At 44.2% G+C, this 144,179-nt stretch overlaps 1 long non-coding RNA gene across 1 annotated transcript; it reads right to left on the bottom strand.

Moving 5' to 3' along the window:
* Positions 1-61,143: 61,143 nt before the first annotated feature.
* Positions 61,144-131,603, bottom strand: LOC115086213. The gene is made up of 3 exons (XR_003855158.1): positions 131,443-131,603; positions 81,541-81,579; positions 61,144-62,206 (listed from the first exon to the last, which is right to left on the bottom strand). It is a non-coding gene; the product is annotated as an uncharacterized LOC115086213 (long non-coding RNA).
* Between the last annotated feature and the right edge of the window lie 12,576 nt (positions 131,604-144,179).

The following is a 144,179-nucleotide window of genomic DNA, read 5'->3' as shown; positions in this document are numbered from 1 at the left end:
CTCCAGAAAGTGGTTCCTCTGCCAAACACTTCCTCAGGCATACCTGCTCCCTATGCAGACTTCAAAGACGTATTCTTGAAGCAAAAGGCGGACCTTCTACCACCTCTTCAGAGAGTTGATTGTCCCATCGATCTCCTACCTAGGACCATGCCCCCCTAAAGGGTGTACCTATCCTCTGTCTTTTCCAGAGACCAAGGCCTTGACGGAATACATCCGGGAGAATCTTGCAAAGGGGTTCATTCACCCCTCTACCTCCCTTGCTGGTGCAGGGTTCTTTTCATCACAAAAAAGGATGGATTCTTAAGACTGTGTTTTGATTACCATGGTCTGAATGTTATCACTCTCAAGGACAAGTACCCTCTGCCCTTGATATCTGAATTGTTTGATCGGCTACAAGGGGCTTCTATCTTCACCAAGTTAGACTTATGCGGAGCCTATAACTTTGTGCGTATTCACCCTGATGACATCTAGAAGACTGCTTTCCACACCAGAGATGGGGATTACGAATATTTAGTGATGCCCTTCGGCCTTTGTAATACACCCACAGTTTTCCAGCGAATGATTAATGAAACCTTCAGGGATCTCTTGTACATCAAAGATGTGGCGTACCTGGATGACATTCTTGTCTTCCCCAAGGACCTGGCTATGCACCGTACTGATGTTCATACTGTACTTCAACGTCTTTGGGAGAACCATCTGTTCGCAAAATTGGACAAGTGCCTGCTTTAAACTCCAGCTTGCCCTTTCTGGGGTATATCATTTTCCAACAAGGGTTCTCGATAGATCCTGTGAAACTTAAAGGAATCCAAGACTGGCCACAACCCGTGGGCTTGAAGGCACTAATATTTTCTAGGATTCACGAATTACTGCTGACACTTTATACTGCACTACTCTACGCTGGCAGCTCCTCTCACAGGTAGAACCCAAAAGGGTCAAGATACCCGAAACTCGACCCCGGAGGCTGTTTCCACCTTTCATCGCCTCAAAGAGGCTTTTTTAACAGAATCCTGTTTCCATCATCAAGATCCTAATCTCCCCTTCCTGGTTGAGGTAGATGCCTCCGCGATTTGAGCGGGGGCGGTCCTGAACCAACGCTCTGCTTCTGGATCTGTGGTCCCGTGTTCCTTCTACTCTCGCAAATTCTCTGCTGCAGAACAAAATTACAGCTTTGGTAACCGCGAGTTACTCGCCATCAAGCTGGCTTTGGAGGAGTGGTGCCCATGGTTAGAGGGCACTCAACATAAATTTACAGTGTTCACACATCATAAAAATCTGGAACACTTGAGCCAAGCCCAACGTCTCAATGTCCGTCAAGCCTGATGGGCTCTGTTCTTTTCCAGATTTAACTTCGAGCTTCGCTACAGCTCGGCAGATAAAAATCTCTGGGCAGACGCCTTATCTTTTGAACCTGAAGACAAACCCGAAGAACTTGGCCATATCATTGACCCAGCCTGTGATTGTCTTTCAGATACTCATCCTGTTCCTACTGGGAAAACTGTGGTGCCCCGTCGTTTCCATGAAAGAGTCCTCCAGTGGGCACATGACTACATTTGCCAGTCACCCAGGGCGAGCACAAACCTTAGTGCTGCTCCAATGGTTCTTCTGGTGGCCTACTATGGTCTCTGATGCTAAAGCGTACTTCGATTACTGCAGTACCTGCGCTCAACAGAAACCCCCGTTCGGGCGACATTGGGGTTTACTCCAGCCGCTTCCAGCTCCTGAAGAACCATGGACACTTCTTTCCATGGATTTCATCGTGGATTTGCCACCATCTAAAGGCCACATGGTCATATGGGTTACAATTGACAAATTTTCCAAAATGGCCCATTTCGTTCCACTACAGGGCCTACCTGAATTGGCATGCCTTTTCTTTCGACACATCTTTTGACTAAACGGTTTACCCAAGGACATTGTTTCTGACAGAGACTCACAATTTGTTGCCAGATATTGGCGCACTCTTTGTAAAATGTTTGGCGTTAACATTAGTTTAACAACTGCATACCATCCTCAAGCCAATGGACAAGCCGATCGTACAAATCGCTCCTTGAAGTCCTTCTTCTATGCATATATAAACGATTGTCAGGACAATTGGTTGGAGCTTCTTTCTTGGGTGGAGTTCTCCCACAACTCTCACATCGCTGCTGCCACAGGTACGTCACCTTTTCCATCATCTACAGCACTGGTTCTCAACCTTTTTCCCATCGTGACTCATCTGACAGGCCATGCTCACATGTGTGACACACTGCTCATTACAATTCACGGCAGAAATAAAAAATAAAGGCCCAGTATTATTTTTATTGTTAAGAATGACACAAGGGAAAGATATGTATTCTGTCTGAACAGAAATTGCAGAAATAGTAAACAGCCCACACCAAAACAGCATCAATTTCCAGCACTTTAACAGTAACCACCTTACCTAAGAAAAGGCAACACTGAAAATAGTACACCAGGCCTTAAGACACCAATACATCTCTTATTAGGAAAACGGACCAAGTCGGGCTGCTATAGAGTCCTACACAGAAACTACACGCCAGCAGAAAACCTCACCTGAATCACATGTGCTGACCCTCACCTAACAAAGAATAAAGAGACCAAAATGCATAACTAGAAGCATGTAGACAGAAATTGAATTGGAAACCGCAGCAAGCCAGAGTATCTGTATGCAGTGTAATAAAGGAAGAAAAGAAACATCACCAGTCCTTATAAAACAAATGAAGAAATATAAAAGCAATAGCAGTAAAAACCATACTGACAAAAAGAACAGATTATTTTAAAATAGCCAATGAATGGAATATCCAATAATTAAAGTCTCATATAAAAAACTTCTATTTCGAAATAGTAGACACAAAGGCCCAATAATGAAAAATAATAAGGAAGGATACAAAAATGTTTTGCTCTGCATACCTGGGAATGTTTGATATCCAGGTGCCCTGAGATTGTTTTGAATTAGCAGGAGGAGGGATGGCTTGCTTGTAACTTTCCCCTCTCTCTCTCTCTCACACTGGCTCTCAGTCGCTCACATATACACATGCCTTTTCTCTCTCTCTTATATAGGCTCTTAATTAAAATTTACACACATGCTGTCTATCTTTTCATGTTTACACACACAGGCTTTCAATCACACACATACATGCTGTCTTTTTCTCTCACACACAGACTCTCATTCACATGCTTACAAACATGCTCTCTCTCTCTTTCTCTCATATACATATAGACTCTCAATCACATACTCACATGCTCCCTCATCTAAACCAGCTCTCAATCACACACAGACACACATGCTCTCTCTTTCTCTCATTTACATACAGGCTCTCAATCACATAACATACTCACATGCTCTCTCACCTAAACCAGCTCTCAATCACACACAGACACACATGCTCTCTCTTTCTCTCACTTTCACACAGGCTCTCAATCACATACTCGCATGCTCCTTCACCTAAACCAGCTCTCAATCACATACATACACACATGCTCTCTCTCTTTCATTTACATACAGGCTCTCAATCACATACTCACACACAGACACACATGCTGTCTCTTTCTCTCATTTACACACAGGCTCTCAAGCGCATACTCACATGCTCCCTCACCTAAACCAGCTTTCAGTCATACACAGACACACATGCTCTCTCTCTTATTTATATACACAGGCTCTTAATCATACATACACATGATCTCTCTCACACATAAAGGATCTCAATCGAAACACATATAATTTTTCACACAAACAGGTTTTCAACCACAAACTTACATTCATGCTCTCACACACAGGCTCTCAATCACACACATACTCTCTTTCACATATACAAACCTCAATCATTCACATACATCCTATCTCACTCACACACACACACACACACATACACACACACACAGGTTCTCAAACACACATGCTTGCTCATTCACTCACTCACCCCCCCTCCTCCGAACTAGTGGAGGCAGCAGCAGCCTCCTCCCAACCTAAAGGCAGCAGCAACCTCCTTTGTTTTCAGCCCTCGCAGAGAAAGGAGTCCCATTGGCTGCGGAGGTTGACATTCTTCCTCATTTTACTCTGAGCCGCGCTGCACATTCTTCAGATCACATCTCTCTTCTTTCCTTCAGGCCGATGCCGAGCGCACTAGCAAGGTCACTTCTTCCCGAGCACGCACCTGCTGCTCACCACTTCCTCTTCAAGGCCACGGGGGGCAGGAAGAAGAGAAAATTCCGGTGCTGCTGACTCCAGCTGTCCTGCCACATTCCGCCTGGGCTATCAGCATTTTAAGACTGGGTGGAGGACCTATTTCACTTGGGTAGGTAGAGCAGCTGGGTCAGTGGAGGACCGGGAAGTGTGGCGACACACCTGCGTGTCCTTGGTGACACACTGGTGTGTCGCGACACACCAGTTGAGAACCGCTGGTCTACGGGGAACAACTACGACCACCGCTACCCATACCATTGTTGTTGCCTTCTCCTGCTGCGCAAGCCACAGCCGATGCCCTCAAGGCATTTTGGAACCAGACAAATCTTCGCTTATGCCAAGTTGCTTCCCGGGCCAAGAGATCTGCTGACAGCCATCGACGCTTGGCTCCTGAGTTCTGCCCTGGCCAGAAAGTCTGGTTAAGCACCCTTTATATTCGACTCAAGATACCATCTCAGAGGTTTGCACCAAGGTATATTGGACCTTTTCCAATCATTCATCGTGTCGGTCCTGTAACTTACCAACTCCGGCTGCCTCCTACATTGGGAATCTACAATGCATTTCAAGTATCACTCTTAAAACCTGTGGTCCTATCCTGGCCTTCACCAATGGCTCCTGCACCTCCTCTACTTGTCATGTAGACCGACACCACTTATAAGGTCCATGAAGTCCTTGTCGTCTGCCATAGGGGCCGCTGGTGGAAATACCTCCTCTCCTGGGAGGGTTTCGACCCTGAAGAAAATTTGTGGGAGCCAGTCTGTAACATCCTGGATAAGAAACTCCTCCTCCAGTTTCATCGTGCCCATCTGGGCAAACCCAGACCTCCAAGGGGGGACATAGAGGGTGGGGGGTACTGTTACGTGCTTCGGCCATGGCAGACCTGCGGCTCGGCCCTCTCACCTCTTTCAAAGTAATCCAGTGCCTGGTCCCTCATCTCTGGTGGCTGTGGGCCATGGGCTCCATCATCGGGCCACCTCTGGTGCCTCTGGCTCTGCTGCAGCTTCTGGTGCTCCGCATCGGGCCTCTCCTTGTGGTCTGTGGAGAGACGCTGCTCCGACTAGTGCTGCGTCCCTCTCTAGGTGCTCGCACACGCACAGCTAAACCTTAAGTAGGGCCCGTGGCAGGAACCTAGCCGCATCCCCGGATGATGACATCAGCGGAGCTCCGGAATATAAGCCCTGGCCCCACTTCCTCAGATTGCCTTTACAACAGGTTCCCTTGCTAGTTGAGTAATCGTTGCTTCGTCTGTTCCTGGTTCCTGATCCTAAGTGTCTTCATTCCTGTTTCCTCGTTCCTGTATTTCTGTTCCTTCGTCTCCCCTTCGGATTGCTGACATGGTTTGACCTCTGCATTGCCTGACTACTCCATTGCCTTTCTCCAGCCCCAGACCTCTGCACTACCTGACTACTCCATTGCCTCTCTCCAGCCCTGGACTTCTGCATTGCCTGACTACTCCGTTGCCTCTGTCCAACCCCGGACCTCTGTATTGCCTGACTACTCCATTGATTTTCTCCTCATCCAGACCTCAGCCTTGCTTGCCACCACTTCCAGATTTCCACCAGCCTTGAACCCAGCTTGCTTAACAATGCCTCTTCAGTCCTTGTCCTAGACATGGCTTATTCAGGTTTCAGCCTGCTCTTGCTCGGGCGCCCCCTGTCATGCTGTGTTCCTATTGGCATCTGGGTCTCCGGGACTCCGCCTCATCCAGTACAGACTGATACCTATGCCTGTTGCTGACTCTGGGCTGACCTTGATCCATCCATTGATGACCACCGACGGAGGCCACCTAAGTCCAGCTGGCCCTGGCACCCAAAGGCTCAACCCGCGGGCAACAAGGGCTGGTATTGGTGAAGAGCCAGCCGGCCTCCGACCATCAGCCCTCCTACGAGTATGTCAACCCCGCATTGGCCCAAGTGTCCACCTCCGGTGCAACAGCAATAGCTAAAGCCAGAAGAATGCAGGACTGTATAGAAAGAGGATTAACCAGTAAGAAAATGCAGGTGGTGATGCCCTTGTACAGGTCCTTGGTGAGGCCTCACCTGGTGTATTGTGTTCAGTTCTGGGGCCGTTATCTCAAAAGGGATAGAGACAGGATGGAAGCGGTCCAGAGAAGGGCTACCAAAATGGTGTGGGGTCAGTATCAGAAAATCTATGAGGAGAAACTGAAGGAATCAATATGTATTAAAGATGTGCAAAGCCCAAATCTTTTGGTTTTCTGCCCACCATGGGAAATTTTGTATTTCACCGAGGTTTGGGCCTTTGAAATTCAGGGGACCCAAATTTCATGTTACAGGGCGCTAACCCAAAAACTGAATTTTACCGACATTTTGGGAAAATTTGGTTTGGTTTTCAGATTCCCTAATTCATCCTAAACAATTGCACATTCCTAATATGTATACCCTGGAAGAGAGGAGGCGCAGAGGTAATATGATACAGACCTTCAGATACCTAAAAAGTTTTAATGATGTGCAAACGTCAAACCTTTTCTGTTGGAAAGTAATCACTAGAACTAGGGATCATGAAATGAAACTCCAAGGAGGATGCCTCAGAACCAACTTCAGAAAATATTCCTTCACAGAGAGGGTGGTTGATGTCTAGAATGCCCTTCCAGAGGTGGTAGTGAAAACCAAACCAGTAAAGGAATTCAAAAGGCTAAAGGATGCAAATGAAGAAAAGAGAGTATGCAGTAACTTGATGGTGGGGCAGTTATTTCCCTTAATCAATAATGCAACTCCCTCATTGCTCTCTGCTTCAATGGCAGGGGGAGAAGGGGAACTGGATTCATTCAGCAGCCAAGAGCCCTGGATTTTAGGGTCTGGGGAATCAAGTATGGAGGTAGTTTGCTGATGCGACAGTTACTACCCTTAAATAACAAGACTATTACTGTGATGCAACTCAAACATTGCTCTCTGCTTCTATAGCAAGGCATAATAGGGAATTGGATTCAAATAGCAACTAATGAGAGCCCTGACTTTTATGGTCTGGGAAACATATAAGCATGGGGTAACCTATATGCACAGGCTTATAGGGCAGACTGGAGAGATCATTTAGTTCTTTTTTGCTGTCATTTTTATGTTTCTATGTTTCTGATTGGGTATACATTGATTTAAATAACTCATAAAAATGCTTTGCGAAAAAATTAAATTAAAAGCATATGCTTCCCTCAAAATTGACAAACTTTGATATTATATTTTAATCTTAATGGGGAAATTTTCAAAACTATGTGGATTGTTGTGATGTCTTTGGGTACTTACTTTTTCCCCAGAAAAAAAAAAATTATATGAGTTTTCAAAGAGAAAATAGGCAGATACTTTCTCTTTGAAAAACTGCATACAGAAAAATGTTTTTTGAGAGATTTGCATCTACTTTTTCTGTGGAAACTATTCTTTCCCTGAAAAAACAATGGGGTAGATTTTCAAAAAAGGCGCGTTCGTGTACTTTTGCTGGCGCATCAGGCGCCAGCAAAAGTACACGATACGCGCGGAGCAGCGGATACGCGCGGAGCAGCGCGTATCCGCTAAAATCCGGGATCGGCGCGCGCAAGGCTATGGATTCTGTATAGCCGGCGCGCGCCGAGCCACGCAGCCTACCTCCATTCCCTTCGAGGCCGCTCCGAAATCGGAGCGGCCTCGGAGGGAACTTTCTTTTGCCCTCCCCTCACCTTCCCCTCCCTTCCCCTACCTAACCCACCCGCCCGGCCCTGTCTAAACCCCATCCTTACCTTTGTCGGGGGATTTACGCCTCCCTCCGGGAGGCGTAAATCCCCGCGCGCCAGCGGGCCGCTAGCGCGCCGGGACGCGACCTGGGGGCAGGTCCGGAGGGCGCGACCACGCCCTCGGACCGCCCCGGGCCGTAACCATGCCCCCGGACCCGCCCCCGAAACGCTCCTGACACGCCCCCGAAACGCCGCGCCGACCGGGCCCGCCCCCGGCACGCCCCCCTCAGTAAACCCCGGGACTTACGCGAGTCCCGGGGCTCTGCGCGCGCCGGTAGGCCTATGTAAAATAGGCTCACCGGCGCGCAGGGCCCTGCTCGCCTAAATCCGCCCGGATTTGGGCGGATTTAGGCGAGCAGGGCTCTTAAAATCCGCCCCATTGTGCATAGGTTTGTCTCCCCTGACCTAATTCCATCTCTGCTGCCACCTTTTTTTACCTTGTGGGTCACAGGTAAGCACATTATTGATCCCTGCACATACTTATATGTTCATGAATGGTTAGACAACCCTTTTTATCCAAATATATGACCATTTACATGGGTAAATGGATTCTGAAAATTGTACTTTAAGTGCAGCAAACAAATACAACCCAAATCAAACACAAACATGCTTATAAGTAATTTAAAAAAGAGAACATTTACAAATATATGTAATGTTTTGCATTAATAACTGTTTGCCACACTATCTGTCACTTTTTTCATTCAGTGTCATCATATGAATTTTATGAGTCATTAATTACTTGATTCATGCAGTTCCAGGTGTTAACATCCAAGTAGCTACACAAGTCAGTGCATGGAAAACCATGGTAACAGCAGCCACAAGACTGTGACACACATCTTTTTTTTTTGTTTTTTACTTCAGCATTTCACTAGATATAGCATAGCCTGGGGAGCTGGTGGCATTGGACTCATTTCAGATGTATAACTGCTGTTTCTTATCATCCAATTATAGCCTATCTCTGGATTACCACTGATATCTGTACTATATATTTTTTTTAATTTAAATTATATCATTTCACCATACCATGCATTGGTGATATGCCTATAGTGTGAAAAGTTGAAGAGCAGGCTGCATTGGAAGCATCTTTTCTAATTGAAGCAAATCTAATTGACATCACCAAAATTTATTTTTGTCATATGTTTGCATGGCCATAGAAGAAAACAGCACCAGCAGGTCCTTAGACTGGCACCATTTTGTTGACATCAACTAGGTGCTGGCCTCAGGGCTAGCTGATGGCATTTGTAAAAGGAAAGCCAGTATGGCAGGAATGACTTAGGTATCACTCTTGCCCTATCATTCTTGTACTTCAGTAACTGTAATTAAGTGTAACTATGCTTTTATAAGTAATTTCTTCATATAGCACTTTAACAGATTTTTTAAAATTCAAATTACACCCTATATAAACATTAAAGAATAGACAATGATCTTTAATTTGAGCTTTGAATGGTTGCGTTAAGAGCATTAAAAATGAATACGAAACCATTTATGAACAAGGATCATTAACCATTTATATTTCCTCCACTCCTTCTCTCTGCAGCACTTGTGGACTTGGCAATATGTGAATTCCATCTCTTGGGGAAAAGATCTTCAAGAAATCCATACTCCAATATTGTACCACAAATTCCCCATGGAATCTATATTTCTGACCACTCGTTCCCTGACTATAGTCTAAGCAGTAGGTGATGAGATAGATTTATTTGTGTGTTCAGAAAGGAACAAATATTATATTATGTAACATAGAATAAATAGATTTTTCCAGTATTCTGAATATCTGCAGAGGCAAGAGAAAAGTTGAAGATAACCTAAGGATGTGAGTTGAGAGGGCTGGGATGATGACAGTATTATTCATAGAGGGGTAGATTTTAAAAAATTGCACGATCGCGTACTTTTGTTCGCACACCAGGCGCGAACAAAAGTACGCTGGATTTTATAAGATACACGCGTAGCTACGCGTATCTTATAAAATCCGGGGTCGGTGCGTGCAAGGGGGTGCACATTTGTGCAACCTGCGCGCGCCGAACCCGGTGCGCGCTGCCTGTTTCCTCCGAGGCCGCTCCGATTTCGGAGCGGCCTCGGAGCGAACTTTCCTTCGCCCTCCCCCCACCTTCCCCTCCCTTCCCCTCCCTAACCCCCCCTTCCGGCCCTATCTAAACCCCCTCCCCCCTTACCTTTGTTGGCAGATTTACGCCTGCTAAAAGCAGATGTAAATCTGCGCGCGCCAGCGAGCTGCTGGCGCGCCATCACCCAACCTGGGGGCTGGTCCGGAGGCCTCGACCAATCCCCCAGGCCGGCGCCATGGCCCCGGGCTCGCCCTCCCTGCCCCTTTTACAAAGCCCCGGGACTTACGCGCGTCCCGGGGCTCTGCACGCGCCGGCGGCCTATGCAAAATAGGTGCGCCGGCGCGCGAGGGCCCTGCGCACATACATCCGGCCGAATTTACGTGCGCAGGGCATTTAAAATCCGCCCCAGAGAGAATAAATTAGGTAAGTGGGTTTGGAAGGCAAGATAAGAAGTTTTGTCTTGGCTATGTCTCTGACAATGATCAGTCCAGATTGCCTGAAAGTTTCCAGAAAATCACAATATGAAAGTCTATTTCATATTGCTCACCCCAAGAGTTTAGAAGTAAAATAAAAGTCTATCTGGGCAATTTATAGACCTGATCTCCAGAAACGTGTCCAAACCTTTTTTAAACCAGCTATAATATTAGCCTTAACCACATTTTTCTAGCAATATGTTCTATTGCTTAATTGTGTGTTGACTGAAAAAAAAGTTTTCTTAAATTTGTTTAATTTTTTTTTTTTAACATAAAGGGGCGGATTTTCAGAGCCCTGCTCGCCTAAATACGCCCAAATCCGGGCGGATTTAGGTGAGCAGGGCCCTGCGCGCCGGTGAGCCTATTTAACATAGGCCTACCGGCGCGTGCAGAGCCCCGGGACTCGCGTAAGTCCCGGGGTTTTCTGAGGGGGCGTGTCGGGGGCGGGCCCGAACCGCGTGGCGTTTTCAGGGCGTGTTGGGAGCGTTCCGGGGGCGTGGCCGCGCCCTTTGGACACGCCCCCAGGTCACGTCCCGGCGCGCTAGTAGCCCGCTGGCGCGCGGGGATTTACGCCTCCCTCTGGGAGGCGTAAATCCCCCGACAAAGGTAAGGGGGGGGGTTTAGACAGGGCTGGGCGGGTGGGATAGGTAGGGGAAGGGAGGGGAAGGTGAGGGGAGGGCAAAAGAAAGTTCCCTCTGAGGCCACTCTGATTTCAGAGCGGCCTCGGAGGGAACGGGGGTAGGCTGCGCGGCTCGGCGCGCGCTGGCTATACGGAATTGATAGCCTTGCGCGCGCCGATCCAGGATTTTAGCGGCTACGCGCGGCTACGCGCGTATATACTAAAATCCCGCGTACTTTTGTTGGCGCCTGATGCGCCAGCAAAAGTACGCCAAATTGCGCGGTTTGAAAATCTACCCCAAAGATTATAAGAGATCACACCATCATGGCAATCAATATAGAGAAGAGAAGAGAGAACCCTGAGGCACTTCAACTAATAATGGGATAGTGATGCTTCCAGAACATTGGAAATATCTTGTAAGAAAATTAAAATTTTTATTGTTGATTTTGAAAACGAGAATAGTACAATCAGCATATAGTAGACATTAATAAAATGTAATTTCTCTTTGAAAATTACCAAAAATTATATGCACTTAAAGCATCCATGCATATTGAAAACATTTATTTGGCATGGGTAGCTAAGTAGGGCAAAATAGCCTGCATACTTTTGTAAATATCACATATATGCAATATTTTCTTTTCCCCCTCATTCCAGAGCCAGGCCTCATTACAGGGCCTGGCCCTCAGCCTAGAACAGAGCATGGGTCCAGGCCTGACACCATGGTCCAGCCCAGAAACTGGGGTCTGATGCCAAAGCCTGGATACCAGGGCCTGGCCTGGAGGATGGGGTCCTGATGACCAGAGCTTAGACTAGGGTCAGACCCAGGCCTGAAGCCCAGGCCTAAGTTCAGTTCTGATGAAGTTCTCTTCTTTCTTCTTTTCTTATTCAACTGATGCCATCCTCTGGGATCAGAGTTAATTGATGTCTGCTCATACACCCCAACAGACAGTGCCATTTTGATGTACAGCATTGCATTTTTTGCTATTAAATTAGTATATTCATCTAGCAGGGGAATTTACTTTTTTACCTATTTAATACGTAAAGAGCAGTGGTGGATTTTCAAACACCAGTCTCTTATACTTTTTGGTTTAAACCATGAAATTGAAAGACAGTCTATTCTCTAGTTTTCATATGTAGTGCATTGGATTGTATTACTCTTTTCCGAATGGCTGCCTTGCTTCTGTAGTTCTCTGTCCCTTAATTCATCTTCTCTGAGCATGTGACACCTTCTGATTGCTCAGCTTCATTTGGCGCACTTCTTCAACTGTTAACCTTTTCTGCTCCAAGTTTCTCAACTCTTCTTACTTGCTGGTATGCAGCTTCAGTGTTAAATTGGGATGTACCATCCTCACTGTATATTCTCTATATTTTGTATATGATATATACCTTCATTTACTACATTCCTTTCTTGTTTCAGTTGAAATGTAAATTAGGCTCGTAACACCTGTGAAAAAAGTGTACCCATTGCTTGATTTGGTATGCAGTTGTTCTGCAAAATTTGTATGTACTATTTTGGCTTCGCTGAAAATTCTTTCATTTATTTGGATATGTTGTATATTCTCATTTATTAAGCAATGTATATTTCTTATTTATTTGTTTCTTGTTTCAGTTAGAAAGTAATTTATGTTTCTAACGCTGTGACAAAAGTATACCCGCTTCTAGAATTGGTATGCTGTGCTCTCTAATTGGCATTCTAAGTAATTTTGCCTCTGTAGTGGTTCTTGTTACTCTTGCTGATACCTGTCTTTATTAGGGATGTGCAATCATTTAGGACAAAATTGCCTAATTCATCCTGGTTCGGGGAACCCAAAAACTGAATCAAATTTTCCCAAAAGTTTGGGAAAATTTGGTTTTCGGGTTTGTATGCACTAACGGGAGTTAAAATGTTAGTGTGCACTAACTTGAAATTCGGGTCCCCTGAATTTCAAAGGCCCGGATCACGGGAAATATGAAATTTCCCGTGGCGGGCCGAAAATGAAACCCGAACCGAAAGATTCAGGCTTTGCACATCTCTACTCTTTATCTCTCTATACAGATGTTTAAGGTGTATTCCTCCTTTTGTCCCAACCAATGCAGCCTCCCCAGTGAAACACAGCCCATATTAGGGGACTGTGTTCCTTTGTGAATGGCCTTCTATTTTGGAGTATTGTGAATAAAACAGTCTGTTCCTTATAAGTGGAACAAGATAAACTTGCTCTGGTTACCATCTCCCTCTATGTTTCTTTATTCATATGCACCTTGAATATTTTCAAAGGAAGGCATAGGAATTAAAAGTATCTGTGCATTTGTCTCGGTCTCTATTTTCTGAATTCCTCTTTTCTGTCTTCTTAGCACTCCTTTTACAGGTTCTACTTTACATTTTACTTTTGTTTCCTCTTTCCTTTCTTCATCACTTTTTCCTCTCCCCTGACATCTACCTATCCCTTTTTTATAATTTTCCTGCATTGTTCTCTCCTTTGCCACTCAATGTCTCCATAGCATCATCATACTCCACATTTTGATCCCATCTCTCCTTCTCTTTCACTCCTCTTTCATCCATCTCTCAGATTCTAGCTCTTCCTTCCCCAACAATATTCTCCGCTCCCTTAATTCTCCCCTGATTGCTCCTCTTACCCTCCATCTTCCCCTCACTGGGTTGCTCCCCCATCAGTCTCTTGATATCCGGCTCCCTTTTGCTCCAACAGTCACAACCTCATCATCCTTACACTGACATTCTCATTCCTCTCTACCATTTAATTTCACTCACTTCCTATCCTATTCTTCCATCACCTCCAGTTTTCCTACTTTACCCCATCGTCCCTGCTTTGATTCCCTCTCTATCAATTATCCCCTCTAATACATTTCACCATTCCCTCTCTCTGATTCACTCCTACCCTCCAGTCATTTCCTTTCATATTCTCACCTTCCTCCCCCATCCCAATATTCTCTCTGCTTCTATATCATATACATTTCCAGATCAATTTTTCTGGACCTCACAGACCAACACTCCATCATCCCTCTTTCTCCTTCTATCAAATACTTCGTCTTCTAAATCACAACTTCTGACTCTCTCACATACTTTACCCCTTCATACTTTTTGCTCTCTCTCACCCCTAACTCCCCACCTCTGGATCTCTCTCACCCCTACTTCCCTTCATCTAATCAATCAATATATCTAGCTCTCTGCCATTATCTCCCTCTTCATTATCTCTAGTTCTTCACCCTCCCACCTCCTTCACCAGCTCTAGCCCTCTCTCCCTCACATTCTCCATCACCACCTCTGCCTCATTCTCATTCCAGTGCCATCTGTGACTTTCTTCACCCCATCACCATTGATTTCTTTCCTACATTCTCACCCCCTCCATCTCTCTCTCACACCCTATTTCTTCCAGCATTTTTGTACCCATTCTCAGATATTGGGCCCCTGCATGCCTTCCACATATATATTATTTAATATTATGTATATTCTACTGATTCAAAGGAAGTCTCAGTGGAGTACAATATATATCAGTCACAATGAAAAATATGAACATGAAACAAATATAACATGAAAAATATTACATTTATTTTTATTTCTTAAAATTTGTTATCCGCTTCATCACAACAGCAAAATGTTCAAGGCAAATTATTATTTGAGCAAAACATGCATGATAATTTAAAATTGTACAAAGACTAACCATAACCTGTGAAGATGACTGTCATCAAGAGACTACCCTGATTTGTGTGGGAGTCAAAAATAAATAAATAAATAGATGACATGGTCTGCATTTCTGAATTTCTGAAACTCTATATATTCAGGTCTTGACTGAATGATTGATTAAATAGAAAAGTTTGTAAAGCCTTTTTTAAAGATCTGTGGCATTCAATAGTCCTAATTTGATCTTGCAGTGAGTTCCAAAATAGAGGCCAGACAACAGAGAATGCTTTGTTGCTAGTGATTTCCAGACAACCCACTTTGTTAAATAGCACCTCCAACATGCATTTATTTTCAAATCTAAGGCAGCAAGATGGTTAATAAACCAGCAGAACTGTATTCATCCAGCAATCAGAATTTCCATAGACTATCCTGTGGATTAATGATCCCCTTTCAAATTTGGATCTGTATTTTAAAGGAAGCCAATGTAGTGCATGAACAGCAGGAGTTATATGGTCCCAAATCAATGAGCCTGTTAACATTTGTGCTGTGGCATTTTGTACCAGTTCCAGAGGCTGCAAAGAACTACTCTGCAATCCAACATAAAGGACATTGCAATAATCCAATTCAGATATCACCAGAACTTGCAAGACAGACAGAAAATCATAAGGTGCAAGAAAAGGGTACAAACACATAATCATGCATAGTTTAAAAAAGGAGAATTTCACCACTGCTTTTATTTGCAGTAATAACGAGAGGTTTGAAGCAATAATCATTCCCAAACTATGAACCTGCTGACTGATTTGAATGACATGATTTTTAAAGTGAAGGTAAGGAGGAATATCACACAGAGATCATCTGCAGAACAGGCAGGCAATCCACAGCACAGCTGGAAGCAAGGGGGCTGGATAAACAGGCAGGATGGAATATAAATTTATTATAAAATAAACAAGCACATACAGCAATCATCCAAAATTAAAAAACATCATGAAATCAACTAATTTGGAAATACTTTTACAAATCTCCCTCTTCTCATATGGTTTATTTACTGTATTTATTTATTTGTTTGATTTGATTTATTTTCTGCTTTATAGGCATTTCAAAGCAGATTACATTCAGGTACTCTGCGTATTTCCCTATCCCTAGAGCACTTACTTCAGTTTGAACCTGAGGCAAAGGAGGGTGAAGTGATTTGCCCAAGGTGAAAAGGAGTGACAGTGGGATTTTGGTCCTCATGCTCCTCCATATCCTGGCTCTCTCTGATCACTTCAGACTTTCCAAGTTTTCTGTGCTGATTTCAGGGAGATGGGAGAGAAAACTGAATTTATCTCCCCTTCTTGTGCTTCCTCATTTCTCCAAGTGTTACCCCCCGTTGAGGGAGTGGACCCTTGGACCAAGGTGGAGTTGGCGCAACCACAGGGTGGAGCCCTGGAGATCCCCACTTTCAGGAGGTGGTGCTGGTTGAAGCAGAGGCCCAACAAGAGCTTCACAAATACCAGCCCTCTTTCCCCTTATGTTGTGCTCTTGGGTGCTGGGACCAGCAGGATGTAGGCACGGGCCTCTGTGGAGATGAAGATCTGAAGAAGCAAAGACATGACAGGCCAGTGATGAGAGCATGACAGGTCAGATGAGCAGCAAGCATCAGCATAAAAAATAGGTGAGGGTCATAGGCAGATGAAATCCTGTCTGAGTCGAGGTCCAGGTAGAAGGTTAGGGCAGGGGAAGTTCAAGCAGCATTAAGGAACAATCCGAAGTCAATGCCAGGAGTCTAATCCAAAGGGGCAAGGAGAGGAGGAACAGCAGAAGAGATGAGATGCTGAAGACAGATGAGGGGAGGCGGACCAAGAAGACAAGAACTTAGAAGAAGACCAGGCTTGTGAGGGAACCTGGAACAGGATGCAGGAACTCAAAAACACACAGCAGAGCAGGAACCAAGAGACATGGAATAGGATCCAGGTCCACAAAGGCAAACTGCTTCTCCAACACAGTTGAACTATTGCCAGAATAGGCCATATATGGGCTAGGATAAAGGACATCATGGGGGGGGGGGGGGGGGGTGTTCCTGCCATGGTCCCTTTAAATTCTGTTCAGGGGGGTACGCGCACATCTATGGAAGATGCGCACAAGAAAGCCTGTCAGCAGTGCTTCGGCTGCAAGTACTACCAGATTGCCGTCACATCAGTGCAGCACACAGAGGAGGCCTCACCATGCCAGGATGCAGAGCTTCTGTGTAGGCCAGCTGGAGGGGAGAGCAGCAGTCTGTAGTATGGGCCTGTGTATTACCAAACGCAGCACTCCTTATCATCTCCCTCATCATTCATCCCCTCTCCCACCACCCTCTCTCTTCTACCACCAATATTCACCCTGCTTCATGTCACACCCTTTTAGTAGGTATGTCCTTTCCCCCAGCAATTACTTACAGCTCCTGATTATGCCTCCTCCATTCTCACCTACTCTGTCCTCTCCTGAGTCCAGGCTCCTGAGATCATAAGCTGTGGCTGTGGTGGTCCAGCTCCTTCCCCTCTATTGAAACAAGGCAATAGGGTGGGGGGGGGGGGGGGGGAGGTGCATAGCGAACACAGCAGAACAGAAAGCAATAACTCCCTTCCCTTGTCTAGCCTCTTCTCTTTCTGTTTCTTCCTATATGCAGCCTTCAGTGTCTGCTCCAGACTCACCCCTTCTCACAGAAGTGGAGGGGTGAGACCAGAGTAGACATTGCAGAGAAGAAAACTATTGCTCTGCATCCCATACATCCCTTCCCTGTTTCTTGCAAGATGCTTGGAAGGGAGGCACTGAAGCAGTAAACAGAACAACAATTTTGGATTTGGGGCATGAGTCCTGTGTACTAGGGGTGTGCATTCGTTTTTGCCGTATTGGCGATCCGCAACGTATACTGCACTATTCGTAGTATTCGTGGGGAAGCGAAACGTATAGCGATTCCCCACGAATACACGAATATTCGCCGAATTATACGGCCACCTAAATAAACATTTTAAACCCCCCCCCCCACCCTCCTGAACCCCCCCAAGACTTACCAAAACTCCCTGGTGGTCCAGCAGGGAGTCCAGAAGCCATCCCCTGTACTCTCACACCCTCGGTGCTGGTTTCATCATGGCGCTATCTTTACGACGGTGGCGGCCATCTTTAAATATGGTGGCAGCCATCTTTAAAGATGGCGGCGGCCATCTTTACGATGTCAGCGGCCATCTTTAAATATGGCACCAGCCAGCCAGTGCTCCTACCATTGAAAGGGGCCGGCCAATGGCACGGATACCCTGTCATATGGTAAGGGCAAAGGCCCATCGGCGCCATCTTTATGAGTAGCAGCCGATGGCCTGAGAATGGGAGATCGCTCCTGGGAACACCACTAGACCACCAGTTAATTTTAAAATATTTTGGGGGGATCGGGAGGGTGGGGGAAGCTAAGGGGTCATTTTTAAAGGGTCGGGTGGTTTTTTTTTTTTATCGGGCCATCGGCACCATTTTTGAGTGGCAGCCAAAATGGCACCGATGGACCGAGAGCGGGAGATAAGTCCCCACACCCCCACTGGGCAACCAGGTACTCGTAAAATATTTGGGAGGGGGGGGTTCGGGAGGGTGGGGGAAGGTAAGGGATTCATTTTATAGGGTCGGGGTGGGTTTAGGGGTTGTTTTGGTGTGCAGGTTTTCCCCGCCCTCCCCCCTCCCCCGATTTACAATTTTTCACGATAAATCAGGGGAATTTCTATTGTATTGCGACTCTTAACGATTTTTGATGATTTAAAAAATATCTGACAATTTTTTTAAATCGTCAAAAAACGATTCACATCCCTAATCTCCACACCTTCTTGGCTGGTTCTTGCAGCTTTTGGAATCATCCACAAAAAGACAAAGTTACTTAACTAGTTTCTAACCCAATCAGTCAGATTATGCCCCATACCAAGGGATTCAATTTAATTATAAGTCACCTATGTGGAATCATGTCAAAGATTTTACTAAAATCCAAGTACACTACATTTAATGCTCTCTTCTGATCCCAATTTCTTTTCATCCAGTCAAATAAATTGATCATAGAAACATTACAAAAGAAAAAGACCAATTTGGCCTATCTAGTCTGCCTATCTACACCAACTATTGAGCTTTACAATCACTACCCCTCTTTCAGAGATTCTTTGTGTTTATCCGATGTTGTCTTGAATTAGATAATGTCCTTGTTTCCATCACTTCGATGGGGAGATAGTTCCATGTGTCCACTATGCTCTCAGTAAAGAAATATTTTCTTATATTATTCATGAGTCTATCCCTTTTTACTCTTATCCCATGACCTATTGTTCTAGAGCCTCTTTTCATTTGAAAGAGGCCCACCTCCTCTATATTGAAACCTTGGAAGTATTTAAATGACTAGATCATTTCTCTCCTATCCCACTTTTCCTTTAGGGTATGCATATTTAGTTCTTTAAATCTGTCCCCATATGGTTTAGTATTAAAACCAGTTACCATTTTAGTAGCCACTTTCTGGACTGACTCCAACAGGTTTGTATCCTTTTGAAAGTGAAGTCTCTATAATAAAAAACTGACTATTTTAGTAGTCACTCTCTGGACTGACTCCAACAATTTGTATCCTTTTGAAGATGAAGTCTCCAGAATTAAACACAGCACTCTAAGCAGCCAATGCAAACAAAATGTGCTGAAAGTGGGCACTTAGGGGCGGATTTTCAGAGCCCTGCTCGCGTAAATCCGCCCAAAACCGGGCGGATTTACGCGAGCAGGGCCCTGCGTGCCGGGAAGCCTATTTTACATAGGCCTCCCGGCGCGCGCAGAGCCCCGGGACTCGCGTAAGTCCCGGGGTTCTCGGAGGGGGGCGTGTCGGGGGGCGGGCCCGGTCGTCGCGGCGTTCCGGGGGCGTGTCGGCAGCGTTTTGGGGGCGGGTACGGGGGCGTGGCTACGGCCCGGGGGCGTGGCCGCGCCCTCCGTACCCGCCCCCAGGTCGCGGCCCGGCGCGCAGCAGGCCCGCTGGCGCGCGGGGATTTACGTCTCCCTCCGGGAGGCGTAAATCCCCCGACAAAGGTAAGGGGGGGGGTGTAGACAGGGCCGGGTGGGTGGGTTAGGTAGGGGAAGGGAGGGTAAGGTGAGGGGAGGGCAAAGGAAAGTTCCCTCCGAGGCCGCTCCAATTTTGGAGCGGCCTTGGAGGGAACGGGGGGAGGCAGCGCGGCTCGGCGCGCGCAGGCTATACAAAATCGATAGCCTTGCGCGCGCCGATCCAGGATTTTAGTGGATACGCGCGGCTCCGCGCGTATCTACTAAAATCCAGCGTACTTTTGCTTGAGTCTGATGCACAAGCAAAAGTAGGCTGATCGCGCTTCTTTTAAAATCTACCCCTTAGTGTTCAGCGCCCGCTTTCCTAACAGGTCCTCAGGCACCTCTCCTGGGGGCTCCATGCAGCATTTTAATTAGAGGTCACACTGTCAAGGAGGTGCTAGGGTCGATTGTGTGCTCCTAGTGTCTTCTTGTCAACTGGTACCCATGAGCGGTCAGCTGTCCACCGCTTTATAAAACGGGCGCTGAATTTATTGGCGTCCGTTTTCATAATCGGCGCACAGCCAAGGGTTCAGAAAATAGACGCTGGTTAACTGAGCATCCATTTCCCAAATCTGACTGCCAGCACTTTAAAAAAATGTTTTTTTTAAATCTTTTGTTCCTCTGACTTAATATCACCATAATATTAAGTCGGAGGATGTACAAAAAAGTAGTGTTTTCTGCTTTTCTGTACAACTTTTTGGGGTGCTCAGAAATGAATACCTGCTCCAGTCAGGTGTTAATTTCTGAGCGCAAAAATATGCATATTGGACATACATTTTTTTTTTTTTTGCATTTGGAATAAATAACTAATAGTCTTATTCATATGCATTTGCGTGTGATGAGCGCTATTAGTTTCCCAGTGCGTTGGATGTGCATTATGAAGGCGCTAATCCCCTTATAGCATAAGGGGCTGTGAATGTGCCTACACAACCCACGTCCATCTGCAGGTTAAACAGTGCACTTGGCTGAGCACACCATATTGCATCAGCCCCTAAATGAGGTCTTAACAGTGAGTTATACCTCCTTTTTTCTTCTAACCATTCCTCTCCCCAAGCATTCAAGCATCTTTCTGCCATTTTCCATCATCTTATCCACCTGTTGGCCACCTAACGATCATCAGACATGATAGCCTCCAGATTCCTCTCTTCATTTGTGCTTAGAAGAATTTCATCCCGGGGGAGTGAGTGAAGGAGAAGGAGGAGGTGTTCACCTTCCCCAGACCGCTACCGGACTCCGAGAAAAAGATCTTGTTGCGGGAGAAGCTGAGTCGCCGGCGGGTGACGTCAGCAGCGTGTGCCCCCACTGACTATAAAATCTGCGGTTGGGAGCCACTACGACGGGGAGTGAGTGAAGGAGAAGGAGGAGGTGTTCACCTTCCCCAGACCGCTACCGGACTCCGAGAAAAAGATCTTGTTGCGGGAGAAGCTGAGTCACCGGCGGGTGACGTCAGCAGCGTGCGCCCCCACTGACTATAAAATCTGCGGTTGGGAGCCACTACGACGGGGAGTGAGTGAAGGAGAAGGAGGAGGTGTTTACCTTCCCCAGACCGCTACCGGACTCCGAGAAAAAGATCTTGTTGCGGGAGAAGCTGAGTCGCCGGCGGGTGACGTCAGCAGCGTGCGCCCCCACTGACTATAATATCTGCGGTTGGGAGCCACTACGACGGGGAGTGAGTGAAGGAGAAGGAGGAGGTGTTTACCTTCCCCAGACCGCTACCGGACTCCGAGAAAAAGATCTTGTTGCGGGAGAATCTGAGTCGCCGGCAGGTGACGTCAGCAGCATGTGCCCCCACTGACTATAAAATCTGCGGTTGGGCAGCGCCCCGCCGCCGCCGGCGCATTGCCTAAGCTGCGCGCGCCGAAGGGGCACGCAGCTTGGACTGGCTTAGACCGGCGAGGGCCGGAGGCCGGTTAGGACATTTACTTTGATTTTTTACCGATGGGAAGAAAACGGAAGGCGAAGTTTACCACCTCCTCACCAGTGCAGCAACATCGCATCGGCCCGATGGACCAACACGTTGTTAGGCGGTTGGAAACGCCACTGGAGGACAGTCTTGGAGGTATGTCTATGACCTCCTCGAGTCCTTGCGAGACACCGCTGTCCTTACTGCAGCCACCAGCAGTTGGAACAGCTCGAGAACTGGTAGGAAATGTTCAGGGAGGCACAACAGTTCCTCAAGGAACTGAGAATTTTACGATGTCTAATGTTAATGTACAACAAACAGTACTACCAGTTAACTCAGGCCTTGGCTATAATCCAATGATAATACCTGAAAATGTTACCTTAGTAGATTTGGGTAGAATGATTAGTAAATTGGATCACAATGTGGTTAAGATGAATGCATCTTTGTTGGTAGCTATTTTATTTATTTATTTATTTATTTATTTATTTATAGGTTTTTATATACCGATAGCCGTTTGCACATCGTATCGGTTTACAGATAACTAAAACTTTTTGACAGTGTCATTATACAGAACTTTTGGCACTGCCAAAAGTTCTGTATAATGACACTGTCAAAATTCTAATTAATTCTAATTATTAATTCTAATAGAAGCCAATTAGAAAATCATGGGAAGAAATTAGAAAAACATGAGGAAGAGATATCATAACAAATAAGATACAAATGATTCAATCCTCAGAAAATGTTTTTATTCGTGATAGTATCACTATGCATAAAGAAATAGAGCACATAGAGAACTTATTTAGATCCAGAAATTTGAGAATAATAAATTTTCCAATTACTAGGCTACTTTCACCATGGGAAATGTTTAAAAAATTCTTAAAAGAGTTCTTGATGTATTCTGATGAGGATATTCCCAGAATTTCAAAGATTTATTACCTGATCAAAAACCCAATTAGGGGTTCGGAAGGACAAAAAGAGAATGGTGATGCCCCATCTACTATGGGTGTGTCAACCTTTCTTGAAGAGTCATTAGATGTAATTAACAATAGAGCTACTCTTTTTATTTCCTTCTTGGCAGAACAAGATAAGGAGAAGGTGTTTAAAAAAAATTTTGGATCTAAAGATATGTTGTTTTGTGGACATAAAGTGCAGATATTTCTGGATGTGGCCAGGGCCACTCAGGCAAGAAGAAAATACTTCTTGTCTTTAAAAGATCGAGTAATTGCTATTGGTGCTACATTTTTCTTAAAGTTTCCCTGTCTTTGTTTAGTTAATTATAGGGGTAATAAATTTGGTTTTGTAGATCCAACACATTTGGAAACTTTCTTATCTGATAAAAGCCAGGCTCAGACTGAGGCATCTAAGGACAATGGTGTGTAAAAATATATACTCCTTCTCCTTACAGTAATAATTATGTAATTATAGATTTTCTTAAAAAAATTTCTTGAATAGTCTCCCTCTTTTATGGGATATGTAACAACTGAATGATGTGGTAACAATATACTTATTATTTTGTTATTTCCGTTGTATTACATATTTGCTTGTTTTCATGATGTAAATCATTGATAAAAAACTTATTAAAGATTAAATTAAAAAAAAAAAAAGAATTTCATCCCCTATACTGTACCTCTCTCTTTGGTTTCTGCAGTGTAAATTCATAACTGCATTTTTTAGCATTAAATCTTATCTCTGGACTCTAGAACATTCTGCTATCTTTGCAAGGTAATTCATATAGGGAAAAATAACCCATGCTAAAGTTACACAATGTTAGGTTCCATATTAGGTGCTACCACCCAAGAAAGAGAAGCAGGCGTCATAGTGGATAACACATTGAAATCATTGGTTCAGTGTGCTGTGGCAGTCAAAAAACCAAACAGAATGTTGGGAATTATTAGAAAGGAAATGGTGAATAAAACAGAAAATGGCATATTGCCTGTTTATTGCTCCATGGTGAGACCACATCTTGAATACTGTGTACAATTCTGGTTGCCGCATCTCAAAAAAGATATAGTTGCAATGGAGAAGGTACAGAGAAGGGTGACCAAAATGATAAAGGGCATGGGCAGCTCCCCTATGAGGAAAGATTAAAGAGGTTAGGACTTTTCAGCTTGGAGAAAAGACGGCTGAGGGGGGATATGATAGAGGTGTTTGAAATCATGAGAGGTCTAGAACAGGTAGATGTGAATCGGTTATTTACTCTTTCAGATAATAGAAATATTAGGGGGCACTCCATGAAGTTAGCATGTGGCACATTTAAAACTAATCGGAAAAAGTTATTTTTTACTCAACGCACAATTAAACTCTGGAATTTGTTGCCAGAGGATATGGTTAGTGCAGTTAGTGTAACTGTGTTTAAGAAAGGATTGGATAAGTTCTTGGAGGAGAAGACCATTACCTGCTATTAATTAAGTTGACTTAGAAAATAGCCACTGCTTTAATAGCAACAGTAACATGGAATAGACTTAGTTTTTGCGTACTTGCCAGGTTCTTATGGCCTGGATTGGCCACTGTTGGAAACAGGATGCTGGGCTTGATGGACCCTTGGTCTGACCCAGTATGGCATGTTCTCATGTTCTTATGTTTCCACTCCCTTCTGGCTATCTACTCTGTTGTAGATTTTGGAACCATTGGCAAAAAGATAAACCTTTCCTGATGATCCTTCTGCAATGTTATTCATGACACTTTTCAAAATAAATGGTCTAAGGAGTGAACTCCTTTTGTCACTTATCACTCAACCAGTTTCTAACCCAGTCAGTTACTTTAGGTACCATTACAAAGATATTCAATTTGAACTACTTGTGTCAGACCAAGATGGCCACTAAAGAATGAACGGCAAATGCTGAGCTCCGGTGGCGTTTATTTCTCTTTGCTAAATTACTTAAATTCAATTTATTTTCCCTTTGAATTTTAGTGGTATACAATGCCACATACTAAACACAAAGTAAAGATTAAAGAGCTTACTTCCTCATCGATACAAACTGTGAGGCATCCCCGAATTGAGGAGTTTTTGCCGGACTGTTGCAGCCATTTCGAGAGGGAGGGGCCACTGGTGGAGTCAGCGGAGAGCAGACGCTGAGCCCCCTGGCCATCAAGACATCTTTCAGCCCTGGCACGCCAGCCACTCCGGAACCACCACTCAGGGACCTTGAGTCCAAGCTGTTTACAGCTGCTCTGCTGGAGGGGAAAATGGTTTCATCAGAGGTAGGCACCCAGAGAAGGAATGACAGATGTGCATTTCCTTCAGAGATCCCAGTATCAATGGGCTCCAGGGGCCTTACCGTGGAAGCACAGTATCGAGATGGGGAAAGAGTTGAACACCTGGAGACAGGTGTGGGGGAAAGAGAAATACGTGTAGTATGTGAAGGTTCTAAGTTTAATCCATCTGAAGTAACTTTAGAAGAAATATGGAAGGCTATATCATCTATGGAAAAATCGATCATCTCACTAACTTTATTAGTGAAAGAAAGTATTGCAAAATATCAAATAATAGAGAATAAAATTGAAAAAATGGAATCTATGGTTGAATTTGAACAGAAGGTAATAGAGATGGAAAATGTTCAAGCAAATTTGGTTAAATCTGAAAGTTTTCAGATGATTAAAATGGAAAATCTTGAGAACTAAGAAGAAATAATTTAAGAATTCTTAACTTACCCAAGATAAGATTATTAGCACATCGTGAACTGTTCAAGAGCTACCTTCTTAATAAAATCCCTGATCTGAGACCACGTGATGTGGTGAGCGAGGCGGTCGCACTCTACTAAGCTCCGGGCTGCGCGGCTTCCCAGCCGCCGAAAACGCATTTATTTGCAACGAACGCCTTTCAGTTTTTGATAGCTTGCACCGCCTATGTCTATCACGAGTTTCATGCAGAAATCGCCTTCCGCGATGCCTGCGAAAATCGCTAGAAGAGACGACAAGAAAGTGAAAGGCCCGGACGGGAAGATGGCGGCGCAAGGGATAGAGGCCGCGGGCGGAGAAAATCCAACATCTAGTGTGGCGCCCCAACTTACTACTGAAGAGATAAAAGAAGCTGTAGTGGCAGCCCTAGATGCTAAACTCAGCGGAATTTCCGATCAAATATCCTCGGTGCAGACGGCGTTGGACGATTTTGCACCCCGTTTAGATGCGGTGGAAGCCAGGACAGCAGGGGTTGAAGAAGATGTGGCGGCCCTGCAAACTAAAGTCAGCGCGCTCGAAAAAACTATTCTTGACCAGACAGAGAAATTAGACAACATGGAAAATAGGAGCCGTAGGTCAAATATCCGGTTCCTAGGGATTCCAGAATCCATTGACGACGCATCGCTGAGAGAAGAATTAATGGTCTGGATGAGAGAAAATTTAAATATTCACGAGATTCAAAAAGATTTCGAACTGGAACGTGTGCATCGCTTGGGATCGCGGGCACAGGGTCAACAGCGGCCCCGGATCGTTATTGCCAAGGTACTAAATTTTCGGCATAAACAAATAATTTTACAAGCTGCTAGAAAACAGGAATCCCTCAAGTTTCAAAACTCTAATGTACGACTAACACCAGATTACTCAGCGAAGGTAGCCACCATGCGCAGAGCTTATGCTTCGGTATGCAGCCAGATGATAGACAGAAATCTCCACTTTGTCATGCAATACCCAGCGAGATTACGTGTTCTCTATAATGGCAAATGGACTGCCTATGACTCTCCGTCGGCGGTTAAGGTCTTTTTGGACTCTCTGACATAACTATGTATGTAAGTTCTGAGAGCTAGTTGCATTGATGATTTTCATATAAAATGGCGACGGGTGGGAGCTGCGCAGCCCGATCACGTTGTTGTTGGTCTCCCGGTCAGACTATAGTCTGCCCTACAAGTGTTGGGAACTTTGAGGGAAAGGGAAGGGATGGGGATCGGGGACGGGGAAATACTTCTGATGGTTTTTTTTTTCATATGGAGTGGAAAGCTGGTATTTGGACCAGATCTGAAAACCACCTGTGGGAGAAAAGTTATCCACTTTGTGCTGGGGTTTCTTCGAGGGATGAGATCAGCTGGGAATCTGGTCCCTCGACCCTTATTCTATCTTTATCAGAGCCAACATGCTTTATTTTTTTTATCTGATGGGGGTTAAGTACAGATGTATCTCTTGGAATATTGACGGGTTAGGCACTCCGATAAAACGAAAGAAAATGATGCAACATTTGCAGCGGCAGAAAGTCAATATCGCAGGTATACAAGAAATACATCTAGATGCACGCGAAAACGCAAAGCTCTGCAGAGAATGGACCGCAGCCTGTTATTTCTCCCCAGCTTGTGGCAAAAAGGGTGGAGTGGCGATTTTAGTAAACAAGATTACTCCTTTGGTGGTAAATTCTGAGATAAAGGATGATCATGATAGATATGTGATTGTGAAGAATAATCTCGCTGGACAACCAATCACTTTGTGTAATGTGTATGCCCCAAACTCTCCAGACCCCGGTTTCTTTTCCCATCTTATTAATACGCTGCTACAACATTCTACGGGTGAGTTGATTATAATGGGGGATTTGAATAGCATCCACGATAAGAGTCTGGACAAATCACAACTCCCGTCCGGTTACAAACATAGGGTGGATGTGGGGGCCGCATGCCTTTGCCCTGCGCTAAAAGTTTTAGATATTTGGCATATTCTGAACCCTAGTGCCAGGGAATATACACATGTGTCTCGTGCACATGGAACGATGTCTCGTATAGATTATGTACTTGTGGATGAAAGTTTATTTGCCAGAGTAGAGAAAGTGGATATAGGCAATATAGTTATAGCGGACTAGGGATGTGAATCGTGTCCTCGATCGTCTTAACGATCGATTTCAGCTGGGAGGGGGAGGGAATCGTATTGTTGCCGTTTGGGGGGGTAAAATATCGTGAAAAATCGTTAAAAATCGTGAAAAATCGAAAAATCGAAAAATCGAAAAACTGGCACATTAAAACCCCCTAAAACCCACCCCCGACCCTTTAAATTAAATCCCCCACCCTCCCGAACCCCCCCCCCAAATAACTTAAATAGCCTGCGGGTCCAGCGGCGGTCCGGAACGGCAGCGGTCCGGAACGGGCTCCTGCTCCTGAATCTTGTCGTCTTCAGCCGGCGCCATTTTCCAAAATGGCGCCGAAAATGGCGGCGGCCATAGACGAAAAAGATTGGACGGCAGGAGGTCCTTCCGGACCCCCGCTGGACTTTTGGCAAGTCTCGTGGGGGTCAGGAGGCCCCCCACAAGCTGGCCAAAAGTTCCTGGAGGTCCAGCGGGGGTCAGGGAGCGATTTCCCGCCGCGAATCGTTTTCGTACGGAAAATGGCGCCGGCAGGAGATCGACTGCAGGAGGTCGTTCAGCGAGGCGCCGGAACCCTCGCTGAATGACCTCCTGCAGTCGATCTCCTGCCGGCGCCATTTTCCGTACGGAAAATGGCGCCGGCCATACGCGTATGGCCGGCACCATTTTCCGTACGAAAACGATTCGCGGCGGGAAATCGCTCCCTGACCCCCGCTGGACCTCCAGGAACTTTTGGCCAGCTTGTGGGGGGCCTCCTGACCCCCACGAGACTTGCCAAAAGTCCAGCGGGGGTCCGGAAGGACCTCCTGCCGTCCAATCTTTTTCGTCTATGGCCGCCGCCATTTTTCGGCGCCATTTTGGAAAATGGCGCCGGCTGAAGACGACAAGATTCAGGAGCAGGAGCCCATTCCGGACCGCTGCCATTCCGGACCGCCGCTGGACCCGCAGGTTATTTAAGTTATTGGGGGGGGTTCGGGAGGGTGGGGGATTTAATTTAAAGGGTCGGGGGTGGGTTTTAGGGGGTTTTAGTGTGCCGGCTCACGATTCTAACGATTTATAACGATAAATCGTTAGAATCTGTATTGTATTGTGTTCCATAACGGTTTAAGACGATATTAAAATTATCGGACGATAATTTTAATCGTCCTAAAACGATTCACATCCCTATAGCGGACCATGCTCCAATATGGGTAGATATTTGGTTCTCGGCCGACCGTTCCCTCCCCAAACATTGGAGATTTCCAAGTCATCTTAGCAATGATACTCAATTTCATAAGTATCTCCAAGAAAAGTGGGAGGAATATGAACGATATAATGCAATCCATGACCAGGATCCGGCCCTATACTGGGAAGCTAGCAAAGCGGTCTTACGTGGAGCGATAATTGCTTACAATATTGCTCACAATAAAAAGCTCAATGCTAAAATTTTGGAGTTGGAGGCTGACCTGCAAAAGGCCAAAAAATGCATGGCACACAATCCGTCCCCGACAAACTCGGCTTTTATTGGGCCTGTTTGAATACCTTAAATGCCCACTTACATATCCGGGCACAAAAGTCATTGAGACAGTCGGAACACTTTTTCTTCCGTCATGGGGACAAATCGGGGAAACTGCTTGCCCGTTTGGTGGCGACTAAAAGACGGAAGACCTTTATAGGGGGCATGAGATCGTCCACAGGTGCAGTGGTTACCTCTTCCTCAGATATTGGTGAAGTTTTCCGTTTATATTATGAAGCTTTGTATACAGAAGATCGGACGGGAGGTGAGGCAGAGGAAGCAGCATTTTTTAAAGACCTCTCCCTGCCTACTATAACCACCCTTAAGGTTGAGTTTTTGAATAAACCTATCTCGGAGATGGAACTGATGAAGGTTATAAAATCGAGCAAAAACAATAAAGCCCCAGGCCCAGACGGTTTGACCGCAGAATATTATAAAATTTTAGGTCCATTAATTTTGTCTCCCCTGGTCACATTTTATAATGCAGCGGGTGATACGGGACTCTTCCCAAAGGACTTTACTAAAGCACACATTACCATACTACCTAAGCCCGGGAAGGACCCGATGTTGGCTTCTTCGTATCGTACTATATCCTTATTGAACCAAGATTTAAAACTATTTGCACGAGTTCTAGCGATACGACTGGGGGTAGTCCTACCGTCCCTTATATCATCACACCAAGCTGGATTTGTTAAGGCACGAAATGCGTGAACCCATATTATCCGGTTATTATCAGCTATTGAGACTTCACGAAGGCTTGGACGCCAGTCCATGGTCATGGGGTTCGATTCGGAAAAAGCCTTTGACCGTGTGTCTTGGCAGTATATGTTTTCCGTCTTGAATAGATATGGGTTTTCAGGGTATATTATTAAAGCTATCTCTGCTTTATACTGTTCCCCTGAATCACATTTGCTGGTAAATGATTCAGTTTCTGCTGCCTTTCAAATAAGGAGGGGGGTTCGGCAGGGATGCCCGATGTCACCAGTCTTATACATATTAGCTTTAGACCCTCTTCTGAGAAAGATAGCTGAATCAGATGAAATTGGGGGTTTTGCATTTAAACAAGCTCGTTTTAAAGTAGCAGCCTTCGCGGAAGACATGTTGGTGTTTTTGAATGACCCCATTTTCTCTTTGCCTCACCTCCTCCAACTTCAGGTCTTTTTTGGGAATTTTGCAGGCTTAAAAATAAACACTGACAAGTCTGAGGCGTTAGACGTTCTTGGAACATTACAGACTTCATGGCCTGGTCCTTTTCCCTTGAAGTGGGTGCAATCCCACCTAAAATTTTTGGGTATTTTGGTCTCTGCCAATTTACAGGATTTATACAATTTGAATGTAACGCCCTTAAAAACGAAACTGCTTTGTAATCTAAAGGCTTGGAGTAGCCTGCAGCTTTCTCTCTCTGGCAAAATACTGCTATTAAAAATGATGGAAATATCACGTTGGTTATATGTCTTTAGTATGTTACCGATTTTTCTTAAAAAACAGGATATTAAGTTAATACATAAAGCAATGCGACACTACCTATGGGGGGGGTGGGGAAAGGGCACGCATTTCCTTAGATATGCTGATGAGATCTAAAAAGGATGGAGGCCTGAATTGCCCAAATTTGGAGGCATATAATCATGCTAGCTTACTAAGACATATTAGAGATTGGATCTATGAAACGGAAATTTATTCCCCACTGACGTTTTATCGACAATGGCTATATCCTTATACGCCTGGCACAATTCTCCATGCAACTGATGACCTCCTGTCAGCAGATATCAAAAACAGTGTGATAATTGCTCCGTTACGGCGAATGTGGAAGGTGATATGTCTTAGGCTGGGTCTTTCTCCGCACTGTACTCTGTATTTACCTATCGTGGGTTGTCTGACTTTTGCACCTGGAGTACAAAATGCTCTTTTCTCTTCTTGGACCATGAGAGGTCTAGAACGGGTAGATGTGAATCGGTTATTTACTCTTTCGGATAGTAGAAAGACTAGGGGACACTCCATGAAGTTAGCATGGGGCATATTTAAAACTAATCAGAGAAAGTTCTTTTTTACTCAACGCACAATTAAACTCTGGAATTTGTTGCCAGAGAATGTGGTTCGTGCAGTTAGTATAGCTGTGTTTAAAAAAGGATTGGATAAGTTCTTGGAGGAGAAGTCCATTACCTGCTATTAAGTTCACTTAGAGAATAGCCACTGCCATTAGCAATGGTTACATGGAATAGACTTAGTTTTTGGGTACTTGCCAGGTTCTTATGTCCTGGATTGGCCACTGTTGGAAACAGGATGCTGGGCTTGATGGACCCTTGGTCTGACCCAGTATGGCATTTTCTTATGTTCTTATGTTCTTAAGGACTTACATATCTCTATCAAGGCGTTCAGATGGTGGCTACGCCCCCATATGTCTGCAGTTTCCAGGAACTTCAAGAGCAATTCAACATCCCACCTACGGAATTTTATGGCTACCTTCAACTTAGACACTTCTTGTTTGAATGCATCCGCCGTTATCCCACCTTTTACAAATCTATCCAGCTCAGTGAATTTTTAAAGGGTCCAGATGGCAAACGCCTCTCCTGCTCACAGTTCTACCAGGCGTTGTTAAATCTTCACCCCTCGACCTTAATGGATAAAATAGTTTCCAAATGGACTTCATATCCTAGTGTGGATCTAACTGCTAAGGACTTGCGGGCTTGTTTTCAGCGCATCCCTGCGGCAATAGAAAATGTCAGTATGCGGGATAAACAATATAAATTCTTACATCAAGCATTCTACTCTCCCTTATGTGCGTTTCGAATGGGGATAACCAAGTTTCTGACTTGTCTTAGCTGCAATCATTCGACGCCTGATTATCTACATGCCTTTTGGAACTGTCCACCAGTTCAACAACTATGGTGTGCATTGCAGAAGTTAACCCATCAAATTTGGCAGATAACGCTACCCGTGGAACCACGTCTATGGCTTTTTGGCCTGCTGGATGACGAACAGCTGTTGACGTTGCAGCAGTTGCGACTCTTAGACAAGATTATAGTTACTGCCAAATTAACTATTCTGTCACAATGGATTGTACGTAAAACATTCCTCATGGGAATTTGGAAGAAGCAGTTCCACAAGCTGTTACATATGGAATACTTGACAGCAAAAAGTAGGTCTGCTAAACAATTCATACATATGTCTGGAATTTGGGGCCCTTACATCAGTACCCTTCCCAAAGAAGTTACAGACATACTATGTGCAACTTAACAGTACAATAAACACACCGTACTCCCCTGGTGCGGTCATAGTATCCTGAATCGGTTTTTTATAATCTGGAAGCCAGTGCGAATTGCTAATTCAGAGTAACTAAAGATGACCTATATATTCACTGTTTGGTGTGTGGTTCCTTGTTACCAGCTGAGCCATGGTCATATGCCTTTTCAGGTCACCATCCAACCCAGAAGATCATTTGTTTATAGGTTAATATTGATACGTATGCACTACCACTAGGTGGTCCTTGACCCGTTGACCAGTTGGTATACTTGTTGCACTACTGGTGTATTCTCCCTACAGATGTGGGCTTGCCTTCCTTGTTCCTTTTTCCTTTTTCCTTTTGTCGACTGACCATCAGAAGAGGGAGGGGGGGGGAGGGGGGGGAGGGGGGAATGTCATAAGGGGGAAGTTAGTTTTGAGATTCACTGTTAGGTTAGTTGTTACATATAAAAAAAAAAACCTTAACCAATACACAGTCATTGGTCTATCTGTACGATATCTTATTTTCATCTATGCGATGACTGAAATGTCTGCTCCTATGTTACCAGTTCCAAAACATTGTCCAAAATGAGTTGAAGATAGAAGGTGCATACCTTAATGTGAGTTTATATACTTTACACAATTTATATAATCTGTATTCAATGTTAATCTGTATTCAATGTTAAGTACCTATTTACTTTGTTAGCATGTTTCATGATATATGGAAAACAGTTTTGCAGCATTGCAAAGATGGCACGCAGTATGTACTGTATGTGATATGTAATGGAATTCTCTGCTGTTACTTGTATTGTAATTCTGGAACAAGGTATGTTCAAATGGTTAATAAACAAGATTTACACAAACAAAAAAAATCCCTGATCAGGCAATTCCAACTGTTGTTAAAATGTACTATCTACCACAAGTCAATAGAGGGAAGATCCAAGAATGTGATGAGAGAGAAAAAGCTGCCTTTGATTTAAAATCAATATTGGAAAAATCTCATGAACTGGTTGTGGAAGAAAGAACTACGTTGTTTGTACAGTTAGCTACTTCATCAGACAGAGACTTAATCCTGAGAACTTTTTTCCACAATCAATCTCAGAAATTTTATGGACATCAACTAAAAATATTTCCTGATATAACAAATAATACTCAGATTAAGAGAAGAAAATGTATTTCCTTAAGAGAAGAAGTTCTAGTGAAAGAAACTAAGTATATGCTTCGTTTTCCATGTTATCGTTACATATCAGAATTCAAGATATATTTTCAGAGAACCTGAACAACTAAGGGTATATCTCGACTCCCACTTCAATTAAGCTTCAAGGGTGGGTTGGCATTAAGTAAAAAGGCACTGGTTAATTCTGAAGCAACTTTGTATAAATATATAGTAAGTTTTTCCTTTTTATTTCCTAATATGCTACTTTAAATTACATCTTGGTTCTCAACATTTCCTATAATGGTGGCATAAATATGGGGGAAATTCTTATCTTGCTGTTAATCATTTTTTACTTTTGTAAATTTAACTCTAGCCATGTTGTCAAAATTCTGTAAACTGGTGTTCAGTATCTGTATTTGAAAAAAGTCAATAAATAAATAATAATAAAAAAAAATTCAATTTATTTATAAGTCGCCTTTGTGGAACTTATAAATGGTCTTACCGAAATCCATGTACACTACGTCTAGTACTATCCCCTGATCAAACTCTCTGGTAACCCAAATAAATTGAACAGATTCATCGGACAAGACCAACCTCTGGTAAAGCCATGATGCTTCAGATCTTGTAATACATTGCATTCCAGAAACTGTACTATCCTTTGGCACCGACCATCCATTGCTCCTACCATGTGACAGGGGCCGACCAATGGCACCGGTTGCCCCTGTGACATAGTAAGGGCAAAGGCTATCGGTGCCATTTTGAATACCGGCAGCCAACGGTCCAAGTGCAGAGATTGCTCCAGGACCCCCGCTGGACCACCAGGGACTTTTGGCAAGTCTTGGGTGGAGTCAGGAGGGTGGGGGTTTTATTTGTTAGTGATACGTTGCATTCGTGGGGGTTTGCCATATGTTTCAGAAGCCCATGAATGCATGAATAGGGGCCTTAAGCGTTGCGGATTGCGCATTTGTTCAAAACGAATGCACATCCCTACTATTTAGTAGGTACTGAATGTTTTCAGCAGCCACTAGTTAGCTGAATAAGTCCTACTTATCTGGATATTGCTAAATATGCTTTGAATATTGGGCCCAGAATTATTTGTTAAATAATGTCTCTGTTGTTGCAGCCCCGGTCGCCTCCCTCGTGATCGGGACCGTGGCCGCTTACCTCCACTCCGGACCGCGCCAAAAATTGCCGGGTTCCAGGCCTGCTAGGCCGCATGGCTGCGGCGTCTCCACAAGGGAGACACCGCTGAGACCCGATGTTGGCTCCGCCCGCACGCTGCTATGCGCGCGTGCGCGAAGGAAGAGCTTTTAAAGGTCCAGCACCTGGAAGTGCTGGACAGCCCCCTGGATGATGTCAGATGCCGGCAAAGTACTTAAGCCGGTGTCTGACTGCTGAACATTGCCTTGCAACGAGGTCTCTTCTTGGAGTGTCTAGTTGCCATCCTTGATCCTGCGTTGTGATCCTGCCATCCATTCCTGCTGATCCTGCCATCCGTTCCTGCTGTTCCTGCTCTCCGCTTCCGTGTTCCTGGCCCAGCTCCAGCTCCGGCTGACCTTCTCCCTCGGTGGATTTCCTGGCTCTTGACCCCAGTTTGCTCCTGATGTGCTGTGCCTGCCGCCTGTCTCGACCCCTGGATCTTCATCTCGTCTCATCTCGCTGTTGTCTCCTAAGTCCCAGCGGTCCAGATCTCTACGGGCTCCTCCTGGGGGGATCTAAGACTTCCAGGGTGAAATCTACACTTCCATTACTCGTCTCGCTGTTGTCTCCTAAGTCCCAGCTGTCCAGGTCCCTATGGGCTCCTCCTGGGGGGATCTAGGACTTCCAGGGTGAAAGCTTCTCCTGTGCTTCAGTCTTGGTTCCGCCTCCCCTCCTGTCTTCAACGGAAGTCCTGGTTCCACCAGGCCGACCCTCAATTCGCAACAGTTTGCAAGGCCATGAATCCAGCGGACATGCCTGGCCTGCAGGCCATTCCCAGAATGGCCCAATGACTGCAGCAGCAGTAACACTGCCTCGATGTCCTGGCAGCCACCGTCGAGTGCCTAGCAAACCGGCTGGATGCAGCTCCACCGGAGCCACCCCCAGTGCCACCTCCAGCTCCTACCATGAATGTAGTGGCACCTACTCAGCTTCCAGCTCCGACCCAGTATGCAGGTGAGGCCAAGGCTTGCCGAGGGTTTTTGAACCAATGTTACATCCGGTTCCCCTTGCTTCCAGCCCAATTCTCATCTGACTCAGTGAAAGTAGCCTACATCTTATCACTGCTTGATGGGAAGGCGTTAGATTGGGCCTCGCCAATGTGGGAACGCCAGGATCCCTTATTGCACAACCTCCAGCAGTTTGTTCTTAACTTCCGACAAGTCTTCAACGAACCCGCACGTCTGTCCATGGCAACGTCAGAGCTGTTACAACTAAGACAGGGATCCAGATCCCTGGCAGACTATGCCATCGAATTTCACACACTCGCCATGGAGGTGGGTTGGCGCGGTGACTGTTTGCGGGGAGTTTTTCTGGAGGGCCTGGCAGGGTGTATCAAAGACGAATTGGCCGCCAGAGACATCCCTGATGACCTTAATGACCTTATCGATATGGCTGGTTGGCTTGGGAGGGGCGTCCGCCACGCCGTCCCATATCTCTAGTCCCAGCGTTCTCTAGACCTATGGCACCATCCTCCGTTCCGAGAGCGTCCTACGCGGCCTCTCCTTCTGAAGAGCTTATGTAGATAGGGCGTACGCCGTTGCCTGCTGAAGAAAGGAGAAGACGCCATAACGATGGGGAGAAGACATAACGATGGGGTTATGTCTTTACTGTGGCAGTAAAGGTCATTTCCTAGCGCAGTGCAAGGAACGGCCGGAAAATGCTAGAGCCTAGGTGATACGGGGGAGCTACTCCTAGGCTGCACTGGTTCTGCTCCTCAGTGTACAGTCCCTGTGACATTAGAATACCCTGGAGGGTATTTTCACACCTTGGCCTTCATAGACTCCGGAGCGGAGGGGATCTTCATCGTAACAGACTTGGTACAACAATTATGTCTGCCTACTGTACCACTGTGCTCTTCGTTACGTGTCATGTCTATTTGAGGCACCACTCTTCCTGGGAGCATCTCTGAATCCACGAAGCCACTGACGCTCCAGACAGGAGTACTGCATTCCGAAGAAATATCCTTCTTGGTGTTGGAGAAAGCAGTATGCCCAGTAGTGCTGGGCCTGCCATGGTTGCAGCAACATTCTCCCGTGATTCAGTGGGACACTCTACAACTTACACAGTGGAGCCCCTTCTGCCTCTCTCACTGCCTCAAGATACCAAGACCGCCCAGGGTATCCATGTTAAGCACTTCGGTAGTACCTCCCGCACCTTACAGAAATTTCGCAGAGGTATTGTCAAAGAAAGAAGCAGAGATTCTTCCATGACACTGACCCTTTGACTGCGCTATAGACCTGCTACCTGGAACCACACCCCCTCGTGGCAGGGTGTATCCACTGTCCCTACCAGAGACTCATGCCATGTCAGAGTATATCTCAGAGAATTTTGCTAAAGGATTCATCTGTCCCTCTTGGTCACCTGCTGGAGCAGGTTTTTTCTTCGTGGGGAAAAAAGACTGAACGCTTAGACCATGTATTGACTACCGAGGCTTGAATGCCATTACCAAACGGGATCACTACCCGCTTCCTTAATCCCCGAGCTCCTAAATCGACTACAGGGAGCCAAGCTCTTTACTAAGCTCGACTTACGGGGTGCTTATAATTTGGTTTGCATCCGTCCTGGAGACGAATGGAAGACTGCCTTCAACACTAGAGACGGGCATTATGAATACCTGGTAATGCCCTTCGGGTTGTGCAATGCCCCGGCAGTCTTCCAAAATCTCATGAACGAAGTATTAAGGGAGATGCTGAATTCATACGTCATAGTATATCTGGATGACGTCCTAATCTACTCTAAAGATCTGGAATCCCACCAACAGCATGTCAAACAAGTGTTGCAAGTCCTGAAGTATAATCACTTATACGCTAAGCTCGAGAAGTGTATGTTCGAGTGCGAATCACTTCCGTTCCTGGGATACATAGTATCGTCTACCGGATTTCAGATGGACCCAGAAAAAGTATCTGCAATCACCAACTGGCCTCGTCCCACGGGAATAAAGGTGTTGCAGTGGTTCCTGGGATTTTCCAATTTTTATAGACATTTCATTCCTCACTATTCACGTAGGGTGGCACCGCTTACTGCGTTAACTCGGAAAGGAGCGGATGCTAAAGTATGGCCGGAGGCAGCCTGTTGGGCCTTTGAAGACTTAAAGCAAGCCTTTCTGATGGATACCCACCTGTACCACCCTGATCCCCACGTCCCTTTGTTATAGAGGTCGATGCCTCTAGTCTCGCAGTGGGAACCATACTCAGCCAGCATTCAAAATCAGGTCAACTACTCCCATGTTCTTATTACTCTAAGAAGTTCTCGCCCGCTGAATGCAATTACAGCATAGGGGATAAGGAGCTCCTGGCAATCAAGCTGGCATTCGAGGAGTGGAGGCAGTGGCTTTAAGGGGCAATCCATCCAGTCACGGTTTACACAGACCACAAGAATCTCGAATTCCTGTCTCAAGCTTAGTGATTGAATCCCAGACAAGCCAGATGGTCTCTCTTTTTTAACCGTTTTGACTTCACTCTTCACTATCGTCCAGCCTCAAAGAATATCCGGGCTGATGCCTTATCTCGGACCTCTGTCATGGAGGAGGAGGAGGAGAATCCCCAATATATTCTGGACCCCGCCAAGGTCTGGCAGCTGTTACTGTCGATTCTCAAGAAAGGACTGTAGTTCCTAGACGTCTATGGAAGAAAGTTCTAAGCTGGGCCCATGATTCCCTGACCGGCTGTCATGCCGGACGAGACAAGACATTAGAATTACTGAATCGTTACTGGTGGCCCAACTTAAGATGGGATGTTCAAACCTATGTGAGTTCCTGTCCCACATGCGCCAGACAGAAACCGAAAGTTGGGTCCCCCTGGGGCCTATTGCAGCCACTCCCAGTCCCCATGGAGCCCTGGACCCATATAGCCACGGACTTTGTGGTGGATTTACCATCATCTCAAGGGAAGACCGTGATTTGGGTCACGGTAGACCGCTTTTCAAAAATGGCCCACTTCTAGCCATTACCCAAACTGCCATCTGCCACAGAACTAGCACTACTGTTTGCAGAACACATCTTCCGTATCCATGGGATTCCACAAGACATAGTGTCAGATCGGGGACCACAGTTTACGGTCCGGTATTGGAAGGCTTTATGTAGGATGTTTGAGGTACAGCTCAGCTTTTCCACGGCATTTCATTCTCAGAGCAATGGCCAAACGGAGCGTATGAATCACTCTCTAAAGACATTTTTTCGGGCATTTGTGAATGATAAACAAGACAATTGGGTAGAGTTACTTCCCTGGGCTGAGTTCTCCTATAATAACCAGATTCATTCTGCTACTGGGAGATCTCCTTTCCAAACGGTATATGGGAAACAACTTAAGCCACCTCTGCCTTTGTCTATACAGGTTTCCTCACCTGCGGCACAATTATCAGCTCAGCAGCTTCAAGGACTCTGGAATTCCATACAAAGCAAACTCACTTCTGCTGGCAAGACTGCAAAGAAGTATGCTGATCAACACCGTCGACCGACCCCAGTGTTCCTTCCTGGAGACCGCGTCTGGCTCAGTACAAGGAATATCCATCTGAAGCTACCTTTTAAAAGATTAGCACCCGGATTTTGTGGCCCTTTTCGAGTGGCAGAGCGGATTGGGATGGTGTCTTATCGCTTACGATTGCCTTCCACATTACGTATTCACAATGTCTTCCATATTTTCCTCCTTAAACCGGTGATTCTCTCTCGGTTTCACCACAAGTCGCCAGATGCAGCAGTGATTCCTACGGCTGAGGACCCCACATACCAAGTGTGCGAGGTCCTTGACATTCACTTTTTCAATCATCGATGGGTGTATCTGCTATCCTGGGAGAGTTGCGGAGATGAAGACACCTGGGAACCTGCTCGCAACATCTTGGAGAAATCCCTCTTGTGACAGTTCCATCTGGACCATCCTGGTAAGCCAGATCCTTTGAAGAGGGGGCGTAAGGGAGGGGGTAATGTTGCAGCCCCGGTCGCCTCCATCGCGATCGGGACTGTGGCCGCTTACCTCCGCTCTGGACCGTGCCAAAAACCGCCGGGTTCCAGGCCTGCTAGGCCGCTTGGCTGCGGTGTCTCCACGAGGGAGATGCCACCGAGGCCTGATGTTGGCTCCGCCCCCACACTGCTACGCGCGTGCGAAGGAAGAGCTTTTAAAGGTCCACACCCGGAAGTGCTGGACAGCCCCTTGGATGATGTCAGACGCCGGCAAAGTACTTAAGCCGGTGTCTGACTGCTGAACATTGCATTGCAACGAGGTCTCTCCTTGGAGTGTCTAGTTGCCATCCTTGTTCCTGCGTTGTGATCTTGCCACCCGTTCCTGCTGATCCTGCCATCCGTTCCTGTTGATCCTGCCATCCGCTCCTGCTGTTCCTGCTCTCCGCTTCCATGTTCCTGGCCCAGCTCCAGCTCCGGCTGACCTTCTCCCTCGGTGGATTACCTGGTTCTTAATCCCGGTTTGCTCCTGATGTGCTGTGCCTGCCGCCTACCTCGACCCCTGGATCCTCATCTCATCTCGTCTCGCTGTTGTCTCCTAAGTCCCAGCGGTCCAGATCCCTACGGGCTCCTCCTGGGGGGATCTAGGACTTCCAGGGTGAAATCTTCGCTTCCATTACTCGTCTCGCTGTTGTCTCCTAAGTCCCAGCGGTCCAGGTCCCTACGGGCTCCTCCTGGGGGGATCTAGGACTTCTAGGGTGAAAGCTTCTACTGAGCTTCATTCTTGGTTCCGCCTCCCAGCCTGTCTTCAACAGAACTCCTGGTTCTACCAGGCCAGCCCAAGGGTCCACCTCAATTCGCAACATCTGTTTTCTCATCATCCTCTACATATACCCTCTCTTCACCTCTGAGTCTCACAATGTCATTGTTGCACTTCCTTCTATCACTAATATGGCTAGAAAACAGTCTTAACCTTTCATTTACCATATTTGCTAATTTTTCTTCTATTTGCATTCCTGACTATTTTCCCAGCTTCTCTTAGTTTCTCCAGATATTGTTGCCTGCCTTACTCTTTCTTTGACTTCTTAAATTTTATGAAACCAACCATATTTTCCTTACTTTTTCAGCTATATCGTTAGAAAACCATAGCAACTAGAGATGTGTATCGTGTGATCGATCATCTTAACGATCAATTTCGGCTGGGGGGGGGGGAGGGAATCAGATCATCGCGGTTTTGTTTTTATAAATATCGTATAAATCGTAAATCGGGGGAGGGCGGGAAAACCGGCATACTAAAACATCCCTAAAACCCACCTCGACCCTTTAAAATAAATCCCCCACCCTCCCGAACCCCCCCAAAATGTCTTAAATTACCTGGGGTATTGCCGTACAGCAAAATGGCGCTGGCCATACGGCAACACGATTCGAGTGCAGGAGGTCGTTCCCGGACCCCCGTTGGACTTTTGGCAAGTCTTGTGGGGGTCAGGAGGCCCCCCCAAGCTGGCCAAAAGTCCCTGGGGGTCCAGCGGGGGTCCAGGAGTGATCTCCTACGCTCGTGACGTCGGGGAACAGGAACCAAAATGGCGCCGGCGCCATTTTCTATCAACGCGCCCGACGCCCGAGAGTGGAAGATCACAACGGGACCCTCCACTGGACCCCAGGTAATTTAAGACATTTTGGGGGGGTTCGGGAGGGTGGGGGATTTATTTTAAAGGGTCGGGTGGGTTTTAGGGATGTTTTAGTTTGCCGGTTTTCCCGCCCTCCCCCTTCCCCTTCCCCCGATTTATGATTTTTGACGATAAATCGGGGGAATTCCTATTAAATATCGCCTCTAACGATTTTTGATGATTTAAAATATATCGGACGATATTTTAAATCGTCAAAAAACAATTCACATCCCTAATAGCAACCTTTCTCCTCTTTTCTTTATTGACTTTCCTAACAAAAAGATTAGTTGCCCTTATAATATTTCCTTTTAGTTTTACCCACTGCTCTTCTAATTCCCCTAGATTTTCCCTGTCAGCTAGAAACTCCTTCAGTTTTAACCCCATTTAAAGAAAGTTAGTTACCTGAAATCTAGGACCCTCACCTTTGAATGAACCTTCATTTCTTGCACTCTAATAGAAACATATAGAAACATAGAAACATAGAAATGATGGCAGAAGACCAAACGGTCCATCCAGTCTACCCAGCAAGCTTTCACACTTATTTTTTTTTTTCATATTTTTCTGTTACTCTTGTCCCTTTAAATAACTTTTTTGGTTCTTTTTCCCTTCCACCCCCACCATAGTAGATAGCAATGCTGGAGCTGCATCAAGTGAAGTATCTAGTAGAGACGTGAATCGTGTGATCGATCGTCTTAACGATCAATTTCGGCTGGGGGGGGGAGGGAATCGGATCGTCGCGGTTTTGTTTTTGTAAATATCGTGTAAATCGTAAATCGGGGGAGGGCAGGAAAACCGGCACACTAAAACATCCCTAAAACCCACCCCGACCCTTTAAAATAAATCCCCCACCCTCCCGAACCCCCCCAAAATGCCTTAAATTACCTAGGGTCCAGAGCGGGGATCCCGGTGTGATCTTTTACTCTCGGGCCTGCGGTGCATTGTAGAAATGGCGCCAGCGCTACCTTTGCCCTGTCATATGACAGATCAAAGGTAGTGCCGGCGCCATTTTGTTTTTTGTCCCCCGACGTCAGGAGCGTAGGAGATCACTCCCGGACCTCCGTTGGACCCCCAGGGACTTTTGGCCAGCTTGGGGGGGGCCTCCTGACCCCCACAAGACTTGCCAAAAGTCCAGTAGGGGTCCGGGAGCGACCTCCTGCATTCGAATCATTTTGCCGTACGGCCGGCGCCATTTTGCGCAAAATGGCGCCGGCCGTACGGCAACACGATTCAACTACAGGAGGTCGTTCCCGGACCCCCGCTGGACCCCCAGGGACTTTTAGCCCGCTTGGGGGGGCCTCCTGACCCCCACAAGACTTGCCAAAATTCCAGCGGGTGTCCGGAACGACCTCCTGCAGTCGAATCGTGTTGCTGTACAGCCGGCGCCATTTTGTGCAAAATGGCGCCAGCCGTACGGCAAAACGAGAGTAAAAGTTCACACCGGGTCCCCTGCTCTGGACCCCAGGTAATTTAAGGCATTTTGGGGGGGTTCGGGAGGGTGGGGGATTTATTTTAAAGGGTCGGGGTGGGTTTTAGGGTTGTTTTAGTGTGCCGGTTTTTCCGCCCTCCCCCTTCCCCTCCCCCTTCCCCTCCCCCTTCCCCCGATTTACGATTTTGGACGATAAATCGGGGGAATTCCTATTGTATCGCGCTTCTAATGATTTTTGACAATTTAAAATATATCGGACAATATTTTAAATCTTCAAAAAATGATTCACATCCCTAGTATCTAGCTAATTGATTTGGGGTAGTGACCGCCATAATAAGCAAGCTACTCCCACACTTGTTTACCCAGTCTGTGCAACTCAGTCCTTGTTGGTTGTTTGAATACAAATCCTCTTTTCTTCATTCCCCCTGCCATTGAAGCAGTGAGCTGTTCTGGATATGTATTCTAAGTGACGTATCAGGCTTGATTTGGAGTAGTAACCAACGTAACAATTAGCCACTGTTGCGCTGGAGGTGGACCCTTGGGTTCAGGATTGGTACTGCCCTCTGTTTGGATCCAGAGAGCACATGCCACCAGGAGGCAGAGCACAAGAGGAGACAGAGGCTAGTTGGAACTTCGCCAATAGCAACCCGGGGTTTCCGCAGGTTGAGCCCTTGGGTACCCGGGCCGCCTAGTCTTAGGTGGGCATCGCAGGGTCTCCAAGAGAGGAAGCATAGGGGAGTGCCCACCATGAACAAGGGTGCATGATCAATGTCTAAGCAACAATGTCCAGAGGTCACAGGAGGCCAGAATAGAGTGTCCGAGTAGATAGCGAGGATCAAGGCCAGAGTATCAGTCCAGAATGGTCAGCTGAAGCAGGAGTCAGTACCTGTAGTCAGTCTGGGAGTAGTCAGGTCAGGTAAAGGTCAAGTTCCAGGCAGCGGTCAGATGTGGTCAGTGGACAAGCAGAGGTCGGTTCCAGGCAGTGGTCAGACATGGTCAGTGGACAGGCAGAGGTCGGTTCTAGGCAGCGGTCAGACATGGTCAATGAACAGGCAGAGGTCGGATCCAGGCAGCAGTCAGACGAGGTCAGGAGCAAGCAAAGGTCAGTACTGTGAGATCAGTCCAAAGGGTACTACCAGGAATGGAGAGACGAAGGAACAGGAGACGCTGGAACAGGAGACACTGGAACTGGCAAACAAACTACACCGGAGTGTATGATCCGATTGCAAATGCGAGGAACAGGAAGCAGGGCCTCACCTTTAGTATCCAGCCTATGTGATGTCATTGGGAGGTGCCCCTGTGGGTTTTCCCATCGTAGGCCCTTTAAAGGGCTGCAGGTCGGCCGCATGTGCACCTAGAGACGGGGCCGAGTACGCCGATAAAGCATAGCCCCGACTGGAGCTCCGCTGTGAAGCCTGCATGGGAGACTACGAGTGGGGGAGCCGGGGATGCTGCGAACTGGCTGCGGCTGTGGAGGAGGAGAGCCCGGAGCTCGTGGATGGGAAAGCGAAGTAAGCAGGGTCGGCCGCGGAGCGGACGCCGGCCAGGATGCGCAACAGCCACACCTTCTGGTAATCACTGTATCTCAGACAATCACCCACTACAGCATTAGAAATGATGCTTCCATTGGTAATCAGCAAGCCTAATATCATTCCCTCTAATGTGAGTTATGTTACCAGTTAATAAAACAATGCTCCCTGCAGGGAAACCAGGATCTCCCTGCTTCTAGAAGATACCACAGTCAGGATGTCCCAATCAGCATCCAGCAGATTGAAATTCCCTTGAATTAGTACCTCCTCGTTCATTGCAATTTTGTGAATGTTCTCCATTAAATTTCTCACTGTTTCTTCTGTCTGTTATAGAGATTTGTATGTTACACCAATGTAAATAGATGTTCCATTCCCTCTTTCCAGATTAGCCCACAGTACCCCTCCTTACCTTGTAAGCCCTGTACTTCTGTTGTTATATAGATAGATAGATAGCACCGGTCTTCCTCCTTTTCTTTCTATCATGTGCTTTCTGAGTAAATTGTAGCTCAATATAATAATACCCCGGTCATGGTTTTTCATGTACCACATCTCTGACAGCCACTACATCAAAGTCAGCCTCTTCTTTGATTGCTTCTAAATCCAGGACTTTATTTCCAATACTGTGGGCATTAGTGTACATAGCTTTACAGATGTTGCTTTTTTTTTCCCTTTTCTAAACAAGTGTTTATTGTTTTACTTCTCTGAGAACATTTTTCACCAATCTCTAATGACCCTAGTTTAAAGCCTTCCTCAGTAGGTTTGCCGATCTGTTCTGGATTGGATACATTCACTGAATTCAGTAATCTGCTCATTTGATGATTTATCAAAGATGTCAAGTTTGACAAAACTCTCCAGTAAACCATATTTTTGGGATATTCTAATTTACTTGTTTCAATGAACTGTACTTTCCTTTAATAATGATTCCATAGCTTTGTACACTTCCAGAATTAGACTGGCAAGTGAGGAACCATTGCTTTCTCATTATTCCCAATTTTGTGGCATGAGACTGCATCTGTCCCTATTTATTTATTTATGTATTTATTTAATCCTCAGTGAATTATGTAACTTAAAGCATGTTACAAATTCCTGGAGAATAATATAAATTCAGTAAACAAAAAGCATCCCATATCATAAATAGAATTAAAATTGAAAAGAGCTTCATAAAACCTAAACAGCTAATTCAAACAAGTTTCACCAGTAGTAACAAATCATTAATATGCAAATCAAGCCCTATCAAATACCTGAGAAAAATAATAGCTTTGCCCTCTTTCTTAACGTTAATAACCCGAGCAGCCGCAGGCCCGCAACTGTCCGTCACCAGGGAAAAGGTGGAGGGGGGGGGGGGGGGGAGAGAGATGCAGTAAAACACACTCACGTATACAAAAAACTTTGGAGACCAGATGTGGAATGATATTGGCTGCAGCTTTCTTATAATAAACAGTATTAACAAACATCGTACCTGAGCCATAGCATAGGTAAGCTATCCAAGCATCCTCTTCAGTGCAGGCAGCATGTCACCTCCGTCCCAGGCCCACTGCAACCAAGCAAGGCCACTCTGCCTCCTGGGTGATAATCACAGGGGCGTTCCTGTCACCCACCATGTCTAAGCAAGGTGACTGCCCCCTCAAAGGGTGTGGGCATCTGGTCTGCCACCGCACTAGGGCCAGCGGGCCCTGGCAACAGACAGCTCCCCTTGCATCAATGTTGTTTAGCACATGCTGTGTGCACTGTCTCTAGCTGGAAATCCTGCTCCTGGCTTAGGTACACCTGCCTAAGCTGAGACAAATATCTAGAAATCTATTGCTAACATCAGCTCTGATTATCCTGCTGACCCTTGCAAAGCATAAAACATTTGGTTGCATGGTTAGATTTTTCCTAGCGAGGCATCCTCATGGAGGACAGGAAGCAAAAGGGGCCGGGGCAATGCTCTCTGGCCAATTGCTTCACCCTTGTGCAGCTGCCCCCACCCCTAGGGATGGCACAGGGCTTAGATTCACCCTCTGAGCTGTCCCTCATTATTGGCCACAGCCCCCCCCCCCAACTCTGCATCCTCTCAGGACCTCACCCACTTCCCCCGACTATAGCCCATGGGTCCCTTGGCTGGGGGCTGGACATGCCCATGCGGGGGGGGGGGCGCTTATATTGGCGTACTGGCCGCATCATCAACCCATGCTAACGCCGCATGTCTGGTGACAGCGTTACCCTGCACGGTGGGGGAGGCTGTGTCTCCCCACCCCCTTCCTGGCGCTCCAGGCATGCATGTTGCTGGGTTATCAGTGGCACTCAAGAACCCTGCGATGCCGTGCCAATATTAACATCATAACATAATAAATTATAGCAGATTTAGACCTAAATGGTCCATCCAGTCTGCCCAGCAAGTTGCTTGGATTTTAACTGCCAATCCATATAGGCAACCTCCCATTACTTTTGTTAAGGGTACTTACTGTTACCCCCCATGTCTTATGTTACCTATAGATCTCTTCAAGATGTATTGCTAAAGGGGAGCATTCAACAGCCTGAGGCCAACAATTGAAAACATTCTAGATCTAGCTTCTGTTAAAATACTTGAAAATAATAAATGCTGACTAGATGAAATCAAAGAATGACTAGGAACATACTCAGATAACATTGACTTCAAATAATCAGGTGCCTTCCCACTTCAAGCCTTGAAAATTTGTGACAATCTTAATTTTTTTTTTTAATAATTTTATTTTTATTCATTTTTAATTCATTACATCAACACAAGATTAAATGATTCCAAATACAAACTCCTAACAATTATTAAGTAAAGAATACAATCTTCCCGTATTTTCATTTATATAATGAATATAAATTTTTAAGTATTATGGGGACATGTAAAAAGCGGTCCAAAAAGAAAGAGGAAATGATTCCACAATTACCAGAAATTAGCTCGCAGGTGATATCTGTGAGTTTAACCTACATGAATCAAACCTTAAGCAGCTTCCACGTTAGGGTTACCATCCAAAAACTTGCGTAAATCCAACGGTCCTAGAAATGCATATCTATTTTCCTTATAGCTGAATATACATTTGCAAGGGTATCTTACAATAGATTTCCCACCTCTCCCCTCTACCTCTGATTTAATTGAGATACATTTCCTCCTCCCCTCCTGGGTGGACCTGTATAGATCTGGATATATCCAAATCTTAGCCCCAAAAACAATTTCAACCTATTCCTCATAAAGAATCTAAATACCTGTTGTGTTTGAGGCATTGTGGACCCTTGGTCGTAATGGAGATGACTCTGCCCATGGGGAGGAGCCCCGTGGGGAACCACTGTGATAGGCTAACACAGTTAGCAGACACAGAATTGAGAGTCTTTATTGTACTACTGTAAATAGATGGTAAAGCAGGAAGGTAAGGCACTGATCCATGGGGTGCCAATACGCTCAACAGGCTCAGAAGTTTAGTCTTACCCATATGTTCACGATAAGCAGGAGCCCACAGTGTAGGCAATGCCACGGCTTGTGGATAGAGCTGGAGTGCCGGTTCGTAGAAGTACTCACAGAGTGAAGGCGTCTTCCTGATGGTAGAATAGTGGGACCAAAGGTCCGTGGTGCAGGATATGAAGTAGATAGGCCCTCGAGGAGTGAGTACACAACGGTCCAATATCCTGGAAATGAATAAAGAGAAAAGACGCCCAAGGAGCGGTTGTCTAGGTTAGTGAGGACCCCAAAGGGAAGTTGGAAGCGAGAGATCCCCGAGGAGCGGGTGTCTAGAGCTTCTGCTGGAGTGAGGCCCTTAGCGTGAGACGAGGTGTCTAAGTATGCAGCTTAGAGCAGTCAGAGTAGTGAAGCAAAGTCTTTGCTATCTCAAATTGGTAGCGGAAGCGGAGGCTGGTTATACCCGAGGTACTGACGTCATTCAGTTGGGCCGCCCCCGAGGTTCCCGCCATGATGTGTATTTGAGCGTCAGAGATGTGCATGCTCGCACCCTAGGAGGCCACGGTAGTGAGCATGGTGGATGGGGATGCCCATGCTGGTCTGGAAACGCCAAGGCCCTCGGCACTCAGCACCGGAGACAGCCATCTTGACCAAAGAGAGAGAAAGGGGAAAAAAGAGGTAAGGCAGAGCGGTCGCAGGTGGTCTGGGCTTGCATGGGTGTGCCAGGTGGAATTTGCATAGCATCTCATTGTCTGTAATATTGGCCAGTGGTTCCCAGGAGTTTTCCCCTAGGCCATAGTTCTCCCAAGAGATGAGGTACTCCCTAGGGGTGTGAACTTGGTCCCTACGTATTGGCAATCCACAACGGATGTGGCCATATTTGTTGTATTCGTGGGGAAGCAAAACGTATTGCGATTCCCCACGAATACACAAATGTTCGCTGAATTATTCGGCCGCCTAAAGAAACCAATTTAAACAAACCCCCCACCCTCCTGACCCCCCCAAGACTTACCAAAACTCCCTGGTGGTCCAGCGGGGGGTCCGGGAGCCATCCCCTGCACTCGCACCCTCGGTGCTGGTTTCAAAATGGCGCCGATAGCCTTTGATCTACTATGTCACATGGGCTATAGGTGCCATTGGTCAGCCCCTGTCACATGGCCATTGACGCCATCTTGTGCTCCTACCATGTGACAGGGGCTGACCAATGGCACCAGTAGCCCCTATGACATAATATGGGCAAAGGCGATCAGCACCATTTTGAGTTCTGGCATCCGATGGCCGGAGTGCAGGAGGTCACTCCCGGACCCCCGTGTGTTTGTGTGTGTATGTGTGTGTGTTTGTGGATGAGAGAGAGCATGTGGTTGTGTGTATCAGCGGGTGGGTGGATGAGAAGAGCATGTTTGTGTGTGGGTAGGTGAGAGAGAACTTGTGCATGTATGTGTGTGAGACAAAGCATTTTATGTGTGTGGGGAAAGAAAGAGCCTTGTGTGTGGTGGTGAGAGAGAGCATGTGTATGTATGTGCATGAGTGAGAGGGAAAGATTTGTGTGTAGGTGAGAGAAAGCATGTGTGTGTGTGAGAAAGAGCATATGTGTGGGGGGTGAGAAAGCATGTGTTTATGTGCATGGGTGTAGGTATTGTTGTGGTTCTCTGAAAGTTGTATTGTTGTGTTTCTCTGAAAATTGTCTCAGGTTTACTCTGTCAGGTAGAACTCTCTCCAGACCCCTTTGTCATATAAGTTTAAGACATCAATGCTCCAAGGAGTTAACGTATTATTATGAGAGAAATAATTTTTATAAGGACAGAGCTCAATAATCAGAAAAAATAATATCACGTAATAGAATAGTCTTATTTATTACATATGAGTAAAATGGATACATAAAAAAGAAAAATGGTTGGGTTTTCAATTGTTATATTTTCAGTAGTGAGGTAAGGTTTTTAATTCCTGAAGATTATGCGAGGAACCATAATGAACATTTGTTTTTGAATAAGGGCTTCTCAACAACTTACTTGAGGTGTGCATAGTCCATAGTCTATTATTGCAAACAATTATTTCAAGTTGGTGATTGTGAAATTTCAGGCTTTTGTAAAAACTAGTTGGTTTATCATCTGAAGAAGCCTGGGGAGAGGGAGAGAGAGAGAGAGAGAATGAGAATATGTCACTATTAGGAAAATGGGTCAGTTTACTATTTATATCACTGTTACAGGGGGGCCTTTAAATTCAGGGTGATGCATACTTTCTGGTGTACTTTTTTTTCAACTCTCAGCACTCCAAATGACACCCAATTTTCACAGGTGTCTATTGTGCTGTACGTACATGTGATGGCATATCTTAAACTGCCCCCAAAGCCTTCCCTACCCCTGACACCTCATGTGTTGCGATAAAATAGCTGTGCGATGTGGTAACCAGAAAATTAGCCTAACCACGCCCCTTTTTCTTAACGCAGGCATTAGGCCTGCAAAACATATGGCAAAATGATGAATCTAGGCGTCATTTTGTTACCGATACTGTTTCATGAAACTACTAAATACAATTAGGCTGTCTGCAGATCTATTCATCTGCCGTTGCCTTTCATGACATCTCAATTGATGCCTCTTAGATCTGAGCATGAGCCAGCTTTGAGTTCTGGGATATTTGCACCTCTTAACATGAAAAGGCACAATCTTTTCCAGAATGGTCATTTTAGTTTTATCCCATGTTAATAGAGCTGATTCACAATCAGAACAAGAGATCAGGTGCACCAGAATGCGCTGTGCTTGCTGATACTTGTGACCAACCTAAGCTTTCCATGATGTCCAGGAAAGAGACATACTTCTTAACATGTAAATTAAAATCTCCTATTAAAAATGTATTATTTAGGTCAGCATTGGTTCTCAACAGTTGCTCCATAATGCTCGGAGGTACATACTCTAAACAGACATTAACAGCAGTAGATGATAAAATCATTATCTCATATTGTGTGTTATAACTCACATTTTCATAAACAATGTCCAAGTGTGACTTGTACATAATCAGTAGCCCACCCTCTTGCTTCTTTATACATGGTTCTGAAACATCCTTATAATTTGTAGGACATATCTGATTCATAATCATGGCACTAAGATAAATGTGCTTTTTAGTTGGAAAACAATGCATGATGAAGGCACAAAATGATAAGCACATTTATCAAGCACTTGAAAAAAAACCTCTGAAAATATTATTAGAAATATATAGGGCCCATGATTGAACTATCTGAGCAAGAATTCAGTCAATGTCATTTCCTTTCAGTTCTGAGTCTTTTTTCTCTCTCAAAATGTATTAAAAATTGATTTCAAAACTGGTGAAAAGATATTGGTTTCTATGCATTTTAATGCAGGAACACTATCTTGGATGTAATCATTTTGCTTCTGCATTCCCTTATTTTTTGATTACATATTACAAGGTTTAAGGGATGTCTCAAACCTGGTGAAGTGAATCTAGTTACACACACGAACATGTGTCACATTTATTGAATCAAAGTTCGTTGTTTCATTCAACCTCAATTAAGAAAGACACCCCTCTTCTATATTGTCAGAGGTCATGTCTTTATCTAAAAGGATAGCATGATGTGAATTACATGGCATAACATTCATCAAAAATTGCAAACAAGAGAGAATTCCTAGAGGACTGCGGGTCTTTAAAGAACCCAGGTTATTTAATGAAGATCATCAGTTTTTAGAAAAATGGAATGCAATATTGAACAAATGTTCACTAGATTTAATGATTCTTATTATAGAATCTATTCAACAATTAAGTAATCAGTTAAAAACAGAACTCAGAAATTGGTCACCTTAAAAGCGGACACCACCATTCAAAAATTTGAAAGCAGTTATTCTGGTCTGCAAAAATTCACTGAAAATTTCAAAAAACAGCTCCAAGATTATAAATTATACCAATTATCCAGAGACGAGTCTGATTATCAAAAAGGCAGTATAAATATCCTTGGATGCATCCCCATGAAAGAAAAGAAAAAAAGGTTGCATTTGATAATTCTTCTGAGAGATCTTCAGAAAGTAAAAAACCAGAGAGAAGAGAAAATGTGGGAGATTTTTTAAGCAGAGAGATTTACACAGAAAGAAGATGCAGAAATATATGGCAAGGATGCAGAGGGACAGCTTCATCCACGATCATGATGAGATCATGCAGTCAAACCTAGGGAGGCAAAACATAGTAATCAACATATCAGATTATCATCTAAAGCCAATGAGAGGTTTTGAACAAGGATTAATCTTTTGTTCCCACTTCCACACAAGATGCCTTTCAGTTTTGCATAGACTTTCAGGCATTTATCCATACTTTGGCATTCAAAATATTTTCTGAATACAATAAGGAATCATTTTATGACACATCATTAGTAAAAAAAATCCTTCAAATTGGATGCCACCATGACCATTATATCCATTACTACACACTTTTCATAAATTGGTTTTAGATGATGTCATCCATTCAGAAAGGGAAGCAAAACATTCTCATGTGAATATCAATAAAGAAGCTCTGGATATTGTATCCAGTTTTGCCAATATCATTAAAATAGTTATAAAGCCTGTGGCTAAAGTAAGGATAATTGTGATCATGTTTTGCCAAGAGTATATAAATGAGATTGAAAGACAACTTGAAGGAAGAGATATCTATTAACCTCTACTGCGAGATCCAGCACACAGATTACAGTTGATTATTAAAAACATCACTATTGAAGGCATTAATCAATGTTTTTTTTTACACATAAAGAATTAAAATTTCTCAGTCCAACACTTCCCAGGATTCTTATAATATATATTTTACCTAAAATTCACAAGACTTTACATAAACCACTGGGAAGACCAATAATTTCCTCTAATGATTCTGTTTTGGATCCATTATCTCAATATGTAGGTTGTGTTTTAAGGCACCATATAAGTGCCAGTTCCACATACATCAAAGACACAATGCATTTTACCAAATTGTTAGTCTTGTTGGACTTTAATTCACTATAAACTTCGATTCCTTATGATACAGCATTAGAAGTTATAAAAGAAACACTTGATACTCGCCCAATCCCCATAATCTACCCATAGAATTATTGTGCAATAGGCACTAAAACAACATTTTTTCATGTTTACATGATCCTTCTATAAATATCAGACACAATGATGGGACCCTCAATGGCTCCCTCATTGGCCAATTTATATATGATAAAATTTGAAAAGACATGGATTCGTGATTCACCATTTCCCAGTTTCATTTCATTCTGGAAAAGATTCATCGATGATATATTCATGTTGTGGTCTGGTAGTGAAGATGATTTAATTTGTTTTGGTCAATGGATTAATAGCTGTGACAACAACATAAAATTTACAATGCATTATCATATGAATAAGATATTGTTTCTGGATTTAACAATACAAAAAGCAGAAGATGGCCATTTATTCACTACTTTGTTTTGCAAAGATATGGCCAGGAACACGACCTTTTTACATTTTAAAAGTGCACATCGGCACCCCTTAAATAATTCTGCCTGTGTCCCAATTCTTATGGTACAGAAGGAATTGTTCCACAATGGAATTATCCAAAAATAATCCAATATGTTGTTCAGTAAACTTCTAGAGAGAGGTCATTTTATTAAATGTATCAAACAAGCCTATAAAAGGGCTTTAAATAATGATCAAGACTTGTTGCTTCAAAACATAATCAGACAACAAGATCATAATATAGCTACATGTACCATCAGATATTCTCCTTCATCAAAGAAATTAAGTAAAAGTATAAGAAACCATTGGGACATGGTACGATTAATACCAGGATTTAATGATGTTGATTTCAGAATGGCATACATATTCCTGGTCAAGACATTTTCAGGAACAGTTATGTCCAGCCCTGCTATCAGAAGAGAAACAAAATGCCACTATAGATCAAATTAAAGTAAAAGGACATTTCAAATGTAGTCACTGTACAGTTTTCATCAGACATTACAAACCAAAGAATTCACCAGCATTCATATGAATAAAATCTACAAATTGAAGCATTTTAAAATCTTTACTACTACATATGTAGTAGTAGTACACATTATTAAATGTCCCTGCCCTAAAATGTATGAAGAGAAAACCAAACATTAGGGATGTGCAGACCAAAAGTTTAAGTTCATAAGTCCATAAGTCGAAAGGGGGGGTCATTTGCGGTCAATATGGACATATGGAGAATTCCATAAGTTGAGTCTATGTCCATAAGTGCAAATAAAAATTTAAACCCCTCACCTGCCTTAATCCCCCCCCCAAGACTTACCAAAACTCCCTGGTGGTCCAGCTGGGTCAGGACACCATTTCTGAACTCCTTTGCAAAGAGCACGTGAGGTCAGCGTCACGTCGGAGTGACGCGGCGTCACGTGATTCCCCTCGGGTCCACTCCCGGACCCCTCGTTCGGCCCAAAAGGAACTTTTGGCCAGCTTGGGGGGGCCTCCTGACCCCCCCAAGCTGGCCAAAAGTGCCTTTTGGGCCCAACGAGGGGTCCGGGAGCGGAACCGCGATGGACCACGTGACGTCGGCGTCACGTCGGAGTGACACCGACGTCACGTGATTCCCCGCGCGTCCTCACGGAACTTTTGGCCAGCTTGGGGAGTTTTGGTAAGTCTTGGGGGGGGGGGATTAAGGAGGGTGAGGGGTTTAAATTTTTATATAGATCAACAATCGCTATTTCCAACGTATTCAACATAGCTATGTTGAATACGTTGGAAATCCGATCGTTTACGCCTCATCACTTTTTTAAGTTAAAAAAAAAAAAAAGTTGTGTTTTACATTTAAGTTCAAAACTAATGCACAACCCTACCAAACATCCCTTGCATATTTGTTTGGCTGAACACAAGAGTTGTGTATGCAGTAGGGTTGTGCATTTGTTTGCGACGAAATAGGAAATAGAGACAATATTTCATATTTTGTCGCATTTCAGGGGTGTGCAAAAACTATAAAAAAACCCCACACAATTTTGTGTGGTTTTCTTATCATTTTTAAGGGGGAGAAAGGGCACAAAAAAACCAAACCCTAAACCCACCCCAACCCTTCAAATGTAATTAATTCCACCCCCCCTCTCGACCCTCCCCCCCAAATACTTGCCAAATTTCCCTGGTGGTCCAACGGGGGTACCCGGAGTGATCTCCTCCTCTCAGGCTGTCGGCTGCCACTAATCAAAATGGCACCGATGGCCCTTTGCTCTTACCATGTGACAGGGGCTAATGGTGCCATTGGTCAGCCCCTGTCACATGGTAGGCGCAATGGATGGCCCGCATCATTTTTAAATGGCGCCAGAGATCCATTGCTCCTACCATGTGACAGAGGCTGGCCAATGGCACCGATAGCCCCTGTCACACAGTAAAAGTAAAGTGTTGTGAGTCCCATCCGCGCTTACCCACGGCCAGACCTCCCTACCTCTTCCACGTTGCCGGCACAGGGTCCTCTTCATGGCGGGCAGCAGCAAGCAGGCCGCAGTGAGACTGCCTCTGGACGTCAGGGAGCAGCGTCGGGAGAGACGTGGCGAGTCCCGCCTCTTAAAGGGGCCGCGGCACCAAAACCAGTCTGGCCCTGGAAGATGACATCATCAGCCAGGGAGATTTAAAACTCCCTCTGAGGAAGGGAAGACGCCTTTGCAACAGGTTCCAGTGCTTGTCTGCTGTTCTTCTGGCTATCCTGTTTCCTGGCTTGACTTCGGATTGGATTTGGATTTGCTGCTCGCCGCCTGCCTTGAACCTTTGCCCAGATTTGGATTTCGTTGCTCGCTGCCAGCCCCGACCTGAGGTTTGGATACTGTCTGACTGGCCTGACTCGGATTGGAACCCGGACTGTGTTTTGTTTGCTGCCTGCCTTGACCCTTGCCTGGAACTTGGACTGTGTCTGTTTGCCACCTGCCTTGACCCTTGCCTGGAACCCGGACTGTGTTTGGTTGCCGCCTGCCTTGACCCTTGCCTGGAACCTGGACTGTGTTGTTTGCTGCCTGCCTTGACAGATTGCCTGGAATCGGACTGTGTTGCTCGCCGCCTTCCAGCGGACTCCGTGCCAGATTGTGCTGCAGAGTTTTCCACCTTCCGGAGACGAGTACACCTGAGCGCTACAGGTGGGTGCCATCCCTCGTCCCGGTCCAAGGATCCACTACTATAACATAAAGGGTCATTGGTGCCATTTTGATTACTGGCAGCCGACGGCCCGAGAACTGGAAATCGCTCCCGGGACCCCAGCTGGTCCACCAGGGAATTTCAGCAAGTTTTTTGGGGGTCGGGAGGGTGGGGGGTTGCAATTAATTAAAATTGAAGGGTTAGGGTGTTTTTTTGTTTGTTTGTTTTTTTACTACCCCCCATTATAATTCAATTTGAAGGGTTGGGGTGGTTTCGTGCTTCATTTTGGGGGGCAGCCGAAATAAAATCAGCTCGAACCACGGGAAAATGAAATTTTCCACGGCAGGCCAGTAACGAAGGTTGAACTGAAAGGTTCGGCTGAATCACATCTCTAGTATGCAACAGGAAGGAAAATACACCATGGGTACAACATTGCATAATGCATGGGCACATGGCAGAAGATATAAGATGGTTTGCAAATGACCACATTTTACCACATTGCATGGGTGGTGACAGAAATTGTCTCTTATACAAAAGGGAACAAAAATGGATTTTTAGACTTCAAATGGAAGAACCACTTGGTATCAATAATGACATTGACTGGAATACATAAAAGCATTGAACTTTTTACTTTCATTTTCATTTTTCACTTTCCAATACATGAGGCCATGATTGAGTGTGATCAATTATATCATTGTTTCAAAGTAAGAAGGAATATAAGAAATTAGAATTTGAATGCAAATGTATAAGATTGACAGATTGTTGTGTCCATCGGTGCCTGACGCCCTCTCTCCACCCTCCTTTCCTCTCTGGCGCCTCCCTCTCCATCCGCATGAAGATTGGCTGCCGCGGCGTTCTCCTGCCACTTGTCCTTGGGTGTTCCTGGACTGGCTCGACTCTGCAACCTCCATGTTTCCTGGAGGCCTAGGGGAGCGCGCATGGCGTAGCCCCGATTGAATTACCGGCATTGGCGTGAACCTCGGGGACGTCCCCCGAAGATGACATCACCCACGATGGATATTTAAGGTCTCAGTATTTGCTAACACATCGAGTTAGCAAGGGTTTCGCTACCTAAGCTACTCTGCCTCCTTGGACTTACCAGAGGTACCCACTCCTCGGGGGCCTCGCTCTCTCCTTGTTTTTTCAGGTGACAGTCTGGAACCGGTACTCGCTCCTCGAGGGCCCTGATCCCAGACTTGCTTCGTATACTCTCCTGCCTGGAAGTCTTCACTACCAACTATATCAGCTACATCAGTGAGTTACCAACGTTCTCTCTGAGCTTTCCCTGGAACCAGGTACTCGCTCCTCGAGGGCCTATACTTTCCAGCTCCTGGGCTTCATTGGGACATTGTGTGAGTGTTACCATCTGCATACCCTGCCTACTCACTATATCTCAGTCTCTCTTCAGCTCAGCCTCCAGGGATCACTGTTCCAGTATCTGAGGGACTACAGCCCAGCCGGGCTTACCAGCTCACTACTGCCATCTTTGGTGGTTCAGTATACTGTCTAATAGAGAACTAGTGTGTGTTTGTCTCCTATCTCTGAGCCTGACCGGTGTTCCCTCCCGAGATCATCCCCTGGGGGCGTGGTCATCTGCCACTGCTCCAAGGATCCAACCTCAACTCTTATATATAACTACTATCTGATTGCTCCTCCCATCAGATATCAGATTAATAACATAGATAGAAACTAAAGATGCTTGGTTTTTAATTCTGGGAGTAGAAGAGGCATGATATACCAAGTACCAAATCGATCTGAGATTTCAGGAATATATGATACAGGTGGAATTTAAATTAGAACACTGCACTTATTTGCCATATTGTGCCAGGGTTCAGTCCTTATAGCCAAAAGGAGTTCACTCAAAGATTATTTCAAAGAAAATGTAATTGCCTTGATATTTTATTCCATACATATTTTTTTTTGTGTGATAATTATGTAGAGCGTTATTTTTGCAGAAGAATATATTCACCCTGAAGCAGCCAGGTTCGGCAAAGATTGCCAACGTCAGCGTCTGAACAGATGATGTTCAGGTGTATAAAGAATACCATTTCTTAAGATAAGTGGACTATTCAGTGTATTTTGCATACTTCCAAATTGTGTATACAATCTGGCACAATTCTGAAGAATTTACTAAGATAAACATGATTTTTAATTGGAAAACAATGCATGAGGAAGGCACAATATGATAAGCACATTTATCAAGTACTAGAAAAAGCTCTGGAAATATTAAGAGAAATATTTAGGACCCATGATTGAACTATCTGAGTAAGGCTTCAGTCAATGATGTTTCCATCTGAATCTAACAGCCGTGATTCAGTAATACATAACATGTCAGGCATATCTCTTAACAAGTCATGCAATAAAGCAGTTTTTTTTATAACCAATTGAGCATCAATCAAATAAATAGACACTGATTTTGATTCAGCATTTAAAGAAAGCCATGAGGTCTTAATCTAAAGCAAGCAAGAAGACTGCTGAATGGACTTATTCTGCATAATAATTGCAAATCACCATATCTCTCTTGACTGGTTAGCACCGGTATCATATGAAATAGGGATGTGAATCGTTTTTTGACGATTTAAAATATCGTCCGATATATTTTAAATCGTCAAAAATCGTTAGAAGCGCGATACAATAGGAATTCCCCCCGATTTATCGTCAAAAAATCGTAAATCAGGGGAAGGGGGAGGGGAAGGGGGAGGGCGGAAAAAACCGGCACACTAAAACAACCCTAAAACCCACCCCGACCCTTTAAAATAAATCCCCCACCCTCCCGAACCCCCCCCAAAATGCCTTAAATTACCTGGGGTCCAGAGCGGGGGTCCCGGTGTGATCTTTTACTCTCGGGCCTGCGGTGCATTGTAGAAATGGCGCCGGCGCTACCTTTGCCCTGTCATATGTCCCCCGACGTCAGGAGCGTGGGAGATCGCTCCCGGACCCCCGCTGGACCCCCAGGGACTTTTGGCCAGCTTGGGGGGGGCCTCCTGACCCCCACAAGACTTGCCAAAAGTCCAGCGGGGGTCCGGGAGCAACCTCCTGCACTCAAATCGTTTTGCCGTACGGCCGGCGCCATTTTGCGCAAAATGGCGCCAGCCGTACAGCAACACGATTCGACTGCAGAAGGTTGTTCCGGACACCCGCTGGACTTTTGGCAAGTCTTGTGGGGGTCAGGAGCCCCCCCCCCCAAGCTGGCCAAAAGTCCCTGGGGGTCCAGCGGGGGTCCGGGAACGACCTCCTGCAGTCAAATTGTGTTGCCGTACGGCCGGCGCCATTTTGTGCAAAATGGCGCCATTTCTACAACGCACCGCAGGCCCGAGAGTAAAAGATCACACCGGGACCCCCGCTATGGACCCCAGGTAATTTAAGGCATTTTGGGGGGATTCGGGAGGGTGGGGGATTTATTTTAAAGGGTCGGGGTGGGTTTTGGGGATGTTTTAGTGTGCCAGTTTTCCCGCCCTCCCCCGATTTACGATTTACACAATATTTACAAAAACAAAACCGCGACGATCCGATTCCCTCCCCCCCAGCCGAAATCGATCGTTAAGACGATCGATCACACGATTCACATCTCTAATATGAAATACCTTACTTGAGTGTGTTTACACATTTGAATTAGTACCCAAACCCAGGGAGAAATAACTATCAGCCCTCAACACACTCATCACACCTGAAGGACTGCACAAAGTAGCTCCTTTGTTGCACTTCTTCATGTGCACAACAGAGTACTTGCACCACTGGTGCGTGACACCTCTGGCATCCGGCTCAGACTGTTGACTCCCCCAGATAGGTGAAATCATTGGGAGGGGCAGGGCTTTAGTCCTTCGTTAACATCCAAGCTGGTTGTGAAAGCTGAGGCAGGGAAAGAACTGAGAGGCAAACATTTCCTTCCCATTAGATGAAACAGTAGGGCGAAGAGGTATTATAAAGCTGCCTTTGATTGCTCAGTTCCTCTAGCATCCTGCTCAGATTCTTGACCCCCCCCAGTAGGTGACATCACTGGGGTGGGGCTTCAGTTCCTCATTAATATCCAAGCTAGCTGTGAAAGCTGAGGCAGGAATAGAGACTCATGCCCTTGATATCCCACCTTTGAGCTCCTTCTTCCACAGTTCTATGTATTTGCCATGCCCCATTCATACCATCTCAGGGGTCTTGCTGCTACTGCTCTAGCTACCTGCCATGCCCCAAATGTACCACCCTAGGTATCTTTTTGCTACTCTGCCTACCTTCCATTCCTCTGATGGACCAGCATGGGAGTTTTGATGCCTCTGTATGGTTTTTTGTTTGAGTCTCAGCTAGTTCTCCCACCCTGTTTTCCTTATTGTTGGTTATACTGAGATGTTTTATCCCCAGAATTACAATTTAAAAAAAGAAAACAATGCAAATTTCTTTTCCCACCCCACCCCACCTCTTCTCGTGTTCTTTGTTTTGTTCTACCTCTCAACAATCCTAGGGCCTCATTTTCTAAAGTATCGCAGGCCTGCAATACTTTAGGGAATGAGGGGTGGGGGGCCAAAACGGGGGGCAGGCCTGCGCTAGCCGGCAGCGATCGCACCGGCGCAGTTCGATCGCTGCCGGTTTCGTACCCAATAGCGCCACGATAGAAGGTATAGCTATTGGGCGCGAACTCGGACGCGAAAAGGGCCTTACCTTTTCATCATCAGTGGTGTCTTCGCGGAGTCGACCCCGGTTATGTCCCGACTCCTCCTCTTCCGGGGCCGACTCTGCCCCCATTTTGGTATCGCACACGATAAGGGACATTTCGCGTGTGAAAAGTCCCTTATCGCGTGCGATCTGTTTAGAAAATAAGGCCCCTAGTCTAGTTCTCACACTTTGTATCTTTCCATCATTGCTCTCTGATTCAATAGATAGGGGAAAAGAAGAAAAAGGGAATTGGATTCAGACAGCAATCAACAAGAATCCTGGGAAACAAATATGCATGGGGGTAACTTGCTGATGTGGCTGTTACTACCCTAAACCAATAAGCCTGATACTTTTAATGCAACTTCAACATTGCTGTCTGCTTCAAAGACAAGAGATAATGGGGAATTGGACTCAGACAGCAATACACAAGGGCCTTGACTTTTACAGTCTGAGAAACTGATAAGTATGGGGGTGACCTGCATGGCACAGCAGATAGTACCAAAAGCTTGTTGGGTAGACTGGATGGACTGTTTGGTCCTTTTCTCCCACCATTTCTATATTTCTATGTTGGTTTTACTGGAGTCTTTTCTCCCCAGAACATATTTTGAAACAAGAAAAAATCTTACAAGTTTCTTTTCCCATCCCTTCTCTTTTCTGGTTCTGTACCTTACTATTTTGTAGTTCATCTCTAAGAATCCAGCCTAGTTCTCCCATCCATCTTCTTTTTGGTTATACTGAGGTGTGTTGTCCCCTCTCCAAAATCTTTAGTCAGAAAGATGAAATGCAGCACAACAGAAATGTTGCACAAGACAGACCTTTTACATGATGTGTATAATGTAAAGATTTCAGTAGGTAGAGAGAACTAATGCAACATCAGAAAATCAACAAAGGAAGGAGACTGTGTTCAGGTAGAGAATATGGGGAAAACTTTCTTAATAAAGTAGACTCCACAAATTATCAGTTTAAAAGCACTGATGAGAGTCCATTTTCATGTTCTGAATGTGACAAAAGTTTTAATCAGAAAGCAAATTTTATAAAAGAAAAGTACAAAAGCAGATCAAATTCAAGTAGGGAATATAATAAATGCTAATGTCATAAAAATGATACTGATGACAGATCATTTCCTTATGCTAAATCTGACAAGAGGCAGGTGTTTCAACAGGAAGGCAGATATCTCCCATGTCATTCTGCCTTGCTGCTATATCCCTTATCCTATACCTCGGGGGTCTTTTTTCCCACCATATGCAGAATGTGCATCTTGAGGGTTTTGCTGTCATTCTGCCTACACCTCTGAATCTTGATGTGTTCTTGCAACTGTGGATGTCTGCTTTGTACCTCTCATGATGCCTTGGTGTATTGATGCCACTCTTTGTGCTGCTCATTGCCTTGGAGATTTTCCTGCCATCTTTTCAGCTTGTTTCCCCATTCATGCTACCTTAGGGTGTTGATGCCACTCTTAGTATCACTTTGCCTCTTGTTCTGACTTTGAGGGTTCATGTTGCTTTTGTTGGTGCCCTCATTTGAAGCCTCAGGGTGTTCTTGATGTTTGTTTGCTCCTCTTATTGTGCCTTTGAGAACTCCTGCCCCTATTATCTATTTGCCCCTTTATGGTGCCATAGGCTATTCATGAGGCATTTGTTACCAGTTTACCATAGTGTTGATGTGCTGGAGTACCTTCAACCTTTTGATGATCTCTGCCCACTGTTTTATTAGAACTGATAAGAAAAAGCCTCAAGTTTGGAACCTTAATAGGCTGCAATGCTATTCCCTTTGACTTTAATTGTAAACAAATAAATAAATAAAATGAATAAACACATTTTTTGTTTGGGACAACCCAGATGAAGGTAAGTGACATACAAAATAAATGAACAAACTGAAATGATTTTTTTTCTTTTGCACATCCCTATTATCTTGTGATCTAATTGCACCTCTGCTTGAGTTTTCCATTTCTGATATCATGATAGGCATTGCATTGATGCAGTCTTCATTTTCCCAGATGCTTATCAGTCTTGCCACTTCCACTTTGAGTTCCACCATCTGTTTCCTGAAGGAGTCAACCTGCAGACATCTTTCACTTTGAACAGGTTCCTCACTGTAGATCAAGATAAAAATAGAAATAGTAATGGTGGTGACAGTTTTGCCAGCCATCCTTCAGCCATTAGGAGCCTCTGGCTTCTGTTGAAAGAAATGAGAAACAAGTACCGGTGTCACTTCCTTATCTTTAAATATTGCACATGCAAATTATCTAGCTCTCATGTGCCCTAGGTAGAGCAGAGCGCCACCACACATACCTCCCATTTCTCTCTGTGTCTCCCTCCCCTATGCTGCTTTACTCCAATTCCTACATCCAGCTATTGCTCCTGCTCTGCATTCATCTGGCCCCATGGCATAGTTGCCTTGTCACCATGCCAACTGGCCACTACTGGTGCAAACACTAGGCCACCATCCCCAAACTTCTGGCACACTAGGCAGTCACCTGTTCCACCTAATACTTCCATTGGCTCTGGGGACAACCATTGTATTTTTTCTAAATTTCCCCTCCTTGAAGGACTCAGTGTGTATGTGTGAGTAATGATGAGGTCATTTTCTGAAGAATAGTTAATGCATATGGTTTGATGGGAGAAGAGATACTGATCTCAATATACTGCTAATGGAAAAGGAAGGGTGATTTTTGTTGCTGTTGTTATCCCTGCTGTGAAATCCTGTGATATCCTTTTGCGTATTTTATAACTGCTTGACTGCTGGCAACTGAGAAAAATAAAAGTAGCCATAAGTTTGAACAAAAGGCCATTGTGTGAGACCCTGATTATTGAATCCCATGATTATGGGTTTGATATTAATTGCTCTGTCAAGGGACGGTCCAAAGAGAAGACAGAAGATTTATGAAAGGTGGCAGTCTGATGGTCAGAGAAGGAAAAAGGATTGATTTTAAGTTTTCCTATTTGGCAAGAGATTTGTATTCCTTTATGACTGTGAGGTAGGTCCAGTATACCAGTTTATCCAACCATTGTTTTATGAGCCCACATAGATGTAAGAGGACCACAAGAACTCAACATCAGGACTCTTTCTATTTTATGTGCCACTAGCTGGGGTTACATAGACTTTTCTTTTTCTTTTTTTTTTTAATAATAATCTGTTATAAAATGCATTATTTTTGTGAACAGAAGTCATAGTTCTATAAGTTTTGTAGTAACAATGCACTTGGTAAAATAATTATCACATTTTATTTAATAAAGTAAAAAATCTTTTTTTTTACTTGAAACATTTTCTTTGACTGGCCTGTAATAAAATAACTTTCATCTGTAATGTGCATTTCAATAATGGATGTAACAGTTATTATCATTTGTGAGGATGCAGGATTTATTCTTTTGGGCAGATGCATGGATGAAACCCAACAGACAGATGTGTCTTCTCTCATTGATTTCCTTTTGTTGGCAGGAAAACTGGCAATCACTAGATTCTGGTTAAAAGTTTCTCCCCCCTCTGTTTTAGACTGGCTCCAAATCCTACGAAGTATAATAGAGAAGGAAAAGTTACAACACTAAAACTAAATAATATCCTTATCTGAAAATCAAGAATGCTCAAGCTAGTTGTAAGCAGTATTTTCTTTCATTCCTAATTGGCACAGCAGTTTCCTCTTTTTATTCCAGCTCAATTGAAACTGGCTTGTACTGGGACTACAGCACAATGAATCTTTATTGGCAGTTTCATCTGTCCTCAATGAGTATCCTCAAACCGGGCCCACAAACAGAGGCTTCAAGATGTGTGTATTCTCAGCCTAGGCATTAGGATTAATGGTTGTGTATAGAAAGAATATAGCTTTGTTGATATTTTCATTTTGTTAATTCATTTTTTTCATCTATTTCAATCATTTGTTTTGTTTTTACCATGTACCATTTTATTTTACAATTACTATTTGTGTAATGTGTTATTTTTATAAATAACACTTCCTAAAATAAAGTAGGAAATAACATAATGGAGGAACAAAATGATGGAATCCTAGAAGCCATGCTCTATCTGTTTCCTCTATTGGTCATGCAAAACATGGCTGACATGGTCAACCATAAAGTGAAGTTCTGAGTGTATCTTGAGGCTTTGGGTCCCCAGTCTTCTAGCAGCTGACAGATGGATTTGTTATCCAAACTCCAACAGCAATTCTTGGTGAGTCTCTGCTGTAGGGTATGGCAGGAGAAAGTCAGCTGCCAACCCTTATGGAGGGTGAGGTTTGAATGCTACTGGTGGACCCGTTGGGGGCAGGTGGCTGATCACACACTCTCAGTGCTTATGGCTGAATTGGCAGTACCTGTGGTCCCAGAAGCTTGATGGTTAGCCCCGAAGAGGAAGGACATTTGAATCTAGTGTTTATGCAGAGCACAAGTGACATTGTGTTCCAGAACACTGAAGATCAAAGAGACCCAGGTCTGCAGACAATTTATCTATCAAAAGGCAGTGAACAAAAAAATCTTTCTGAATTACTTTTGGGTACAACTTCAAGAAGTAATATTATGTTGAAATTGCTATTCAGAAGCCTCCAGTAATTAATTTGGAAGATCTTAGGGAAGCTACTGCAGCCATAGACTCTTTGCTCTCTTCACAGATACAGAGCTGAAATTACAGAATTCATTTGAGCAACTCAAGTCCTTTGAAAATAAAGTTTTGATATTAATAAATATTTAGAGATAGTGGATGTTTCCTTGAAAAGGAATATGAAGTAGAAAGCCTTTTACTTCATGGAAAACATACAATTACATCTAGAAAATGAAAATGTAGAGAATGTGGTTAAGGATAAAATATTGTGTTTTATAAAATCCCGCATTACACCTGTTAATATACTTTGGGGGACATATGTTGGAGATTTTAAAGATTCCAGAGCAGTCAAGTTGTTGTGAACATTCACTCCTAAAAGTGTAAAAGGGAAGGAAGGTTCTTATGTATGTTTGTGTGTATTGAACTAATGCACAGTTATGTAAAATATGAAAATATTACAATGTTTCCCCTCTTTCTCTGTTTAGCACTTACTGCTTGTGATAGGACAAGAGGACTGAGCTGATGTCTTAAGACACACCTTGTTTCTCTTTCTTTCCCTGTTGGCTGCTTTCAGTTTTTCCCTTCTGATGAGCCTGCAACTGTGCTGCAACCTCTAAAGAGACAAGGCTTTCTTGTTTTGCATAGGTGTTTTCTTGTTTTCTCAAGTAACCATTTTTTGGAACTTATTATTAAGTGGTGTCTGCATTCTTCCTACTGGACTATTTACTTTGAGCATGGAGGTTAAACCACAGACTCCAATACATGTCCCACTATGTCTAGGGTATATTATTTACCTTCTTTTGTGAAGAAAAGGGAAGTTGGAGGATCAGGTTTCTGAGACTGCACTTTCTAATAATTTTCTGAATGTAACACATTCTAGTGGGATGTCAGGGTACAGATGGAATGTGCTTCACACATGCAGATGATGGGTGAGAGCCATGCTTCAGCCCATATCTTAAAGACAACAAGGGAAATGATGGAGAGCTGATGGCAAAATAGAAAACACATGATTCTTCCTGTGTTTTTAGGTTTAGACAGAGGCAGTTACGTACATGAAAAATGAAGTGGAATATGGGAGCTATCAGGGGTTCCAATGCTAAAAAGAAAATAAGACGTGCATACTAGGTCAGGTGCTCTGGCTACTTTTAATGATAGATTGGAAATCACCAGAAACAGGTCTGCAATTTCATGTTTAGGTCCTTCAGAACTCCGGAATAAATATAATCCCATCCTGGGGATTTATTTTTTAGTCTGTCAGTCTGATTTATTACACCCTCCACTTTCACAATGATTTCATTTAGTCGATCAGAGTCATCCATTACATTGTTTTTCCACTGTGGGTATTACCCCCTACATCATCTTCAGTAAAGACAGAAGCAAAGGATTAATTTAGTTTGTCTGCTATTTCCTTGCCCATCCTCACCACCCCTTTTACCCTTCAGTCATCTAATGGCCCAGCTGACTCCCTCATAGGCTTTTTACTTTGATTTTATTTTTAAAAGGTTTTACTACTTGTTTACCTCTATCGCAAGTTTCTTTTCAAATTTTATCTTAGCCTGACTAATTACTTTTTTTTACATTTATCTTGCTAATGCTTATGCTCTTTCCCTTTTCCTCAAATAGGTCTGCTTTCCATTTTTTGAAAGTAGCCCTTTTTGCTTTAATTGCCTCTTTTACCTCATTATTAAACCATGTTGGCAATCATTTGGTTTTCTTCAACCATTTTGAATGCATGAAATACTTTATCTAGTCTTCCTGGATGGTGATTTTAAACAGTGCTCATGACTCCTGCAAGTTTTTAACCTTGAGTATTACTATGTTTAGTTTTTGTTTTTTTATATCAAATTAACTCATTTTATCCCTTTATATTATTAAATGCTGCTATAGTAGCTTTCCTTAGTATTTGCCCTCCAGTGAATATGCCAAATTGAATTACATTATGATCACTGTTGCCACCATTCTTTATCTCTTACACCATGAACTGCATTCCACTGAGAACTAGATCTAATATAGTTCCACCTTTTGTTGGCTCCACAACCAACTGCTGCATGAGGCAGTCATTGATGGCATCTAGGAACTTGACCTCCCTTGCATGTCCTGATGTGATCTTTACCCAATCAATATTTGGACAATTGAAGTCTCTTGTTACTTGTTATCCATTTTACTAACCAGTTGTCACGTGTCAGGCAGGCTGGGCTGAGATTTCCTACAGCAGGAATAGGGCCAGATTTTGTGGCAAGGCCAGCTACATATTTTGCCTATACCAGTCAACTCCTCCGCAGGTTGAGCTCTTGGGTTCTGATGGTCAGCAAGACTTATCTGGAGCTGGAATAAGGCACTGGATGTGAGCTGGAACCAGGCACAGGCTGAGAGCAAGGCTTGTAATGAGAGCAGACAGGAGCAGGATACAGACAGGGCTGGAGGCACCGACTGGAGTCAGGGTCGAGGCTAGGGTTAGAGACACACAAGGACTGGATATCAGACTGGAAGTGGAAGGAAGGTAGACTGGTCTGAAGGAAAGGCAGGCTGGACTGGAAGAGAGGCAGGCAGAGACTGAACTGCTAGCATAAGGACTGGATTAGATAGGACAGGACAAGGACTGGACTTCTTAGACAAGACAAGACTAGACAAGGATTGGACAAAGTCAAGGACAGGTCTAAAACAGGTAACAATAAATAAGAAGGCCCAATCAGGGCACAAGCCAGAACTAGGCAAACCTATAAGTCCTGAAATCTGCAAGTTAGTCAGGAAGGTCAAAGAAGCCACTGAGCATGCAGGTAGGACTGGAAGGGTGCAGAGCAAGGCAGAGAGACCTGGAAGAGTGCAGAGTAAGGCAGATAGGCCTTGAAGGGATCAGAGCAAAGCAGAAGACTGAGGTAGGCCATAAGGCAAGCAGGAGGACTAGGTAGGCCACAAGGCATGAAAACAAGGCAAGGAAGCATAGATGGCTAGGTCAAGGAGCCAAGATGACTCGATGAAGAGGCAAGTAGGAAATGGACAGGCTGGGTTAAGTACGGCTACAACTGCAGCATCATGTAATCAATGAGGAGGTGGCTAGAGCGGCTGTGAGAGAGGCTTGATGATGACCTCTGCTGGTGGTGGTGGGGGTGGGGGGGGGGGGCTGAATAGCAGGTAGAATTGTGATACCAGTCTAATCTCTGCAATCTCTGTTAGCATTTTACAGTCTGCTTCTTTATCCTGGCCAGGTGGGTGTTATTATATCCCCATTTCTATACGCTTCCTTTTTACTCTTTTTGATTTGTATACATAAGGATTCCAGACTGTAGTTTGTTTTCTGCAAAAGTTTTATGCTGCATGACTCTAGGCTATCCTTAACATATAGTGCCACCCTCTCCACCAATTTTATCTTCCCTGTCATGTTCATGTAAATTAAATGCTGGTATCAAAGTGTGTCATTGGTTATCCTCTTTAAAACAGATCTCTGAGATGCCTTTTATGTCTATATATTCCTTTTGTGCTACACATTCTAACTCCCCAGTCTTAATTTTCAGACTTTAGGAATTCACAAACAGACATTTTGAGGTAGGTTTATTTAAATTTCTATTTTTATGTACCCACACCTGCTTATTATCAGTTGATGCAGGCAATTTGGATTCATTTTTATCTCTGTCTTTAAATACAGCTAGGCTTATCAGAGTTTACAATCATTTCTCCATCAGGACATTCTAACTTGCTTGGTTTGCCAATATGCTTTGAAAATACCTCCTTTTGAACCATGCACTGCTGAGCGATTGCCAGCTTTCTCCCATGATCTAGTTTAAAAGCTGCTCTATCTCCTTTTTAAATGTTATTTTAAGTTATGTTATTTATCTATTTATTTATCTGAGCAATTTATATTCTGATGATCCACTATTTCAGCAGATTACAACCAATATACTGTGATTGTAAAAACAATAATGCAACATAAACATCATACATTTAAACGTAAAACATAAAAAGAAGAAACATGAAAAAACAATCTGCTAAACACAGCAAAATCTGCATTGATAGCAACCATAACAAGTAGCAAAAAGAGACAAATCTCAATCAGGAAAGGTTAGGGAAAAGAAATTGGACTTTAAAAACTTCCTAAACCAAAGAAGAACACCCTCTGATCTGATATCTGCTGGCAGGCTATTCCAAAATTCTGTTCCAACAATACTAAAAACATGCTGGTGAGATGCCACTAATCAAGCTTCAGAAAGGGATGCAACCTCTAGCAGATGCTGAGAAGATTTATTTATTTATTTATTTATAGATTTTTTTTATACCGGAGTACGTAAGTAACATCACCTCGGTTTACATTCAAACAGTAATTCAGCATTGCACTTTACAATATAACTTAGTAACTAAACAAATACAATACCATGTATAACTTTGTATTAATAGAATATAAACAATAAATGAGAGACTGTGGAAATTAGGAAGAGTAGTAGAAGATTTAGTTAATTAATAGTAGGCTTTTTTAAATAACCAGGTTTTAAGGTTTTGTTTAAATTTTTTGTGACAAAGTTCCTGGCGTAATTCAGAGGGCATGGTGTTCCATATTGTTGATCCGGCAATAATGAAAGATCGTTCTTTTGTACTAGAGAGTTTAGTCAGATTGGATGCTGGAATCTTTTGTTTTGCTAAATTCTGGAATCTCGTTGGGCGGGAAGAAGTTTTGAATTGTAGTTGATCTGTGAACCAGAGCATATCTCTATTTTGAATGGCTTTATGTATCAGCGTCATAGATTTATAAATTATCCTAGAAGCCACGGGTAGCCAGTGCAAAGACTGAAGTGCTGGGGTGATGTGATCATGGCGGCTTGTGTCGGTGATAATGCGGGCAGCTGCATTTTGCAACATTTGCAAAGGTTGAATGGTGGCTTTAGGAAGACCCAGTAGCAGAGCATTGCAGTAATCAATCTTAGATAAAATAGTTGCTTGTAAGACTGTGCGGAAGTCATATTGGTATAAAAGAGATTTAATACGTTTAAGCGTGTGTAGCTTAAAGAAACCATTTTTGACCGTATCCACGATGAATTTTTTAAACGTGAGATTGCTGTCAATGATGATACCAAGGCTGCGTACATGCTGTGAAATAGTGGAGTTGTCTTGTGAAATACCAGAGTTGCTCAGTGTTGTATTTTTTGGAGGTGAAATTATGATAAGCTCAGTTTTATTGGTATTGATAGCCAATTGGTTGTCTGTGAGGATTGTTTTAATTTCTAATAAAGCTGCCTTCCAAGTACTCAGGGCATTAGTGATTGTGCTGGTAATAGGTATGAGTATTTGAACATCATCTGCGTAGATGAAGTGTTGAAGACCCAATTTTGAAAGTAACCGGCATAGAGGTGTAATGTAAACATTGAATAATGTGGAGGATAGAGATGATCCTTGGGGGACTCCTTGAGAGAGGTTTCTTGGCTTGGATTCACTTCGTCCACATCTAACGCTGTATGTTCTGTTGCTCAGGAATGACTGAAACCATAGTAATGCCGATCCAGAGATACCTATTTCAGAGAGGCTGATAATCAGGGTGTTGTGGTTTACCGTGTCAAAAGCAGCTGATATATCAAGAAGGGCGATGAGGTATGATTTGCCAGCATCTAAAGCTTTTAGTAGCACCTCAGAAAGTGATATCAAAAGCGTTTCCGTGCTATGGTACTTTCTAAATCCATACTGGGATGGGAAGAGTATTTGATGATCATCTAAATAATCAGTTATTTGTTTGTTGATGACTCTTTCCATAATTTTTGAAAGGAAGGGTAGGTTTGATACTGGTCGAAAGTTTGCTGGATCAGATGAATCTAGGTTAGATTTTTTTATCATTGGAGTTATGATAGCATGCTTAAATATAGAAGGAACTATGCCTGTGGTGATGGATTTGTTAAGAATCTTTGCAATAGGTTTTGCTATTGTAGAACATATTGAAAGAAGAGTCTTAGTGGGTAAGATGTCTGTAGGGTGGAAAGCTGGTTTCATTTTCTTTAGAATTGACTCATCTTCAATACCAGTAGTGATCTCAAGATTAGGTAGCTTTGTTTCAAATTTAACTTGAGTGGTAGATGTAGTTTGGTTGGTGTGTGAAGGAGCAGGAAATGATTTGAATCGCGTTAAAATAGAATGTATTTTGTTATAAAAGAATGTAGCTAGTTCCTCACATTTTGAATCATCGTTGTTGTTTGGACTGTTGTGAGCTGGAGCAGTAACAAGGCTTTTGATATATTGGAAGAGTGCTTGAGGGTTGAATTGATATTGGTGAATTCTGGCAGCATAGAAATCTTTTTTTGTTTTATCGGTGGTTTGGCGATATTTGTGTAGCAATGATTTGAATTTTAATAATGTCGTAGAATTTTGGTTTCTGCACCATTCTTTTTCTGTCTTACGTAGCTCCATTTTCATAGCTTTAAGATCGGTAGTATACCAAGGTTTTTTCCTTATTATTTTTTCAGAATAGATTTCTTTGGATTGAATGGGACAGAGATTCTCTGCTATGTTACTAGTAATTTTAAACCAAGAAGATGTAGCTGTTTCAGCGTCTGTGAGATCTAAGTTTTTGAGATCTTCTGAAATCACATTATTAATTTCATCTGTTTGACCTTGTTTTCGGAAGTAGATAGTTTTTTTGCTGTGAACATTAGTTGGTAAGTGCTTTATTGTACAGCAGGTGTCAATCCGAAAATGGTCCGACCAAGGAATAGGAGTGCAGAGGGGAGGTTTTGTTTCAATATGAGAGTTAGTAAAAATGACATCAAGGGCTTTATGAATCGGGTTAGTCACAGCTTGTTGAAAGCCCAGAGCATTAAGAGAGGTCAATAATGCTTCACAGGATGGGGATAGAGGGATGCGATCAAAGTTTAGATTCAAATCCCCGAGTATAATTGTTGGGAGGTGAATATCCAAGTTTTTGATAATAAATTCTGTTAGTATAGATGGGTTATTTTCAAGTATTCTGGGGGGGGGAGTAGATCAGGCAAATTTGAAAATCCTTAGATTTGAAAAGGCCAGTCTCCATTTTGGAGGAAGGGGAGGTAGTTTGAACTGTAAGGTTAAATTTCTTTTTGGCAGCCAGGAGAATACCTCCACCTTACTTTTTGTTCCTTGGAATGGAAAAAACATTGTATGTGTCAGTGGGTAGTTGATTTATTATGGCTGTGTCGGTGTCTTTTAGCCATGATTCAGTGATCGCACATATGTCTGGCTTTTCATCTGTGAGGATATCGTTTAGTAGGGTGATCTTTTTTAGAAGAGATTGTGTATTTAATAGAAGGATAGAGAAGGTTATTAGTCCTAACTTGAGTGATAGGTGTTACCATAATAGTAGTTAATGTTCTGATTAATGGAGAGTGTCGGAGGAATCTAGCCGGTTTATGATTCGCGTTGAAGTGTTTGATAGTAGGAATGTGGCGAGAAAACATTTCTGATTGGTGCATAGTGACAGACAATTCTGTAGGAATCTTGAGTTTAGCAAAATGGAGGGTTTTTTTTTTTTTTTTTAATGGAACTGAATGAATGGGCGAGACGCAGGTGCAAGCTCTTTTATTGCTGGAGGGCCCAGACTTTAAAAGTCTCTAGACGAGCAGGAAGTATTTGATAGCAGCGTGGTCAGATATAGAGAGCCACTGAAGAACGGAGATGAAATAGTAGACCTGATGATATTCAGTAGGTGAGGATTTTGGGTCAAGACTGTAAGAAGTAGGCTTTACTCGGGGGCTGCATGAAGGGGCGCACAAAGGGGCCAGCCCCTTTGTCGCGCTCCTTTGGTGCGCGACGCAGGCGCGTGGCGCCTGGGGAGCAGTGAATTTAAACGTCCCTCTCAGCGCCTGATAGGCCGAGATCAGGTAAGTAGGCGGGACTTAGGGCTGACGTCGTGTTTGTTTGGTGTGGGCAGCGTGATCGGTGGCCGGATTCGCCGGGGGCAAGGGAGAATTGAATGGCCTTACCCCGACGGGTCTGGGCGCCGATCGCGCAGGCCTCTCTCCTCTCGATCACGGCGGCAGCAGCAGCGGCAGCAGCGGAGGTCCGTAGATGACTTAAGGCAGTGGCTGAGACAATACCAATGTATGGAAGAAACAATGTACCTAGGTACCAGGATATGAAGAGCCTTAAACATCAGTTAAGGTACTTAAAATTTCTCCCACCAAACAATACAAAACCAATGAAAGCTAACTAAAACAGAAGAAATGTGATCACAATTGCAGAACCAAAAATATGATAAATAAATAAGATGCTTGGTAGAATTTTGAGTAAGTTGAAGTGCCTGTAGATGAGAATCAGGAAGCCCCAAACATAAACTATTACAATAATTCAAAGAGGCCAAAATAGAAGATTGGGTCACAGTATGAAAATCCAAATAATGTAGAAAAGGCTTTAAAAACCATAACAATTACAATGTGTAGTAGGATGCTGGAACTAAAACATTGATATGGGGTCACAGAGAAAGAGAAGAATCAACCACAACCCCCAAATCACAAGTCTTAGAATGAATTGTTATATGTCCATCAAACAGGATCTACTCAGGAAAATTGGCCACTTCTGTTGCACTAGGAGGGGCTCCTCAGTGCAGGTCAAGTGGTGTGTGCCCCTGCGCTGAGACAAGTCCAAGTCTGGGAAGGACTCAGGAGATGAGAAGGACTTGTCATTGAAGATCCAAAGAGACAAGAACATGTAACTGAAGATCAGAAAGATGAGGACTTGACACTGAAGATCAGATGAGACGAGGACTGTAACTGAAGATTGGATGAGACAAGGACTTGACACTGAAGATCAGAAGGGACGAGAACTTGACACAGAAGAGATGAAGACTCTCAGGGACCTGCGCCGAGCACACCCTCCACAGCCAGTTAAGGCCTGGCATGGACCACGCCACGGACAGGCATACACAAGAGTTCATTTGTGGAGAGGAGCAAGTGCAAGGAGCTGCGAACCAAGAATGGGTGCAGGGTTCTGATTCAGGTTCAGGTTCAGATTCAGGTTCAGGTTTAAAACAAGGTCTCGGAGACTTGCACTGCTGAGAAGATCAGAAACATGGAGGTTCCTCGGCGACAACTGCTGGAATCCCACCGAGCACCCTACACACCCCTGCCGGGCTGGTCGTGGACCATGCAAGGATGGGACAGTGGAGCCAGACGAGACAACAAACTGGAACACGGACATCAAGGCTGGAATGAAACATCAAGGCTGGAATGGAACATCAAGACTGGAAAAGAACATCAAATTAAGATATCAGGAATATGGAATTGGATCCAAGCAGATGCCAAGCTGGATCGAAGACAGGAAGTCCTGGAGAGAACTTGCTCCTTGTGAAGGCAAGTTGGAAGTGATGGAGGAGCCCTTTTGTAGGGCTAAGGAGGCAACACCTGGATGACATCAGCAGGCGGAGTCAGGAGGGCCTCTTCCTCACTGGCCCTTTAAATCCCAGAAGAAGGCACGGGCCCGCGCCTAAGGAGGAAGCTGGAGAGGAGGACTGCAGGACCCTGGACAGTGGCCCTGCAAACGTTGAAGATGCAGGAGGAAGTTCGGCCTCAGGGAATGGCGTCCAGCCACAGAGAGGCCTCCGGGAGCGGCCCCATGCTGCAAGAGAGTCTGGGGATGGCGGCCTCCAGGGCATGGAGGGACGGACGTCAGCGGCGGCCTCTAGGCTGCAAGGCAATGACATCAGCAGCTCCAGCCACAATGGTAGGAGCAACAGCATGACCTCCACGCCGCGGGAACAAGGCTTCAGGAAGGCCTCCGTGCCGCGAAGGTAAGAGCCTGTTTGCGGCCCTGCCACGAGCAGAATCACAACAAATTCTAATCTAGAAAGAAACACTATTTCCATTTATTTTTTAACATTAAGGGCAAACATGTTACAGAACAGTCATTTATTAATCCTGTGCAAGCAGACTGAAAGTTTGTTCAATGCAGAATCAAATGTAAAAGAAGCTGGAAAAAAATTGGATATCATCTGGAAAAAACTTATAAGAAACATCCAACTGAATATAAGGGAGCCAGATAAATATTAAACAAGGTGGGTGAAAGTGAGGAGCCCTGGTGAGTGTTATGATCAGGCTTGTGAACCCTTGGGCCGACGGGAGGATGGAATACCTTAGGAAGTGGGTCCTTAGGTTCCCCCGTCGGGTGGCGAGGCACAACAGAAGATGTAACCGGCTGACTCTTGACACTGAAGACTGAGGCAACCATGGAGAAAGCAAGAGTCGAGACATCGGAGAATCCAACTGGGTCTTCACCACTGGAAGCCCATGGTCCCCCCAGGAGGAGCCCATAGGGACCCGGGCCGCTGGGACTTAGGTAGACCTTTGAAAGGTTGAGGAGTCATGAGATTGGTGCAAGGGCCAACTGGAGCTTCGCCACTGGAAGCCCGCGGTCCCCCCGGGAGGAGCCCGTAGGGACCCGGGCTGCTGGGACTTAGGTGGGCCCTTTGAGACGATGGTCCAGAAGAAGTCCAAGGTCGAGTGCCAGAGGGTCGTCGCTTACCAGTCCGAGGTCACACACCGAAGGATCACCGCTTGCCAGTCCGAAGTCACACACCAAGAATCACCGCTTGCCAATCCGAAGTCAGACACTAGAAATCACCGCTTGCCAATCTGAAGTCAGATACCAAGGAATCACTGAGAAGAAACGGGAACCAGGAAGCAAGGATCTGATGCACTAGAAAACTCACCGAAGCAAGCAGACTTGAGCAAGGAAGTTGCCAAGTCAAGGAATGAGCAGAGGAAGTCTCCTTAAATACTTCCCCTGGTCTGGTTCATAGGAAACAGGTGTAGGCAATTAGAGGGATGAGGTCCCTTTAAATTCAGAAAGGAGGTGCGGCCTTGCACTTAAGATGGCGGTGGCCATCTTGGATTCCTGGCTGCAGAGGAGAGCTGCCTGACGCCGTGAGGGAGGAGCAGGAACGGCTCCCAACCCGGCAGCCATCGCGGGGACCTGCGCCGGCGAGTGGGAACGACAGATCCCAGTCTCCCGCGGCTTCCTCGATGCTGCCTGTGGCAGCCTGCTGCCTTGGGTCAGGTAGGGGGCTGTGGCCGCGTCCATCCACGGCTACGGAACACAACAGTGAGGGCTTGTAGACAGGAGATATAAAGCAGAGGATGTATTACCCACCATCATTTGAAAAAAGGATCCAAAAGAAAAGAAGAGAACCAGGAAAGTATATTAGAAAAGATGCCATCAGCAGAAGCAAGATCATATGATTAAGGGTGTTGAAAGCTGATGACATATCCAGCAAATCCAGAATATATTTAACACCAGAATCAAAACCCAGATGATTACTATTGAAACTAGAAAGCAACAAAGATTCTATGCTATGAAGTACCTGGAAACCAAATTGGGCACAATCTAAAAAAATATTATCCTCCAGATAATCTTGCATTTGACCAAGAAGTATTTTATCAATATTCTTGGACATCAGCGACAAAGTCAAAATGGGATAAATTAATAATTGAATAATTCTGAAGAATCCAAATTTGTTTTCTTGATTAGTGTACAAACTGTAACTGCTTTTAGTGGTGATGGCACTAAGCCTTCAGAAAACAAAGCATTGATAAGATTTGAAACAAATGGACTAACCTCAGCACATAATACTTTTATCAGAGCAGAGGAACAAGAATTAAAAACACAAAAATTGTCTTTCATCTTATTTGTTGAGGTAAAAACTCTTGCCATGCATGAGAAGCTAGATGTAAAAAAAAAAAGATTACCTAACCAAATCTAGTGAGAAAGATTTATCTGCCAAAGTTGTCTTATTCGAAAAAAATGTTGCAAATGAATCACATAAAGCTTGTGAGGTAAAGAGAATTATGAGCTGGAGGCACTATTAGTAAATCAACAATCCTGAACAAGTCATGAGGATGGGAAATTGCTGAAGAAATCAATAATGTTTTGCCTGGTCAATTGCCTCCTTATAGGCTTTCAGCTTAGAGTGGTAGATAACAAAATTGTCCTCCAATTTATTCCTGCATCAGTGGCATTCAGCAGCTTGAAGACTGTGCTTTAAATTCCTAAGTGCTGAAGTATATCATAAAAAGCAGTTCTCTGATGCCAGACAAGAAATGGCTTAGCCAAAACAAGAGAGTCCAGGGCTGAATGCAAAGACTTCTGCCACACATCCACCAGACCATTGACATCATTAATTGCAACAATAGCCAAATCAGGAAGCCATTGAGAGCATAGCTGCTCAGAATCAATCTGTAGCCTTTTCAGAAACATATGAAGGTCAACAGCTTTGTGGATTGAAAAAGCAGGTCATTGGATCGAGCAATCAATTGAACAAGGTACATCAGTACATGAGATAGAACTAAAATTGGCAGATAGACAATTACTATGAATGAAGATTAAATTCAGAGTATGCCCTTGCTTGTGTGTTGGTACATGAACCAAATGAGACCATCTAAATGACTGCATGATAGACAAAAATTCTCTACAAATGACCAAAGAAGGACCAACATCAACCTAAAGGATGAAATTCCCCAAAATGTAGCATTACTAACTTCTGCTTTAGATAAGATACAGCTATCAATGAAGACAGACAAATTAGAAGCCATACAGCCAAGAGGAGAATAAACTAAATAAAGGCCCCAAATTCAGAGGGAAACACCATAAAGAGAAGCTCCAGCGGAGAAGTGTCTTCAAAAGGCAGCTGAAAGGAAGATCGAGCAATAACCAGTAGACTCCCTACCATCTTTTCTCAAGGTTTATATAAAACAATATAATCAGCAATGCTGAGTTGGTTTAGTTAAACTATATCACTATGTAGCAGCCATGATTCAGTGACACATAGTGCATCTGGAGTTTTATCCTTCAGAAGATTAATAAACACTGGTATCATTTTATGAATTGCCTGGCCATTCACTAGTAGTAAAGAAAGATGGTCAGAACATATTTTAGACTGAGATAAAAGTGAATCACATAAAATGCTGATAATGTTGCCAGCATTAGAATCCAACTGGCCATATCAACTTTGACCAGTAATAACAGAAATAATACCTTCTGTAGAAACATCCAACCCAACAAAATAAAAAGCAGCTATAGCTTGCCAAAAAACAAACAAACCTGATACCAGGTTCTACAAGAAGGAGAAATGAAAAATAAATAAATAAATAAACCTATGAATTGATATAACTATCTCACCCAAATAAAACACAGCCAGAGACAGATTATACAATCAATGTAGATGTTGCAGGTTCTATGTCCCACCCAAACTACACACAAATTATGCACAAAGGAGCATGCTCTTTAGTCACGTTCCTTTGTGCACCCATCCTGTGTCATCATGGGCTTGAAATAGGGCACCATGTGACATCGCCCTGTTATGTGCCAAACACTCTTATGGCGCTTCTCCATGGGTACAAGAATACCAATACTTAGATTTTATAGAAAGTATAATTTTTTATTGAGCAATATAAGTATTCTTGGGAGATGCTGGATGCCATTTCTCTGAAAAACTGACCAACCAGCATCTCGTCTGTATACATGAACCGATCCTTCTTTTATAGGTAAATACAATCCAGTACTAGGTCGGAAATTCTTAAGTTGCATGAACACCTGGAGTATCAGTTACATAGGTTGTCATGTCAATAGCATGATAAATTATCACTAAATGACCCTGACCAGTTCTCCAAGTTGGGGCCCATTTACTATCATTCTTTAGATAATCCTTTGTTCTGTTAAAATCTTGCTGCTCAGGGAAATCGTTATATGTTACGCTCTGTGCTGTGTTTAAAGATGCTCCTGTAATCGACATTCTAGCCTGAGGTTCTGACTGTTTCCTTCTGCTCTTGTGACCCTATAATTAGGCATCACAATTTGTCACCAGCTTCAACTGCTGTCCAGGTGTCCTTGGAATTCCTCCAGGTCAGGCTCAGTAAGGCATTTAAAGTTAACATAGCCAGAAAGACTAAGAAAGCAGATGATTCTGGGTCATTTGCCATCTCCATGTTGGTCTCAAGCTCAGGCACACATATCAACTCCCTAAAATGAAATCTAGGTGGTATGTGAGGACTCCTAATTTTATACCAGGCAGGCAAGTTACCAGGTGCTCCGCACACTGACCAGCCATCCAGCTATCTACTTTCCTGATGATTGGATGAATAACTACAATAGCCATCCTAACCCTTCCCTCCTGGGCTCAGCCCTTGGAGACACATCATTGGTGCTATTGGGAGCATTGTTAGCAACGAGCATATGGGGCCCATGCTCCAAGTCCAACATTCAGTACCCTGAGTCTCAGCCGCCACTGCTCCAAATTGTTTTTCAATCACTCACCACTTGTGCTCCATTGAGTCCCTACTGAGAACAACAGAAGTCTACTGAATCAGCCAGGCCTGCACCAAATTTAAGAAAGGGTTGGTACAGAGGCATGGTCAAAAAGAGGATGCTGCTGTGGTCCCTGAGTCTATTCTGAACTTAAGAGGCTGATGTAGTGACAGGCCTCAAGGCTGAAGAACTGGCTGAGTCAGCAGGGCCCATGCAGAAGAAGATGCTGATGTAGTGGCCAGCTGTGGGGCTAAAAAATGGAAGCTGAGTTAGCAGGGCATGATCCAATGATGAGGCTGAAACATCAGCCAGGCATTCACCTAAGAGAGAAGGCTACTCTTGCCTGACCCTGCACATTCTGGATAGAGAAAGAGTGAGAGTGAGTATTTGTATGTGTAAGAGAAATACATGTGAGAGGGCATGTGTGAGAGAGAGGATGAGCATGTGTATGTGTGCATATGTGAGAACAACAGCATGAAAGAGAGAGAGAGAGAGATGGAGTATATGTGTGTGTGGGTGGGTGTGTGAGCTTGCAAGTGAGGACTTGTATGTGTGTGTGTGAGAGAGCGAGAGCATCCCTTTGTGAGACATGCTGTTAGGAGATATCTGAGCTCAAGACTCAAGGGCCACCCTTGAAAAGAAGGCATAGACCTGGAGAGGTAAGGTTGGTGAAGGACAGTGGAGACTGGTTTATATGCAGGAATATTATAACATAAAATACAAGGAACATAAGAGCAAGGATACAAGGCAGGACACTGGAATACACTAAAATTGAGACAAGATTACATGTCACAAATAACAGACAAAATGGGTAGTGCTTCCACAGTGCAGGAACCAAGGGAGCTGTTGGACCAGCACTGTGTGCTTTCTTGGAATCTCTAGTGATAGTTGCAAATCTAGGGAACACCCAATGCTAGTTTAAACAAGATGCTGCGGGAGCATATCTGACTTCCCTAGGAATGCCAGATACTCTACAGCTCCACAACAGGTTCACAGCCTGTGTAAAGGGGCTCAAAAAAAATTATAATAAGCTTACCTGAAGCCTGAGATGCTAAAGGTCCAGAAAAGGCTGGAGATGATGAGGCCCAGAGCAGATGAGCCAGAGACAGTGACAGCAGAGACATAGTGGCCATAACAGCTCCCTACATGATTGCAGGAGACTGTAGGAGGCTGGAGACCCATGAAAGCAGCAGCAACAGCAACAGGAGACCACAGAAGCAAGAAGAGTCAGGAAGAAGCTGGGACTGAATGATGGCATCAGGTCATTGCGGCGATCTTCCCTCCCTGTGACCAGCCCTGCCACAGCTAAGCCCAATGGAGATGCTGAAGAATGGAAGACAGTGCTGACCTAAGAGATGTGGGATGAGACTCAGAGACACCATGGAGCTGCAGCAGACCTGACCATCTTTTGCTATTACCATTGATGCAGCAAGTAAGAAGATGTGGGACCACAGTGATAGATTGAATGCAGGTCCAAACGGCCGTGGAGAAAACCCGATGGATCAACAACAAGCAGGAAAGCACTGAAGCAGATAATGATGAAAGACCAAAGAAAAGAGAGATGCACCCCAATGTAGGAAGATAGTGTAGAGCAGAAGGGAGCCACGATGTTACTGGGAGTCTGCAAGCCCAGAAGAGTTGGTTGAGAGTGTCACAGAGGCAAGGATCAGGACACAGGAGGGAAGGGCTTGAGTGCCACAATCATGCCAAAAGAGGAAAAGAGAGAGCCGCTGTGAAAGACAGTACTATCCCATTCCCTGTGAACCCCAGCCCAGCAGCAAAAGAAGAAGAAAGCCATTATCACACTGAGATGCAAAAAGAAAAAAAAAAAAGCGATACCATCAAAGAAAGGGAGATCTGGGTGCAGGAAGCACAGCTTCAAGTCTCTGCCACTGCCAATCTTTCCCCTCCCATAATTGGCCCAGAACGGCAGGATAAGGAGAAGGAGAGGCCAGTCAAAAGAGAGCACTAACAGGCAGTTGCTCCTGCCATCCTTCACAACTGTTAAGGACTCAGTGAGTGAATGAGACACAGAGGGGTAGATTTTCAAAGGGTTACGCGTGGAAGATACACGCATAACCCCCGAAAACCTAACCCTGCGCACGCCAAGCCTATTTTGCATAGGCTTGGCAGCATGCGCAAGCCCCAGGACGCACATATGTCCCAGGGCTTTCAAAAATGGGTGGGCCAGGGGTGGGACCGGGGACGTGGTGGTGGTCTGGGGGTGGGGCCGGGGGCGTGGTGGCGGTCCATGGACGGTCCCAGGGTGGTCCCGAGTCCTCCATTACAGCGGCCTATGCCGGGGGATGGCGCACCGGCAGCTGGCCGGCACGCACAAGTTACGCCTGCCTCGGGCAGACGTAACTTATGTGCACAAGTGTGCACCCCCCTGTGTGTGTTGACCTTGGGTTTTATAACAAGCGCGTGTTATAAAATCAGATGTACATTTCTGCGCGCCGGGTAGCGCGTACACATACAAATGTATTCCGTGCGTGTAAAATTTAAAATCGGCCCCAATATTAGCACCTGACTTGTGGCACCATGTTGAAGCTGTGTTGATTATGCCAGGAGGAGAGAGTTTCAGAGAGAGAGAGCGAATGGGGGGAAGTAGCTAGCCACATTGGTCAGCTGTGCTAAAGAGACTCGAAAACACTTACTTACCTTCTTGATGTTTTTCACCATTGCTGTGTTTCATCATTTCTAAAAGGAAAAAATAATAACACAAAGAATCAATTCTTAGGAACTTAGAAGAAATGACTGATGTTTAGTAACTGGGAATTAAAGTTACAAACAATATATAACAATACTTATCTGATCATTTGCTAGTGACCCCTCCAGATGGTCTTAAATGCCACAGCAAGAATTCTCACCAATGCCAAAAAAAAAGACCACATCACCCCGATCCTCCAGCACCTCCATTGGCTTCCCATCAAATACAGGATACAGTTCAAAACCAGCATGATGATTCATAAGGCCCTACATAACATCTCCCCACTCAACCTAACATTCCAGCTCCAACTACACACTTCTAAAAAGCCGACGAGAAGGGCATACCAAAACAGATTGATCACCCAACCCGCAAAATCCTCCCTGAGAAAACGCGCTTTATCCACAGCGGGCCCGTCACTCTGGAACTCACTACCTCCAGACCTCCGCCTCGAGCCATGCCATACCACTTTTAAGGTGAAACTCAAGACTTGGCTCTTCCTTCAAGCATTCCCAGAGAGCTAAGAACAAGATATAATCAACCCACTGTCCTATAGCATTAATGCAATGTTTATTTTACACTATTTATTATTGGCCTTATTTATATGTTTCATAGGTGAACTTAGTTTGTTTTTTCTACTTATTATAAAGCAATCGTTTGATATGTTCTATGTAAATCGTTTGATATGTTCCATGTAAACCGCCACACGGCGGTAGTTATTTCAGTTACCTGTGAACCGGAGTGATATGTATTTTATACAGGAACTTCCGGTATATAAAAACCAAAAATAAATAAAATAAATAGTGTGAAATGGATTGTAGATTCAATTCTCATAGCTGTTCTAGAGTTCAATTTATATATTCTATCTAAAAAATCAAAAGATAAAGAATAAATACTATATGCTAAAATATGAAATGAATATATCTCTGATCTTAATGTAGAATATAATGAATAGAGTTTAGAGCAAGTTACTGTTTTAAATAAAGAATATATTTGACAATTTATACCATTTACAATGTCAATATTATTTGAGTTAAAGTGATACTATTAGAAGAAAGTATTTATTAAATTGTAAGCCTGCTTGTGTGTGTATACTATTTATTAACTTGCTACATTATTAATATCAACCTCATTCACATCTAGTCTTCAGCACACAGGGGTACAGTTTACACCTGGAATCCTCAGGGCCATGATTTTGAAACCCTTTGACTTTTGTAGATGCTGCACAGGTCCAAGGAGTAGACTACTGCTGCTACATGTTTTTTCCAGATTTTCAGGACAAGTTGACCCAGTCCTATTTTTATTCACCTACATTCAGGTACTTATTGTCTTGCTTTTCATAGGGAATGCAATAGGGGAATCAGAATAAGTCCCAGCATACAATGGGGTAAAACCAAGACTGGATCAACCTGTCCTGAAAATATGGAGCTAGTTGGCAACTCTAATTATGATATTTTATATTTCCTTTTTTTATTAGTCAGGGTTTTTCATGAGGAATGGTGATGTTTCTCTTTATCCATTGCTGCACTGCATACAGAGTCTGACTTATTGTGGTATACATTTCAGTTGTTTCTATTTATACTTTATGACACCTTTATTCTGTATTTAGTGAGGGTCTATCTGTGTTCTACATATGTGACTGTGACAACACTTAAAGAAGAGATCAGTGAAGGATGTGGATGATGAATACACTCATAATATATCCATAATGTTGGGAAGAATGAGCAATGCAACCCATAACACACATGCACATATACAATTAATGGAATGCATTCATCTAGGCAGATTATTTTCCTTTATTCTTATGGTGTTTCAAGCTGATTCATGAGTACATCGCTTATTGATAGTCCTGTTGGTTTTGTTTATCCATTGGTAGATTGATCATTGCCACTGTCCTGGGGATACTAGAAGAAACAAAGGGACAAGGGAGAGGAAGCAGATTCAGGAACTGTGGTGGCAAATCAAATCCTGCTTAGGCCAGTTTATTGGCCCTCTAGTGGTGTGTATTTGTTTGTCATTATTCAGTCCTGGTCTTGTGTGTGTGCTTGCCCCTTTATTTGTTTCTATTTGTTTGCTGATCTTATGAGCAGGCACCCTTATGCTTGTATCCTTACTATGGCCCTGCCCCTTAGTAGGTGCCTTTCAGGCTTCACTTGACCTGGTGTAGTTTACATGATTGAATTATGCTTTGTCTGCTAAGAGATTTTGTTGAGCTCAAATGGGCTACTAAGAGGTTAAACTGAAGACATTTGATTGCTGAAAATATGTGAAATGCTGTGCAGTGTGTAAAGCCACATCAAAAACATATTTTGCTTAAGGCTTATGCAAATGATTTTGCAATTTTGCAGGAAATGCTTGTGGTTTACTCGCATAAAGAGAGATTGAAATATTAGATAGGTTTAGAAATTACTTTCCCTTAGTATATGGTATGCATGTGTTTTTTAAAGGTCAAGGGATGGGTGACATTTAATGCAGATGTTATAATAAAATATCTCTCCTATCTAGTAAGTATAATGTCCTTTTTAAATATAAAAGATAGCCAGATTCAAAGTGTCAGGTGCTCAGAGATGTAGGACTGCCTATGATGTCACAGGCATGTTAGGCAACAAATTACCCTTTTTTTTTCGCTTATGTGACCCCCCTGCTCTTTTGGTGTTATGACTAGGCCTGTAGGTCTACATTTGATGGATGTTTGGATATTTCTGCTCACTGGTATGGTTTATGATTTTAACACATGAGATGTACGTGTCTGCTAAAGACTTGCTATTCATTACAATGGTCTGTAAAAACCTATAAAAAAAAAGCTTTGAAGGTTTGTCATTAGGCAGAATGACCACTTAGGTCTTTCTCCCTTCATGTGTTTGTAAAAGACCTATCAAATAAAGATAAGCTTTCTCATATTTACTTATTCTTTTGTCTCAAAGGGAAGGCTGCTTTAGGGGCTCAGCAGTAAGAATTATTTTCCTCAGTTCCCCTGCCAGCATCTCCGTTGAACTATCAGCCACCAGAACCTGAAGGCCCACCTGAGGGGGAGGTAGTAATTAGGGAGAATATCTGCTCCTTCATAGCCCCCATCTGCAGAAGCCCACTATCTCCGAGTCCAGCATTGCTCCTGTCCTCGGAGTTACCCCTAACACTGGCACAAAGCCCTGACATCAAGTTGAGACCAGCAGACCTCGCAAGAGTGGTAATATGGACTGCAGCAAGTCTGTATTAATTCCAGACTTCATTTCAGGTCTTGTACCCTGCTGATCCATCCCTGTTAGACTTTTTGTCTGACCCTGCCTCATCCAGCTGCTGTCACTCTGCCATCTGGGAGAGATAGATGAATGCATTGTTTTGTCTGGTCATCATATTGCTGGTGAAATAGATGCTACCCATTCCACCTTAAACAGCTGCAGACCCCATGCTAGGCCCTGTTCTGCAGGTTTTGCTTCTAGGCTCCATTTAATATTTTTCAGGCCTCAGCCTGTGACAAAGCAGGTGTGTGCTAGATTTTGTTTCTTTAGACAAACACTACAATTAGCTGCTTTCAGCTCATCCCCAGTGACTCAAATTCAGCCAGCTGACTCCTGCCCAGAACTACAGTCTCTATTGCAGCTAGCTCATTCAAGTCCTGCCTTAGTGCCTGGCTTCCCAAATATTAAGCCATGCACAGTTGGAACTGGTAGGTGGTAAAAAAGATTCCTCCATGGTCCCTGAAGCAGACAAGCAGTTGTTGAAACACGGCCAATGTCGGGCTGGCGGCTTCAACTTTAAGAAGCGGCAGGAGTTCGTCTAGAACCGATAAGTACTGAAATCAGGAAGCGAGAAAGCTAAAAATAGTCGAGCTGACCGCCAGGGGGAGGACATATTCTTAACATGCACAAGAAGTACATAGTTTAATAAAAAGAAACAAAAAATAAAAAAATATATTTAAAATAAAGTCTTTGAAGAATAAAGTCGGTAGCTATTAAATGAGAGAATCACAGAGTGGTTTCCTCACATATAGCAACCACACATCACCACACATCAGGGAGTTCCCTTGATGGTTGGTAGTTAATGTTATTCAGGATGAAGGCAACAAGTGGAGTTCCACTTATCTGATACTGGAGAGATTATTGAAGGATCAGAAAGTCCTTAATGAGTTGTCTTAGGAAAGAAAGCAAGGTGTGGCTCGCCCTGTATTGTTGCTCCATTGTAGCTGTCAGTCCTCCATCATCTTTCTTATTTCTTCTAGGAAATTTATCAAGATGTGACTGAAATTCATCATCTGGGTGGGCAGTACAGCCAACCTGTACCCTGCTGATCCATCCCTGTTAGAGTTTTTGTCTGACCCTGCCTCATCCAGCTGCTGTCACTCTGCCATCTGGGAGAGATAGATGTTTTGTATGGTCATCATATTCCTGGTGAAATAGATGCTACTCATTCCACCTTAAACAGTTGTGCCTGCATCCCAACATAGCACTGAGAATACAGGGTAGGTTAACCTGTCTAATGAATGTGAAAAATGGGCCCATTTTTGTTTCATTTCAAATGAAACAAACATTAAAAAAAAGAAAAATGTGAATTTTTTAGTTTGGGAAATAGTTTGTAAATAGGGACTACTATTATTTATTTAATTATTTAATTATTTGTGTGTTTTATATACCAAAGTTTAGCTAGATGCCTTTACTCTGGTTTACAGGTAAAACAATGTATTACAAGAGGAGTAACAACTGGTATAACAATATAACTGGTGCGACAATATATATGTTGTAACAATATAACTGTTGTGACATGATATATGGTATAACAATATAACAGGTGCGACAATATATATGTGCATGTTAAGACTATGTAATCGAATTGGTCATAGCCCAACTTAAAAAAAAAATAAACGACAACATCGTAACATAATGCATCGCCATCAGTAAATAGTTAACATTTTAAAATTCTATACAGTGGGTTATCGTCATCGGCAATTGTTTGTTTGTTTGATGTGACCTTTATTGTGTGTGTGTTTAGCCAATTCCATCATTGAAGGCTTGTTTGAAAAGCCATGTTTTGAGTTCTTTTTTAAATGTTTTGGTGTTGTATTATGATCTTAGTTGTTTTGGCAGTAAGTTCCAGAGTTGAGGACTGGCTATGGAGGTGGCTCTGTTTCTAACATTGGAATGTTTGTTGGCGGTTGAGATTGATGGTATGTCTAGTTGCAATTTGCTAGTGGTTCTTGTATTGCGTTGGGATACGTGTTTCTTAATAATGTTGTTTAGGCATGTTCCTTCACATATTGTATATTGTACTGTGTAAGATGGCCAGGGTTTTGTATTCGATTCTCTTTTCTACAGGTAGCCAGTGTAGACTGTTTAGCACAGGAGTGATGTGATTGGATTTTTTGTGCCCGGTGAGGATTCTGGCTGAGGCATTCTGCAGTAGCTGGAGTGGTCGGATAGAGGCTTTGGGTAGTCCTAACAATAGAGAGTTGCAATAGTTGAAGCTGGTGAATATAAGCAATTGTAGAACGGTTCTGAAATCGGGTGGTACAGTAGTAGTTTTAGTTGTTTGAGGATTTGTAATTTGTGGAAGCCTTCTTTGATTTTGGTTGAGATGTGCTTTTTGAGGTTAAGTTCTGGGTCTAGCCATATTCCGAGATCTCTCACGTTGTCTTTTAATTTGATGCATGTATTGTCGATTTTTATGGAGTGATTTGTGTTCAATCCTATGTTTTTCCTCTCTAGTAGAATACATTCGGTTTTGTCCATGTTTAGACATAACTTCATGTGGTTTAGCATGTTTCTTATGGTGTCTAGGTAGGAGGCCGAGAGTTTCATTGTATCTTTGATGGTGGTTGTTATTGGAATGATTAATTGTATATATTTGGCGTACATGTAGTATGTGACGCCGAGACTTGTGAGGAGTTGGCAGAGTGGTAGGAGGTATATATTAAAAAGTATGGCAGAGAGAGCAGAGCCTTGTGGCACTCCGGTTTCAAGAGGTATGGCATCCGAGGAGTGGTTGCTGATGTTAACTTTGAAATATCTGTTTTTAAGGAAGGATGTAAACCAGTTGAGAGTTTGCCTGAAAGACCGATGTCAGTAAGTCTGTTTATAAGGCTTTTATGGTCTACCGTGTCAAATGCTGCTGAGAGGTTGAGAAGTATGATGATGTATCTTAGATTGTTGTCGAAACCTCTTATTTTTGAGTTTGATAAGTTGAGTAGCAAGGTTTCTGTGCTGTGATTTTTTCTGAATCCGTGTTGGGCTGGGTGTAAGATGTTGTTGGTTTCGAGATGCTCATTGACTTGTTTCAGAGCAGCTTTCTCTGTCATTTTAGCTAGGAGTGGTAAGTTTGATATTGGGTGGTAGTTATTCAAGTCATTTGGATTGAGGTTCTTTTTTTTTTTATTATTGGTTTAATAGTTGTGATTTTTAATATATCTGGTAATTCACCTTCTTTGAGAGATTTATTTATGATAGCCATGATGGATGCAGCAATGCTTTGTGCAATTTCTTTTAGGGCATGAGTTGGAATTGTGTCCAGATCTTGGCAGGCTGGGTTAAGTTTTCTTAATAGTTTCTCTGTTTCAGTGGTCGATATGGGGGTCAAAAATTGGACCAGGGTATTATGTTTTTGAACGTAATCTGGTCATCTAGGATAGTGGATTTATGTTTCCCGTTATTCTGCTGATTTTGTTTTTGAAGAACAGAGCAAGTTCTTGGCTTAAGTTTTTGGTTTGTGTTTTCTGATATTAGGTTGTTCACTATGTTGTAGAGGGATTTGGAGTTGTTAGTGGAGTTTTTTATTTTACTGCTATAGTAATCTCACTTAGTGTTGTTAATCATTTTTTTATATGTGGCAAGATGTGTGCGATACCTTTCCAATGTCAGTGGGGATTTATTTTTTTGCCATTCTTTTTCTTTTTTCCTTAGGGTGGATTTTGAGTCTCTTAGTTGGGTATTGAACCAGGGGTTTGTTTTCTCTCTATTGTTTTTTATATGTTTTGTTCTTTCAGGGTTTATGTTGTTGGCAGTTTCCGCTGTGAGTTTGTGCCATGATTTGGTGGCGTTGTTTATGTTGGAAAGATCCAGATTTATTAGTTGTTTTCCGAGTTCTTATTGGAGGATGTCATATTGGAAGGGTGGTCGGTAGTTGAAGAGTATGTTTTGTTTGTTTTAGTTGTGTTGATAATGTTGATTGGGTTTTGCAGTATAGGAGGTAGTGGTTGGACCATGGGACTGGTGTATAAGATATTGATGTGTTTGAGAAGTCATTTGTGAATATCAGATCCAGGGTGTGATCCGCTTTATTTATTTATTTAACATTTTTCTATACCGATCTTCAAGGTTGAATACCAAATCAGGTCGGTTTACATCGAACAGGGGGTAGAATAACTATAACATAAGGAACAACTTTTTATAATCAGAGGAAGCAAAAGTTACATATAACAAGGACCATAAAACTTGGAAGCTGATTCAGCTGGAAGAAGAAAGGCCTTAAGAGGGTATTAAATTAAATACAGTGAGTCATGTTATGAGTTGGGTTGTTCACCTGTTGTGTGAGATTTAAAGTAAATAGTATGTCAAGCATGGTTTGGCAGTTTTGGGATCGGGGGCTGCTGTCCATGTGGAGGTTGAAATCTCCTAGTATAATTGTAGGTTTCTTCGTGCTGATGTTTGTTATGAAGAATTCTAGGAGTGGGGATATGTCGTTGTTTAGAAGTTTTGGGGGGGGGGGCAGTATACTATGCAGATTTGCAGGTTTTCTGAGTCGAAGATGGTTACTTCATATTGTTGCGGGATTGTGTGTGGGTTCGGTTTCATTGTGAAATGTTTTTTTATGATTAGTAGTAATCCTCCTCCTCTACGGGATTTCCAGGGAATTGAAAATAGGTTGTATTCATTGTTATTTAGTTGGTTTGTGATTACTTAGTCAGTATTTTTAAATTAGGCTTCGGTGACGGTGATGAAATCAGGGTTTTTTCCTGTATGATATCTGATAAGAGCCATAATTTTTTAGTTAGGGCTTGCGTGTTTATTAGGAAGAATGAAAAATATAACATGTTTTTTTATAGATTTCTTGAAGGGGATATTGATTAAATATTGGTGTCTTTCAGGAGGGGTCTTGTTGGGTGTTGAGGCCATCTTTGTTTGAATTGGAGTTGTGGGTGGTTTTGGGGGTAGATTTGTGTGGGGGAGTGATTGTGGTAGTGTTTCATCTGTTATTTTGTATGGTTGGTGAAATAGATATGTTTTTGGGTGGAAGTTTTTTGTGGTGTGGTGGGTCGAATCATTTCTTGGTATTCTGGTCACAGGTGTTGTGTTTCGCTTCGCTGTTTGTCTGATTTGTTGATACAGGTGTTTTTGTAATGTTACGGGTGAGTTTGTTGGTATTTCCTTGTTCTCAGTTCTCAGTTAACTTGCAGTTCGTGGTTCTTGCTCCATATGATTGTCATGGTGGAGTTGTGTGTCGTTCGGTGGTTAGTGTCGTTTGGTATTATAGCCGACTTGAGAGATTGTTAGTCTTTTGCCAGTTGTATTATGGTTTCTCGTTGTTTCTCCAGTGGGACACGCTAAGGGGCACTCCAAGGGGCATGCCCCTTTGTTGTGTTCCTTAGGCGCGCGACACAGGCAGGTGGCGCCAGAGGTGTGCTCACCTCTCTTTTGTAGTGTCTGTGTCCCTCGTTGCTGCCTAGCATGTATCGGTGGGCGGGCTTAGTCTGCTGGACCTTCCTCCTGCAGGCCGGGGGGGGGGGGGCTGGTTTCCGGTCGCGGCCTGGCGGGAAGTTGGTTCAGGTCAAGGCCCTCTGTGGTGGTGGTCCGGTCGCCGTGGAGGTGGGTCCGGTCGGCGCCTCCTGGTCGGGGTCGGGGCCTCCCGGTTGGGGTTGGGGCCTATCGGTCTCGCTTTCTCATCCGGGGAGAGAGGTGGCCATTGCTGGTTCTACCGGGAGGGTGGCCGGGTCTTGGGTGGCGCTAGAGGCACGCTCACCTCTCTTTTGTAGTGTCCGAGTCCCTCGTTGCCGCCTAGAGTGCGTCGGTGGGCGGGTTTAGTCTGCTGGACCTTCCTCCTGTAGGCCAGGGGGGTTGGTTTCCGGTCGCGGCCAGGCAAGGAGAATGTTCGCGTCAAGGCCCTCTGTGGAGGTGGGTCCGGTTGCCGTGGAGGTGGTCCGGTCGCCGTGGAGGTGGGTCCAATCGGCACCTCCCAGTCGGGGTCAGGGCCTACCGGTCTCGCTCTCTCATCCAGAGAGAAAGGTGGTCATCGCTGGGTCTACCGGGAAGGTAGCCGGGTCTTGGGTGGTGCCAGAGGAATGTTCACCTCCCTTTTGTAGTGTCCGTGTCCCTCATTGCCGCCTAGCATGTGTCGGTGGGCGGGTTTAGTCTGCTGGTCCTTCCTCCTGCAGGCCGGGGGGCTGGTTTTCGGTCGCGGCCTGGTGAGGAGGTGGTTCAGGTCAAGGCCCTCCGTGGAGGTGGGTCCGGTCGGCGCCTCCCGGTCGGGGTCGGGGCCTACCGGTCTCGCTCTCTCGTCTGGAGAGAGAGGTGGCCATAGCTGGGTCTACCGGGAGGGTGGCCGGGTCTTGGGTGGCACCAGAGGCATGCTCACCTCTCTTTTGTAGTGTCCAAGTCCCTCGTTGCCGCCTAGCATGCATCGGTGGGCGGGTTTAGTCTGCTGGACCTTCCTCCTGCAGGCCAGGGGAGCTGGTTCTTGGTCGCGGCCTGGTGAGGAGGTGGTTCACGTCAAGGCCCTCTGTGGAGGTGGGTCCGGTCGCTGTGGAGATGGTCCAGTCACTGTGGAGGTGGGTCCAGTCGGTGCCTCCTTGTCGGGGTTGGGGCCTACCGGTCTCGCTCTCTCATCCGGAGAGAGAGGTGGTCATCGCTGGGTCTACCGGGAGGGTGGCCGGGTCTTGGGTGGTGCAAGAGGCATGCTCACCTCTCTTTTCTAGTGTCTGGGACCCTCGTTGATGCCTCGCATGCGTCGGTGGGTGGGTTTAGTCTACTGGATCTTACTCCTGCAGGCCGGGGGGGCTGGTTTCCGGTCGCAGCCTGGCGAGGAGGTGGTTCGAGTCAAGACCCTCCGTGGAGGTGGTCCGGTCGCCGTAGAGGTGGGTCCGGTTGGCGCGTCCCGGTCGGGGTCGGGGCCTCCCGGTCGGGGTCGGGGCCTACGGGTCTCGCTCTCTCGTCCGGAGAGAGAGGTGGCCATCGCTGGGTCTACCAGGAGAGTAGCCAGATCTTGGGTGGCGCTAGAGGCACGCTCACCTCTCTTTTCTAGTGTCTGTGTCCTTCGTTGCCGCCTAGCGTGCGTCGGTAGGCGGGTTTAGTCTGCTGGACCTTCCTCCTGCTGGCCAGGGGGGTTGGTTTCCGGTTGCAGCCTGGCGAGGAGGTGGTTCGGGTCAAGGCCCTCCGTGGAGGTGGGTCCGGTCTCCGTGGAGGTGGTCCGGTCGCCGTGGAGGCGGGTCCGGTCGGCGCCATCCGGTCGGGGTCGAGGCCTCGACTGCAGGAGGTCGTTCATCGAGGGTTCCGGACCCCCGCTGAACGACCTCCTGCAGTCGATCTCCTGCCGGCGCCATTTTCCGTACGGAAAACGATTCGCGGCAGGAGATCGCTCCCAGACCCCCGCTGGACCCCCAGGAACTTTTGGCCAGCTTGGGGGGGGCTCCTGACCCCCACAAGACTTGCCAAAAGTCCAGAGGGGGTCCGGAACGACCTCCTGCGTCGAATCATTTTGGTCTATGGCCGCCGCCATTTTGCGGCGGCCATTTTGCAAAATGGCACCGGCTGAAGACTACACGATTTAGTGTGCCAGTTTCCTGCTCTCCCCCTTCCCCCGATTTAGCTACGGACCGCCGCTACGGAGGTAATTTAAGGCTACGGAGGTAATTTAAGCTACGGACCGCCGCTACGGACCCCCAGGTAATTTAAGGCATTTGGGGGGGGGAGTTCGGGAGGGTGGGGGATTTAATTTAAAGGGTCGGGGTGGGTTTTAGGGGGTTTTAGTGTGCCGTGTTTTAGTGTGCCGCTGGACCCCCAGGTAATTTAAGGCATTTGGGGGGGGGGTTCAGGAGGGTGGGGGATTTAATTTAAAGGGTCGGGGGTGGGTTTTAGGGGGTTTTAGTGTGCCGGCTCACGATTTTAACGATTTTCACAATACTTTACACACCCAAACGGCAACAATACAATTCCCTCCCCTCCCCAAGCCAAAATCGATCGTTAAGACGATTGAGGACACGATTCACATCTCTATTAGAAACATGGATTTTAGTTTGGATTTCCTGAAGGCAGGAATGTTCCATTTCCTGCTATTTATTCTTTCTAAATTATTCTGTTTAATTTTTCCTTTTGTGGGTCAGCTTGTCAACCTGCCCTACTTGTAATTGCTTTTGCTCTTTTAATCCAGTTTTTGGAGATTTCCCTACCATGATTCTGGTATGAACTGTTGATAGAGAATTGGGGCATCCCTGTGGATGGTGAATTCAATGGAAGAGAAAATTCTGACAGAACTCTATTACTCTGGTCATGACCTGATGCTTAGACTTTAAAGGATCTGTTTTGTACTATCTCCTCAGATGGGAAGCAAGGATGTTTTTACTAGGGATGTGCATTCATTTCATATGTTTCCTATACAAGCATGTAATATGAAACGTATGAAACATATGAAACAAATGCATCTAATTGACATGCAATGGGAAACATATGAAACGAATTAAACAAATGAAACAAATGCACATCCCTAGTTTTTACACCCTTCCGATCTCTGGTTTGTTTTTCCCCCTTTTTGTAAAAACTATTTTTGTTCTACCTGTAGCTGAGTGCCCTTTGAACCAGGAACTCAGTTTCCTTTTTTTTTTTTTTTATTCTTTATTTTCAAGTTTTTGAAATTACACCCAAGAATAACCTTGTACAGCAAAAAAGATGTTTGCAAATCCATTAACTTTAAAGAAAAATATAGTAAGTGAATAACCTTCATCCCATATTTTTACAAACATCATAAATTATAAGAATATTTGGAGGCGGAACTACGAGCGAAAATTAAAGGAAAACAGCGAAAATTAAAGGAAAACTTTTTTGTGTTTTTTGTGACAGGGATTGTTTTTCAAGGTGCCCGATGTTTAAGGGCAGCCCCTCAGCTTCATTGCCTGGTGGACCGGCGTCGTTTACCGGCTGAAACGCTGAGCGTGGTGACATCATAGTGGGCGGTTCTCATTTTCCTTCAGTTGTCAATATCTTCTTTTTTTCCCAGCAATTTTTCTCTTTTTTTGTGTTTTTTGTGATAGGGATTGTTTTTCAAGGTGCCCGATGTTGAAGGGCAGCCCCTCATCTTAATTGCCTGGTGGACCGGTGTTGTTTACCGGCTGAAACGCTGAGCGTGGTGACATCATAGTGGGCGGTTCTCATTTTTCCTTCAGTTGTCAATATCTTCTTTTTTTCCCAGCGATTTCCAATAAATACCTCCTCCAGATATCTTTGGTTGAGGTAAAAGGAACTTTCAGAAAATTAATACATCGCAGGTTTTTCAAATGTATTTGGTTCTCAATATTATCTAACTTAAGCTGAAGTACTTGAATTTCCTTAATTAGCACTTGCTGAGTAACAGTAGAGCTAACAAGAGTAGTTTTAAGGGATTACCAAAACATTTTGTGTTCACCAACTTCTTTTTCTACAGTTTTTAGTCGATTATCTAAATCTTTAACTGTGTTTGAAATAATATTCACTTGTACTGAAATGTTTGAATTCAAATCATGTATTTCATCCCAAATTGACTCCAAACTGAATATTTGATGTCTTACCAGCTCTGTTAGCCGGAAAGGTGGTCGATCAGCTGAGTTCTCGGTGACCTGCTGGAAGGCAGCTCCAACAGAAGCCTCTCCTGCTTCCTCAAAGCTCTGTCTGGGGGCTGAGATATCGCTCTCCAGAATCACAGGCTCTGGTAGAGATTCACTGTGAGTGCCCTTCTCCAGCACCTCCGAGTCTCATCGTGATATGTGGGAGTGGCTCTCAGTGGGGTTGGCGGGTGGTGACCTTTCCTCCAGGGAAAGAGTTTTCAACAGCTCTGAGGCAGGTTTGGGCTCTTCTCCCCCCCGAATGATGACCAATGAGCCACCTCCCGGAGTGACTGATCCCCAGCAGACATGGGTGTCCATTGGTCCCACAAGTGGAAGGGGAGAGAGTGCTTCTGGGGCCAAATGCTCCTTTACCCTTCGCTTACAGGCCAAGTGAGGCATTGCAATAGGAAACAGCAGTGCGGAAAAGAGAGACGCTTATGTTCGCCTCGCCAAGGCACTATCTTGGATCCTCAGTTTCCATTCTAATGGGGAGAGGCATCCTTCATCTGGGAAAAGCCTGAGGAGTGAATATATTTTCATCTAAAAGGAGCTCCTTTATAGAAGGAAGGAGTTGCTGTGTTTGCTGCTGACTCAGGAGTGTTTCACCTGAGAGGAGAGTGCCCATCTGGCACTTCATAAGAAGAGTTAAAGTATTTAAGAAGCCTTCAGGAAAGGTATGAGAACTTATATTCTGATAAATAACTGGGTCTATCTACTCCACAGTGGGTAGAGAGTGTGATAACTTTGGGAATTGAAAGGATTGAGCCATCTTCAATCTGAGTAAAACTGAGTAACTTGGAAGAGAAAGAGATTAAGTGCTAAAGAGTTTGCTTCCAGGGATGTTCAAAGACTTTGCTAGAAGAGTCAGTTCACAAGTGTATTACTCTTTCAACTGTTTTATTATTTATTGACTTCATTGGAAACAATAATTCAGTGCTATAAATATTCTTCAGTTATCTAATCAATTATCAGTAAAGAAGATGGAAATCACATTGTCCCTCAATGTGCTTTCTGAATGCAAAATACTGTGATTATTATCAGTGCTGTGTACAGAGAAAGAAATAGGGATTGTACTGGAACTATTGCAAAAGGGCCTTGGAACTATCATTCCTCCCCAAAGAGAGCCCTGGAACTCAGAAAGGGCCTGCTATCCATGGGGAACTGTGTGCAGAAAATATTCCATCTCTCTTCCTATATGTCACTGAGTACAGTCTAAAAGATCTGTCCTTCCCAGGAATTACACCTGGATTTGCAGACAGACAAATAAGGCCTGTGCCTAGGGTGGCAAAAATCTGAAGGGTAGCAGGCCAGCTGAATATTTGCTGCCTCTCAACTGAGCTGATTCTCACTCAGCAGAGAACAACCTTCAGCTGCCGTCTCTAACCCCTCACTCACCAGTGTAGATAACAGGAGGGGAGGGTGAGGCTGGGAGGTACAGAGCATGTAATAACTGCCATGCTCCCTATTCCACCCCTCCCCTCCTGTACAGGGAACAGGAGGAGATGAATGAGGCTAAAGCACACAGCAGGAAACAAAGAAAAGTCATTCTGCTCCCTAATTCAGCCCCTCTCCTCCTGTCATTAAGTTTCATGAGAGGAGAAAGAAAGCCCAGAGCAGCTTAGCAGAGCAAATAAGGCTGTGCATTAGACCTTCTGCTCTAATATCTTATAAATGTGTGTGTGTTTGGGGGGGGAGGGGGGGGACAAGAGCACCAATAGTGTCTAGGGGCAGGAAAACCCTAAATCCATCACTGCCTGCAGCAGGCACAACCCCGATAGCTTTTAAAACTTTCACTTCTGAAGTTGTGCCTGACCTTGGGACAATTTGACTTCAGCTGGAACTTCCTCTATCTTGTGGTCAGATGGGCCAATATCACCACCATCTTCCAGTCCTCATGGGCCACTTCAATAGCTGACAATGCTTCCTCCTTTTCAGGGCTGGCCTGTGTGGGTGGGAGAATGATGCCCTGTCTCTGAAGGGAAGGCTGTTTCCTCCTGTAGATTTCTGAATGGGGGGGGGGTTACACCCCACAGTGAGGCAGTGATGCATGAGCCTGCTTCCTGGCTCTCCTTAAAACCCCACTATTCCCTATAGCTTCTTACTGCATCTTCCCCCTTTTCTTCTCCCATGACACCTTCCCAGCTCTTCCCTTCCAATACACAAACATATATGCACATGTGACCCCTAACCAATCTCAAGTCCTTGCAACAAGAAAATGTGCCCTTCTTACATCGTTGGCATTGTCACTTAAACTCTATGTTGTGGCTATGGGCATTGTTGCAAAAGGTTACAAGGAGAATTGTCTATCTCTTTAAAAAATGTGTGAGAAAGTCCTCTACTGGGAGTGTGCCCTGATACAATATAAGTGGTGTTCAGAGAGGGAGCAGAGGATTTCCTAGAGTTCTGGCTCTGAGAATTGTTGAAGTGATTCTGGGTGGGGCTGCTGGTCTAGCCAATCCAGCAAGGTCTTGCCACGCATGGGCCTGCTCACCTTCATGGTTCAACAGCGGGTTCCGGGACGACCTCCTTTGCGGTAGTTGCCAGCCCTGCCAGGCCCCGGCGTCCCGTGGAGGTGGTCGCTGGGCCTTCCACTGAGCACCAGGCCTCACGTCGAGGCTCGGCGTCCTCTGCCCCTACGCGCGCGCGGACCACCCGGACTCATGTAGGGCCAAGGGCAGGTCTTAGCTCTGTGGTGCGCCCTGATTGATCCCTCGATATAAGGAAGTTCCTGTCTATGCTTCCTTGCCTTGGCAATCGGGTCAGTTTGTTCTAAGATTGCCTCTCGTTTGTTCCTGCTCTTGTCTGTTCTTAGTCTCGTTCCAGGATCCTTCTGTTCCAGTTCTGTTCCTGACTTGTTCCTGCATCCTAGTTCCTGTGTCCTGCTTGTTCCTGTGTTTGTCTGTCTGTCTACCCAGGTAGTACCCTCGGACTGTCTTATTTGTACTGACCTCAGCTTGCTCCTGACCTGCCTGCCTGCCTGCCGCCTGCCTCAAAGACCTCAACTTGTTCCTGACCTGCCTGCCTGCCAGCCACCTGCCTCAAAGATCTGCCTGCCTGCCTGCCGCCTGCCTCAAGACCTCATCCTGCCTTTGACCTCATCTGACCTCCGGTACCTGACCCTTGCTTGGCTGACCATTCCTCGGACTGACCTCTGGATCTTGACCTTTGCCTGCCTGACCTCGTCGCCAGATTCTGGCTCTGTTCCTCGCCTTGTCATCACCAACTCTGTTCTGATTCTCCTTGTTCCAACCAGCCTCCAACTTTGAACCCGATCACTTTCCCCTGTGTCTGTGGGCATGCCAGACTTTCATTCTCTCAGGAGACCCTATGAGGCCCACCTAAGTCCAAGCGTCCCAGGTCCCTAAGGGCTCCTCCCGCGGGGATCCAGTGGTGAAGTTCTTGACAGCCTCTGTCTCCTCCAGTGCTCTGCCTCCCCTGGGGGCAGTTACCTCCTGTTCCCTTTCAGGAGACGTTCCTTCACAGTCCCAGGACAAGGGCCCACCCCCAAGCGCAACACATAGCAGTCCAACTTTCATCACTAGGCTCCTAGGTAGTGCCCAGTGGCAACCCAGTGGGAAGTATGGACCACAATATCCTTGTGAGAATGTTAATGGATTAGGAGATGACTTTTGGTAGGAAAAAAGGGGTCCAATCAGATGATCACAGATAAGAAAGGGAAGAACTGATACTTTTTCCTGTCCAGCATATATAAATACATTCCTTCCTTATGGGCCAGGTCCACTACACTCTCTGCCTTTCTATTTTTTTTTTAATTTGAACTCAAAGAGACTGATGTTAGGCTCCAAAGCCAGTATCAGCATCTATTTTATTTTATGTGCCCTAACAGGGGGTTGCACATTCTCCCGACCCCAAGCAATCTTCCATCCCTCTTCCCTCACAGCATTAATTCCCCCTCTCTCTTCCCCCACTAGGGACAAAGACAGTCTAAACTAGACAGATACCAGCCTACAAGCATGAAATACTTGTGCTTTCCTGATTTAGACTGTCTTTGGCTGAACACCCCTCCAGATGAGGCCTCACCAAGACCTGAGTAGGGCCATTGGCACCTCTTTTTTCCTGGTGGCTATGCCTCTCTCTGGGCATCCCAGCAACCTTCTGATTTTAGCCACTGCCTTATCACTTTGCTTTGCTAACTTCAGATTGTCTAACACTATCACCACAAGGTCTCTCTCCTGATTCTTGTACATCAGTCTCTCACCCACCATTATGTACAGCTCTTTTGAATTATTGCATCCCAATGTATGACTATGCAATTGTTGGCACAGAATCCTAGCTGCCAAACCTTTGACCATGTTTTGAGCTTTCTTGGATTACTTCTCATTCTCTCTACTACTTCAGAGGTATGCATTCTGTTGCAGATCTTAGTGTCATATGCAAAAACACAAACCTTTCCTTCTAACCTTTCTGCAATATTGCTTACAAAGATGTTGAACAGAATAGGTCCAGGACTGAACCTTGAGGCATTCTATTTATCACCATGATCTCTTCAAAGTAGGTTCCATTTATCTTTGCTTGCTGTTATCTGTCAATTCTACCATTTTGGGACAGACTCCGAGATTTCTCATTTTATTCATGAGCCTCCAATGTGGAACATATCAAAAGCATTGCTGGAATCCACGGAAATGAAATTGAGTGATATTCCTTGATCTATTTCTTTAGCGTCCAATAATAAAAAAAAAAAAGTCAAAAGAACCCAATTGTTAAGACTTTCCTTTGATAGAACCATGGATCTTGCAACCCACCAGACTGCAGATAGTTCACTATCTTTTCCTCCAGCAGAGTTGCTATTAATTTTCCCATGGCCAAAGTAAGATTAATTGGTCTGTAGTTTCCAGACCCCTCACTACTACTTTTGTGAAGCGGGACCTCCACCGTCCTTCTCCAATCTTGTGGATCCGCTCCCATTTCCAGGGATCTATGGAACATATCTTTTCTCTATTTCTTTATTTTCCCATTTTAGGAACATCAAATCATATGCATATGCAGTTATGTCTGTAACATTCATATGAAAAGTTTAAAAACAAGATAGAATAAATGAGCACTAAAGTAAAGGAACCATTGACTGTATTCCATGACTGAGCATAGATTTATTTATGTATAAATAGAGAGGATGCTTCTGGAACTTTGTTGATGTGTACAGAATGGAGAGGAAGCATCTCATTTAGGTTATTACATTGTTTCTTTCCTGCTGTGTATCACACTTTTTTCTAAGAACATAAGAAATTGCCATACTGGGTCAGACCAAGTGTCCATCAAGCCCAGCATCCTGTTTCCAACAGAGGCCAATCCAGGCTACAAGTACCTGGCAAGTACCAAAACACTAAGTAGATCCCATGCTACTGATGCTGATTAATAGCAGTTAATGGACTTCATCTCCAGAAACTTATTCAAACCTTTTTTAAACCCAGCTACAATAACTGTTTAATTGTGTATTGAGTGAAAAATAATTTTCTCAATTTGTTTTAAATGTGCTGTTTGCTAACTTCATGGACTGCCCCCCAGTCCTTCTATTATCCAAAAGAGTAAATAATCTATTCACATTTACCCATTCTAGACTTCTCATGATTTTAAAGACCTCTATCATATCCCCCCTCAGCCATCTCTTCTCCAAGCTGAACAACCCTAACTTCTTCAGCCTTTCCTCATAGGGGAGCAATTCCATCCCCTTTATCATTTTGGTCACCCTTCTCTGTACCTTCTCTATCATAACTATATCTTTTTTGAGATGTGGCGATCAGAATTGTACACAGTACTCAAGGTGTGGTCTCACCATGGAGCAATTGTTATAGTTAGTGAGGTTTGGGTGGACCCTTGGACACTATGGCAGCTGACCACGCCCATGGGGATAAGTCCCATAAGGGGCCACAGGTCAGGCTCAGCTCTGGACCCACAAACACAGATAGTTCTTTATTTAGACAGTTTGAGAAGCCACCAGAGGTGGCAGTAGTGAGTAGAAGATGTAGCTCAGCTGGGTTAGTATTCCTCAGGGCCCTGGAACAGTGGTTCCTCCAGTAACAGTGCTGTAGTGGAGAGAACTGAGAAAGTGAGTAGAATAGAACATTCACAGAGTCCCAAATATGGAGAAGCCCTGAGATAGGGCGAGCTGGCCCTCGATGAGTGAGTACCAGATCCCTGGAAGCAGAGAGACTTGTTGGCAAAGTACTCACACAGCAGTTCCACACAGGAGATGGCACTGACGCTGGAACCGAGGGAGGCCCTTGAGGAGCGAGTACCTGGTTCCAGGGAGACAGCTCTGAGAAGAGGATGATAGTAGTACTCACTGATGGTGTCTGTAGCGAATTTTTCCAAGTAGAAGAGGAGATAGATGCAGGCAGCGGGTCAGGGAACATGGGCCCTCGAGGAGCAAGTACCGGTTACCTGATAGCGACCTGAAAGAAACAAAAGAGGCCCCTGAGGAGCGGGTACCCCGTTAGCAGAAAGAGTTCGATGGAAGTTGGAAGGCAGAGTAGCTGGGTATGGAGAGTGAATCCCATCCGCAAGATCACCCTTGCTAACTCAACGGCTAGCAATAAACTGTAGTCTTAAATATCCGGGCAGCATGACACCATCACAGGGGGACGCCCCTGAGGAATGCGCCAATGAGGAAATAAGAATGAGGGCCGCTCGGCACGCGCGCCCTAAGGTACCTGAAGAACATGGCGGGAGGCAGTGCCCAAGCCAGTCCGGGGACGCCGGAGAGGACAGCAGGCGGATGCTGCGGCAGCCAGGCATCCGTGAAGAGGAGGAGTCGCAAAAAAGGAAAGGTAGGTGGAGCGAAGCCGTTGGGTAGTGGCTGTCGCAACAGCGATACAGAGGCATTATGATATAGCGATAGAGAGGCTTTATTCTCCACCCTCTGTCTTCTTGATTGTTTTTGTGCTTATGCTAGTTACTCTTAAAGGTGAATTTTCAAAAAAGCTTAATAACTAGTACATATGTGGTTAAGTAGCCTTCTCTCACTTTTTATAAATTGTGAAAATATTCATATATTTTCATTTTCTCATACACTTATACATGTGAACAAAAAGGAAGAGTCTAGAAGTGTTCTGGTATGGAACTAACACTTCTGCACATAGGTTGCTTTTAAAAGTATGGTGTGTCCATTTTTCCAACTTCTTTGTGCATTTATACACTTGTTAACTATCTGGCAAAAGTGATATTAAATGTGGTTATTATGGAATACTGAGTGGGAGGGAAGTCTCAATAGCCTGCGGAGAGTTCAGACTGAAGAACCAGGAAAGTGTTGATGACCTGGAGAAAGACTGGGAGAACTGGTGGACTAATTGGCAAACTGGTTAATTTCCTCGACGCATGCATGTTTTAAAATTGGCTGAGTTATGTGTGTAAATCATAACTTACATACGCAAGTCCTAGTTTAATTTCATGCGTAAAATATACACATGTATATTACTAAAATAGGTAAATATATGTGACCAATGCATTAAAATATGTGATTTCAATGCATTAAGAACATAAGAACGTAAGAACATAAGAACATGCCATACTGGGTCAGACCAAGGGTCCATCAAGCCCAGCATCCTGTTTTCAACAGTGGCCAATCCAGGCCATAAGAACCTGGCAAGTACCCTAAAACTAAGTCTATTCCATGTGCACCTTGGCCTGCAGGTGCACAATATGTTGTGAGGTAAACAAACGTGTATTTTATAATATACATGTATGTGATACACATATGTTACAGTAATCCTCTTAATGTGAAAATTTAGTTGTATACAATGAAGGTAGTGGTTTGAAGAAAAAGTCTTTGCTGTGTCTGAGGGTGTATTTTTTCTTATTACCTCAGGAGAATCAGAAGAAAGAAATCATTGAAATAGCAGGAGAATAAAGGAGGAATGAAGACATTGTTGGAGAGTAAAGAAGACAGGTGCTGGTGTCTGTGACAAGAGGAAGTGGAGTTAACAAGAAGGATACTGCCATTTAAACAGGGCAGAGGGATCTGAAAAAAAAATTGGATTGGAATTGGAAGAACTGGAAAAATTGGAAAAAGATTTTGTGGCGGATGCCATCTTGTGCTTCTACTATTATACTACTTTTCCAACCAAATGAAACTTCACACCAATATTTAAATCCTGGGGGTTGTTGCAAGTCAGATTGGGAGAAGTATATTTGACATTATTATACGCACACCATATATATCTTTGGTAAGTAATTGTATTTCATGGACACTTAAAATGTAATTATATTCTCCAAATTAACTGAATATAAAATAATAAACAAGGCATTTTGCTCACCACCCAATCTACAGCTGTCTGGCATTCCTAATTGTGAAACGCTGGATTTTTAGAATTGTTATAGCATTTAAACTCAAAGGCAAATGGAAATGATTGAAAACAATTGTGTGGGTGTGTTTATTGCATAGCTTTCAATGGAAATGAGGGTATACCATCTGCTCAGTATTCTGAAACCTGAGACAGCTGAAGAATTATCTTTCTGAACTCAGTCTGCTGATGGAAACAACAAGGGGATGGTTAAGTAATCAAGGCATACTTGATACTTAGAGCAAATCCTTTTAACAACAAAGTGACAAACTCCCTGAAGAAAGTTATTATAAACATGTTAATTGTTCCTCTTCCAAATTTGAAGCAAGCAGAAATGAATTCATTTGCAAGTGCATGGTGTTGAAAATAATATGTTTTGAACTGTTACAACCATAATGATTAATATGCAATATGTGATTTCTCAAGTATAGATCACACTACTCAGAAAATACTATTTGTATAGTTCTACCAAGCATTAATGCTGTTTATAGAAATGGATACATCAGTGTAGCTTAAATCCAAACCATGTGAAGTTCAGGTCAGATAATCATATTTGATCTAGAACATATTGGGGCAGATTTTCAAAGGGGTATGAGCATAAGATACACGAGTACACCACAAAAACCTGCCCCAATCTCCCCCTGCGCGCGCCGAGCCTATGTTGCATAGGCTGCCAGCGCGCACAAAGCCCCGGGATGTGCGTAAGTCCCAGGACTTTGCTTGGGGGCATGTCAGGGCATGCCGGGGGCATGGTTACGGCCCAGGGGCATTCCTGGGGCATGGCCGAGGCCTCCAAAACTGCTCCTGGGCCAGGGAGTGGTGCGCCGGCAGCCAGCCCGCGCACGCGAGTTACCCCTGCCTCGGGCACGCGCAAATTTTAAAATAAAGGTGGGGGGGGGCGATTTAGTTAGGGCTGGGGGTGGGTCAGGTAGGGGAAGGGAGGGAAAGGTGGGGGGAACAAAAAAAATTCCCTCCGAGGCCGCTCCGATTTCGGAGCGGCCTCGGAGGGAACGGGCAGCGCGCGCAGGGCTCGGCGCGCGCAAGATGCACAAATGTTCACCCCCTTGCGCTCGCCGACCCCGGATTTTAAAAGATACGTGCGGCTACGCGCATATCTATTAAAATCCAGCGTACTCTTGTTTGCGCAGGGTTGTGTGAACAAAAGTCAGCCCACGCGCTTCTTTTTAAATCTACCCCATTATGAACAAAGATAGAGAAATCACAGATCAGACAATTCCAGATAATTTTCTGCTCAGCTATCTCCACATTTGTCAAATTCAAACCCTTTTGACCACATTTTTTAATGCATATATTTAGCATTGCACAAACTCATAGAGTTGTATTCATCCATCTTTTTTGGTGGTGGTGGGTGAATATCTTAAGATATTTGAGTTTTACCAAACAGCAACTGTTATATAGAGGAATATTTGCATAGCTGAAGAAAAGGCAATTGGACTGCTAAGGAAATGGTTCAAACATAGATGCCCAATTAACACCCTCTGTTCCATGATCACATCGGCCCTTGATGTTTTATTTTCTTGAATACTTATATGGATTTCATTCATTGCTGGAGTCCTCAGTCTTTAATATATTTATTCATGTTTAGGGGTGGAATATCTACCTTGCTATAGTCATGAGACTTCCTTCATGAGGGCGATTTTCAAAGTGATTTATGCTAATAAAAAACATTTTACTTCTATTAATCAGCTGCCAGAAAATCACCCTCATCCAGTATGACTAAAAGTTATGTGCATTTTTCCATGACATATATACTTTTAGTCGCACTGAAAGGAAGTATATTTACACAGTAGAGAGGTGCATAGAAAAATGTTTTGATTTGGTTTGTTCATTCATTTCTAGATTATATTTTATTTGTGTTTTTGTTTTGTGGGTATTTTACATTTGTTTTTCATTTTTTATTGCTTTCATAAAATAATGAACTATTTACAATAAAGGCCTGATTTTAAAAGGCTTTACACATATAAATGCACTCTACCCATGTACGTGGGCATTTGAAAATTGCTACACTATATGCCTTTGAATTGTTCATAGGATTTACTCATGTAATTGCAATTTACATGGGTAAATGACTTTTGAAAATTGCTACAATAGTAGTTACATTTACATGTATAAATCAGTGGAGTAGCCAGAATTGATTTTTTGGGTGGGCACAAGGTTAACATAGGTGGGCACAAGGCATGCAGGTCTACTAGTTGTTTTCTTACTGATAAATAATGCCATATACTGCACCCTAGAATGGCTTTCTAAGTAGTTTGCAACAGCCATTATGTGTCATGTATGAAACTTTAAAATAATTTACTTCAATTATTTCAAGTATAGAAAACAATCAAATCCAATCATATAATAAAACAAAAATTAATGTATTCTTTCATGAACCATCTTTGCAGAAACCCAGAAATCTTCATAAATACAATACAATATAATTAATCATCAGAACAGGTGCAGCGCAGAGCTAGGGCAATTCACATTACAAGTAACATGAAAAAAAAAATTCAAATTCTGGTGTAATCTCAGCAAAAAGTAACCCTTCACTGCTGTTTTGTGAAGTAACAAACTCTTGCAAAGAAAGAGGCATCTGGAACCTTGCCAAACAATCACAGCACTGACTCTCAGGATTCAAACAGCAACCTTATGAAAAAGCAGCAATGCAAATACTACACCAGGCCCTAGAACATTAATACATCACCTACGGGAATAACAGAACAGGCTGGACTACTACTACAGAGAAACTATATGCTAGAAATACTCATTTCTGTCACAAACAGGCAAAACTGAGACCGACCCTTACCTAATATAGAAATAAGAGACTATAAATTAGAAACAGAAACATGTAGATAAAGCCAAAATAGAAAGCCTGAGAAACTAAAATGTCTGAACAGTGGAATACTTAAGAAAGAGCAAAATACAAAAATATAAGAATGCACATTCCCAAAGATGACATATTTAAATTGCTAACATCTCTCTCTCTCTCTCTATATATATATATATTTTTTTTTTTTTACCTTTGTTGTCTGATCTTTGTATTTTTCTAATCAGTTGGTCCTGGTCTCTCTTTCCCATTTTTTCCCTTGTCGCTCATTTCCTAATTCCTCTTCAGTGTCTTTTCTACTACTGTCTTCTTCCCTTCCACACACACACACACACATATATACATAAATGCTTTCTCTCACAGACTCCCTCACACACTCAGGCTCTCACTCTCATATGCTCTCCCCCCCCCCAAGCTCACATTCTCTGCAGACACACATACAAGCTCTCACTTTCTCACCCCTCCCCAGGCTTATATTCTTATGCACACACAGACGCACATCCAGGCACCCATTCTCATCCACACACACACAAACCCATTCTCCCATTCTCACCCACACATACACACATTTAAGGTCCCATTCTCACCCACACATACACACTTTCAAGCACCCATTTTTACCCACATATTCAAGCTTCCATTCTCACCCACACACACAAACCCAGGCTCCCATTCTCACCCATATATACACACATTCAAGCTTCCATCCTCACCCATATATACACACATTCAAGCTTCCATCCTCACCCACACACATTCAAGACTCCATTCTCACTCCCATACACACCCATGGTCCGATTTTCACCCACACACACACAACAAGGCTCCCATTCTCATCCTCACATACACATTCAAGCCTGTGCACAGTTTCCGCTTCCTCCCCACAGAGCAGGAAGATCAGCTGGCCTCTCCTGTTGCCACTAGCCTCCTGCTATCTTCAGGCCGTATGGCCGACCGATCTTCCTGTTTGGGGGGGGGGTGGGGAGGAGAGCGGAAGCGCCGCACACAGTTTCCGCTTCCTCCCCCCAGAGCAGGAAGATCAGCTGGCCTCTCCTGCTGCCACTGGCCTCCTGCTATCTTCGGGCCGTATGGCCGACCGATCTTCCTGTTTGGGGGGGGGAGAGGAGAGTGGAAGCGCCGCGCACAGTTTCCGCTTCCTCCCCCCAGAGCAGGAAGATCAGCTGGCCTCTTCTGCTGCCACTGGCCTCCTGCTATCTTCGAGCCATACGGCCAACCGATCTTCCTGCTGGGGGGGGGGGGGAGCGGAAGCTGTGCGCGGCGCTTCCGCGCTTCTTCCCCCCCCCCAACAGGAAGATCGGTCGGCTGTACGCAGGAGGCCAGTGGCAGCAGGAGAGGCCAGCTGATCTTCCTGCTTTGGGGGGAGGAAGTGGAAACTGTGTGCGGCGCTTCCACTCCCCCCCTCCCCCTGCAAACAGGAAGATCGGTCGGCCATATGGTTGTAGGACCGCTTCCCCACGTGTGCCGTGATGGCGTGCCAAGCATGGGTTCTCCTCTTCACTGTCGCGGGGATGGGATCCCGCGACAGCCTTGCAGTTCTGGTGTCAGTTGGGTGGGCCTGGGTCTAAATTGGGTGGGCAGCTGCCCACCCAGGCCCACCCGTGGCTACGCCACTGGTATAAATCCTTTTGAAAATTACCCATACAAGGTCGATTTTTAAACTGGTGTGCTGGCATCCATGTGTGCGCAGTTTCTGGCATGCGCATCTGGACACAATGATTTTATAACATGCGTGCATCAAAGCGCATGTGTCAGGAAATCCACTAACTGCATACACATGCAAGGCAGATTTTATATCAGCACACGCATGTGCACGCAGGTACTGACTCGCATGCGCAGGGGGAAATTTTCTTAGCAGCGTGTAGCGACGTGATAGGACCTTCCCTAGTTCCCTTCCAGTCCGCTCCAATAAAGAGCAGACTAGCTAGCTTTTAAAACATTTTTTTATACTTACCTGCTCTCCTGAGAAATAGTAAGTTGTGCAGACCAGCTGGCTGCCGGCGTGTACTTTAGCAGGACAGTGCCTAATGTCCAGACCGTGCCTTTTGAAGCAAACCTGTCCTCGGCACATACCAGGAGATACATGCGTGGCTGGGGCCCTTTAAAAATCCCTACGGTATATGCACGGCCCGGCCACGCACATATCTCTGGGTTGTTACGCGTGCAGGCATTTTAAAATTTAGCTCTAAGTGGGCACTGTTTAAGAAATGAATTAACCCAAAAATTTTGGGATTTTTGGGGGCACTTGTCATTTGTATTCATTTTCAAAAATCTGAAACTAATCTACCAGATTCAGGCCTAGATTCATCAAAATGCTATACATTTTGCAAGAATAATGTCTGCGATAAGGAAAAGGGGCATGCATGGTTAGCACACCATCCACTTTGCATATGTACAAGATTTTCACAGCTTGCAAAGTGCTGAGAGAGAGAGAGAGAGAGAGAGAGAGAGAGAGAGAGAGAGCACCTCTGGGGAATCCTTCACAGTATTCAACTATTTATATCACTATGGGGTAGATTTTATAAAGATGTGCGCGGGCATCCACATGGGCGCCCAATTTTATAACATGCAAACGTAGGTCTTCCCCCGTTCCTTCCCTACCTACTTCCCTACCCACCCACTCCACCTTCCCTTCCCTTCCCCTACTTCCCCCGCCCTTTTTCCCCTACCTTTTTTTTCCCTTAGTTTTGTTCCAAAACTTACTTCAGCCCTGGGGCTGAAGTAAGTTGCGCGCGCCGGGCGACTGCCGGCACACGATCCCTGGCACAGCGACAAATATGGCTGCTGTGCCAGGAGCCTGACCCCGCCTCTGGACCGGCCCACACTGCCCACACCCTGTCCCCTCCCCGCCCCTTTTTGCAAGCCCGGCGCGCGTAAACCCGGTTTTGTGCGTTACCCTTTTAAAATCCAGCCCAAAGCATGCACAGATTGTTTTATGACATCATCATTTATGAGCACAAAAACCTGACTTGTGCTTCTTTTATATGAATAAATCATGAGTCTCAAAGATACCACCTCCCCCTCCTCGAGGATATAATGTGCATTCAAACAGTGTAAAAGGCTCACATTTTAACTCGGTCTATACACATATTTCTGTGTCATTGCACTTTTCTTTTTAACTCCAATGCATTTGGTTTAGTTTAATTTAGTTTAGTTTATTAAAATTTCACAATCACTTTTGTGCAAAAATTCAAAGCAATTTACAAAATTAAACATACACATAGGTCAAGTAAATGCTAGTTTGACTAGAAAAGATTTTAGTGCAGCTTTAAGAGTTTATTTGCACTCCATAAGTCTTCAAGGTGCAGGAATAGAATTCCACACTATATGTGCTGCAATAGAAAAAGCACATTCTGACATATTTGACAACCTCACTGTCCTCACAGTTGGCACCTCAAGGAGTCCCCTCTCCTGTGATCTAAGATTCCTAATTAGTTGTTTATTATGAAGAAGAAAATTAATCCATGGAAAGGAAGAAGTGCTAAGAGGTTTCTGCATCAAGAGCAGAATCTTGGATTGTATCCTGTACCAAATAGGCACATCATTAGCTTACTATTATGTAACTAGTTGGTTTATTATTTCATCATTCTGTGTTTTCTATAAATTGCGGTGTATACTAGGGATGTGAATCGTTTATCTGGCGATTGAAAATATCATCAGATATTGGGGGGTCCCCGATAGTGATAGGAAACCCCACAATTAATTTAGTGGGTTTTCTTATCGTTATGGGAGGGGGGGGGGGGAGAAAGGACACAACCTAAAAACACAACCTGACCTTTTAAAATGAGTTTGTTAGTATCCCTCCTCCCTCAGGACCCCCCCCCCCCCCAAAATTTTTTTAAATACCTGGTGGTCCAGCGGGGGTCCCGGGAGCATTCTCCAGCACTCAGGCTGTCGGCTGCCACTAATCAAAATGGTGCCGATGGCCCTTTGCTCTTACCATGTGACAGGGTCTATTGGTGCCATTGGTCGGCCCCTGTCACATGGTAGGTGCACTGGATGGCCCGTGCCATTTTTAAAGATGGCATAGGCCATCCATTGCTCCTACCATGTGACAGGGACCGGCCAATGGCACGGATACCTAAGGGCAAAGGGCCATCGGCGCCATTTTGTTTACTGGCAGCCGACGGCCTGAGCGTTAGAGAATGCTCCTGGGACCCCCGCTGGACCACCAGGTATTTAAAAAATTTGGTGGGGGTCCAGAGGGTGGGGGGATACTAACAAACTAATTTGCTGAAGACCAGGGACTCTGACCTCCGCTGAACCAACAATGCAATGCTGGTCTCTCCTGCAACTCAATAACCCTTTCGGACCTGCCATATGGGAACAGCAAATGCATCAGGACAGACAGAGGTCAAGGACAGGCAATGGTACTGGAACAAGATGAAGAAACAAGGTCAGATGAGAAGACTTGAAGACAAGGTCAGACAAGGATGCTTGAAGACATGATCAGATGATACTTGAAAGCATGGTTGGACAGAGGTACTTGGAGACACTGTTGGGCGAAACATGATGCAAGAAGGCAAGGCTGGGGCATAGTTACATCAAGGTTCAGGCAAGGCTACACCAAGGTTCAGGCATGACTATATCAAGGTTCAGGCATAGCTACATCAAGGCTAAGGCAAGGCTGAGGCAAGACAAAGACTCTTGAAAAATGGACAGATGACAGCTAGGTAAAACTCAGGATGGAGTGGGATCCAGATAGCTTGCTAACTCACATGGCAGGAAAGGAGTTAGTGCACACTAACAGAAAATGATACAAATTGACACTTTTCAGGTCAGTTAGGAATGAATATGTATTCCTATTGGCTGGCTGCCCTCTTATTTATTGATGTTACCAAGGTTCCCACTGAGGTGATGGTTGGGGGGATGGGAAATGGAAACGGTTGGTAGCTTGACAAAAAAAGTAATGTGATCAGTCAATGTGACTAGAACTTGTGATACCGGGAGTGTTGTGATCTTCCTGCACTGAGCAGGGATACGGCACTGCGTGCAGGAAGATCACAACACTCCCAGTATCAGGGTTAGGGCACTGTGTGCAGGAAGATCACAACACTCCCGGTATCAGGGTTAGGGCACTGTGTGCAGGAAGATCACAACACTCCTGGTATTAGGGATAGGGCACTGCATGCAGGAAGATCACAACACCCCTGGTATCAGGGATAGGGCACTGCGTGCAGGAAGATCACAACACTCCCGGTATCAGGGTTAGGGCACTGTGTGCAGGAAGATCACAACACTCCTGGTATCAGGGTTAGGGCATTGTGTGCAGGAAGATCACAACACCCCTGGTATCAGGGTTAGGGCACTGCGTGCAGGAAGATCACAACACTCCCAGTATGAGGGATATGGCACTGAGTACAGGAAGATCACAACATCCCTGGTAAAAGGGATAGGGCACTGTGTACAGGAAGATCACAACACCCCTGGTATCAGGGTTAAGGCACTGTGTGCAGGAAGATCACAACACTCCTGGTATTAGGGATAGGGCACTGCATGCAGGAAGATCACAACACCCCTGGTATCAGGGTTAGGGCACTGTGTGCAGGAAGATCACAACACTCCCAGTATCAGGGATATGGCACTGAGTGCAGGAAGATCACAAAACCCCTGGTATCAGGGATAGGGCATTGCGTGCAGGAAGATCACAACGCTCCCAGTTTCAGGGATACGGCACTGCATGCAGGAAGATCACAACACTCCCGGTATCAGGGATAGGGCACAAGTTCTAGTCACATTGACTGATCACATTACTTTTTTTGTCAAGCTACCTACTGTTTCCATTTCCCATCCCCCATATACTGTCAGTGGGAACCTTGGTAACATGAATAAATAAGAGGGCAGCCAATAGGAATACATATTCATTCCTAAACTGACCTTAACTGACCTGAAAAGTGTCAAATTGTATCATTTTCTGTTAGTGCGCACTAACTCCCGTTAGTGCGCACTAATCGGAAAAAACAATTTTTTAACTAAAAAATCGTGCCAAACACGATTTTCTTCTCCTGCCAGACGATTTCAATCGTTAAGACGATCAGTCACACGATTCACACCTCTAGCTACTAATGGACTCAGTACAACCAGAAGAAAATAAACTTACATGTGTGCTATAGTACACTCATTTGGTTTCTAGAATTTTTGTATTATTTTTAAATGTTGGTATATTTTGCAATTACATTCAATTTTGGCTAAACCTCCCATCATAGTGTATATTAGGGGTAAAAATATATGGGACTGTATAGTCACATCTGATATTCCAGACTTGTCACTGCTGGATGGCAACATTATGAACAGAGGGCATATTCAAAACATGGTTCTTGTAGTTTTTGTCAACTATTGATAATCAGACAAAAGATTAAGGACCAGATTTTAAAAGGCCTAAGTGCATAAATCCCGGGGATTTATGCATGTAGGTGGCCTTAAGTGCGCCAGGCCTATTTTCAAAGGCCTGCTACGCGCATAAAGCCCGGGATGTATGTAAGTCCCGGGGCTTCGGGAAAGGGGCAGGGACGCGACAGGGAGGGGGTGGGGTAGGGTGGTCCAGGCGGTGGTGGATGGCTAGAGGCCCCAGCACAGCAGCTATTTGCCGCTGTGCTGGAGAATCACGTGCTGGCAGGATGCTGTTGTGTACAACCTGCGCCTGCCCCGAAGCAGGCGCAAATGTTAAGATAAAGTTTTGGGGCGGGCAGTAGGGACGTGCAGCAGGGACAGATTCATCCCATTTGAGATTCAGATTCATAGGGGCCCAAATCCATTGCATCCATTTTTAGAGGCCCCCCGATCCGTTCATATGTCAAAAATACATTCTTTCACCCCAAAAAACCCCATCCCAACCCTTTAAAGTTATTTATCTACAAACCCCCCCCCCCACCACCACCATCCTGACCCTCCCCCCAAGACTTGCCAAAAGTACCTGGTGGTCCAGTGGGATTCCTGGAGCGATCTCCTGCACTCGGGCTGTCAGCTGACAGTATTCAAAATGGCGCCGATAGCCCCTGTGACATAGTAAGGGCAAAGGCTATTGGTGCCATTTTGAATACTGGCAGTCAATGACCCAAGTGCAGGAGATTGCTCCAGGACCCCCGCTGGACCACTAGGGACTTTTGGCAAGTCGGCTACCAGTATTCAAAATGGCGCCGATAGCCTTTGCCCTTACTATGTCACAGGGGCTATCGGTGCCATTTTGAATACTGGCAGCCAACAGCCCGAGTGTAGGAGATTTATTTATTTATTTATTTAGCATTTTTTTTATATACCGAAGATTGCTCCAGGAACTCCGCTGGACCACCAGGTACTTTCAGCAAATCTTGGGGGTGTCAGGAGAGTGGGGGGCCTACTCGTTGATGATCCGTTGTATTCGCGGTGGTTCGCCATATTTTTAGGAACACCCACAAATACAACAAATATGGCATATACGTTGTGTATTCACAATACGTTGAAAACGAATGCACACCCCTAGGGGGCAGGTAGCTTAGGGGAAAGGGAAGGGAGGTTATTGTAGGAGGTTGGGGAGTTCCCTCTGTGTCTGCTCCAAAATTGGAACGGACTGGGAGAGAACTGAGGAAGGCCGTGGGCGTCGGCGCGTGCTGAATGCACAAGTGTGCATTCCCTTGTACACGCCGATCCCCGATTTTATTACATGCGTGCACCTGCGCGCGCATCCTATAAAATCAGGCGTCCACGTGTGCACTTGTTTGAAAATCTACCCCTAAAGTTCCTGGAACTCATCGCTTAATTTGTCCTTTTACAAAAATTGATTGCCAGACTTCCTGTTTAGTTTATTATATTGTCTAAGAGAAAAATTAAAACCAGACTTACAGAACATAAAATTTGCATTAAAAAACAAATAATTCAATCTCCTTTAGTTGCCCGGTGTTTGGAATACCATCATACATTTTATGATTTAAAATGGGGCATTTTGGAGCATGTACCCACACTTCCCTATGGAAGTGATCAAGAGATTTATTTACTCACTCGTAAACAATTTTGGATTTTCATATTGAACACAATGACACTTGGTTCTTAATTTAGATCTTGAATCATATCCAATTGTTTTATTAATTCCAATTCATTTTCTTTCAAATTTGAAATAGCTGGTCTCAAACTTACAATTTCAGTATGACATCAGACCAGTTGTAGCCACCCTAGTAAGTCCTACAGTGTTCATTGATATTCTGTGCACCACGGTATTTCTTTGGTAAAAAGCATTTTTTGTTTCTGTTAGTTTTTCAGATTTCTTGCACAATATCTAACTAGTGCGATATTATATGAGGTTTAAAGGTCTTCCCTCCTTCGGTCACCCTATGTAGTAATCAAAACACGGCCAGTGTTGGGGTGTTTCCCTGGACTCTCAAAGATACATTCTTGAAAAGATCCTTTTGTCTTTAAGCAGATCTGAATGTTCAAGTTTTATTTGCAGAAAGAAAAAAGTGTTATTTCTACCATAGCTGATGATTATTTACATGGCAATGAAGGCAGTATATTTGCTGGTAGTGCCTATTATGACTGGCTATTAGTAATTGTTTCAATTTGGTGTGGAGGGTGTCTTTGAGCTATACTGCTGAACATCTTTTTACCCTCTAATTGTAACACTTATTATTCCATGACATAAACAAACAACATTTTCTGATCCATGTCAAACAAAATCAATATAAATCAAATGAATAAACAAAACTGGCATTTCTTTTATGCTCATCCCTACCTTTAACTCCCTCCCCATATCCATCTCAAATTTTAGCCTCTGGATACCATCAAATGTTTTCCCTCTAAACCCGCCTACCCACAATGCCTTCCCTCTATCTCCCTGACCCTCCCCCTTTCACCTCCCCCTCCTTCCCTTTAATTATGCAAACATCTGGTTTCCGCTTACATTGTATATTTTAAATCTTTCCTGTTTATCCTGTAAATATTTAATTTTCACTTTTTACATGCACTGTGCTTATTCCTTGTTATAAAAAAATGTTAAATAAATAAATAAGTAAATAAATAAATTACTTATTTTATCGGCTCCATCTCTATCAATCAACCAATGTGCATGTCAGACTCTGAACTCCCCAAATCGCAAAATCTCCCCTAAAAATAAATGGGCTTCCTTAACTTCAATCTCTACAACTCCTACTCCCCAACAAAAAAAATGATCCTTTGGTTCAGGAAACCCCCCACCTCTCTCACCCCTCAAAATTTATACAGAATATTCACCAGTAGAAAGTTGCTACTTTCCCTCGCTTTGGTAGTAGTTCTGTATCAAAATTGGAGCCAGTTTCATTGACCTTGGAAGCTGAAATGTTGATTGCTGGTGAGAGGTGGGGTTTATCTGTTCCTGAGACCTATTTAGGGATTGGGGGATTGTGGGAGTAGGTGATTTTGGAGCCCAGAGTCCAATTTGTAGATTGAGTAAGATTTTGTGGGTAGGGGTAATTATCAGTCCACAGGACCTGGCTTTCATTGTGAATAGGGAGGGGAGCAGTTCAGTGACACAACTAATATAACTTTCTTGTTGAAGTGGCCCATCTTAAACCAGTTAGGAATTAATAGGAGTGTGCATTTATTTGCAACGTATTGGCAATCCGCAACGTTTAGGTCCATATTTGTTGTATTCGTGGGTTCGCGAAACGTATCACGATCCCCCACTAATATAACATATTATACGTTTTATTCTTTTGGCGCGCTCGCAGTGATTGCTAAGCGGCCATTTGAAATAGGAGAATGCCATTTGGGTGTAACCATAGCCAAAAACTAGCCCTTTCCTGTGAGTCATCAGTGACCTCACAGCCCTGTCATAGAGTGGGTGGGACAGGTTTTATTTATTTATTTAGAGCTTTTTATACCGACTTTCTTGATACAAATCAAATCAACTCGGTTTACAGAGAACAAAGATCTTAACAATAACAATAACATTAAACATGAAACTGTAATTAGAAGAAGTGTCAAGTTACAATAAAACAAGGGAATACAACTGGGAATTGGAAATGAAGAGGGGGAGAGAACGATAATAAAACTAAATACAGATAAGTGTGTGGGGAGGCTTGGATAGCCTACCTCTAAACTATGACATGGATATGTGAACGTAATGTTTGTCTGGCAAGGAACGTAATGTTTGGTTGGCAAGGAGGCCAGAATGCAATGTATCAGCAGTAAGAATTTTGGCAATGCAGCCAATCGCAGTCTCACTCAGTGGTCGGTGACACTTTTGCTGATGACCCAGCACTATATATACTTAAGCACGCTGCGTGCAATGCACTTTCTTTGCAGGGATGGTCTGGGGAGGTGGTCTGGTCTGCGGAAGGTGGCTGCACTCAGAGCTAGTCTGAGTTCTCAAATCTGTATTCAATGCTAGCTAGGCTATCTACTGCAATAGAAAAACATATTTGTTCTGCATTTCGCTGCAGTGCCAGCTACTACCCTGTTTTTTTTTTACTGCAAATATTCTTATTGATCTGATACAGTTTGTCTTTGCCACTGAGAGATGCTACTAGCACTAGCAGTGGCATTTTGCTCCTTATTTTACCCCCTGGGGTTGGTTTCAAGACCATTTGGGTGTTGTGGGTGGGAGATATATTCAATTTCTAGCTAGTTTGACAGAATTGCTATTGGAAAAGATATTACATCAATTTTGTTGCTGTGCCAAGCAAGGGTATTTTGTTAACTGCAGTAATTTTTTTTTTTTTATTGAACTCAATGTCTTTCTGTTCCCTTTTAATCAAAGAAGGCAGTGCACTGGGCATCAGTGATAGTGGGCACTGGACAGTTTTGCAGACTCACATATATTGGGACAGAAGTGCTCTGTGTAGCCAAATCCCCAGTGGGCCTCTTTTGTACTTAAAAGCTCGGTGTGTGCACACTCATTACATTATTGCACATCAAGGCACTGTGCTTGTGGGCAGGCAATTTAGCAGACTCACGTATATTGGGATAGTGGTGGTCTGTGAAGCCAAATCCCCATTGAGCCTCTTTTGTAGTTACCACTTTATTGTATGCACATACATTAAATTATTGCACATCAAGGCACTGTGCCTATGGGCAGCCAGTTTTGCAGACTCAAGTATATTGGGACAACGGTGATCTGTGAAGCCAAATCCCCAGTGAGACTCTTTTGTAATTGCAAGCTCGGTGTGTGCACACACATTACATTAGTGTACATCAAGGCACTGTGCCCATGGGCAGCCAGTTTTGCAGACTCATGTATAATCGAATAATGGGAGAGCGGTGTTCTGTGAAGCCAAATCCCCAGTGAGTCTCTTTTGGAAATAATTCTTTTAATTGAAATCCCTAGTAGGCAGTGACATTAAATCCATAATGACAGGGAAAGCTAGACGTGGTTGGGTGATTGGGACTGGGAGAGGAGACACCTCAAAAGGGAGTGTCAGTCCCCCATTAAAGTTAAAAAAGGACCTGTTGCAATCTAAACTCTTTGGAGGGGCAGGCAGTTCCATCAGAAAAAAAATGAAATCTAAACATGATGCATCGCCATCACCTGTTTCTGACCCTGTAGTTTTGGAGGTGAGGGAAGGGGAGGTTGAGTCATGCAAGACAAAATGTTGACACCCAAAAGCAGCAGTGGGACAGCTGTCTTGACTTAGCATTGACAATGTAGTGCAGGAACTGTTTGCTTCTGATTCCGATGAAGACTCATCTTGTGTGGGATTCTCATTAGAAACAGAAGAAGAAATAGATGATGAAGTTTTAGGAGGATTTGTTAGTCCTGTCTTAGCCTCCACTTCAGTGCAGCAGGGGAGAGATGAAAATGATGATGAGGAGGAGGAAGAGCAGTCAGAGCAGGCACAGATTGTGTCTGATGCCCCTGGCATTGCTTCTCAGGGTTCACCCACTACTTCAGCTCCAGTGGCAGCATCCACCCCCAAGGCTATACAGAAGGCAGGATCATGAAAGACATCTGAAATCTGGAGCCACTTTAAAGTGATGGAAGACCCGCGTTTTGCTCGATGTAAATACTGTGGCAGGGCTATTAGCAGAGTCAAGCAAATGGGACATCTAATTTTGACATGATGCATCATATGAAGAGGAAACACCCAACAACAGTACTGCCATCTGGGGATGGTGGCAGTACCAGTCAGGGGACCCCTTCCAAGCAGCATAAAGTGGTTGAAAGGAGCAGAGTCACCCCACGCCCTCAGCCCCTTCTAGCAGTCAGGTTGCAGGCCAGCAATCCCCTGGCATGTGGCAGAAGCAACCATGAAGGAAATGGGGTGGAGTGCGGTAATGCTATCCCGGGGTAGGAGGCAGGCAGCCTCAAACGATGTAACCAGGACCATTGGGGAAATGATTGCCCTTGATGACCAGCCCTTGCAGATAGTGGAGAATGTGGGTTTCAAGCATTTTCTGAAGGTCATACTTCCAAATTACAAAGTTCCCTCCAGAACCACATTTAGCAGAAAGGTCGTCCCCAGCCTGTACAAGCAGTGTCACAGTCACATCCAAGTGCTGCTAGCTTAGACAGAGGGGAGTGTGCATTTCACCTGCAATATCTGGACCGCCATGAATGCTGCACACTCTTACCTCTTCCTGACAGCACATTGGTGGGACCTGGCTGAGGCAGGGGCAGGCAGCAGCTCTATTACTGAACAAGTATCAGGGTGGAGGTGGGCTTTACTGCATACCCATCTGATGGACCAGGCCCATACCACAGCCAATATTCTAGTATGTATCAGACAGATGCTGGAGGACTGGCAACTACACCAGCAAGACAGGAATCCTCAGGCAGGGTTCTTTGTCACAGACAATGGTGCAAACATGGTTAAAGCAATAAACGATGGGTACTTTAAGAACATTCAATGTTTGCACACACTCTGCACCTGGTAGTGAAGTCAGCTCTGGAGTTGTAGTCCAAGCACCAAGAGAATTAATACCTGCAGGACTTAATACAAAAGTGTAGGGACATAGCAGGGCACTTCCACAGAAGTGTGATGGTGGGGCAGGTTCTCCGACAAAAGCAGACTGATTTGGAGATGCCTCAAAAGCATCTCATTCAAGACATTGCCACCTGGTGGAATTCCACCTATATGATGCTGCAGAGGTTAGTGGAGCTACAGACACCCCTTCATGAACTTTCTGGTTCAAAGGACATAGGTGGGCAGAATCCTCTAGGGCATCATGATTGGTTGGTCATGAGTCAGCTGGTAAACATCCTGCAGCCCTTCAAGGATGACATGGAGGAGCTGAGTTCCAGAAGTTCCACCTTGGCTGACATCATCCCTATAGTTAATTTCCTGGATGGAAGTTTGGAGGCCTTTAAACAGGAAGAGGGAATGACAGCTGAGGTGTAGCATTGTCTGGATGTTTTGCAGCAGCAGGTGCAAGAGAGATTAAGGCCTTTAACAGAAAAGCACATGTACATGCTCGCCACAGTCTGTGATCTCCGTGTGAAAGGAAAACTCGCCATACAGTATGATTGTCTCCTATTGGTGAAGGACCTACTGTTAGCAAAAGTCCATGAACAGGTGCGCCATAGGCAGAGACAGATTAGGCATGAAGCAGAAGAGGATACAGTGGACACTTCACAGTTCTGCTAGCCCAAGCAGGAGCATCACTCTGTCAGCGACAGCTAGCACCTCCTCCTCCTCCACATCAGTACGCCAAAGGCATGTTGCCCATAAAGATTCATCTTTTGTGCTACGGGTTAGAGAGAAAGCAGCTGGCATGAGTGACTCTGAGGCCACCCAAGCAAAGGAGACACCGGGACAACTGTCAGTGACTCGGTATATCTCAGAGCCCACAGAGGTCCTGCAGACAGATCCGCTGGCATATTTGGCACACAAGTCCACAGTCTGGCCACACCTAGCCAAAGTGGCTCACCGATATCTGTCATGTCCACCAACCATTATGCCCAGTGAATGTGTCTTTTCAATGACAGGGGATATAATGAGCCCTCACTGTTCAAGGCTGGCACCAGAGTTGATGGAAATGCTAGTGTTTTTGAAAGTAAACCTGCCTCTTTTTGGGTTTCCAAATTTTCCCTGTGAATGGCAAGATGAATAAAAGCAATTGAAAGCCTTGCAGCAGCTCCAATTGCCTCCCATGCTCCAGATAATATAAGCACTGCAGCACATGTACCTGACCTGAAACGCTGCGCCTGTCCGTCCACTGTCCAGGCTGTACGTCCCTACAAGGGCCTGACCTCTAATGCTATGAATGTCCATCCACATTTGGAATGTAAGAACATAAAAAGCTGACTTAAGATGTATGCAGATTGCATATTTCATATGCTCAATATTTTTCATGACCTTTATAATATGGGCCATGTTCCCTAAATCTTTCTTAGGTGCCAACAATAATGTTTCTAGTACTAACAAAAACTGGTGGTAGTTGCATTCTAGTTCATCCTCTGTGTTCCCATTGTTTGCAGAGGTACTGTGTAAACCACAAAGTCAACATAGGTTGATATTGTAGATTTAGACTTGAGAAGCATTTTTCTTATTTCAGAGAGCTCTTCATGGTCCTTTGTCATCAGCTGAAGTGCATAAGTACAGAATAGCTCCTGGGTATTCACAAATAATCTCCAGCTCAGGTCCTGCTTCACAAATGGCAGTCTCTATTGCTCTAAGAGCATCTTCTGTTGAATTATCTTTCAGAAATGAAAAAGATGCCATTTTCTTCTGGCAGTGAACCAGTTCAGGAAGAAGTGACAGGTCAAACCACAACATACCTGTACAAAGGATATCCTCTAATGCTGTGTCTGTCCATTCAGGATTTATGTCTCTATGAGGGTTTGACCTCTAATGCTATGCCTGTCTGTTCAGGCCTTATGTCCCTAAACGTGTTTGACCTCTAATACTGTGCCTATCCATCCAGGCTTTACATCTCTATGAGGGTTTGACCTCTAATGCTGTGCCTGTCCATCCAGGCCTTATGTCTCTACGAGGGTTTGACCTCTAATGCTGTGCCTGTCCATCCAGGCTTTATGTATCTTCAAGGGTTTGACCTCTAATGCTGTGCCTGTCTATCCAGGCTTTATGTCTCTACGAGGGTTTGACCTCTAATGCTGTGCCTGTCCATCCAGGCCTTATGTCTCAATGAGGGTTTGACCTCTAATGCTGTGCCTGTCCGTCTAGGCCTTATGTCCCTAAAAGTGATTGACCTCTAATGCTGTGCCTGTCCGTCCAGGCCTTATGTCCCTAAAAGTGATTGACCTCTAATGCTGTGCTTGTCCGTCCAGGCCTTATGTCTCTACGAGGGTTTGACCTCTAATGCTCTGCCTGTCCATCCAGGCTTTATGTCTCTTCAAGGGTTTGACCTCTAAGGCTGTGCCTGTCTGTCCAGGCTTTACGTCTCTATGAGGGTTTGACCTCAAATGCTGTGCCTGTCCATCCAGACTTTATGTCTGTACGAGGGTTTGACCTCAAATGCTGTGCCTATCCATCCAGGCCTTATGTCCCTAAAAGGGCTTGACCTCTATCCTTGAATGCTGTATCTGTCCGTCTAGGCCTTATGTCCCTAAAAGGGCTTGACTTCTATCCTCAAATGCTGTGCCTGTCTGTCCAAGCCTTATGTCCCCACGAGGGCTTGACCTCTCATGCTGTGCCTGTCCATCCAGGCCTTATGTCACTAAAAGGGCTTTGCCTCTATCCTCGAATGCTGTGCCTGTCTGTCCAGGCCTTATGTCACTAAAAGGGCTTTGCCTCTATCCTCAAATGCTGTGCCTGTCTGTCCAGGCCTTACGTCCCTAAAAGGGCTTTGCCTCTATCCTCGAATGCTGTGCCTGTCCGTCCAGGCCTTATGTCACTAAAAGGGCTTTGCCTCTATCCTCGAATGCTGTGCCTGTCTGTCCAGGCCTTACGTCCCTAAAAGGGCTTGACCTATATCCTTGAATGCTGTGTCTGTCCACGTTTGGAATGTAAGAACATAAAAAGCTGACTTCAGATGTTTGGAGCTTGCATATTTCATATGATTAATAGTTTTCCTGACCTTCATAATATGGGCCATGTTCCCGAAATCTTTCTTAGGTGATAACCGTAATATTTCTAGTACTATTGAAAATTGATAGTAGTTGCACTCTACTTCATCCTCTATGTTCCCTTAGTTTACAGAGGCACTGTAGGGTACAAAGTCAACACAGGTTGATATTGTAGATTTGGGTGGGAGATGACGTCAGCGCTTCTTTTTGTCCTAATGGCTGAACCCTTGTTGCAAAGGGAAACCTCAGTCTCCGGCAATTCAAAATACTAATCCTTCACGGCATGGATCCTTAAATAAAACAAACAATTTTCTTTTCGTTTCAGGGCAGAGAAGAGAACTTACTCCATCTTGCTCATGAAGTCATGATCTGTTTGCACATGCTTAAATCCTAACAATTTGTACCATTATACACTCTAGGGGCCAACCCATTCTACGGAGCCCTTTCCTGCTCAAAGGAAAGGGAACTCTCCCCGGTGTAGCAGCCTATCTCTTAGCACCGGTTGACCCATGTTGAACCGCTGTTCACATGGCACCCTACTCCACGTCACCATGCTTTGAAGGCTCGTGCTCCACTCTAGGGGCCAGCCCTTTCCTGCTCAAAGGAAAGGGAACACTCCCCAGTATAGCAGCCTACCTCTTAGCACCTGTTGACCCATGTTGAACCACTGTTCACATGGCACCCTGCTCCATGTCACCATGCTTTGAAGGCTCATGCTTCACTCTAGGGGCCAACTCATTCCGAGGAGCCCTTCCCTGCTCAAAGGAAAGGGAACTCTCCTCGGGTGTAGCCAGCCTATATCTACCCTCTGACCCATGTTAAACCACTGTTGACATGCACCCTCCTCCGCCTCAGCCTTGAAAATGCTCGTTTCTTTTTCTGCTACGTCCACCAGATTTTAAAAGACCACCGAGAGCTCACTAGTTGCCAATGGAAACACCCCACTCTAAGGGTGAACCCATTCTAGGGAGCACTTTCCTGCTCAAAGGAAAGGGAACTCTCCACAGGGCCAGCCTGCCTTGCCCCTAACAAAACCACAGGGACCAGACTACCTCCTCTCTGCCAGCCTGTCTTGCCCCTATCAGCTTTCTGCCACTCTGCCTTGCTGCCATACACCAGATGACTCACTCAGCTCCTTGTGGTGTTCTTGCCACTATCATGGTTCCTCGGTGTGTTGGTGCTAGTGTTTCTGCTTGCTATGTTCCCCCTTCATTGTGCTGTAGGATGTTGATGCCACTTGTCTTGCTGCTTTGCCTGTAGTGCTGTCTTCGAGGGTTCATGCACCTGTTATCGGTGCTCTCTTTTGAAGCTGTGGTGTGTTTTTTACACTCTCATTGCTGCTTTATGCCTCTGTTAAAGCACTCTTGCCACTCCTGGTACCCCTTTGTTCCTTTACAGTGCCTTAGGCTATTCATGCCACTTTGGTGCCACTTTGCCACAATCTAAGTACCTTGGAGCTCTTTTCTTGTTCTGATGATTGCTCCCCCAGAAGTTTCATCAGAATTGATAAGAAAACCCCAATTCTGCAGCCAAAAATAGGCTGCAAATACTTCCCCCGATTGACTTTAATGGGAATCGGAAAACAAATACAACTTATCAACGGATCGTTTTTATGTCCCCACGAATACGAATACCGAATCGGACAAATCCATCCCTTCTGCACATCCCTAGGATTGTACCTTCAGCTTTAATACCTGAGATGTTATATTTCTCTTATTTTACTATTTGATTGCACATTGGCATTAGAACTGGGAAATACTAGCACTTATGCCAACAGTGTGTATTAACATGCATTCTCAGTGTTATGGCACATTTAGCAAGGGCATTAATTACAATGCACATTAATACATAGCCCCTAATGATAATGATTGAAAGTGCTACTGTATTTTATATAACTATTTTTTTTCCTAAATTTTTTCCAGAACTGCCAGACTTTATATCACTTTTCTCCTGCTGTTTTGTCTCTAAAAACTATGGTGACAAAGACGGATAGGAGAATTAGAAGGTGGAAGCATATCTAACACAGTGGTGTAGCCTAGAGTAAGAAAAGGGATGCTGTTAATTCTTTAATTTGGATGGAAATGACACCTTTGTTGACCCTGGAGCAAAACTATTATGATGGATGAGAGCTGCTTTAACAGCATATTGTATTTTAGGTGTGTTTTAGGAGGAAAAGTACTTGCTTATGTGCTTGCAATTCACAATGATAATTCACTGAACATGAAGTACAATTTTTGGTTTCTGTCAGATATGTAGATTTGTGTAATATTTTTCAGAGAATGTCAATCATTTTCTAACATTAAATACGGTTGGAATGTTTACAGTGGATATGTTTGCACGTTTTGGTTGGTTTACACCATGGGCTGTACATCTGTGCTAGATGACTTGTCTAGATTATAGAATTTTGGGATTGGGGTTACTTAAAAATAAAATATACAGGATTTAGAACTGGATTCAAGTATAGATATTTTACATAAAATATTCAACATAAAATTAAGCACCAGCATTAAATTCATTTATTGTATTAGTGCTAGAAGCAGACTACTATCTGTTTCTTTGTGTGGATCAACATACAATTTAAAGTAGATAAAATCATATTACAACTTAAACATCACTATCAATGAGCATAATGCTATGCAAAATAACATATCTGATGAGGCATTATGTCCCCTAGGAGCTTGTGCTCCAAGGAATCTATTTTTAGTATGCTGCTGAGCAGAAATCAGTAAACATTGTTATAGCATGTTAAGTTTAAACAAAGTTTCAGCCACAACCTAGCTGTCTAGATTGTGGTTGCAATTTTTTCTAAATTTAGCAAGCTATAACCTAACTTAGAATCTATTTTTCAAGAGGTGGTCTTGACAGCTTATCCAGATCTCCTCTGGATAAGCTGTCAAGGGCATCCCTTATTATCCTTGCCCTCCTGGTCTGTATTCCCTTACTTACAAAAGATTCAGTGTAAAGGCTAGTGTTATAGCCCACTGTCTGGGAAATTCACCTGGGAAGTGGCACAGGTCTGCAAGTGGGACTTGTAACAAGACAAGGGCCAGTCTTCCACTTAGCCGGCCTCCTTCCCCATGGGTTGATCCCTTGGGTTCTGGGGGCCAGTAGCTATATGCAGCAACAGCATATCATAATGGTGAATCCACAAAGATAAGGCTTGAACAAGGCTAGCAGGAGACAAGGCTTGGACAAGGATGGCTGGAGACAAGGCTTGGAGAAAAGCAGGCAGGCTTGGCAGGCAGGACAAGGCAGACAGACTTGGCTGACAGGACAAGGCAAGGCTGGATAATAAGCATTACCTGGAACTAGACAAGACAAAGCCATCATGGTAGACTAGGGCAGGAGTCAGATAAGGCAGACAAGGGAACAAAGATCATGCAAGCCCGAAGCAACAAGGCAGATAGATGGCGTAGGACAGAAGGCCTCAAGGCAGAAAACAAGGCAAGATAGGCCAGAGGGCCTCATGGCAAGACAGAAGCTAGAAGATAAGAAGGCCCAAAGGCCACAAGGCATAGATAAAAGGCCCATAGACAAGGCAAAAGGCCATAGGCCACAAGGCAAGGCAGAATACTAGAGATGTGAATCGGAACCAGAATCAGTTCGGATTCCGGTTCAGATTCACATGTGGGTTTTTTCCCATCAGGCCTGATCGCGTTTTGTTTATCGGCTGCCCAGCCGATAAACAAAATACCCACCCCGACTCTTTAAAAGTAACCCCTTAGCTTCCCCCACCCTCCTGACCCCCCCAAAACCTTTTTACAGGTACCTGGTGGTCCAGTGTGGGTCCCGGGAGCGATCTCCCGCTCCGGGCCGTCCTCCGGCTACCGGGCCATCCTTTGCCCTTACCTTGTGACAGGGTATCCGTGCCATTGGCCGGATCCTGTCACATGGTAGGAGCACTGGATGGCCGGCGCCATCTTGTGCTCCTACCATGTGACAGGGGCTGACCAATGGCACCGGTAGCCCCTGTGACATAGTAAGGGCAAGGCTATCAGCGCCATTTTGGTTCCTGGCACCCGACGGCACGAGTGCAGGAGATCGCTCCCGGATCCCCGCTGGACCCCCAGGGACTTTTGGCCAGCTTGGGGCAGCCTCCTGACCCCCACAAGACTTGCCAAAAGTCCAGCGGGGGTCCGGGAGCGACCTCCTGCACTCGGGCCGTATTGCCAGTATTCAAAATGGCGCCGGCAGTAGCCTTTGCCCTCATATGTCACATAGTGAGAGCAAAGTTTCCTGGCACCTGACGGCACGAGTGCAGGAGATCGCTCCTGGACCCCCGCTGGACCCCCATGGACTTTTGGCAAGCTTGGGGGGGGGCCTCCTCACCCCCACAAGACTTGCCAAAAGTCCAGCGGAGGTCCGTGAGCGACCTCCTGCACTCGGGCCATATTGCAGTATTCAAAATGGCGCCGGCGCTACCTTTGCCCTCACTAAGGAGGTTAGGTTAGGGGGGAGGGAATGGGGGAAGGCTGTGGGCATTGGTGCACGCAAGTTGCACAATTGTGCACCCCTTGTGCCCACCAAACCCTGATTTTATAACATGTGCACTCCAAAGTGCGCATGTTATAAAATCAGGCATCCATGTGCACGTGCCTGATAGCATGTGCACATGGATGCACGTGCACTAGTTTTGAAAATCTACCCCTAAGTATGACAAACCAGTGAAAATTTAGTAACAACTAGGGTCTTATGAATATGTTAAATGATTTCTGGTTTCCCTTTTGTTGCATATCTGGCTTTATAAGTTTAGTTTATTATAAATTAACAAATGCAATGGGAGTAAATCTAGTTCAATTCCAGGTGTCATTCTTCAAATCGCGACTGCCATTATCGTGGTGGTTAGGGAATTATCACACATGAGAACACCCTAACGCATGTGATAACTACTGCATCATATTGTTAAAATGTAAATGAGGGAAAGGGGAGGAGTTTGGGTGGGTTCGGTAAAATGAGGGGCAGATAAAAGCTATGGATCTTGAAAATCTCAGTGATTATTTTGAGTCTTCACATTATGAAATCATCGAAAGAGCCACACTATTGGTTACCTTTCTGACTGATAATGATCTGAGCTCAGTCATGAAGAAATATTTTAGAAAATCAAATAACCCATTTATGGGTCAACCAACTCAGGAGAGAAGAAAAGGTTTCTTAGCCTTACGATAAGAAACTTTGAATATTGGGGTGTCTTTCTTTTTAAGATATCCAGCTAAATGCTTAGTGAATCTGAGAGGAGATAACTTTGTTTTCACAGCACCAGAACAGCTAAGAAAGTTCATTGATTCAAGGAAATTGGGAACAGCAAATGGGATCAATGTACTGACATAAATAAGATTGCATGTAGCCGATTACGCTACATGCAATCAGCCGAGGGCACTGTTTAACCCGCTGTCAGACACAGGTTAAATAGGCACTAATCCACCCCAATGTAATAGGGGGATTAGCACCTATTTAATGTGCGTCCAATGTGGAGTGAATGAGATAGCGCTCATCACATGCAAATGCATGTGAATGAGGCTATTACTCATTGACTCCAAATGCAATAACATAAATGTGTGTCTCAGACGCACATTTATCGCTCATATATTAACCCTTGCCTGGAGCAGGCATTAATAGCTGAGCGCACTGAAAAAAAGTACAGAAAAGCAGAAAACACTGCTTTTCTGTACTTTTTTTTAAAGTAAAAAACAAAAGGAAGTAAAATTCTGCTGGCCGCTTTGAAGACCGATGCTGATATGCTCGGCGTCTGTTTTCATAACCGGCCGGCTGCAGGAATGAAAACTGATGCCGAGTTTATCAGCATCGGTGTTCAGAACCGGCAGACTGCCAGTATCCGTGGGATCACGTTAGCAAGGAGGCGCTAAGGTTGCGTAAGCACCTCCTTGCTAATGTGACCCCCTAATTTGTTTATTGCATGCTGCCTCCCTTGTGGGCGCCATGCGTGTGCTAAGAAAACAGGCGCTGAAAAGTCAGCGCCCACTTTCCACAAATTTTATTGCATTGGCCCCAATGCTATTAATCAGCAGGCTGGATAATGAGAGCAGGTAAAAGACAATACAGCAGGCAGACAAGGAGAAGAGAAATAGATGAAAGGTTATGATCACAAATGCTCACAGACTAGGTAATAAAATTCTGGAACTTGTCCTAATGGCAGAGGCAGACCTAGATAGTGTTGCTATTAAGAACAAATTGTTCAATGTATTCCATGAATGGTTTACATCCTTTAAAAGTTGAAAATCTTCAGGAAAATTAAGAATTGCAAAAGGGGGATGTAACAAAATTAATTGTAAAAAAGGATAGCATACTTCTATTAATATTTATAAATTCTATAGCATTACTTGAATTATGCAGCGCTGTACAAAAACACATAAGAGACAAGAGAGCTGACCCTGCTAAGTAGAGTTTACAATCTAATAAAAATAAACATATAGGGCAGAAGTAAAACTTTGGAAATTTAATGTATTATGGAAAAGGTTAAAAATCAATATGACTGAGCAGGATAATCAGGGGCTACAATTCAAAAGCCGTGTGAAGGAGTATACAGGAGAAAATCCAAAATACCTTGAAGGACCAGATTCAGAGATCTGGCCCATCCACCTTAAGCCTAAGAGAGCAGGGAATCCTGTTCTGGATGTAGGTCCCTGGGAAGTTGTATAACTAGCCAGGCCCAGGAGGGAACAGTAAGTCTAGGGGAGAGAAGGAAGCCTAGAGAAAGTTAGCACTGCTAAAGTATAAGTTGTGATACTACATTTGTGTTGTTGAACTATGAATATTAGTAGAACTTATTTTGTTTTCTTGTCACTAATAAAGATGTTTATGGAAGATTTCTGCCAGAGTCCAGCCTGAATCTGTCCTCTGGCTACTCTGAGACTGTTCACAGTTCCACAAGCAGCCTTAAAAATGAGGAATGTGAGACTAGATTTGAATAAGGCTAGAGAGGGAGCATGCCACACAAACTCAGGAAGTCTGCTCCAAGCATACAGTGCAGCCAATTGGAAAGCATGGAGTCGGGAATTGGCAATAGAGAAGGGCCAAGATAGGTGTGACTTACCTGATGAGTGGAGTACATGATAGGGATGTGCAGAAGGAAAATTTTTGTTTTGTTTTTTTTTTCATTTCACCAGGACCCAAATTCATTTCATTAGTTTCATAGGGTAAAAAACCAATTAGTTTATTAGTTTCATTCGTTTTTCATTTTGCAGCCTATTTTTTGGCTGCAGAATTGGGGTTTTCTTATCAATTCTGATGAAACTTCTGGGGAGCAATCATCAGAACAAGAAAAGAGCTCCAAGGTACTTAGACTGTTGCAAAGTGGCACCAAAGTGGCATGAATAGCCTAAAGCACTGTAAAGGGGCAAAGGGGTACCAGGAGTGGCAAGAGTGCTTTAACAGAGGTGCAAAGCAGCAGCAAGAGTGTCAAAAACATACCATAGCTTCAAAAGAGAGCACTGATAGCAGTTGCATGAACCCTCGAAGGCAGCATGACAGGCAAAGTGGCAAGCAAGTGGCATCAACATCCTACAGCACATAAAGGGGTAACATAGCAAGCAGAAAGGGTGTCGGAAAAAACCACAAGGTGTCGATAAAGTGACAAAGCAGCAGAAAGACTAGCACCAACACACTGAGGAACCATGATAGTGGCAAGAACACCACAAGGAGTAGAATCATCTGGTGTATGGCAGCAAGACAGAGTGGCAGAATGTTGATAGGTGCAAGACAGGATGGCAGAGCGGAGGTAGTCTGGTCCCTGTGGTTTTGATAGGGGCAAGACAGGCTGGCAGAGCTGAGGGAATCTAGCAAACAACCTTCTCAGATAGAGCCCAAGAAGAAAGCGCACTGTGTGCTATGCTTGCTTAAGGTAGAAATACAGTGGACCCTTGACTTACAAACTCAATTGGCTGAAGAGGGCTGGTTGTAACTCAAGTTGGTTGTACGTCAAGACTATTTTTTCCATAGGAAATAATGGAAATACCCATAATGCATTCCAAACCTCCCAAAAGCAACCCTTAACTAACCATCATCTATATAATTGAGTGGTGACAGATGTGCCACAAATGTGCAATAGAAAGCAGCTCTCACCGACATGCCACGCTTGCGTGGATGAGACACCTCTCATCGACATGCCACACCTGCGCTGCGAATGCGCAGAATGAGCAGCTCTGACTGCGTGGAAGAGAGCACTGACCAACATGCCGCGAACATCTCGCCCATTTTAACGGGTCCATAAGCAGCTCTGACTATGCGGAATAGACAGATCTGGCCGGCACACCTCACCCATTTTAACAGGCTTAATGGCTTGTTTCTATAATAAAAAATGGTTGTATAATGTCTGTAATTACCAGAAACACCAATAATTTCCTAGTGTACTCACCAAAACGTTATAAAATGTGCCTAACCTACCAGAAACAATTTCACCTCCTCTACCAGTTCCTTTATGATATCTGCATATGGACTCTCTACCTGGGTAACATCAAGCTAGGTTGAGAGAACATTGCACAAATCTCATCTTTGTGTGAGTTTCCTCACTCCGAAGATCATCAATTCTTCACAAGAGTGCACTACTCTGTCCATAGATCACACTCTGCATGTCAAAGTGGCCCCTAACACCTACACTAATACCTACACCTCACCTCGAGTAACTAGGTGAGCCTCATATAGGGGTATAAATGCCTACTTAGTATGAGCACATCATGGCTAGGGGGTCTCTCTCTCTCTCTCTCTCTCTCTCTCTCTCTCTCTCTCTCTCTCTTTCTCTCTCTCAATGCACATCCCTAGTACATGAACAAGGTGTTGGAAGAGATAGCAGAGGGGACTGCATGTTGATGAGCCTATTAGCTATTCCCACACCATACAGAAAGTAAAACATGCAGCCAAGCTGCACATTTTACTCTCAGAAACTAATGACTGCCCAAAGGCAGGAGTTAATTTGGGCAGGCACCAGGAAAGTGTACAGAAAAGCAGAAGCGATATTAAGTCGGAGGCACCAAAAATTAAAAAAAAAAAATCAGCCTGCAGGTTGAAAGACGGATGCTCAATTTTGCTGGTGACCGTTTTCCAATCCCGTGGCTGTCAGTGGTTTTGACAACCGACGCCAGTAAAATTAAGTATTGGCTGTCAAATCCGCTGACAGCCACTGCTTCTGCCAATAAGGAGGTGCTAGGGATGCGCTAGTGTCCCTAGCGCCTCCTTATTACCACTGGCCCTCATTAGCATAGAGAATTGTGCACCCAGGAGAGTGGCCTGGGCGCGTGTCGGGAGAGCGGGCGCTCGACTCAGAGTGCCGGCTCTCCCGCGCATTTTACTGTATTGGCCCGAATGTTAGCTGCAGAATTAGAGATGGGGGAGAGGGGAAGAGGAGTTGGGGAAAAAAGATAAAGAGTTGTGTCTCTGGCCACATTGAGTTTAAGATGGTGGTGAGACATTCAGGCAGCAATGTCAGACAAGCAGGCTTAGATTTGAGACTGGATTCCTGATGATATTGCTGGTGGGAAGAGCTACAGCTGGGTGTCATCAGTATAAAAATGGCACTGAAAACCATGGGAGGAGATCAGAAATTAGAGGGCCCAGGACAGAACTCTGAGGCCCACCAACTGATAGTGGTAGAGGAGAAGCCACCAGAGGACAAACTAAAAATGTGTGATAGAAGAGGCAAGAATGTCTTATGATGTTACGATGTCTATTCAAATATCTGTATAGAAAACTATTAAGTAAGTAAGTAAGTAAGTAAGTAAGTAAGTAAGTAAGTAAATAAATAAATAAATAAATAAATAAATGAGAAACAATACAGGGTGGAGTCCTGAAATCCAAGTGAGAATAGAGTATTAAGAAGCAGGTACTGATCAATGGTATTAAAATGAGAGGATAGGTAAAGAAGGATAAGACTCGAGTACAGGCTTTTGGTTTTAGCTATAATCCAGCTGTTTCTGTGGAATGTAGAGATCAAAAACAAGAATGGAGTGGCTCGAAAATGACTTGAGATTTTGAACAGGCCAAGGAAAAAAAAAGTTGCTGTTTTTTTAAATGTACCTGCTGGTGGGGACACTGCCTCTTGGATGCCTCTCTATTGTCCTCTGATGTCTCCTGAAGTGTCCCTGGCTGTCATGACCAGACTGGAGTGGAACTGGCTGGCCTTCATGGTAAGGCTGATTTTGAGCTGGCACTGTCTGGGAAATGGCAGATAGGCTTCATGTCTGCTCAGACTGGAGGCAGTCAGAAGGGCTGTCAGAACCCAATTCACAGAGCAAGCTGGCACCGACTGGCATGCAGGTGGTTGTAATAGCCAAATTTTGCGAAAGGCTGGCCTAAATGGCCCAGAGAGTGTGGAGAGTCAGAGCAGCACGTTCAGGGCTGCCCTGACCCTGAATCCAACTCCCATTGTTTTGTTTTTTTTAATTTGTATTATTTAGCCACAGTCTGGATTTAAGTGGGAATCAGCGGCAACAATGTGAGCTGGCAGTGTAGAAACCAGCAGCTGCGGGAGTGCTGTTGACTGCCTCCTGCAGCATTACCAGGCAGGAGGAGTTGAGAATAATCTGCAGGAGTGTGCTGAAGTGGCCCCTGCTGCTGCCATGGTGGCTGCCTTTTCCACCTAGTTCCTCAGCTCTAATTCTCCATCAGCCGGCTCTAAAAGTTGTCCTGTGGATAGAATGTTCACTAACGACAATTACGGTCTGCAATGACAGGCTGCAGAAGCAGAACAACAAGGTCATTGAAGAGCCAAAGAGAACACAGTCAGCAGTGCGGCACACAAAGAGAAAGCGCCAGAACACTATTGAGCTGTTTTAACATGAGTGTGATTAAGTAGTTTTGAATACACTGCCTTTTTTGATTTTTTTTTTTATATTAAGACGTGTCCATGTAATAAAACCCACACTAAAACAGGAGTTAAATTTTATTGCAGGTTTTGCTTAATGCGTGCAGTAAAAACATGCGGCCCTGCAGGAAGAAGTAAGATAATGGGCTGCAAATCAAGCAGGAGGAAAAAAAAGCATGCTAAGTGAAAAACACTAAAATGTAAGTTAACCTGGATATCTGAACTGATGCAGAAAAGTGCTTTAAAACAGGAGTTAAGGAGGAATATGACCAAAATGGACTTGCATGCAAGATTGTATCAAAGTTAGGATTCACAGCACCAATGTCGAATGCATAACCATTTGGTCAAGACATGCCTAGTTAAATCAAAAGGTAAGCTCTCTGGGGTGAGTACATATCTTGGTGCTGTGCATTCCAACTTGGACATAAACGAGTGAACTGTTTGGCTGTTCTTGCCCTCCCAAGAGAGTTTACTCTTTCATTTCATTTGGTATGCTTTGCCAAATGACCTTGCATGCAAGATTGGCACTGGGCATACTTACCTGAGCACAATCTAGAATGCCAGGCCATTGTACCAGTGTGTAATATACAACTTCTAGGTATGTGCCCTAGAGAGTGTTTACTTGGATTTTACTTGTCATGTCTTGCCACAATAGGGTAAACACCTACATCCGGGAAGTATGCACTGGCTCTGTGGCACACTGGTTTTGTATGTGAGAATGTGCCCAGGTTGGGATACACAGTGCCAATCTCACATACAACGCCACTTTGGTAAGAGGTAGGAAGGGAAGAGGGAGAGGGGTAGAGGGTAGGGGTTGGGATAAGGGAGGCAAATAGAGATGAAGAAAGAATGCATTGGGTGATGTGAGTGGAGGTGGGGGGGTGGTAAGTGTCAGGGTGTAACATCTGAGGTAAGGTTAAAGTTAACTGGGAACCAGTAACAGGTTTTCCTGAACAGCTGAACAGTATGAGGATTACTTTCAAAACTTTTGTGTGACAATATGCATGTATATGGGCACCAACAAATTTACTACTGTATTTTTTAATCAGCGCGCACTTGATATGTGCAGGTTAAGAATATAAGAACATAAGAAATTGCCATACTGGGTCAAACCAAGGGTCCATCAAGCCCAGCATCCTGTTTCCAACAGTGGCCAAACCACACTACTAGTACCTGGCAAGAACCCAAACATTAAGTAGATCCCATGCTACTGATGCCAGTAAAAGCAGTGGCTATTCCCTAAGTCAACTTGATTAATAGCAGTTAATGGACTTCTCCTCCAAGAACTTATCCAAACCTTTTTTAAACCCAGCAACACTAACTGCACTAATAACCACATAATCTGGCAACAAATCCCCGAGCTTAATTGTGTGTTGAGTAAAAAATAATTTTCTCTGATTAGTTTTAAATGTGCCACATGCTATTATTCGAAAGAGTAAATAACAGATTCACATTTACCATTCTAGATCTCTCATGGTTTTAAAGACCTCTATCATATCCCCCCTCAGCCGTCTCTTCTCCAAGCTAAACAGCCCTAACCTCTTTAGTCTTTCCACATAGGGGAGCTGTTCTATCCCCTTTATCATTTTGGTTGCCCTTCTCTGTACCATCTCCAGTGCAACAATATCTTTTTTGAAATGCAGCGACCAGAACTGTACACAGTACTCAAGGTCTGGTCCCACCATGAAGCTATACAGAGTCATTATGACAATTTCCGTTTTATTAACCATTCTCTTCCTAATAATTCCTAACATTCTGTTTGTTTTTTTGCTGCCACAGCACACTGAGCTGACAATTTCAATGTAATATCCACTATGACGCCTAGATCTTGTTCCTGGGTGGTAGATCCTAATATGGATCCTAACATCGTGTAACTACAGCATAGGTTATTTTTCCCTATATGCATCACCTTGCATTTGTCCACATTAAATTTAATCTGCCATTTGGATGCCCAATTTTCCAGTCTCGCAAGGTCCTCCTGCAATTTATCACAATCCACTTGTGATTTAATTACTCTGAATAAATTTGTATCAACTGCAAATTTGATTACCTTACTCGTCAAATCCTTTCCAGATCATTTATATATATATTGAAAAGCACCAGTTCAAGTACAGATCCCTGAGACACTCCACTGTTTACCCTTTTCCACTGAGAAAATTGACCATTTAATCCTACTCTCTGTTTCCTGTCTTTTAACCAGTTTGTAATCCACGAAAGGACATTGCCACCTATCCCATGACTTTTTACTTTTCCTAGAAGCCTCTCATGAGGGACCTTGTCAAACACCTTCTAAAAATCCAAATACACTACATCTACATACGAGTACATATGCACCATATAAAAACTGCAATGCATGTAAGTTTGGATTTATCCATCTAAGTAGCGCTTTTCATACTTTTCTGAGTATATAAGAGCTGGATAAATCTGAAAAAGTGCAATTATCTGGATAAGTTCTCATTTGTCCATCTAAGTAGCAGTAAAGATACTACATATAGACAGACAAGTCAGAATTTATCCAGATAAGAATACTCAAATGATATATGTGTATAGTTGTACACAGAAATTTGAAGGGATATGCCATTACATTTTATGCACATTGTTTACATGTATTTATCACCTGTAAGTCAGCTTTTATATGCACAAGTCAGGGGTTTTTGTAACATGCATGGGAATTTAATTTACCAGTTTTGCCAATTAGTCTACCAGTTCATTGATGTCTGCAGGTCATTGAAACCCTCCTGCCTCTTAAGCCTGATCTACCCCCAATGCATCCAGACCCTCTATCCAGTCATTCTTTTCACTTTTGAGATGTTTACAATCATACATTATATTGAGCAGGAGTAAATATACATAAATAAAAGACTTAAGTATGTTATTTTGGCAGGTTTTAAATTAGTAATGTACACACTAACTATTGGCCCTTTCCCAGAAGGCCCCTGCCCTATACTGCCCTTTTTGATAGGCACATTTTTACTCACAGTCCCTGATTTCTGCACAGATGTTGCCATTTTTAAAATAGCATATACGTACATGTGTGCCATTTTACAAACACATGTACTCTTTGTTCCGTGCACATCTTTTGAAAATCTACTTCTATGGGTACATTGCCAAAGTGCAAGATTCTACTTGTGAGTTTTAATGTAATGTAAGCCATGGTTTCAGCTTGCATTAGTGTGTCTTTGAAAGTTTTTGTACCCACACATGTTAAAATCTCAAGGAAGAAACTTGATGGAAGTACCATGAGTTAAACAACTATGCTTATGTGAAACACGAAAGTGATCATTTGTGGTTGCAGGACTGGTACTTTGGGACATCTTCCCTGCTGATATTCAGTCTGAAGGCAATGTAAAAACTTTAGGAACAAAGTAAAATACTTTGAGATCCATATTGAAAAGCATTTAGCTGGATAACTCAGAAGTTTGCCCAAGCTGGCCAAATGAAGATTTGGGCACTTATCGGGATAAATTCTAGTTGGCGAACTCTAACTTATCTGGGTATGTTCAATGCTGTGGCTGCACCGATGAATTTTCCAGTTAAGTTAACCAGATATGTGTATTCGACTAACTTAACTAGCTACTGAATGGCTGAATATTTACCCCTCTGTGTCTATGGAAAAAATGCTTAGTAAATGACCCCCTTAGCCAGACAAGTTTATCCGGCTAAGATCTAGAATCATCCAAATGCTATAAATATTAGGGATGTGAATCGTTTTAGGATGATTAAAATTATCGTCCGATAATTTTAATATCGTCTTAAACCGTTATGGAACACAATACAATACAGATTCTAACGATTTATCGTTATAAATCGTTAGAATCGTGAGCCGGCACACTAAAACCCCCTAAAACCCACCCCGACCCTTTAAATTAAATCCCCCCCCCTCCCGAACCCCCCCCAATAACTTAAATAACCTGCGGGTCCAGCGGCGGTCCGGAACGGCAGCGGTCCGGAACGGGCTCCTGCTCCTCAATCTTGTCGTCTTCAGCCGGCGCCATTTTCCAAAATGGCGCCGAAAAATGGCGGCGGCCATAGACGAAAAAGATTGGACGGCAGGAGGTCCTTCCGGACCCCCGCTGGACTTTTGGCAAGTCTCGTGGGGGTCAGGAGGCCCCCCACAAGCTGGCCAAAAGTTCCTGGAGGTCCAGCGGGGGTCAGGGAGCGATTTCCCGCCGCGAATCGTTTTCGTACGGAAAATGGCGCCGGCAGGAGATCGACTGCAGGAGGTCGTTCAGCGAGGCGCCGGAACCCTCGCTGAACGACCTCCTGCAGTCGATCTCCTGCCGGCGCCATTTTCCGTACGAAAACGATTCGCGGCGGGAAATCGCTCCCTGACCCCCGCTGGACCTCCAGGAACTTTTGGCCAGCTTGTGGGGGGCCTCCTGACCCCCACGAGACTTGCCAAAAGTCCAGCGGGGGTCCGGAAGGACCTCCTGCCGTCCAATCTTTTTCGTCTATGGCCGCCGCCATTTTTCGGCGCCATTTTGGAAATGGCGCCGGCTGAAGACGACAAGATTCAGGAGCAGGAGCCCGTTCCGGACCGCTGCCGTTCCGGACCGCCGCTGGACCCGCAGGTTATTTAAGTTATTTGGGTGGGGGATTTAATTTAAAGGGTCGGGGGTGGGTTTTAGGGGGTTTTAATGTGCCGGTTTTTCGATTTTTCGATTTTTAACGATTTTTAACGATTTTTCACGATATTTTACCCCCCCAAACGGCAACAATACGATTCCCTCCCCCTCCCAGCCGAAATCGATCGTTAAGACGATCGAGGACACGATTCACATCCCTAATAAATATAGAAGAAAAAGCGCCTGCATTAAAAAAAGGGGCATTTTTAGGAAAATACCTGATCTTTTGCAATGCAAAGTTATTTTGCATGTAGCAAAACATTATCATGTCACGCCATGCATCAGCATATCACACATCATTTTACATGGCGCATATTGATTTATGCATGACATTTTTTTTTGTTTATGTATACCATTTTCCTGCAGCTGCCTCTTTGAGGGTATGTCAGGCACTGGAGAGAGGAGAGGAGGGTTGGTGAGTTGGATAGTAGGAGTAGGAGCATTTTGAGTTTTAATTACCTGAGTGCATTGTCCTGTCTTCTGTTGTCATCTGTTTCCATTTTTCTTGGTCTTTTGTCTCCTTTGTTTCAGTGAAAGCTTTTGTTAGTTTGTCCAGTTTGTCTGTCTGTTTGGTTTTTTTTTTGTGTGGTGGAGGGAGGAGGAGTGGTGGTAGTGGTGGTGGTATGGAGGAGTAAGGAGGAATGTGGTAGTATTATGGAGGAGGAATGGTGGTGGTGGTGTGGTGTTGGTGTGAAGGAATGAGGAAAAGTGATGGTAGTGTGGAGCAGGAGTGGTGCTTTTGGTGAGGAGAAGTGATTGGGGGTGAAGCGGAGGAGTGATAAGATCTTGAGAGGATGAGCATAAGAGGCATGGGGAGAGAGGAGAGGATAGATGTGAGGAGATGAGGGGGAGAAGGGAGGGGAGGAGAAGGGAGGATGAGGGCAGGAGTGGTAGGAGGAGGAGCAGGAATAGAAACAGGGACAGGGAAATGAGTAGAGATAGGCAGGAGAGAAGGGATAGGAGGAGGTGGTGTGGAGTTGAATACACTTGGAGGAGAATGGCAGCATACGGATAGACAGAAAGTGCAGAAGGGATGGGAGTTGGAAGGACAGGTGCAGGGGGAGAGTAAGGAAGGGGAATGAGGAGTCAGAGTGAGAGCAAGAAATGTGACACCTCTCCGGAAGTGGAAGTGGCACCCCATTCATCTGGCAGCTAGGCAGCAGGGCATGGTCATCTTGGGGCATTAAAATTCAATGTCAAGGACAATGACATGATTATCACTGGGGTCCTTGAGAACTATGCCATGTTCTTTGCCAATCATGTGACCAAGACATCGAGGACAGCCAAGGGCCAAATCTGGCACAATATTGCCCAGAACATATATCTCCCTTCAATGGGTTCACTACAGGTATCCTATATCATAGAAGTATACACAATATACCCGTATTTCCTCATTAAATTATCTAAATACTTTATTACAATATTCATTAAAAAACATACATTACACACTAAATTACCATTCACCCTCTCATTCATTCATCTAAACAACATGTAATAAATACACACTAAAACCTCCCCTTAACATCATATACATAAATTATTGTTGTTAATACAATGTAAACATTCCCACCCAATTACATGTTTTCAATTCCATTTAATTATATGTGTTGGCTTATTTATCACAAACATTTTTCACAAATACTGAATTATTTCAATGCAGATTAATTGAAAGAAGGAGAATAACTGAGAGAGCATCAAATACAGGGAGAATTGGGAGAACATTTTGTGATGAATAAGCTGAAATCTGCATTGAAATAATTCAGTATTTGTGAAAAATGTTTGTGATAAATAAGCCAACACATATAATTAAATGGAATTGAAAACATGTAATTGGGTGGGAATGTTACATTGTATTAAAAACAATAATTTATGTATATGATGTTAAGGGGAGGTTTTAGTGTGTATTTATTACATGTTGTTTAGATGAATGAATGAGAGGGTGAATGGTAATTTAGTGTGTAATGTATGTTTTTTAATGAATATTGTAATAAAGTTTTTAGATAATTTAATGAGGAAATACGGGTATATTGTGTATAACAATATTGCCCAGGCCATATCCCAGCATAGCAGAGTGAACAGGAGTGTGGAGCAGGTGGCCCACTGGTACCGGGAGATCAAGGCCCAACTGAAAAAGAAGGTGGTGAGCTGTAATAAATATCTGAGAAAGGCCAAAGGAGCCCCTTGCCCCATCGTCATGACACCGATAGAGGAGTGCCTCATCGAATGGCTGAGCCTGAATGTCTTCAAGTGGATGGATGAGCATCTGGACACCACACGAGCCAAAGCCTGTAAGTTCACCTCACCTCTAAATGTCAAGGCTGCTACAGATGTTGAGATATTTTGGCATAAGTTGCTCACATTGATTGATGCAAAGTGTGCATCTTGTGCCAAACTGTAGCAGTGGTACTTATGTTTTTTTTTTTGTTTCTACAGCTCTCATCTGGGAATTCACCAGTCCCAGCTGTCAAACCCCAGAGACAAGCAGCACCACCCTATGGACCAGCAGCACATGCCCCACTTTTAAGTGCTCCCTTACAACTAGAAGGACAAAAAGTCAAACAGATTTGTCACAAAAAACTTATATAGTGGACAAAGTTATGTATGTTGCCAAGTGACCATCATAAAGCACTGGGTTGAGTTAGTATACCTTGTTCTGCAACCCATCACCGTTTGTGCCTGCTTAAAAGCTTATAATCAGTCACTAGGCTCCCTTTATTCTTAATTTCTAATATTCTTTTTTAATGTATATGCTGGTAATCATTAAATATAGCACATATGGCAAATTTTGCTTTCTGCCTATTTCAACAAATTGTGTTGTTAAGCTTTAAGGAACTTGCATGTTACAGTGTTGACACTCCTGACACTGCAGCGTTTCAGAGAGTTACTCCTTCCTAGGGGTTGCAACGGTTCCTCAATCCGTGAAGTGGTGTGCATTCTACGCCTTTGGTAAATATGTCCAGCATTTACAGCCAAAAAACATCAACACAAATTTATGTTGATACATTTGATATCCAGCTATGTATATTGGTGCCACAATTGTATATGAAAAGGTTCTCAACTCAGACTTCTGCCATGGTACTCATTCCAAATTTGCAGTATGTCACTTTTAGTTTTCTCCTCAGCATATATCATCGGTCTCTGATGAAGCCGCCATTCTTATATCGCCGAAAAGCCTGTAAAACTCGGGTTGTCAAACGGTCCAAACCATTGTGTCATGAACAGCCTTGCACTACTATGACCTTTTTTTTGAAAAAAACAAAATCTTAAATAAGTGCGTACCAATCAATTTTATCATTTAAACCACTAGGCTCATCTGTGTTAAGTTTATGCATCCAAAAATTCTCTCTGAAATTTAATCTGGCATGTCTGTCTCCCCCTCACGCTATCGGAAACATGTATTCTAATACAGTCCATTTAAAATCCCCAAAGGAACGTCCTTTCAATACACAATGTGCTACTACCGGTGCTTTAAGATCTTTAGTAGATACCCTACTCTGGTGTAAAATCAATTGTATTCTAATCTTCCGGGATATTCGTCCTATATATAATTTGACATGGACACATCAGTACATAGATTACAAAATCAGAATTGCAGTTAGTATTATATTTAGGATGTACTGTGAATTCTGTGTTGGGATCTCTCCAAGATGACCCTGTTATTGTAGAAGCACAGAAATCACAACTGGTGCATGCTGTATGTTCTGAACTCTCCAAGAATGACTGTGGTGTCTGTGTTAGAGCAGCTTTAACTACATGCTGTTTAATATTTATACCTCAGACATGAGAAAACATGGTTGAAGATCTAAACACCTCATGTGCCAATTCTGCTGTATTATTTGTTTAATATGTCTAGTAAGGTCTGTGTGCTTCAATACACAAACTAATGCACCTGTAATTGGATTAACTTTGTATTGTAATAACTGATCGCGGTCTGAAAAGCATGCTCTTGTGAAAGCTTTTTAAATATATTTTTGGGGATATTCACTCTGTCGAAATCTCACAGATAATTTAGATGACTGTAAACAAAAATCTTCTTGATTGGAACAGAGTCTACGAATCCGAAAAAATTGTCCTACAGGAATCCCTTCTTTAAAATACCTGGGGTGAAGACTTTCAAATCGTAAAAGACCTTTTCTCTCTGTGGGCTTCCTTACAACTAGATGCAGCAATACAGCTCCAGTGAAAAGGAGGAGCAGCATCAGCTACCTGAAGAACAACAGCTGCAGTTGCTGGCAGCCCTTGGCTCGGCAAGCCCTCTGAATGTAAGCCTCAACATATCAGGATTCATGGAGGACCCCCAACCTGCAATGGAAACAGTTGAGCTATCACAACATACCTCCAGCATGTCATGGTGCCAGCAAAAGGCACAGGCACTGAGCATGAGAAGCCTACCAGCCCATCATGCCACATTTGGAGGCCCAAACTGCAGTCCCTACCACACAAAGCACAGAACCAGCACCGACAGAGCCCCTCTGTGCATGAGCAGCTTGACCACCTGGAAAGGAGGCATGGTGTATACCTCCACCACATACAGGCAGATCTACTGTATTTGAGGAAGGATCTAAATACAGAAGCACTCATGCAACCTCTAACCACTGTGTCAACATCCATCAACAACATGAAGTGTGAGTTAGCACAAATTCTACAATGAATGCCCAAAACTCCACCTGTGCCTCTCAGCATCCCAGGACTCTACACCATGCAGTGATCTGCAGTCAGAGAGATGACTCAGGGGTAGGGCCTCTAAAGACATGCCACCTCCAACTGGAATGCTACACTGCACTGGCGACGGTAGCCCCTGTGACATAGTATGGGCAAAAGCTATTGGCGCCATTTTGATTACTGGCAGCCGACAACGAAATCGCTCCAGGACCCCCGCTGGACCCCCAGGGATTATTGGCAAGCCTTGTGGGGGGGGGGGGGGGGGTCAGGAGCTCTTTTTATGATTTTATTTAGCTATTTATTGTATCTTTTAGCACTGGACACTTTTATATCCTTTACCTCAACAACTTTTTTAGTATTTTTTATGGTTTATTAGCTGGCATGTTTTTATCTACTAGTCCATTTCAATATTTATTTATTTATTTTCTAATATAGTATGTTGTTTAATATTTTAACATATTCAACCAAATGTTTTAGTGATTAATCTTTAGTTTTTCAAACACTTTTATTCATATAGCCCTCTTCAGAACAACATTGAAGATGTGCACTCACATCGTAGTACCTCTACTGTTTTACAGCAGGCATAAACAATAGCGCTTAGTACAAACGTTTATTCTAAAATCTTACCCCCCTTTTTTTCCCTGCTCGACAGTGTTTTTGAATTTTTTCATCTGAAATTATTGACATTTTTTATATTATTTTGAGTTGATTAGTTATGTTGTCACTCAATATTCCTGTCACAAATTTTAATTGCGTATCCTTTAAATTTTTTGAAGTGTGCCATCAAGATCAATATTTGTTCATTAGTACTTCACTAATTCATTTTTGAAGTTACAACTATGAGTAGCCACTATTTCTCACTTTTCTATCATAACTCCCCTGAATATAGCATTACACTTTTTTCCCCCTGGTTCATTTAAATAGTTTAAATACATGTACAAAATAATTTTTTTAATTACAAGGGCCTAAGGGTGAGCGCGTGGTGCGGCCCCGACTGATGTACCAGCAATGGTGTGAACCTCAGGGGGTCCCTCTGAGATGACATCAGCAGTACCGGTCCGGATATATAAGGTCTTAGAAATCGCTATCTAATCGAGTTAGCAAGGATTCATTCTAAGCTGCTCTGCCTCCTTGGACTTACCAGGGGTACTGTATGTGATATTGTGCATTGACTTTCTGAAGTACCTCATCTCTGCTGTATTCAAGAATGCTAGTTTGAACGTGCTGGAATGCAGCCAACACCCCAGACCCATTAGCTGATTGGTCTAATATATTCCCAAATCAGAAGCCCTGCACTTATCTAGAAATAACACTCTCAGTATGTTCTGATTGGTCAGTATGGAAGGTATAAAAGGTTCTACACATTACTGGAACTTTGAGTGACTTGATAATTATACATTTGTGTGGACCTGTTGCTCCCTGGAACAAACTTATCTGTACTTTGTTCCAGTATCTGTCTCTATTCCCTTTGTCTCTGTCTTTCCCTAATAAAGTCTCAAAGTTAACTATTACAGCTGTGTTTTCCTTTAGAATAAACAGTACCCGCTCCTCAGGGGTCTCACTCTCTCTTTGTTTTTCAGGTCACAGTCAGGAATCGGCGCTCGCTCCTCTAGGGCCCATGTTCCCGGACTGGTTGCTGAATACTTATTCTGCCTGGAAATCATCGCTGCCTACTACTCCAGTGAGTTACTCTCTCTCTCAGCGCTTCCCTGGAACCAGGTACTCGCTCCTCGAGGGCCTAATTCATTCCAACTCGTGGACTACTTCTAGAGACTATTGTGTGAGTATTACCATCAAGGTTCAATTCCTGAACTCTGCATACTCTGCCTACTCACTATATTCAGTTTCTCTATAGCTCAGTTATCCAGGATCGCTGTTCGAGTACCTGGGACCTCAGCCCTGCCAGGCACTTCCAGCTCACTACTGCCACCTCGGGTGGTTCAATATACTGTTTAATAAAAGAACTAGTGTGTCTGTCTCCATACTCTGAGTCTGACCGGTGGTCCCTCTCGGGATCTTCACCTGGGGGCATGGTCATCTGCCACTGACCCAAGGATCCACTCACCACTACCTCAAACACCAACACCATGGGGGCTTCCACAGCCATTTCCTGAGCCCACCGAACCTTGGTTAATACTCTCCACAGATTTCATCGTGGATCTGCCTCTTTCAAAAGGAAATACTGTAATCTGGGTCATCATTGACCGCTTCTCAAAAATGGGCCACTTTGTCCCCTTTCCTGGACTTCCATTGGCTCCAGTGTTAGCTCGACTCTGCTTGACACACGTATTTCGCTTACACAGACTACACAAGAAATCGTCTCTGATTGTGTTCCCCAATTTTCTGCTAAATGTTGGAAGTCTCTATGTAAAAAGTTCAATATAATGTTAAACTTAACATCAGCCTACTATCCGCAAGCAAAGGGCCAGGCCAAAAGGACCAATCGCTCTTTAAAAACCTTCCTATGATCATATGTCAATGACCAACAAGATAACTGGGCTGACCTCCTGCCATGGGCAGAACTATCCCATAATACTCACATTGCCTCTGCCATGGAAGTTTCACCCTTTACAGTGGTCTTCAACCATCAACCACGCCTACCTCTGCTGGCTCCACTTAATGTACCCTCACCTGCAGCCCAATCTACAGCACAAACCATACTC

The sequence above is a fragment of the Rhinatrema bivittatum genome, chromosome 2 (assembly GCF_901001135.1).
Source record: "Rhinatrema bivittatum chromosome 2, aRhiBiv1.1, whole genome shotgun sequence".
Lineage (NCBI taxonomy): Eukaryota > Metazoa > Chordata > Amphibia > Gymnophiona > Rhinatrematidae > Rhinatrema > Rhinatrema bivittatum.
The sequence above is the reverse complement of the archived record's forward strand: the minus strand, read 5'-3'. Positions and strand labels throughout refer to the sequence as shown.